This window comes from Malurus melanocephalus, unplaced genomic scaffold, assembly GCF_030028575.1.
Source record: "Malurus melanocephalus ecotype Western Australia unplaced genomic scaffold, MMel_1.1 scaffold_131, whole genome shotgun sequence".
In the NCBI taxonomy this organism is placed as follows: domain Eukaryota; kingdom Metazoa; phylum Chordata; class Aves; order Passeriformes; family Maluridae; genus Malurus; species Malurus melanocephalus.
In genome coordinates this window covers 887,682-1,031,860 of record NW_026623363.1, presented here as the reverse complement: position 1 = coordinate 1,031,860, position 144,179 = coordinate 887,682, and the positions used below count along the sequence as shown (strand labels likewise).

At 42.5% G+C, this 144,179-nt stretch overlaps 1 protein-coding gene across 1 annotated transcript; it reads left to right on the top strand.

Annotated features, from left to right (window-relative positions):
• Positions 1-60,267: 60,267 nt before the first annotated feature.
• Positions 60,268-135,024, top strand: ELOVL6 (ELOVL fatty acid elongase 6). Its single transcript, XM_057370730.1, has 4 exons — positions 60,268-60,539; positions 109,383-109,514; positions 129,233-129,384; positions 131,275-135,024. Exons 1-4 carry the CDS (start codon positions 60,451-60,453, stop codon positions 131,697-131,699), a joined length of 798 nt encoding a protein of 265 aa, XP_057226713.1. The 5' UTR covers positions 60,268-60,450; the 3' UTR covers positions 131,700-135,024.
• The last annotated feature ends 9,155 nt before the right edge of the window (positions 135,025-144,179 follow it).

Below are 144,179 nucleotides of genomic sequence, written 5' to 3'. Positions count from 1 at the left end.
TACACTGCTTTAAAGAAATAATGAAATTACTTGACATGCTATGTTTTTCTAAACTTATAGTAATGATGATCAGAACACTGCTTTTTTTCATATTCTGGAAGTTTCAGTTCAAAAAGAATCAGTTTACCATAAATATATTGACAGTTTTAAAAGAAATGTTTGCAATTCAGGAGACCTGAATGCCATAACCTCTTAGCAAAAATCAAATGCAGGGCTCCCATAAGATATTCTCCTGTGATTACTATGCCTGGGTACAAGACAGATGTTACAAGACTTTGGTTTCCACGGCCAGAAAGTTACTGGATTAGTATTTAGCCTTGTCCTGACCCCATCACTTGGTAACTTTCTGTCAAAAAGAAGGGTATAAGAACTCCTATTAACATTATAAACAGAGGAGTCAACATCCTTTGAGCCGTTTGTAAAACTGGTGCAGTGATGTGACTTTTGAATTACTAAGTCTTTCCATAGTATATATGTGGTAGCATCACAAAATGTCATACCATTACTGGCATTACAGCTCAGAATATGAAAGCTTGTGCTGAGCTTACATACTTTTAAGCAAGTACTTAAAAACAAGCATGCTAATGACAGCTCCAAATTCTTAAGTAGTGTCAACTGAAGACAAAGCAATAAAATGTTATATTGTACAATAAAACAGAGCATAGCCTTGGAGTTTGACTACATGTTAAGTATTGCTGGAAACATTTATTCATGCTGGATGCATCTTAGATTTAAGATTGAAATCTATGTCTCTACTCCATCTTTAATGGAAGGTTTGCAAAACTTTGCATGGCCAGAGACCGGATATTTAGCACACTTCAGGGCTAGCAGTTTTTCCTCGAACCCTAATTATTTTCTTTGCTATTGTTTTGGACTTCAGAGTAGGCTGGTTTTGATGTCAAGGAAGAAGCTGTCATTTCTCAAAGGGGAGGTCATAGATTTCCTGGGTATAGGACCAAAAACTTATCATCCCTTGAGGTAAGTCCCCACCCTCAAAAAGGGAGATTTCTGACAGAGCACCAGGATAGCACATGGGTGCAAACAGTGATGAGGTAGGGCTAGGGACTAGCTGGGAAGTCAGAGTCTGAGTTCTTGGCTAGGCACAGGCTATGACAGAGCTTGAAGAGAATAAATGCCCAGTCGGACCCTGAACAGGGCCCTAAAAGGTAGGGATGCGGATGGGGATCTGAGGTGAGGCTGGCCAGATARTGCACTCAAGGCCTGACACAGAGATGAAAAAAAGGCTTTTGTTTCTTGCAAAGTATTGAAATGGCTAGTGWGTGTTATAGCATGGCATGGCAAGGCAGGTGAAATTCAGCATTTCTAACAGTGGTCTTGAATGAGGACTTTATTTGAGGAGCAATAACAAGAGAAACTTTGCCAAAATGCTGATTACTATGATCAGCATCAATGACTTCAAAACAAGGAAGGTAAAAATGAAGTTGCAAACAGGAATGTGCTTAGCTGGAGATTCGCTTAAGAAACTCCAAGTGCCTTTAGCCTGCCAAGATCTAAATTACAGATGAGACATGCTCCAAAGATAAGAAAAAGCAATGATAGTAAAAGCCATGATACACAAATTACWTAGATAACTGTTTGAAAAATGTATGATATGGCTATTGTATGTGAGGAATAGCATCGCAAAAGTATCCAACTCCTTAACAACAGTGTGCCTTGGGAACCTAGCATTCTGACTTTAGTGATAATTTGTGGTGGGTTGGACACTGCTGCATAGGGATACTCAAGCCAGTCCAGAGTAACGTGTTGGCCAGAGGCACCTGCCTAATGTGCTGTATTAGTTAACCATTGTTGTATATTATTATTATTATTATTATTATTATTATTATTATTATTATTATTATTATTATTATTATTATTATTAATGCTGTATTAGTTAAAGCATTACTATGTTTCAAATTAACTACTTTATTATGGCATAACAATGCAGCCAGGAGAGATGCAGCCAGGAGAGGTGCATCAGAGTGAGAATCAGGATTCAGAATTCCTTCTTTGTAGCCTTGTGAACTTTGTAGATCTAGAAATCACCATGAAGTGTGCTTCGGCTTTCATCCTGTAGGAAAGTACAAAGGGTTGGATACAGCAGCTGAGAAACTGACTTCCCAGCCTTGGTACTCAACTCTGCTTTTCCTGTCAGTGAAGCTGAAAGAGTGTGTGAGTTCACACTGCAGTTTCTGTTGGGCTGGATTGGCTGAGGGAATGGTTGCTCACSGGGTATGTCTCATCAGGGAGCCTTGGAAGTTGTGAGGATGTTGAAAGCATGTGGAAGACATAGTTACCACAGAGCTTCTGTGAGCACACCGCATAACTAGAGACATCTGTTCTGCGGAGAAAAAACTTTTTAATCTCTAGAGTATGTTAAGACYTCAGGGCCACAGGAAGAAAAGCTGCACAGGTGCATTAGGACCTGTTGAATTCTATGTGTGGGGAACTTCTTTGGGGGAACTGTACTGCACACACTGTATTAGCAACATGAGCTGGAGGCGAGGGAATTGTGCAGCTCTTGGTACGTGTAGGAAGAAAGGACCACATGGATCATTTCTTTCAAAGGAGCTCTCTGGGGCTGTAATTCTAACACTCAAAGGCAGTAGCTGTGGTAAGAAAAGGAAAACAGATCCTGCATGACCATAAGGCKGCTTGTTTGACCTCTACTGCCTGCWTAAGAGTTGAATTGGRTGCTTCACTGAAAATCTGAGCAGCARAAGATGAGTGCTGAGTTTGCTTGTGTGGCTGAGAAGGGCTGATGGTGCAGGTCTCTTTGCTGGTGCAGGTCACAATCCAAAGGGGAGGGATGATCTCTGAACAGAGGTGAATGCCACAGAGGTACAAGAGATTTTTGCTTTCTGCCAACAAAGCTGACAGTTGCTGATTATTAGTATGGCTGTGGAGTGGCATTGAATGTGCTCCTTTGGAAAAGCTAAAACAGACTCCCTCAAGAGATCAGAGTAACATATTGCCCTTGTCTGTATGTTATGTTCCTCTTGAACAYTACCCTCTTTCTTACACTAGACAAGCTGAGGGACATGTTAACCCTGAGTCCAAACGTAAGGGYAACAAGAAAATCTTCTGAAGGCAGAACTTTGAATTTGTACATTTGTTGCCGTACTAAGGCTTACTGTTAGATTCTGTAGACATTCTCACAGCACAAAAAATACAGAGATATTTGCAGATGCAGAAGGATATTTTCTGTATGCTGCAAAGTAAAATATATACTCATGGTATCAAGTCAATTTTTCTGTACTATCTAAACCAAGATGTGTTCTAGGTTGAGAGAATGCAGTAATGTTTAATTTTGTCAGTGAATGTTCTGTTTCTTAGATATTCTTTTGTTAAAGTTCATTATTATTGGTAATACAGGTTAGTCTTACAAAATTTAAAGGCAAACATAAAAACTTTAACAGAAGTGCAGGGAGTTCATCTCAGAAATAGCCTGTACTTGGGTAACAATATGAAATAAAGAGGTAATGGTGCGATCAGATCAGAAATTAGATATTTCATCTGTGCTGTAATTTGCTGCTGACATCAGCTGGCAGGGAGATAATCATTAACAGGATGAATGCAGTAAAGATTATACCATCTATATTATATTTTATTACTCTTCCCCTAGTGTGACAACCTTTAACCAACTTCCCCTAGCGAAGACCAATTTAGATAAAAAAGGACTATTGCAGGAAACTTTCTGAGCCAAGGGTCTGCTTCTTTGTCAATCCACTTTCTTCTTCCCAATCTCTAATTTTGCAGTCTAAGGGCTTGCACAAGTTTCATTCACATCACTCAGTTTATAGCCACTTTCTCTCTGGTCATGGTCTGGTGTAGAGGACAGCCTTCTTATCATCAGTCATGGGTTAATCTAAAAACCTAGAATCCTGATTATACTGGTATGAAAGAATCAGAGAAAAAATTACGGGTAAATATATTTTTGCTTGTGTTTCCATGGATCTCAGTGAAAAATATTCTCCTTATTTTCAGCTATTAGGAAATTCTCCTTATTTTCAGGTATTAGCACCTCCGAGGATTCCACATCTTTAGTAGGTATTCCAGATGGACTCATAGTGGGATCTCATTGAAACAGACAGCACTGTGACATTGCTAGGAAAGATCYAGGTCCTTTAAACACCAAACAGGAGCCAGCAATTGATGGTGCATTGTCAAGAAAGTACTTCTTTAACTGTCGAAAATGCCTGGAATCCTTCATTCTGCCAAGGGTCCCTTGTCATAAAGGACTGAGCAGAGCTCTTGTATATCCCCAGATACTGCCAGTCGAATACACTGGGTTTGCCAGTAGGGCAGAGGCAGAATTGGTTAATTCTGTGCCCAGTACCAGTCTGGACCTGATGGTCATGTAAGATAGGAACCTCTGAAAGAATGAGTCAAAAAGCTTACTGTTACAATAGCAAAAATGTTAATATTCTAATACTGGACTAAGTGGGTTTCATCACCCTCCATACTGAAACTTTATATTTGGAACTCCCTTGAAGATAGAAATTGCTGCTAATCCACAGACTTACAAGCGAGGTGAAAATTTTCCTGAGAACTCTGAAAGGCCCAGTAAAAGAAAGATGTCTTTTTCACAGATAATGCCTCTTTCTTCAGGTTGTGACAGCGAGCATGTCCTCAAGCAACTCTCTATGGCATACAGTGGTGGTGACATCRTGGCATATTCTGGCAGTCTGCGTGGCACTGCTTACTTAGCTGTTGGATCTCTTGTGGRCAGACTACACAGCCATGTCCCTGGAGGCAGATTAACAAGAACGATTTGTAATAATTATTGTGACCATAAATATGAAGGATGGCACTGAGTATTTCTTACTGYCCATACAGAATAGAGCTGTCATACTCATTTTTTGATCAGTACCCTTTGAATATTATGAACTTGGTATAATAACAAATATTCCCACATGAATATTTAAGAAATTGTTTTCCTTTGGAACTGTATGACATTTGCATAATTATCACTGAAATTTGTGGCAGATTCAAACTGTCAAGCCTATTTACATTGCAGTAGAAAAGTATTTACTGATCCATACAAATGTTACATTTGCATCCGTAACAGAAAATGCAGACCTCTTCAGTTTGCTAATGAGAAAAATTATACATCTGGTTAAAACTTTGTCAAAGGCAGAACCGCCATTTTCCGTATCCCATTAATGTATGGAAACACTTTTTTCCCCCTCGGAATTTCAGTTAACTCTGAGAGAATGTTGTTGAGAAAATTGAGTGATGCCAGAATTTGTATGAATTATTAAACCCCAGGCTTCCGAGCTGTTRACTTATAATAGTCATGATCTTATTTGGCTGGCAGTAACAAGAATAGCATTAATACAGAATTTAAAACTAGAGGAACAAAATAAATGGGACATTGTCCTGTTCTTTAMGGAGCTGAACATTTGGGGCCTCAAAAACAGTGTCTGAGAGAGGAGGTGCTGAGTACCTCACCAGATTTAGTACCAAGACACTCAGCTCTCCATTGCAGCTGCTAAACCCCTGACTGATAAATGAAATGCRAACCTGTGCAGAGCAGCTCAGGTCCTGTTAGGCACATTAGCAGAGCCTCAACAGAGATCCAATGAAGCAGCATTGCTCCAAAGCTGGCTTTGAGGGACCATAGTCTCAAACCTGGAGGAGCTTGGTGAAGCTGAATGCAAAGTGCTCTTCAGAAGCCAGAACAAGTCCAGAAGGATTTGGTATGTCCAGGTTGGGATTGGCCATGCCAGCTGTCGGCCTATTTGGTGTAGAGAGATTCAGTTTTTGGCCTGTGCCCTTGTGCTAACTGCACAGGAGAAGAAATCRGAGGACTTAGTTCCCTGTCAGTCCAAAGAGAGAAGCAGCAGGGCACTGGCTGCAAATGAGTCTTGTCCTACTGGCTGTAGAATGAAAATTATGCACTCTGAAATTACAAAAAGAAACTGAATTACAAGAGTTAGTCTGAAGAGGCAAATGCCAAATATCAGGGTTCAAGTTGCAACCAACATGGGTCTGGCTTAGAAAAGACCAGTGTTTTGAGATATGTTAGGTTCTGCTTGTCTTGGAAAGCTTCCAGGTGTMCTTGATGGAATTCCAAACTTGTCCCTTAAACTAGGAAAGCTGCAGGTTTCCTTGTCATACAACTGRACTGTTATCAGGAACTGGTGTGCTAGGTAATGCATCAGTATCTGTGAGACTTGAAATAAAACCAACACCACATCCTTCTGAACTGATAGCCCTGCATAGTCCCAGACTTTGTCCTCTGCTGGTTGCCTTTAAACATTTATATGACACCTTTAACTGGATACGTCAAAGATAGTTGTCAAAATACCTTGCTCAATTAATAAAAAGGGCATGATGTAATCAGAAATACTTATTTGGCATYAACTACTTTAGAAACACATTATTGTTTAGGAGTTTTATTTTGCACTACCCTTAATTCCAAACTGAGATATTTGATCATTTCACCTTCACTGTCTTATCATTTAAAATTACACTTTCAGTATTTTTCCCCATTCATAATAGTGGCTTTCAAAATACTAATTAACTCAAAATGTTCAAGAAATGGATAACTAAACTGAAAAATGTCTTTGTATTAATTACATAGAAGGATGAAGCTACTTCTTGGCCCCAAAACATTTAATAAGTCCCTTCCTTTCATGACCTTTTTTTTATAAATGCAGCTACATCACTGTAGCCATTCTAGCCAAGTTCAAGTGATGCATTAGTTCTCTCCTATACAAGAATATATTTGTCTCAAACTGTTCTTTCTGTTACATGTGAAAAATCCCAAGATTTCATTCTCCCTCTCTTGGCTAATGGGGCTTTCAAGTGCTCTTGTCACTTGCACACTACGCCACTATATTTTTATCTTTAAATGGTGCCTATGAAATTGCATAGCATTCATAAAAATTAGAATTATAGGGTTTGGCTTATAAGGGACCTAAAGATCAYCTAKGTCCAGCCCTGCCCTCTCCATGAATAGGGAGCCTTTCACTGGACCAGGTTACTTTGTCCCAAGCTCCAACCCTTTCCTGCAATGGAGAATCCCAGGTGCAAGTTCTCATCTCTGTCACATCCCATACAAGTATCTTGAGCAGCTGGGACAGATCAGTATTTCCATAGACCTCCAAAGGAGGCTGTGTGACTGGTGTGGCTTGAACATGGATGAAGAAATATCAATATTTCTGGGGGGTTAGCTTATTTTTACAGCAATGTGTCTTAAGGCTTCAGGAAAGGCGTCTGCCAAAATCTAATAARTTAGTTACTTAGTGCAGAGCACATTTACTTCAGATTCTTTAGTCAGTAGCAGGCTGTCTCCTCATGGCRCAAAAATGCTGTGAAATTTAAACTCACAAAAAGAACCTCTGGCTTCTCTGACCCACAGGGTGTTGGGCCACTGAAGCAGAATTATAACAAATATAATGCAGCATGCTAAACTACAGATGAAGAATKAATGGAATGAAAGGAGAAGCAAGTGTGAGGATGAGCTCTGCACAGTGGCCCTGATGTGTCCATGAAGGTTAACAACTGACTCTTTGTGGGGCTGCACAACTGAGAGTGTGACCTGAGCACTTATGAAAGGGGACAGGGCCCAGTYGTAGATGCCTGCAGTACACTTCTCAGCTGTGCTTTTATTTGTATTAGCAACCTAAGGACATGACAGAATTCTAGGTGTTTATGGCTTTTCTAATTATCCTAAAATTTCCTCAACAGCTTTTCTTTGTAAGGGTCAAAATTCTTGGGTGTTTTGTTGTTGTTGTTTTTTGGTTGGTTGGTTTTTTACTTGAAAAGTTTTTCTTTTTGTTCATTTCTAGGGTCAGTATTAAAGTCCAAAAATATGTAAAATATGTAGACCCTAAACCAGAAGATGTGGGAAGGACCTAACTTATAAGATGAAGCAAGGGGAATGCTATTTCATCAAATGCCAGTTTTAGAGAATTAAATGGCTAAGCCATGCTCTGAGAAGCAAATTTATGGTCAGGTTACAGAACAAGGTTTGGTTTAATTGACTGTTGTGATTTTCCCACACCCCTTGGTCACCGAAATCAGATATGGTTCTCTGATGCCTGTGACATCAAACCAGACATGAATATCTGAGAGCAACTGAAGCTCATTAGTGGAACTTTGTGGTSTGTTTATGTTGCCTGTGTCCCTCTTAACCAGTGTTACATTTAGCACTTCAAGGAAGATGGTGAGGATGTGGCTTATCTCTCCATTAATTCCCTTTGATTACCATTAATTCTCCACCAATGGCAGGGGTCTATACCTTTGACGAACTGACTGACCTGGAAATAGAAGGGAGGTTAGCCCAAAAACATACAGATTTTTAAATTCAAATATCCTTTTGCTCTACTCTTGCAAGACTTTTAAAAAAGTAATTTAGTGCATTTATTCCAATTAGACATCAAGTTTGTGTTTGTCCTGAAAAGTCTAATAGTAGAAAATTATGAAGAACCCAAATATAGAATATTAATACACTTTAAATTTTCCTAGGATGCTGCTGTACTTGTTCTAATATAGACGTGCCAAAATTTGACATTAAATAAACAAACAAAATATATCTGGAGACACACGATGTTTTGAGTCTCCAAATTAATGTCATACRCACATACATGTAGCACATTTTCTTTTTTTAATAGTTAAAGTTCAGACCTTTTCAGTAGAATTTTAACTCATGTTATAAATCAGAAAATTTCTACGAAATTTTTACACGGGGAATCCTGTACAAATGTATAGGATATGTATATTTTTAACTGCTCTAGAATGCTTAAAACAAAATAATTATTTATAAATATTGCAAAAATGAAACGATCTAAAAATAGTAAGTAATGACTTTGAGCTTAGGTTCTATGATTATTAGCTCTCTGTCAATGAGTGAAATGTTTATAACCTACTACTAAAATGAAGCAATTAAGTTTTACATCAAGGAGTATGTTCCATTGATTGCACAGCATTTTTCTTACTTCCACTTAATTTAGTGAATACCATTATTTAATCTTCTGATCTATTCATAATRCTTCATGGAAACAGTTCAATAAACTGACCTTGCAACTAAAAATGAAACCAAGAAGGTTCTGTCACCTTTTCAACAAGCTCAACAAAATCTCTTTCTCACTTCTCTGAGGGTGTCAGAGTGCAGCAGCATATGAGCCAGAGCACAAATCCCAGGTTGTCTTCTCTCACTGCAATGCTCTGTCACCATACTGACTGGAAAGTAATTAATATTTTCATAATCTCTCACTTCTTACTACTTTTACTTTTTATATCAGCCCAGATTGTGGTTAGGATATTATTGTGATGATATCATGAGTCACAATATGGATGTGCCAGAATTTGGGTGTAATTCAGGTGCCATTGACAAGTTATTAATTTTAAATGTCAGCAGGAATGCATCCCTGCTCTAAGATGAGGGCCACCTCTTACTTATGTGTTGAACTAATTTTTCTCCACTCGCTGCCTCCTCCAAACTCAACAGAAAGTCTGTGAATCCCGTTCCCTTCAAATATAAATTGGGATGCAGACCCAGAGACCAACTTTGCTGTATTTTGTTTTYCAAACCTTGCAGATCAGAGGCGCCCTGGAGGGGGCGGTGCTGCTCAAATGCAGCCGCTTTAAAGTGCCACCTGAGGTGGAATTCTGCTGGACCTCAGCCTGGGGAGCATGCCAAGTGGAACACRCTGAAATAGTGTCACCCTGGCTATGCTGTCTTCCAGGTCTTCTGGCTGCTTCTGAGGTTCCAGGAACCATGGTGTGCAGGGAATGGCAGGTCTACTGCCCTCCTTCCGCTCCTGACTGTTGGCTCTCCCTTGATTCCTTTGTACACGGAGTCTGGAGAATTCCACAGCTGGAACTGCTTTTTTTCCCCCTTCAGATGAGGAGTTAAGCTCTTGGCATGAGTAGCCTCACAGACATAATTTTACAGAAAAGTAACTCATGGCAGACAGAAACCTAAATGATGAAATCTACATTCCTCCCTCAGCAAAGGGGAAGAACAGGGCACAATCCCTTGCCAACAGAGCCACCTCACAGGGAATGCTGCTGTCAGTGCAGCACACACCTGTCCCAAGGCAGCATGGACTGGCACCAAAAGCCAGATAAACCCTGAGGAGTGATGAAGATGGTTTAAAAGTGCATGTGCCTTTCCCCAGTCCAGGACTCACCCTGGTACAGTCCCAAGCTGACCACATGCTGTGTCATTGGTTGTTTCTGTCATACAAGAGCATTCACTCAACACTGATGTTTCTGTAGCTTATGTCTGTGCTGGGAAAAGAAGGACATCCTGCTGTGCTGCCAGTCTCCTGCACATGCAATACTCTCAGATAAATGCTTGCTGCTAAGAACTTTCTCCTTGGTGAAAAAGCTAACTTTGTTCAAGCTTGCTCTCTCTCAAGGATGTCAAATAAATTCTTCCAGAATTTATTCTTCTTCTTTTGTCTCTACCAAATCTCTCACTGAAGCCGTGTATTACACGGCTATGGATTTGCGGGCTTCTATCCCTGCCTAATGTAGCTGTCATGGACTCTGTTTGACCTGCAAGTGGCAGTATGTGGCTTAAAATGCTCCCTTCTTCTATGGCTCGTTTTCATCCAGCTCAATGACTTTCAGAGGGAAGGATAATTGGAGGGCTGACTGAATTCCCCTGACTAGGAGCTTACTTAAACAGTCTGCTTGTCTGAATGGTGTCACACAGCTTCCTATTATTCCTAATACTGCTCAAGMACAGGAAAAGATTTTGAATTGCTTTCTTTTCTCAAGCTTTTAAAGCTGCTTTTTGTAGTAGTCAAAAGATTTCTTTCCCTGCATGATTTGAAAGCATTTATTTCCTATGTGAATTTTGGAATAGTGCTGCATAGCTCATTTCTACATAATGCTTCAGTGTCATAATGAATATACATAGAGAAATAAGTACATTCAGTCAACAAAAGAAATGTAACTTGTACACATGATTTGCTTTGCAAAGCTGGTGTTAAAATTCTTAGCAGGGATTAATATTTGTATGATAAATTCTCCTAAAGGTTTCCTGGGTTTTATTCCAATAAAGTGGTTCAAGGTTACCTATCAARAGCAGAAAAATAGTCTCCTCTGCTTTCTTTTGAGAGACTTCAGCCTGATTTATTTATTTTTTAGTTGTCATCCAAACTTGAAAATAACTTGAGTGACATCTTGCAAACCTCTGTTGTACAGATGGAATAAGAAAGCAGAGTTTATACATACTGGGTTTTATTCTGCAGTCTCACCATTGAGTCAGCCCTCCTGAGGACTGAATGATAATCATAAATGATGCTCTTCTCTCTGCTTCCCATCCTCCCTCTGCTTTATGTGTAAAGGTGCTATGCTTCTGCCTTGTCAGCTGCGAGTCTGGTGCTTTTTCACRGGCTTTAAAAATAAATCTTAAAAGAAACTATTCTGTCCTGTTTTGGCTATAAAGGACACTGGAAGTTTCATATATAGCATATCATGCATAAAAATAATCGCTGGAACTGCAATGTACAAGTACTTATTGTTCCAAAGTAAAATCAAGAAATGTCACAAGTAAAAAATATTACTCTGAAAAAAAAAGTCCTTGCTTTAAGAAGTAGAGAAAAACAGCTATATCAGTGGAAAAGCAGAACACAGAGRGGGTTTTATTTGTAAGTCAGCCTTTTTATGGTACTCATCAGAATCCCTTTAGTACCTCATAAATATGAATTAATTTATGCTCACAACTCTTCTATGAAGCATGAAAATATTCTTTTCTTCAGTTTAGAGAAGGGAAAATGGGCCCAGGAATGATCAAATGAATAGCCCAACATTGTAAAGATCACCTGTAGCAGAGCAGAATACAAATGCAAGTTTCCTGAGTCCTGCTTCACACTTTTAACCACTGAACAATCTTTCTCTCAAAGATAATTTATTGGTATCTGTCAGAGGTAAAAAATATCAGCCCCACTTTCAGGAAAATAAAAATATGGTAACATAGATAAATTATATCATCTGGAAGTCTCTTGAGATTCAGAAGCATTTAGATGCTAGTAAAGTTTCCAAAGACTCACCTTAGATTCAGCTATGTTCATAAGCTTGCAAGACTTTAAAAAGTAAATTAAAATAGTCCATATACAATAGAAATTGCTGGTGAAGAGGGGCAATCACGAGCTTAGCTATTTGTTRGCTTTTTCAATGTACGTGAATATCCATTTTTAGCACCATGGATTTCCTTCTCCTGTCAGTTTCATAATCCTCAGTTGCAGAGATGATTATCCTTCAGTCAGTACACTGATGGTTTCATTCTTCTAAGGCTGATGAAACCCCAGTGTTCTAACCCCAGCAAAACCACCCCTGAAGTCTGAAGAATTTTAGAATTATAAATATTTCTGGTTCAATTTTCTCCAGGAATACCAGAAGTTCTCAAGTAAGAGAATGCCTGCATCGTGCTAGATAGACTGCAGCTGATGTGAGACAAAGTCRTGGATCATCCTTTTCCTCAGGGCTCTCTGGCTGCAATTAGAGCATCGTGACATTGCAAAAGGTACAGTGAAGTGTCAGGGGTGATACTGTGGCAACTTCAAAGCCAACAGGATATCCCAGAACCCTACCTCACTAAATAGATTATGATTGGAATGCTCTGCAAATACTGCTTATGCATTTTGTTTGTCTTTAKTGATAAGTTACCACCGAGCAACAGGATGCAAAGGGTTCGAAGGGAGTTAGGTGTGCATCCCTCCACGACACTGTGTTAAGTAACAGATATCTCAGTATGCCTACTTCCCYCTCCCACAAAGCAGAAAGAATGACCACCTTCTTCTGTACCTGGAAAATAAGTGTCCATGAATCAAAAGTGTCCAGGTTCATATTAGTGGGGAAATTAAGTAGAATGCAAGGTGAGAGAGAACATGAATATCTATGTAAAAGCAGCCATTGATGTGATGGAAGCAGAGGGGGAGAATGTTACACCAGAAGAGTTGTATTGTCACTGAAACAAAATGCTTCTTGCTRTGCATTTCATGAGATGTGGTGGCTGTCCCTCACTGAGGAGTGCTGCAGGAGTTTGCCTGACTGGCCAGTCACAGAGGTCACAAGTAATCTCTGCAGCTCCATCCAACAGCACTGCTCTGCTGATCTCTCTGCTCTGCCACCTCAACTGAAACAATAGCAAAAATGTTCCTTGCTCTGACTCTGCTCTCAGGCATGTGTATGGTGTCACGTTGCATAACACACTGTCCAACAGCCCAAGCATAAATGCCTTGTGTTAGCAGCAGTGATGGCAGCCTACAGGTATTTCTCATGTGTGTCTGTGTGTGGTGAGAGAGACTAATAGATAAGGAAATCTGCTCAAAAAAAAAAAAAAGCTGTTTGTTCTTTCACAGCAGTGCAGTATAAAGCCACTCAATGCCTGCTTGTTTCTCTTGTTTCTGCACCGACCTCTGCCAAATGCTGTTGCCTGACAGTCTGTGAGGCAGAAAGGACATTTTGGAAGTATTTCATTCCTCTGAAACCTGACAAGTCAGACCTCTGCTTGAAGATGAAGTTGTGCTCAGCACTCAAGCAGAAACTCTTTCGGAAGCAAGAGGCTCTTTTGGARGCAAGAGGTCACGTAGTTGATTTCTTGCAGTACCAACTGCTCAAATCTTAAAATAATTAAGTAAGAAGCAGTAGATTTAATCCTACCGTGGTTTGGTTTTTTTTCCTCTGACCATCTGTGAACAGAAGTGTTTCTTCCCTCACTGCTGAAACAAGGGAAGATTTATCAGCAGTAGAGACTGCAAGAGAAATGACAAGGACTTGGGGCCTGCTGGGATGCTCACCACTTCCAGAGAAGCAGAGGTATCTGAAGAAACACAAGCASACTTTTTTAGCTCCCTCTCTTTCAAGAAAAAAGCACCCTGTTTTACCTCTTCTCTGAAGGGGAATAAGAAAAGACCCACTATGTTCTGCATCTGTGGGGAGCTTGGGAGGATAAGAAAAGAAAAGACATCTTGTCTCAGAGAAGGATGATCACAGACACATTGAACTGTCAGGTCTAACATTTCAGGGTATGAGCAGCCTGGAAGAATAAACCCTCAAGGAGTCCTAAGGACATTTAAAAATGCAAGCACAAAGTGGAAACAAGAGAATGAAAACTAGGTTAATAATAAGGGGAAATCATATTAAATAATTTGGGGGGAATCATACCAAATAATATGGAGCTTAGCAGTAAACGGAATGATGGAAAGAGGTAATTACTGAAAGACATGCAAATAAGCAAGAAAGAAGAGATTCATGGTAAGCCTCAAAAGAAGATTAGGAACAGAAAGTCAGTGTCTCCCACAAATATTTTTGGAAGCTTTTTTTCTTAATTCAGTTCCATATGCTAAGACCTGATCCCGTCTTTAGAGTTGATGGGTTATGCCTTTTTATCAAGCACTTTTTCTCAGCTGTGCTAACAAGTTTTTGAGCAGAAATGCAGTGCTGTGTTTAAGATGAAAAATAGAAAAGCCTGCTTAAAAGACTTTCAAGCTTCCTGAAACTCTTGCTTTTTGAAAAGCCATTTGTTCCCAGATACAATCTATTGAAGAACAATAAACTAAGGCCAACTGCTTGCTGCTCATGGCTGTTTTTATAGTCAGGAGTGACATATGGGCCTAGTTGCTGAGAAGTGTTAACTGTTGCTCAGGCTCTTTTTTGACAAAAGTATGATTTCTTACAGTTTTTGCATTAGCAACACTATGCCAAAAAACATAAATAAAAACCAGGTAGTAATAAATAAACTCTATATATTTTAAGGCAATAATTTGAGATTTTACTTTAAAGCARCTCTGAGAACCCAACATGGCAAAGCAGATTTCCCCAAATTGGTAGTTCTCTCACCACAGGTAATATTCTTTAATAAGGTCATCAGCAAGTTGTTCACAGTGCATTTGCAGTAGGGAATTTGCAGTTCACATGAGGTGTACAGGGATGATAAGCAGCATTTCTGTCACCAGAAAACCGACCACAAGAAATGTAAGACTTCATCTGTACCRTGGATATAGATGTATTTTTGCAAGTGATAGGATGGATATTGCATCAGTGCAGGAGCTCTGTTCCCAGTTAGCAGGTGTTGAAGCTGGCAGTGTGTGCCTTGCTCGCTCCCATGCTCAGGGAGCAGGAGCTCTGCCAGCTGCACTATCCTGCCAGCTCTCCAGATCACAGCCTGCAGGGACTGGAGGGATGGCACAACACAGCAACTCATTTACAAATGCCTGAATTTCAGCTGCCTGGATGAGGAATCAAGAACTTCTCAAGATATTTTAGGGTSTGTTCTGAACTGGGGACTCAGACAACCTTTACAAATACAAGGGAAACATTTTAAATGCAGCATACTAAAGTGAGCTGCAACTCGGGCTGACATCAGGTTTCCAGGAAGTCAAGTTGGTACCTTCAAACTCAGGATATTTAATGATTCTAAAATAGGTGATTCTAAAATATGCACTGTGCGTGTATATCTGCTGCTAATTTTGCATGTGCTGATGTATTTTTCCCTGATTTTTCCTTTCTTATGAGCTCACAGCCCGTTCTCCTCCATATTGCAAGTGACAACTTCAACAAACACATAGGATTCTGTCTGTGCTCCTCAGCAGGCAAAGGCCTCTTTCATAGAATCATTAAATATCRTAGAATATCCTGAGTTGTAAGTCACCAAACCAGCTCTTGTTCCTGCASAGGACAATCCCAAATATCACACTATGCCTGAGAGCATTGCCCAAAAGCTTCTTGAGCTCTGTCAGGCTGAGTGCTGYGACCAGTTCCCTGGGGAACCTGTTCCAGKGCACAGTCCCCCTGTGGGTGAAGAGCTTTTTCYAAATATCCAGCTGAAACCTCCCCTGACACACTTCAGGCCATTCCCTCGGGTCCTGTCACTGATCACCAGAGAAAGGAGATCAGTGTCTGCCCCTTCAGTACCTTCCAGAGTATTCTCCATAATTTTACCAGTCCCTGAAATGAGACTGACAAGCTGTAGTTTCCAGGGCCACCCCTCTTTGCCTTCTTGAAAACTGGGAAAATGTTYGCCAGGTTTCAGTCCACTGGGACTTGTCCAGATTCCCAAGACTCTTCAGAAATCTTTGAGAGAGGTCTTGTGATGACATCAGCCTACTGTTTGCATACCTTTGGAAGAATCTGATCAGGCCCCATAGACTTACAAAGATCTAAACAGAGTGGCAAATTTGGAATTGACTAGGAGTTTATAATTCTCACATTGTATTTATTTCTGTATCATGGCTAAGTTCAGTGGGATGTATTTCAGAAGAGGATAGCTCTCTGATTGCAGTCAGCCTGCAATCTGACTCCCTGAAAAGCTTTGGTATCAAACCTGATCTCAGTGAACTATAAGCAACCTGAGTACCTGAGTTACCCAGTAAYTCTGGCTCTCAAAGTGCAGGATGGGATTTTTGGCTAGTTGGATACAAGCATATGAGTTTTCAAAGAAGCAGATGGAAATGTGATGCAAAGAAAAAAAACCAAAACAGTTTGGGAAATCAGCTACTTTGTAGTGTTTAGAGTTAAATCATCCCATCCTTGCTTCTACTGAACAGCATTAATTAATTTCCCTAATGTGCCTCCAGGAGTATTTATGCAAAAGGAGAAAATAAAGATGTCAAAATCTCTTCTCTACATTGGCTTGCACCAGGAGTGCTTGTTCAGCCGCAAAGGTGATAGGAAGTTATAAAATCTTGTGTCCTTTCTGATGCTGGGAGCCTCGAGACAAATGTGGCATCAGACTGATCCATGGTCAGGGTGCAACACACTGTGCAGACTTCCCATTGGAATGAGATTCACTGTGATGGAGGTCTTCAAGTTTTGATGGGACTTTTTAGAATAAAGATAAGCTGCTTCCTTTCAAGATAAAGACACMGACATGATGTCGCACTATCACTGGTGCCAGGTGATAGCGACCATCAAGCTTTTCCATTACGATTAACTCGTTGAGCTTAGGTTTAAGGAATATGTAGAGCACAGCACAATCCACAAGGCAAAGAAATATGTGTAGCACAGCATGGCACAACACAGCATGGGCCTATGCCTGCTCCATGTAACCAGTGCATAGATCACAAGCTCCTCACAGTACAATAGTCTAGTTAAAATAACTACATGAACTTAAGTGGATGTGAGATGTCCCAGAAGGAAAACACATAGAGTTCTGGACAGCATTTGTAAATGGCTTAGTTTTCATGGCTGACTTTTCCTGGGGGAAATTTCTCAATAATACCATTTTTTCCAGTGTTTTTTTTTTTTGTGTGGAAGTGCTTGTATCCTGGTAATTAAAAGGGCAGGAGCATTTCCACATCATTTACACTAGTTGTGTGTTGGTGAGAAATCATAAAGAGGCACAGGACTCAGGCAGCTATGTTGGTAATTCCCAAAACAAAGTACATGAGATCCATCTTCTCTGCATTGCTTAACCCTAGCAGAGCAGAAGCTGTTTTCAGGGATGAGTGGACTGTTTCCCCTGTTTGCTTCAGTGATCTTAATCAGTATGGACACTGCCAAGGAACAGCACTCAGCTGGTGCCAAATCTGGGCTGTGAGAAACAGACCTCAGCCCGCTTAGAAAGCTCCCCAGCTTGCCACTTGCAGGCTTGCAGATGCCTGGAATGAACGATCTGGTGTGGTAAGGCCTCCTTTCTCCCTCTTTTGGTTGTGTGTGCTGAGCTCTTCACAGCCTGAAGGGGCCCCTGCAGCAGCTGCTCCCAGGAGGGCAATGCTTTCCCTACGCTGCTGGAGCTTTCCTGAGCCACAGAGGAGCCCCCTTTGTAGCCAAAGCTACAGGGAACAAAACTAGACTTCCTGAGCAAATTTAAAAACTAGCAGTATGTAACAGAGGCTCTTTCTTCAAGCTCTGACCATTTCAGCCAAGARTATGAAACAAAAATGCTTATGGATGTCTTTTTTGTCTCTTTCCCTCTGCTGTGCAAGCYCACACCATAAGGATAAAATTAAGGCTGTGCTGAAGCAGGTGGTAAAATTCCTATTGATTTCAACAGAACCTGGATTTTACTTCAGAAATAAACTGCAGAGCTATGCAATAAATTAATTCAGCATCCCAGAYGCAAACTCATAGATTTGACTGTTTAAATTGTGCTACTCTGAGTGCATAGTGGTGCTATGGGAGCGTAAATTATTCCAGTGTTTCCTACATGTTATTGAAAATCAGATGACAAACTTAATCTGCCTAAACTCCCAAACCAGTGACACATAATTCAGCTATAAATTGTGTGCAAAAATGAGCGAGCTGCCGAAAGTAGCTTCAGTCAAATACGTGCCTGGAGGCTTGCCAGTTCATTGCTGTCTGTGCTTTCCTCATGCACACATCCTTGACTTACATTTTCACCTAATGGCAGGCCCATTTCTTTCTTCCTAAAACACTGARAAGGGAACTTAAATGACAAAATAAAATAATTGTCTAATTTTATACAAGCAGAAGGTTCTTTGGCATCGGTTTGCAGTGAAACAGGCATTATTGACAGCTTTGTCAAGTTTCCCATATGGACAATTTATGCTGATTTCCAGGCATTACAAATAATTGAAGTTAAAGATCTCTGTAACTTGTCTGACAAGGCTGAAAGAAACATGTATAGGTCTGACTTCGGGAATTTTATAATTTATGGTGCTGCTGGTTTGCTTCCCCAAGGAACTCGCAGGTTGTCTTCCATCACCAAACAGCAGAGGCTAATTTGGGACTGCCAAAAATTATCACAAAGTGACTTTCATAAAAGATCACACAGTGCAGCCTGAAGAAAGCTGGTAATATCAGGAAAAATGGAGCAAACCCTTATGTTTGGTATGTATTGAGCAAGAGTCCATTTCACCTGTCTTTGCTGTCCTACAGTCTCATTTTCAAAATGCAATAAAAACAGTTGTAAGGAAAGAGAAGCTTGCCAGCCTGACAGCTAGACATATTTTTTATGGTGAAGATGGCTGTGGCAGTAAAAATCTGTTTATTAAAGCCTCTGAAAATGTGTAATTACAGGGTACTGTGTGATGAATAAAGATGAAGTTAGGCATGAAATAAAGGGTATTTTAGACACTTGTAGTAGTTGTTAGATACCTTGAAAGCATCCTAGCTGAGATGAGTAATGTGTGAACAAAATGGACTTTCCTTGATGACAAAATTTGGCAAAATTACCAACGATCAAATTCAACAAGCAGAATCACCACAGTGTTTATTCCTATACCTTTGTAAATGATGAGATTTGCAATGTATACTTTATATGTTTGCACTTTTAAGGAAGTCAGTAGGGACAGGACCAAGAATCTACTGATAACTGATGTGTGTTGTAATTATCTTGGGTCTGGTTTATGTCTAGTGATAAGAATCCTGTGTTTATATAATTTAGACACCTGGAAAGAAAAATGGGAGTTTGGAACCTCAAGAACCGAGGGAGTTTCTCTTTCTGCTGATTCACGGAAAATAATAGGGCTGAAGGTTGAGAGGTTATCTAGTCCATCCTCCTAAATCAATGTAAGCTCAGTGCCTTTTGTGCAGCCTCTGAGGAACTGGGAGCAGAYGAAGAGCCTTTACATATTCTGAGGCGACTCTCATACCCATTCTTCAGTGCTYTTTTTTTAGATTGCTGCAGTAGTCTTTTCTACACCAGTGCTCCTGACCTTTTCTTCTTCCTCCTTAAGGTTTATTAGGGGAGAAAGAAAACTCCAGAAGCACCTACTGTTCTTGGAAAAAAAAGAACTCAGTTGATCTTTTCAGTGAAAATGAACGCAAAGTCTTGGGTTTATGCATCTTCAGCTGATAGGTTTGCTCACACATCAGAATAGTGCATTTATGGAATGGCACAACTTGTTGCSCTTGTTAGAGGCCTTTAGGATTAGCTGGTTTTCTACAAGAAATAGGAACTTTTAATCTTCATTGACAWATAAGCATTCAGTGAAGCTCAGGCTCATACCTCGCTAGAAAATTTTAGTAGGAGCCTATATTAGAAAAGTCCACCTCCCAGTTACACCAGTATGGTGCATTTGGTGACTGTTGGGAGTGCTCTATCTGAAAGAAAATCTGTGAAGTATCTATGTTTGCTGCTTAACTTTARGAAGATATAACACAGTATGTAGGTCAGGTACAGAAAAATGTGAGGGGATATTCTCTTGCATTTCTGTCTGGCAACAGACACATTACCATGTGTTTCTTCTAGAAAACACTGAAAAGCATGAAACTGAAAAAAGTATTATCTCATTTGCCAGGTTTCTGTTTCCCTTCTTAACCCATTACAATTATATTGACTCAATTGAGCTGATGTAATTAAGGAATTGAAATTACCTCTGAGTTTTGATACTGCTCAGTTCCTTGCTTCATCTTACAAAAAATGTTGGCATTTAATAAATGTCTTACAAATGTAGGGTGTTTTCCRTAGTAATTGTTTCAATTAGCACTATGTATGATTTCTTTTGAATGGGAAATTTTGGAGATTCCACGAAGTCTAAGATGAGGTGTAGTAAATAATAGTTGCATTTMTTTTTATGCCTCCAGTCAAGATCTCCCCTTCTCCTTGCAAACCTTGTCCTGGAGCATTTCTTCCAGTAAATTTTGATCATGAGTTACTGAAATGAGTGCAAATTTTTTTTCATTCACATAGGAAGGATGAAATATAGTTGTCTTTAAACTATTTTTGTTTTTTGTCTCCTCATTATTGTGCTTAGCATTCTCAATGTCACCTTCTAAGCTTGCATAGAGTTCTCTTTTGGCAATAAAAGTGCTGGCTTCCACTAGGATTCCCAGGGTTGAATTTGGCCCATAACCACAGAGCGCTCTCATAGTGCATGTGATTTCGTTCTGAAGCCAATTTGATTGTCCTAAAAATCTCATTCAAATATCTAAAATCCTACTTACCAGAWTCTTAAAAGAGAAGCAGTGATGTAGATCTCCAGACTACATCCACTGGTGGCTGSCAGAGTTCAATACCCAAACATCCTGAATAGCTGTACCAGATWGATGTCTGTATATGGAACTAGTGAACATTTACAGCACCAGCACATAAAATATCACACTGCATCTTTTCCTCTTCCTCACAAGTACAAATAGTTTAGAATATCTTAAAAGTCATTAAAGATGCAGAGAACTAACAGACCTAGTTTTAATTTTAAGTATGGTCATTTTAAAATGTTTCCTTTTCAAATCTATTAGATCCAATCCTCCAGTCTCACACTTCTGCATCCTAACATTTCATCTTAGTGTCATCACTTTCCACATAAAAAGCAACAACTGAGTGTGTAATTCTTGATGGTTATGAGGAATTGCTTCCTTTCTGAGTCTGAATTTTACTTGCAAGGAGCTGGTGTTCTGTCTTTCAAAATAAATGTTTTCATTTACCCACAGATTAACTTCATCAGTTAATATCATCCTCAGGACAGATAAGACTTTGATGTCAAAGAATTAAATCATTAATCTCTCTTGCAAAGTCAGTGTAAATTTCCAGAATTCTTTGTTTTTTTCTTAATTTCTATCAATTTATGTCTGCATTTCACATTTAATGTGTCCTCTTTTTTCTCTTCCCTAAAACTTAGTGCATCTTTGTCTGCTGATTGTAAGTTCTTTCTTGTCTTTTCTTCACTTTTTGTTTCTTTGAGGAAATCAATTCTCAAATTTTTAATTAATTATGCTAGCACTGTCTTTATATAGGGCATGACCTTTGAGATTTTACAGTTTTGGCTGATTTAATTGGCCAACTGACACCCTCCTCCTGTTTACTGAATTCTCCTCCTGACTGTAGAACCCCATTTGTTACATTTGGGTGACAGAGTTCTCTCAGCTGCAATACTTGAAATAATTTCAGAAGAGCTTTTTCTTCCTTATCTCTCTCTTCTTTCTTTCAAAATGAATTGTATTAATTAGTTTTTAAAGCATAAGTTTGAGGATCTCTGTGTATTCTCATTCTTATCTCTCAGTTCTTTATACTGAAGCTGTCCTCAATTAGGTTGTGATGGCTATTTATATCACTCTGGAATGTTCATCTCCAATTATAAATCTGTACAAAGGGCCGAGTCTGAACTTACATGGAGCATACTTCACCAGTTCTCATAAAATAACTGACTGAAGTGTGATCAAAGAAACTAAGAGAGGCTTGTGAAGACAATTTAAGGTTCTGTTGAAGTGAGTTAAGTTATTGAGGCTCTATTAAAGTGATGAAATAAGGATTTGACACCAGAATGGGGATTTTACATTAGATTTGGTATCCAATTAGGCTATGAATTTCTTTTCTATTATACAGAATAGAAATAAAAACAGATCTCTTAACAGCATTGCAACTATTTTACAAAAAGGTTTTTGTCCATCTATACAAATGCAAATTTTAATATTTGTCATGGGAATGTTTTTTCTCTAGATACTTAAGCTGGAAAAAAMCCCCACCTGTCTCTTTTCACCCAGGTGAGTATCATTAACTTCAGGTGAATTTCATATGGTCAATGTTTGTCATAAAACATTTGTTTTTAATTGTATATTTTGTTTTTAAATACAATACCAGTGAATAGCATGCTGCATTTCATGTAATAAACCTCTGGGTAAAAGATGCAATTAATTGATTGAACACAAGTGAAATGAAAGTAAAGTTATGAGAATRGAGTGCACTAAATTGATCCTTGGGTTTAATTCTTGTTTTGTATGAAGGATTCATATGGTAGCCATTATTTGGATCCTATGAATAACATATTTACSTGTTGGTCTGAGTCCCCAAAATGTCTCTACAAACAATATTTTCTCCCTGCCATAAATAACCTGGACATTGTCSATAGGTGTGAGAGAGACTGAAATGTTAATGGTTAATGGCTCTAACAATTGGCCTTTTGCAAAAGCAGTGGTTGCTTTGCTGATGATGAGCACGGAAACAGCCCAGGTGCAGAGGGCTGAGCACCACAGGAGGACAGTGACAAACCTTTGTTTAGAAGGAAACTGAGCTTTGAGACAGGTAAGGGAAAAGGGCTGATAAGAAGCAGATCCTGTGAGGTGGGACAGTGCTTTTTACCATGCCCAATGGTAATCAGTATCAAAACTGTGTCCTCCCCCACACAGCTGACCTCAGTGTAAAACTTTCTCCCCTGCCTGGGTAGGTATTGGGAYGKTCACATTATTCATCCCTTCTGATGGGGCATAACTGCCTCAACTATGCTGATGTGAGATGTCACTTCCTTGTCTCAGAATGAGCCAAAAACCATCAAAGACCCCTTAAGTGTTCCCAGACACTTCTGGGGCCTTCCACCAAAGGACTGGGCATGATCCACAGTGATGCAACACATCCACAGTGTTGTTAGAGACAGCGTAAAACTCCCCACTCTGAGGGAGGTACCTGGGCATTCCACCTAAATCTAAATGTATATTAACCCCCTGGACTTCATGCTTTGTGGGCTTTCCCCACTTATGACAAGCCTAACCATCACTTCAACCAACAGACAGGTAAATTGCAACAATCAAGTCTTGTGGCTCCATCCATGCATGGGGATTTTTTTTCTAYTCTTATCCTTTCTTTCACTTTCTTTCTTTCTCTCTGTCTTCTTCTAACTTCTCCTCACAATATGTTGTAAGCCAGACTAAAAAATTCCGGTCAATACCTCARTGAGTGCCTTGTTGTGTCTGGACAAGTTAAAGTTGGTTAAGTTTCTGTTTGCTAAATTAAAGTTTATAAAGTGCCTTACTTTGTCTGGAGGTTGTTTGAAAATTTGCCAGGTACCTTATTCTACCTTCGTGTTCTAACGTTTGTAAGTAAAAGTTGGTCAATGAACCTCCTGAGAATATTTTTGTTTCTCCCACACAGCACCCAGAGTGAATCAAAGAACCTTCCCCTAAACCCACTGAGCAGACCAGGGCATAGCAAGGTGTCCAAACCCTGTCATGTGATTCACCCACAGATACTTTTTTCCTGCTGTTTTAATGGAATAGAGTGGAATATATTCTTTAGTCAGATTCTGTTATGGAGGTTGATTTCAGGATTTCGACAGCAATCTAGAAATACCTACTGCACTGAATTTTAGACAGAAAACTGCTTATTTCTGGACCCTGATTTCACTTGGGCACTATGTAGAGCTGATTTGGTCAGCTATGTCAAGACCAGCGGTGAAATATCTATGGAAAACGGTGCTTCCAACAGTGCTTAATACCTAACTGCAAAGTCAGGGCTTTAATTTTGGTCTAGACATCTAAATGAYACTTCACTCTTTACTCAGCTTTATCCATTTGTTTCCCTCTTTGAGACCTGAGTGCTTCCTTGATTAGTCTCAGGGTGAGGAAATTAGTCTAACTGASGTTGTAGTAACTGGATAGCCCCAACCAGTGGTTGATTTCAGTGCCTAATGTCACTGGGATTACACCGGTGATGAATTTAATGTACGTTTAACAAACACAGTCCAACTATAAAAATGTCTTGTATAAAGCGGAAAATCCCTTCACCAGTTCATTAAACAACCTCCATATTGAAGAGTAGTTCAGTGACACTTTTTTTCCCATTTGTAAACATTTGCTTCTTGCTTTAAAAATTMCCATTTATAATGTATCCAATTGTAGATCTTATCTACAGTCTAGGGTGAACTGTACAATAACACCCTTTAAACATTGCAGTGTCTTCCCTCTGGATTGGCTCTGTTGTGCAAGCTTCTGCAAGGGCTAGGACTATTTTCCATAATACTTTTCACTAGGTCACAGAATCTCTCTCCTGCTTTCCTGCTAAACAGGAYCATATCTGGGATAGCATTGACACTGAAGAGAGCTGTTTCCTACTAATGAGGCACCATAAATTCGAGTGGAATTCTTCAAACASCACAACTGTCTGGGTGTTCAGTTTTGTTCATAGTAATCCCAAAAATACCTGACTTTCTAAAGGGTTTTATTATGATTTATATATTCTTGAAATGATGGACTTCGTGTGAACAATATTGTTCTATGAGTGGCAGAAAAACCCAGCAGCTGCACTAATAACCTTCTTATTTCTTATATTCCAAGTCAATGCTTCTCAGACAGCATATTGTGGTCACTGGGGATCAAAGAAGAGGAGTCAGAAATCCTCATAATTGAGTCCCATATCCATCTTGCTGTGACTGATGTCCTGTCAGCAGTTAAAAGTAGCTTTTATCTTGGCTTGTGTAAACTACAAAAAGTTTAAGAAATACTGCTTTAGAGTTTGTATAGAAAATGACAGTTTCCTGAAAACTGGTGAAGTGTTCACAGTCTAAACTAGAAGTCTCAGATAGGATTCATGGAAATGAAGAATCCGATGTTAATTGTGAACTTATTGTAAGAGAATAAAAAGGGAGTCTTCAGGATCTATCTGAAACATCCTGATTGTAAATGTTGATTTTGAAGACACTACTCACCTATCTTCCTTTTCTCTGTGAAGACCTACCATGTTTTGATGCAGTATAGTTGATTAGATCAACACACTCTTGCTTGTCTTGCAAGCTTTTCATGACTTTTTATCTTTTCACTAGTTTACAAATCAAGCAGKAAACTCTCATCAATACTTGCCATCATTTCAATTCTGATTCCCACATCAAAAGTAATCAATCCCCTTTTTAAGTCTACCCACACTCTTTGTTTTCCTGTTAGCAGATAGCACAACGGAGCTGAGGGAAATAAATTTAAACAGATCTAAAAGAAAGAAATTCTGTATGAGTGATTATGTCTTTCTTCCCTTGTCCTTGTTTCTGTMCTTAGCATGGAAAAGCAAAAGGATTGTGAGATGGGGAGAAACTGAGAAGAAAAGCTGTTCCTTTTTGCTTGATGAAGGACAGAGGAGCAGGTATGAAACAGTGTCTAGCCTGCTGTTAGCAGTTCCCATTTGCCAGCACATTTTAGCTTGGAAGCCACTGTGTTCATTTTGTACTTAMATCTGCAATTGATGCACAGATCCTGTAGAGCACTGCCTTGAGAAAATAAATCCTCTTCTATTCCTCTAATGGTGCATTTGATTTCCTTTATTTTGGCTCAGCTTATTTAAAGCTTTATGRGCACTGAATCTCTAGTATGTGAATAACCTCAGGCAGTCCAATCTATTGGGAAGAACATCTCCAGTTATTTATTGTGTTTTTGAAACAGCACATATGCAAAAGCAGACTGTGAAAAATATCACTGCGCAATAATGTTATATAATTGTGTTTATCATGAAGAGGGCAATGTGCTATCTTCTCTTAATTGCCACTTCCACTGTAGTATCTTGAGGCACAGATCTCTTCTTTCAGTAGTATACTTGTTTACAGAAACAGTAACTCCATGCCAGATAAATGGTGCTRTCATCATTATTACAACCTCATAGTCATGTCCAATGTGCAGTATTGGGACAGGTTTTCAAAGTTCTTTGTTTATCCACATGTTAGCTTGTTGTGGATAGCTGTGTTTCTGAGAATAGCTAATACACAGTCACTGGCAGCATTTTGATAGTATTTTGCACTAACCTCTCTTCAGTTTTGTGGGGATCTGCCTATGGGTRGCTCACTGCAAAGCAAAAGCTGACCACAGGTGTTAATTATTACTCACTCTGTATTTTCAGTGTATGTGCACAGTATGATCATCTGTCTGAAACAGGCAAAAGAAAAAGGAATTTCAAGGGAAAGGAAGCAAAGAGCAAACTGTGCCATGCAGGAGGYCATTCCAAATCAATTGCCTCCAAAGACAAACACAGCAACATTCTTCTTTTTGTGTTTGCATGAAATGGGAGGTGAGCCTGCACACTACTGAGTTTTTGCTCATCCACATCCAACTCCCTATTGGCAAATACAGTGTAAGTGCTTGGTGCACTTAGTGCAAGTGGGCCAAGCTCTGGCAGTACCTCTCAATCGAGTCATAGAATCATTAAGGTTGGAAGGGACCTCTCAGATCATCAAGTCTAACCAATAATCACTGCACCACCATGTTCACCACTAAACCATATTCCAGTGCCACATAGAGCCAAGTTGACCTGTTCCAAAGGGAACAAACTACAAGCATTTCAAGAAGTCCCAGGGAGTGCTGATATTGTGTTGCCTTCCCTTTGTAGACTACTTTTGCAGAGAAGTTTGATTTTCTTTGCCTACTTACCTCCCTTGGGGCACCCAGTAAAATGTATTGGGAGGCTGAAACAAGACCCCAGAAGCAAAACATTCTGTTAGCTGAACTCTCTAGTTCTGTTGAGGAGGCAAAGATACCTGGGATGAAGATTTCGTACATGAAACAGGTCAGAGGCAAAGAAGATAAAAGATCAAGGAGAATCTGCAGGATGGGCAGCTAAAGCCCTAAATACTGGGGTCTTTGTTTTGGCTGACCTGTATTAAGAGAAGTTTTGTAGCATTTTGGGGTTTGTAGCTGGTCTTAGCCATGTGGACAACTCAGAGASGAAGAAGGTCACTGCTGTTGTGCAAAAGAATATCGGCAGGGGTAGCTCCTGCTTATTTAGTGAGAACGTCTGTCTCTGCTTCAACTTTCTCAGCCTCTCTTTATAGGAGAGGTGCTTCAGCCCTCTTACCAGCTCTGTGGCCCCTTTTAGACTCCCTCCAACAGGTCCATGTCCTTCCTATGCTGAGGACCCCAGAGGTGGATGYAGCATGGCAGGTGGAGTCACACTGGAGCAGAGGAGAGGGGCAGAATCCCCTCCTTCCCCTGTTGCCCACGCTGCTTTGGATGAGCCCAGGACACATCTGGCTTTCTGGACTGTGAGTGCACATTGCTGGATCATGTCCAGCCTCTCATCCACAGCACCCCCAAGTGCTCMTTGGCAGGGCTGCTCTGGATCTGTTTATCTGTTCATCCCCCAGCCTGTGTTGATACCCAAACCAGATGCAGCACCTTGCACTAGGCCCTGTTGAACCTCACRAGGTGCACATAGGTCCAGATCCTTCTGGATGACATCTCATCCCTCAGGCCACTAACCATACCATAACCTTGGTGTTGGYAATCTTAATTTAATTCAGTCTCTTTAATATAATTTATTCAGCTGGTACTGAATCTCATTAAAATACCTAAAATATATTGACTGTATTTTTGTCCATAAAGAGCCATTACTTTTCTCTTAAAATGACAGTACCGTGCATTTTTGCAAATGGAATTTAAGCTCCATTCTAATCTGGTTTCTTTTGGACCGACATAGATTTGGAATTTCTTCAAATGGAATAAAACTGTACTTGAAAAYATAGTTTAGTGGTAGAATAGAAGCTGAGTTAGAAAAACAGTATTTCTTACAACTAGTGGGAATTAAATTTTCATTAAATAAAAGAGAGAAGGAGTTGCCAAGTGTAATATACAACATTAAATTAGCAACATATCTGGCAAGGATGTAGAATATTCGGGAATATCTTTGCAATTGTCTACTATTTAAATTGTTGTTTCTTTATCAAGAAGGCTCAGCAAGATAAAAACAAGTGACATAGAACCAGAAAGTGGAAAGAAAATAAAGTAAAGGTGAAAAGAGATAGGGAGAGAAAAAATGARTTATGCAGCAGCAAAAGAAGGGAARGAGGCCTCCAACCATTCAGCTGACTAAACAGCACCTTGAAAAAATAAATTCAGGCTGTGAAAGGCAGCCTGTTACTGGTATCATCAGTGGCCTTTAAAGACATGAGGGAGAAAGCAGTAAAGCTGTCGTGCATCATCCCGTGCTGTACCAATTCATATCTGCTGAGGACAGCCCAGCTGGCAGTGGCAGCTGCCTTGGTGGCAAAGAGGTGCTGCTGTGCCTTGTGCCACTGCCCCTCAAGGCTGGCAAAAGCAGCTGTGCAACAGTGACTGTGTGACCCTGGGTGTGCTGGAACAAGGGACTTCCTTTTCATTGAGTGCAAAGTAACTTTCTCCTACGTTTAACCAGGCTCATGCAGGTGGGGGGGTTTTGAAGCTTGCAGTGAAAATAGGTCATTGCAGGAAACAGCTACTATGTCAACTCTGAAATACTATTTTTGGATACCAAAACTCTCAGAGTTACTTTTCAAAAAGTAGATGAGAGAAGCAGGAGAGCATCCTGCTGTTGCAGGATGTAATCATTTTTGTCATCACACAACTTTTTTTCTTGTTAATGTCTTTGATAAACTTACAAAGTAGTAGTAAAAGTGAATGTTCAGGTTGTGGTTTGAATTGCAGTACTGTCAAAACACTACCTTTTTAGCAGACTTGCAGCTACTTTTCAAGTGTTAGCATCAAAGGTTCAAGTCAAGTGCCCAAAAGCAGATATTCAAAACACTTATTGGGGTCTTTTGTGGGCTCTGCAAAGGCAGTTGTAGCAGTATCAGCAGAGGTGACCACAGAAGGTCCTGCTGCCATGCTCTGAATGCTTCCTTGAGCAGGTCTGCCAGCTCCTCCTCTCAAGCACCYTGTCCTGACACCTTTGGGGCAGTGGCTGTCCTTTATCATGTGCTTCTGGTGTCCTGTGGCATCCCAGAATCACAGAACCCCAGAATATCCTGAGTTGGAAGGGACCCACAAGGATCATGGAGTCCAACTCCTGGCCCTGCACCGGTCACCCCAAGAGTCACACCATATGTCTGAGTCTATTTTTCCAAAAGCTTCTTGAACTCTGTCAGGCATGGTGTTGGGAACACGGTTTCAGTGTCCAATGACCAGCTGGGCAAAGAACCTTTTTCTAATATCCAGTAACCTTTCTTTCTAATTTTCTAATTCTCAGTTTCAATTTTCTAATATCTAATAACATGAACCTCTCCTAACACAACTTCAGGCCATTCCTTCAGTTCCTGTCACTGGTCACCACAGAGAAGAGATCAGTGCYWKCCCCTCCTCTTCCCCTCATGAGGGAGTTGTAACTGCAATGAGGTCTCCCCTCAGTCTCCTCCAGGCTGAACAGACCAAGTGACCTCAGTCTCCTCCTAAGATTTCCCCTGTAGATCCCTGACCATCCTCACTGCCCTCCTCTGGACACTCTCTAACAGCTCAGTGTCTTTCTYACACTGTGGYACCCAAARCTGCCCCCAGCACTCGGGKTGAGGCTGYCCCAGGTCAGAGCAGAGCRGGACAATCCCCTCCCTTGCCYGGCTGGTGATGCTGTGCCTGATGCCCCCAGGCCATGGGTGGYCCTCCTGGCTGCCAGGGCACAATCACTCATGTTCAACTTGCCATCGACCAGGACCCCCAGGCCCCTTTCCACAGCACCRKTSTCCAGCCYCTCATYCCCAGTCTGTCCATACACCCAGGGTTGTCTCATMCCAGGTGCAGAATCCAGCACTTTCCCTTGTTGAACCGTGGGACTGTCAGAGATATAACTGTGCTACATCTGGAGTTTGGGAGGAAGTCAGGGTAGGTAAGCAAACTTCAACTCCAGCACTTTCATTTAGGGGTATTATCACCTCTTATCTCTAAGCTATATTAAATCTAGGGGCCTCTCTGCCTTATCTGCTGCCAAATAAAAAGGGAGTCCAGATATTCTGGCAAGGTTTATAGGCAGGCTGAAGGATAAAATCTGAAGAAATACAGGCATAAAAAGACTACAGACATCATATTACTAGCCCTTCTTTTTATTAAGTTGCTTTACTGGAGAAAATGGTTTATTTTAGGTAATTCCATCCTTTCTCTGTCTCTGTGTGTTGCAGGCAGACAGTGGTAGTTGTAAATGCCATCCTATTCCTTCCAGTGATATAGCAGAAAGGCAGCATGTCTGCCAGGCAAGTAMAATAAGCAAGAAATTGCTAAGATGGTTTTGAAACATTCAGCAAGGTCACAGAACCTGGAATGGCAATGCTTCTGCAGGTCCTTTAGCACTACCTTCCTGCTTCACTCAAATAAATKCATAGATTTAGGTCTGCTTCTGCATATTGTGCCCAGTGATTGTACCAGAAGGTCTTTGCTACCTGTCTACATCCATTTTTAGCAGCTAAGCAGTACCTTTCTATTTTGAGTTGGGTTTTCAAGTGGGAAACAGTCTCATGAGAAGCTACAGCAATCTGAAAGAGCAGTAAGTTAGTTAGTAGTCATGAGACGCTSCTGGGAAGAAATGTAATCCTCACAATTTAAATATGCAAAACACAGCYCTGCAGTTTTGATCAGGAAACAATCTTTCAATTCTGATTGTGCCTCCATTCAGACAGTGGCACAATTCTGGTAGCCAGGMAGGGCTGCAGTTTTGTGTTAGCAAAAAGCAGAAAGAAACAAAGCCAAATATTTTGGCACACTCTTTCCCATTGCTTTTTAAATAGGTCTCCATAGGTTTGATATAGCATGGTTACTGGAATTGCCCATGCATTTAAGCCAGTCCTATAAACCTGTTCAAGGAAACAGAGTAGACCAGATGGAACTTTTCATACCTTTTGCACTTAGTTGCCTAATAGTAAATAGGATTTGCCACCTATTTTTATCTGATTATATAAACCAAGCTTGGTAGTACTGCTAGGCACTGATTTAAAGCTGAGATAGTCAAGGTCACAAATCCACCATTTACTTGTGAGGTCTGTCAAATGTTGAGGCATATTTATGGGAAAGTGTGGGAGGAAGCTTGTGCRTTTCCAGTGACTTGCTCAGACTGTCGGTCAAGGTGCTTTGAACACAAAATTAATTTWATGTTAGTTTTAATCCCATTCAATTCTGCCATGGCAGAAGTGTTTGTTTCTCAGATAAGGTTTTGAAACAAGCAGTTATACCAAGGGGAAAACTTGCGAGGTGCTCGCATTTTTCTGAGACCACTGACCTCCCAGKCTCCCTGTCAGTCACACCAATGGAAGTGTGCAAGGAATTAACCCTGGTTCAAACTTCCATCACACTTTGCAGACTTTTTTTTAAAATGAAACCTGGAAGTTGCTTAGCCTCAAATACCTTAATGACCTGGAAGAAGCAAATGCACCTTCTAACTGATTATGGATAAAATGTTATGTAAGCATCTCTGGAGGGTTTTTTTTTAAAGGAATAAGATTGATAGTCAACTTTTAAATGGAAAGACCTGACTGAGTTAGACCTTTTTGCCAAGCTTTGATGCCAAGTTCTTTAATGGAAAGAGAAGATACAATCAGTTCCAAAGTATTACTACTTTATTCCTAAATTGACAACACCATGCACATGGGTGAAATCCATATTCCCCATTAGGACTATATAATAAGAGTCAAGATGCATTTTGTCAGGACAATGGAGTAGAAATTATAGGAGCAAAAGGGCTCTTTGCATACTTGAATAAATAATAAATATCCAAATGACCTAAAGCAAACAAGGTACTCACTCTTACCGCAGACCATGTTCACTCTGGAAAAAAGAAAAAAGATGTAATTGATTTGATTTAAATTAAAAATATTTAACTGAACAATAATTGTCAATTACAACTCACTTAAAACACTGTAGGAGACCTTGGCATGAAAGAGCATTTAGCTATACCTGTTATACAGTGATCTAATATAATATCCTTCAGCTCTATACAGTATCCAGCCACAAATGGTGATTTTTTAATTTCAGTGTTCAGCTTGGTAGGAGAAAATTGGTCAAAAATTCCAGCAATGTAATTTCCTTTTCATTACGTGAAAGGGAGTCAGGCACAGTCAGTGCTAGCACTCTCAGGGACAGCTATGGGTGCTGTCCTATAAGAACAGCTAATTCAGTTCCAGATCCAGTTCTGACTGTTAAATTCAGCTGTCAGCATTAAATGGGAAAAAAACCCAGAATTTTTGAGTGGAAGTTGGAGCACAATATCTACCCTGTGATATTCACTTTAATTTTTTTTCTGAAAATTGGAATGGAACTGGGCCAAGAATAGCAAAAATCAGCTTTTTGTTTAAGAAATTGCTATAAATGGAGGTGTAAAGKGCTGGGCATATACATTTCTAAATAGCTAAGGAACTGTGCTTGAAAAAACATGCAAGAAGGGGCTGGGATCTCCCTTGGCATGCTGCTCTTGGCAAAGCACAGATGGAGCTCCATGACTCAGCTTCCTTGTTCTGCTGGAAAGATAGGACAAGTCCCTGGTAGATCCAAAGTGTTATTCTCCCTGTGCCTAGACAGCTCCAAAGACAGATTCAGTTTGGTGGTACATGGCAATCTACTGTCCAGACCACAGTCCTCTCTCCCTAGCTGCTTACACAGGAGATGGAGTGCTGTCAGCATTACATTGTATAACTGTATAAATGTATAACTGTCAACATATTTTTCCCWTACAGCTATTGCCAAGGTAAAATCGCTACTTATCCATAGGCTAAAACTGTAATTCACATCTCTTCATGTCCCTTTGACTCCTTAAACTACTTGCTGAAAATGAAATATGTAGTCTATATGGACACAAGCATTTATGACTGACTGGTGATACCAAGTCTTCAGAGAGAAACATTATGCAAGCAGATGGTAGCTGCTTTCAGTGCCTTTAACCAGGAGATGAAGGGACCAGCTGGAGCCTTATTAGTGCTTGAAAAGCAAAGGCAGCCACTCACTGACATTTCCCTGAGCCACCCAGTTTCCAGAAAAATGATTTTTAATGTCTGTTCTGCAGTGCAGAGTTCCAGCCAGGAGCAACAGCCCAGCATGTAGAAAGGGAAGAGGTTTTATCAGCTGGGACTGATATTGATGTTGTCACTGGCGGTGAGAATGGAAGTTGATYGCCATAAGAGAGGGAGATATCTAAATCAGGAATTAATTCTTAGCCAGGCAACCCATTGACATGGTAGAGTGCTGATGGGGTTTCTACATTAAATGTGCAGTAGTTTAAAAGTGGACAGCATGTGCACCATGAAATCCAAATTTCCCCAGTGTAGGGTGGCTTGCTGTTTTTTTTCAGATTGAAAACTGAAAATCAGCCTGTTTATTTTATATGTTACTCAGGAGTGTCAAAAWTTTTCTGATAGCTTAGTCCTGTTTGCAGACAATGTTATGCTGCATATAAATTGCTAGTTACAGAATGAAAAAAATGCATGGAAAATGGGATTGCTTGGAATTAAATCCCACAGATTATTTCAATCACATATATATATATATATATATATGTACACATATAAATACTTTTTTTTTAAAAAAAAAGAGCTTTTCTCCTTTGAATTTGGACAGTCCTCTCTCTTCTCCAAGTCTCATGTATGCCAGAGCCAGCCTAGAAGCAAATCTCAGGCCCTTTCCTTTCTGCTTGCAATCCTCCTAATGACTGCAGGCAGTATTTTGGCTTCCGTTTAAGTACAAATTTTAAAGTAATAGAATGGATAATTTTGGAWAACGGCTGGCTGAAGTTCATGTGTATGCATGCAAGGGCACTAAGCAGATATTGCTGGTTTGGAAATACTGCCAGCATCCAYTTGACTGCTGTCTGGGGAGCAGATTTGTGCTCTACTCTCTCGGAAGCTGTGAAGCAGGGGCTGGAGGAGCTTTACTGTAGTGCTGTGCTCTTCTGGAGAGCCTCTCTGTAGTGTGTGCACATCAGCACTTGCATAAGCAATGTCCAATTGACCACCAGATGGCCTTTGCAGAAGCAAGAAGTTAAGGTCAAGGATTTTATTTCCTATTTGCGGGTAGACACTGTTCCCAGTCCTGCATAATCACATTTTCTGTGCACCAGCTAATTTCCTAAGGCATAATGTATTTCTATGGGTAGAAGATTGCTTACATTATTCTCAAAGCACTACAAAGGTAAGCAACAGTCCTCAGTATCCTTCTTGCAGAGAGGCAGGATAGAGACATGAATTGTTAATCAATCACACGGGTTCTCCCTTCACTCCCAACAGGCTTTGCAGGGTAGTGGTGCCTCCAGCTGGCTCAGGAGGGCTTAGTTTGCAACAGAGTGGGTAACATCTGTCTGTTGTACCCACAACATCAGGGACTGCAGAAAATGCTGCAAAATGGGTTGGAGAAGCTGGATGAGCAGCAGGGTGGGTATTTCAACACTGAGTTGTACTGTTGCAGCAGTAGCTAAAGGGTTTCTGACTTATGTACARCTGCTGTACTGTCATTGTGGCACTGTCAGGAAGCTAAACACTGAGCTGTGCAACTTTCAGCACTGGTAATGACAATGATGCTGCCCCTTAACCCAAACACCTCTGGTGTATGTGGAAAATAGGAGTGTATACAGGACTGCATTGGAAGGAGCTATGTTTGTTTTCAGGGAACTGGATGCTGGAAAGCATTTCCAGGGGATTCCCGCCCCAGTTAAAAATTGCCCTTCCCATGCCAAACTGACACAAAGCTCCCACTCCTCTTCCCACAGGTCTCGTCAGGTCTACAGAATCCCCAATCATTCTCTGCTCCCTTCTCACTTTTGTTTTTGGTGCCGCTCTAGGCCATTGGTCTGTGTGTGCACATGGTATGTGAGTGTACAGTATTGCCTCTCACAGCAGTCCCAGGTAGTCTAGATRAACACGTGTGCTATTTCAGCATTCCGTTTTCTCAAGGACTTTTTCCTTTTTTCTTTATTCCAGGTGAGGCAAAGGATGCTTGTGACTCTGTGTTTGCATTGCATGGGATGCTTCTGAGAGAGGGATATGACATTTCTGGTCATGAAAAAATGAGGGTGCCTGGAGTTCCCAGAACTATCTCCCCCTTTTCTTTTTACTCAATGCTGACAGGCTAGCAGTTACCTTAAACCCTTCTGAGATTCAAAGCAAAGGGTTGACTTCAAAACACAATTGTTTACAAATTAGATGGCTGGAATAGCTTTTCGAGGTTCAAGGAAAAGTACAACCAAAATACTGATGAGTTTYGCCTTTCACCATCAAGAGAGACTTACAAAATGCTCTTGTATGTCCTGTGACTGTGTGTTTATTGAAGTAAATCGCCACCYATTTCTTGTCATTGCCATACATAGGCCACAAAGTGTGAATGAGTAGCRCTGCTTGTGAGCTTTTACATATGGAATCACGGAGCCATCAGGGTTGGAAATGATCTCCAAGACCAAGTTCCAGCCTTTGACCAAACACCACCATGTCAATTAGACCGTAGCCCTAAGTGCCATGTCCAGGGATGATCACTCCCCCATTTCTCTGGGCAGCTTCTGTTCCAATGCTTAACTACCCGTTCAGGGGGAAAAAATTATTGCTGGTGTCCAACATGAACCTCTCCTGGTGCAGCTTGAGGCCATTTCCTCTTGTCCTATAGACCAATACCCACTGGGCCCCACYCTCTTCTCAGGTAGTGTAGAGAGCAATAAGGTCTCCCCTGAGCCTCCTTTTCTCCAGGCTAAACATCCCCAGCTCYCTCAGCTGYTCCTCACATGAGTTACTCTGCAGAMCCTTCCCCAGCTCCATTGCCCTTCTCTGGACTCTCTCCAGCCCCTCAGTGTCTTTCTTGTAGTGAGGGCCCAGAATTGGACACAGCACTCGAGGTGTGGCCTCAGCAGAGCTGAGCACAGGGGACAATCCCTGCCCTGGTGCTGCTGGCCACACTGTGGCTGATACAGGCCCGGATGCCATTGGYCTTCCTGGCCATCTGGRCACACCCTGGCTCAGGTTCAGCTGCTGTCAGMCAGCACTCCAGGTCCTTTTTCTCTGGRCASATTTCCAGCCACTCCTCCCMWGCCKGTGGAGCTGCCTGGGGTTGTTGTGACCCAAGGGCAGGGCCCAGCACTTCCCAGTGTTGAACCTCACCCCATTGGCCTTGGTCCATGGATCCAGCCTGTCCAGATCCCTCTGCCGAGCCTTCCTGCCCTCCAGCAGATCAACACTCCCCCACAACTTGGTGTCATCTGTGAAGTGACYGAGGATGCACTCAATCCCCTTGTCCAAATAATTGCTAAAGATTTTAAACAGAAGTGGCCCCCACACTGGGGGGCCCTGGGGGAACCCCCTAGTCGCCAGCCACAAACTGGATGCAATCCATTTATCCCCCCTCTCTGGTTTCAGCCATTTGGCCAGTTTTGACCTCCGAAAAGAGTTCACCCATACAAGTCATGGACTGCCAGCTCCTACAGGAGAATGCCATGGGAGACAGTATCAAAGGCTTTTCTGAAGCCCACRCAGACACATCCACAGCTTTCTCTCATCCACTAGGAGGGTCACCTGGTCACAAAAGGASATCAGGCAGGAGGGAGCAGGAGGCTGTTGAGGAGGCAGAAGGCACTGGACTCCYACTGAACCAGGAAGAGTGCGAGAAATTCTTCTCCCAGAATAACTCTATCGCAGCAAAGGAGAGGGTTGTGGTGTATCTTAAGAGAGAAAAGGTTTTTACAGTATTCCTTCCCACACAGGTTAAGATGCCAAACCAAAATCACATTAAATGATTAAATGGATAATCTATTGAATGGATAAAAGTGGGAATCCTGAGCAGAAGCTGATGGCTGAATTCACAGATGAAATCTGCTTAGTTCTGTGCCATCACTAATTGTTGCCTCAAAGGGTGCAATCAAGCTTTGGATGAACAAAGCCAAGAACAGGAGCTTTACTTGTACAAGGCAATCGTGTGCTTTTTGCTGGGTGGCAGACCAAAACSATGAGAAATTTTTGCATTTTTGTCCAGCTCAACTTGGATCCCTGTTTTTTGATCCTCATTCAGCCAGGAAAATTCACCTTTGGTTTCTGACCCTCCACAGTTGTCCTCATTTCGTTTCCTTCCTGAAGCCAAGTTTCAATTAGCGCATTAACGGCAAAGACTCGGGCCCCACATGACAGTGTTTACCTCGGTGTGGAAACCACAGGAGATTGCTGAGCGACCACRACTGCTAAATAGCTCTTGGGAACTAGTGCAGAAACAATAATTGAGGAGCAAATGAAGAGTTTGAGTGGAGCCCGTTCACACAGGCATATACAAGCCTGTTCTCAGTTGCAGTAGCTGAGAGTAGTGCCCACTGACAAGTCTCAGCTGAAACAGGYGGTTTTATAGCTGATGAAGGGTGTTTGTGCGATGTCAAACCATCAAAACAACAGGTTTTGGTAATTTTTTTGCCCATTTTTAGTGTACTATATGTTTTGTGATAGCAATCACTTATGAATCTYCATTATGTAATGCTGTTTTAAAACATTCTTAATCTCCATGAAAAAAAGATCTTTTAATTACATGATCAATTTCTTCCTTTAGTGTGCTTTTTTGCATGCTACATGCCTTTCTTTCTACCACATTTTCTTCATGGGAGGATAAAGAATAGCACTATTTACTGTTCTAGGATTACAGTTTCATAAATAAAACATATAGTGAGAATCACCACRTCTAAATAGGATTAGCATTATTTTTCTACTTATTTTTTAGGTGGATTATTTTTATATAATTTATTTGCACATATCTTTTCTGTAGCAGCAGAACATCTTTAAGCTTTTAACTCTCTTCTCCCCTTCTCTTGCCTGCTGAACATTTTCTTAACACAGAAGTTGCTGAATAAAGCTAGAGGCCAGGTCATGTATGCACCAGGATCTGAAGAACCAATTTTTTTTTTTCTTAACTGGAGATATTAGCTTAAAAGTCTATATCTCTCTTTCATCCTTCACTTCCCACCAGAAAACATGCACTAAATGGGGCAGTTCAGGTGGGGAAATGTGCCTTTCCTGAGGYTGAATTTCTGGGAGCTGTTTTATGGGCTCTGCCTAGAGTGTACTTCTGGTGGGGCTCCATACRCCCTTGGCTGTGGGGACATTTGGGSCATAAGCAAATCCTGGAAACTCCTGCAGAGTGTCCTTGCTAGACCTTGGCCCCACTGTGTGGACAAATGCTTTAGCTTGAAGCTTTCACTTCATTTTAAATCCAGGCTGGCGGTAATCCACTAGAAACACTCCAAGTGTCCTCTGAGGATAAGGACAAGAGCTAGCTCCCATCACACCAAATCAAACTGAAAAGCCCCAAGGAGCAGGTGCCTCTGCCTTTCACACTGCAGGTCACCTCCTGGAAAGGGCAGATGGGGGCTCAGACTGCCCACAGAGCTTTGTGCAAGAACCAGGCTCAGGGGGCTGCTGGAAGATGCCTGGAGTGTTTGCTAAGACACTCTCTCACTTATGAGAGCTCCTTCTGCAAGTATGATACACGAGCAAAAGTACCAGCTTGACTGTTCAGAGAGGATTTGTTTCAGAGAGAGAAATAGAGACACAGCTGGGATACTGCTGCTTCCAGGGAGAGGTGGCAACTGAGAGAAATCTTGAGGACACCTACCTGAAACAGGGAGCCATCACTGACAGTTTTGTTAGACAGTCTCATTATGTTCCCAGACAAGTCTGGGACACATTAGACAAAACTTTGCTAAAATACCCATTAAAATGAGAGAAATAAGCTATTTTGCTTTCTCAGCAGCCAGGGGTTTTAAATGAGCTGGTTGAGGACCTCAGTAYTTCTAGGATGAATTGTAAATAGCTCTTTAGAGACAGAGGCATCTCCAGCTCCATGCCAATGTTTACAGTCAGAAGATGGTATGATTCAGATGCTTTCAACTGCAATTTCTCATTCTGATATTCATTCTGGGTAAAATATTTTAAATGGGATACAATAATGAAATAGAGGAGAGAATTAAAGAGTTTTTAATTATTACTTCTTGCTACTTATAAAAGAGTTAAATGGATGCTTTCATATTTGAAATAGATTGCTAGATAAAGACAGGATAAATTTGGCTAGCATTGGGGTATATAAAGTGCTCAGACATCTGGCAAGCGTTTGATTAGATCTTACATAATATTTTGATAATATACAAATCTGCCACAAAATTACCACAGCACATCTTGGAAAATAAGATGTGTGACAAGTTTTCAGTACATATGAGCAGGTAACTATGTGCTTCCAGAGTGGTCAGCTGGTTGACTTACTGCCAGAGATCAAAGATGTTTACAATGACAGCAATGTTAGGCTTAAAAGCCAGACAGAAARAAGTGGTTTTCTGAAAACATTGAGAATTAGCTAAACAATGTAGGTCTAACCTGAAGTTTATTACTCAAATATATAGTCTGGGTGCATTTTATAATAAAAACGAGGGGAGGAAATCTTCCTGCATCCCAAAAAGCAGCATCTCTGTAAAAGATGGGAAGGGTAATTTGAGCTGCTGGGGTAATAAGCTTCTCCTCGACAGGGTAGTGTCTAATGCAGTCCTTGGATGTATAAACAGAGGTAGCTCAAATAGCAATGGASAGATGATATTTGTGTTTGGCACTGGAGAGAGCACTAATGGAATCCGTGTCCAGTTCTGTCATTTGAGAAGGATATTGGTAAACTAAAATGTATTCAGAGAAGAGCTAGAGAACAATTAAGAAGTTGGAAAATACTTATTACAGGCAGAGGATCCATAACCTAGGAACTAGTGTGTATTTTATAAAAAGAAAGTTAAAGGGTGACTGATTTGCAATTCATGAGTTTGCAAGAGAGGAGAGCTTTGTTGATGGCTTTCTGCAGTCTTGAATCCAGAAAAATAGGAGTAAAAACATGACATAGGATCTAACAGTAAGTCTCTCATTAAAAGTTATGGTACAAATTGTAAAACTTGTTTTTCCTTGTGTTTTCTTACAGCTTTAATGAGAGTCAGCATAAGGCAGTGGTGCTCAAGTCATCCCTGTTGGCCTCAGGAACCACAAATCTGAGAAAACTACTGAGAGTATCTCAAACAAGAAGTAAGTTGAAATTGCATGATCATTCACAGAGCCATAAATACAAGCATGAGGTCAGGGTCTTCCCTAAAATGAAATGCTTTGAATATTAAGAAAACTGTTCTAGACTACTCACATGTACATAGGAACAGTCACCTTACAGCACACTGGGTGTCAAGAGAGATGTAAGACACTTCCAGTATTCAAGATCAAAATGAAAAAGGAATCCAACATTGCAAGTGAAAAGGGTTGGTTGGGCAAATAAYATGAAGCATGGAGCAATGAGAGTAGAAGAGAAGCCAGGTAACTCCTTGCCATGCAAGGAGGTCTGAGAAGAGTGAGGTTTTATACAAACACGAGGGTGAAATTAATCTTTAAAGGAAAATGGATGAGGCAGGGATTTGTGTWAGGCTCAGTTTTTATGCAGGTGTTCGCATTAATGTGAGAGTAAGGGAAACTGCAGATGATGGGAAAGTRTAAGTAACTGCCCTGGAGGAAATATAAAAGAAGATACAAAAGAAGCTATAGAGGATAATAACATAGGCACAGAATAACAGTGTGAGATTCAGRGTGAAAATATGTAAATTAACTCATTGAGGCAGAGGAAAAGATGGAATTAATCCAAAGGAAGGGAAAATTGTACAGAGCAGCTATGCTAAAAGATAAGAAATGGATGGAAATATAGAGTCAGTGAACTGAGTCTGCAGTGTGATATGGTAGCTTAAAAGATGGCATTAGCTCTGGATTTCACATGTAAAAACACAAGCTTGGAGTCTAGACCTGTAGGAAGGTCTGCTGCCAGTCCCCAAGCACAGCATGAGGTGGAGATGTCCTCCTAATGTTCTGTTTTCTTGGGAAGGAAAATACCATGCTGTGAGTTGAAATATCAATAATACAAGGCCATTTTGGAGTCACTGAATTTAGTTAAAGCAGGATCCAGATATGGGTCAAAGTATATTTGGATCAGAAATTTTGCTGAGGTTATTTTGATATTTGACAGGGTCTAGCGAAAACCCTGTTTGCACATTGAAAARTGATGCAGATTGGATTGAGGCATGTTACTCAGGAAGCTACGCACTGAAACTTGGAAGAAATTCTGAAACTGATCTGGAAATCTGGGTCTTCTCTGGTTGTCAGACAGGGGATTTCCCTAGAAAACTTCTAACAACATTTTCACCAGCTTAGATACAGCACTTGTACAACTGTAGCCTCAATAAAAATGTTTCAGAGGCAAGGAGGTGAATTAGATGATCCACTGTGTTTTTTCCACCTTTGTAATGACTTTATGAAAGCACTTTGTCAGCCCTTTACTAACTACTGTGTACTTAGCTCTGATCTGTCCTGTCAGACTATGGTTTGGGAAGTTAGATTTAGGTATAAATTCCAATCTGTGTCCCTCTAAAATCTAAAAATAGAATAGTTGAGAATGTATGGGCTGAATTATGGATCAAATGTGTCAYTGCAGAAACCAAGGACAAAATGTGTGACATTAAACTGAGTAAAAGAAAAACTCTTTACTTGACTATTTCTGTACTCATGGAGTACATTTTTCATGCACAGAACTCTGTGAAGACATTAGCTAATTAATCATTCACATTCACAGGATGTCAGGGGACCATTACTCACACTTCCATTTTTTAGGCAGAAGAGGAAGTTTAGAGAATCTTTCCATCTTATGACTGGAATCAGGAATATTAATATCTTGCCCATTGCCCCATGCTGAAGTCTCCAGTCCATACTGCCACCTAATGCCTGTCTAATACATGTGAGAAAATGTAGCTTTGAAAAAATAAATTAGGTAGATATTTTCAAACGATTCACAATATTTTTTTTAATTAATAATTTAAAAAATCATATGATACATAAATTGAGTCCAGGGAGGGAGAAGCAAGAAAATGTGTGATATGAAGTTGATGGTAACTTCACRGAGAAGCAGTTTCCTCCTGTGAGAGGCTGCAGGCAGCCTTCCTGTGCTGCTTTGGCACAAATGTGATCTGTAGAAGCACAGGCACAGCTTCTGAGCATCACTAATGTACCACTCTGATAACTCCTGTTTGGGGCAAGCAGTGATTGGAAGGAGTTTTCTCATCACTTAGGGGTCTTCAGGATTGATATTCCCCACCAATGCTGAAGCAAGCATTGGTGTACGAGCTCCACCTTTCTGGTAAAGGGGGAAACTAGGCCAGCATGTGATTGCAAGTGTTCTCAGAGACCTCAGGAGCCCAGGAATCCCAAGCCGTCATTTGTGATTACAGCAGCTGCTCTGCCCTACATACTGATGAGGCCAAATCTTGTCATGGGACCACAATGCCAAATTGCTGCTCCCTCCGTAGCAGTAACTTCTACCGCATCATCAGTCACAATTTCATCAGTTTTCACATCTGCCACAAGCAGTTACAGTAGCTACTGTTCACAGAGCCATCCCTAGCACAGTACCATCCATTGCCACTCAGGCCTCTGTGTGCAGCCCCTGGATTGTTTGCAGCTGCTGAGGCACACACAGACACRTCCACGCTGCCAGGGCACACAGTTTATGCAGCCATTGACTGCGAGACAYAAATGTCTTTAAAGCAGAAAGAGGTGGCACACTTGTTGCACTGAGTTAACATTCCTGATGTACCTGCACTCTAGGCTTGCTAACAAAACACGCTTGTAACTACAGCACGCAATTAGCTATTGCCCAGAGGCAGTATAAAGCAATTTTAACTCTATTTTCTCAAATCCTCTAACAGTTAGAATATTCCATTAGCAGCAATATTTGCGTGGTCTTGCTACTCATTGAGCAATTTTCCTGTAACTATTAGGTTTAGTAYTGGTTTAATAAACCCTGGTATTTTATTGTCCCAGCAGTGCTGACAGCATTGCCACTGGAAGAAAACAACAAGGGAGAATGAACTTACTTTGTCATCTTGTTGCCATTGTTACAGAAGTGAAAGGAGTTTCACCTCTGTTTGAATAGCCTTTAAATTGGGGAAAAAATCAGGCCAATAGAAACACTCTCTGTTTTGATATACAACATGCTGAATGTAGGGAGCAAGGGAAGCGTTAATAATGAAAGGCAAGCTCTTGCCATTTTAGAACATTTCTGTCTTTCTGACCATCATTCAGAAATTCCCTATTTATGTAATGAATGATTTATCCAAAGCTACAAACCTATGCACAGAATCGTAATTCTGTGCCTTTGAGGATCTGGAGATAACACAGTTTGGTTTCATGCTAATWAAAGTGGAAAAACAAAATGTTTTGAGTCCTTTATGTCAGCACTTGAAGGCATCCTTACTCTTGACTAATGCTGACTGCATAGCAGACATAGCTAGAGCCTTCAGTCCTAAAAGTACCTGAAATTTTTGCCTGCAAGGGATCTGTACACTAGGCAGACTAGCTTACCTGGCATCTTTTCCTTCTGAAGAAAGCTGCCAAATGACTGGGAAATGGGACAGGCAAGAAACCTGATGAAGAGACCTTGTTTGTTTTCTTTCCTTCTAAATTTCCTGGCACAGACATACGTTTGCAAAGCATTTCMAGTTCAGTTAACTCAGCAACTTGTAGTGAAAAGTTTTCTCTGTTCTGCCCTCCCCACAGTAGTTCTAATCTTACCAGAAGATGGCTAAAATTACTGAGTATTAACTTTCATTAGAAACTGTCAAAATTCACAGCCTAATTTTTAAAAGGTAATGACTGCAAACTATCCCACTGGAGTGCACATACTTGAAGAAATTAGGTTATTTTCCTGTTTCAATATCTTTCAAAATAGGCCAAATTCAGCTTGGGAGGAAGTAATTGTACTTATTACAGGGTAACTCAGTTTTCTGGGAAGTCAGTGGGTTTTTTTCCAGGAAAGCACCTGTTGTTGTTATTATTATTATTATTATTGGTGATGGTGGTGTTTCTCTTAATTCTGTATGACAGTCCCATTATGCTATGTAATCTAAAAGAAAAAATCCCCCTTACCTCAGGGAAGGTAAATCCCAACATAACAACAGCAAAGCAAGGAAAAGAAGARAATGGAGAGCAGGGAAATTGCAGTTTTCCCATAGGATCATGCATATAGGCCTTACTGTTTCTTATCAGTCATCTTCTAACTTTCCCCCACTGCCACTCGAGTTCAAAAAGCAAATGTTTTTGATGGCACCCACCCCCATCTCAGAGCATCACAGTGTCAGTGYTCTGTGCCGGGTTTCCAAGTGCAATCCCAAGCAGCCAATCAAAGCAGACAAGATAGGTACCAAAGGAAAAAATAAATATTCGTCAGCTGCCACCTCATTATGGAATGCAAGTGCCTGTCTCCTGTCAGAATCACTGGAAGGTTTTTGCAAATGCATAAGCGCATAAATTGTGTCTGAGAGCTTGCAGCWAACATTGCTCCCGGAGACGCACATCTTTCTAGCTTGCTTTTTAGATGCAATAATTAAAGGCATAAAGGGAAGCTTGTAAAATTCAGACATACTGAATTTAGAACATGGACTTCTACAATATTGACAGTGCTTCCATTCTCCACATTTCTTGGCAGATATCCTCCCTTGCCAARTATTTCCATCCTGCTGTTTACTAGACATGGGACAGGCTGAGTTCAGGAAGAAGCAAAATCTTGGTTTTGCCCAAGAGTCCAGACACAATTTCTTGCCTGCAGAGTCAGGTACATGCAGTCGACACTCAAATGTTGAGACTTAGTATGTTAAGAAACACAGAACTGCCCTTCAGAAGAATAAYACCCTATGCCTATGAGGCAGCACACATCAATTTCGATTATTTATCACAGAACAGCCGTCATTAGCGTGAGGGGCACATGCTAAGCTTGAGCATTTTATCAGCAAAGTTACATGGATGCTGTATTTGTATAACAGGAAAACTGTGCTTTTTGTTTTGTTGCTGCTGCTAAAACCACACATTACAGTGTTATTTGTACTGAAAGAGCAACTGTGGAGAGCAGGCCTCCCCTCTTCCTTTAGAACAGATGGTGGGATAGAGGACATTTTGGATGGTGATTTCTACCTTTAATTGCTACTGCTTTGTTCTTAGAGGTAGGTAAGAAAAAATATGTATTTCATAGCCTGATAGAAGAAGCTGAGATCAAAGGGTTGATCTTTTTCTTCTTAGTGGCATTGCTGTAACTAACTAAATTACTTGGGAGTGCAAAGATAATGAATACAGAAAATGGATTGGAAATGTTACCAGAATACCTTAATGAAATTAAAATTTTAAAAAAGCCTTTCAGCAACACACTGATTGTCCCTTACAAAGTCACACRTAACAGTGCACAGTGCAAAGTACAGCAGGAGGAAGAGCCTGTCACAGTGACCAGTTTCCATTAAGTAATAAAATCTAATGACTGAAGGTTTTGTCCTTGACCTCACCTTTGATGAACTTTGTTTGCTATTCTCAGTGAAGTTTCTTACAAAATTTTAGATTTCGCAGGTCATTTTAGGGGACAACAGGAGTGACAATCTTGCCATTATAAGTTGTTGGTTTAGATATAATTCCAGTTGCTAGTAGCCAGAATGCATCACTGTATGACAGCTGCTTGCTGGCACACATGGCCAGTGCTGGCATCCAGGCACTGGTGAGATAAATGTCCAGATCCCCGAGATCACTATGACTGGCTTTACTTGCATTTGCAAGGAAGGGTTGTAGCTGGAAATTGATCTGCAATTCCACTTCTGGAGGCCAACAGGATCATGATACTGCTTTTGATACTTGTTTTCTGGAGGCAGATGATTTGCCTTCAGTCCTATCTGAGGATCTCAAAGACACCTTACTGCCTTGCTGAAGGGGAATGGCTCATGCAATAGAAAAGMACATTTTCCCACAATCCCTTTTAACTCTCTGACTCCACATAAACATAACCCTTACAAAACTGAGTACCCCATAACAATGCAGTAGGAATAGAACAGTACCTCAGCTCTGTCAGCTCCCAGGTGTTTTCATGTAGCTCTTAAAAGCCTGGCACCTTCAGCAGCAAAARCCTTTGTAAAATCTGAGTTGCTGTTTTCCTGGCGGAGCTGAGAAAGTTGTTGGCATCCAAGCTGCACAGAACACTTTATTGCTCTGCTTGTCGACTGCGATGCCGGGATCATTGCCTGCACGCTCCGGTGCACATCTCACAAATTAGAGCTGTACCTGGATGCGRGTTCAGTCAGGTTCGTTTGTGTACAGGGGAGCTGAGACACTTCAGCTGCTAGCTCTGGCAGCGCCTATTCCCAGCACTCTGACGTGGAAAGAAAGAATAAAAAGACTTCTTTTCACAAGTGAGAGCAGAAAGGCCAGAAAGGAAACCTACAGTAACACCGGTCAGTGCTGCCCATTGTGTTGTCTACAGCAAAGGCTGAAAGGTTCAGGATAGTAGCAGGGGCCTGAGACAGGCACAGGCAACTGGGAAAGCAGATACCACTGGTATCATGGGGTACTCAAGCCAGATCTTCAGGGCCAGAGAGAGGATGTGAATAGAAGCAAAAAGCTTGAAGCTGATCTATAATCATCTGTCTGGGTTTTTTTCCCCATCCCTCCCCCCCAAGTTAAAKAATAGAATAGCAAATTAATATTTCTCTTGTTTTCTGGTAACTGAAGCCTTTAATTTTACTCATAAGCCTAAAAAGCAATTAAAGAAACCTTTTTCAGAATGAAAAYTGAAATCTTTATGTTTCAAAGGTGTTGAGATGAAATTTTGGCTTATCCTAAGATATGTTATAGGGGCAGAGGGGAGCATAGGTTCCAAATGAATTCAGCTAAATTCATGTGTGACCACTTGAGACTTAAATCTCTATGACACTTAGCTGCATTTGCTAAAAAAATTTAATCCAATCTTGCTTTTCTTTTTTCTTTAATAATTACAGTTTATGGTCCAACTATACTCATGTTGTAACCTATATAGTTTCCACATGTGGATGTCTGGCTTTGACTCCTTCTTACTTTTTATTTCTTACTACTTAAATGAAAACTATTCCTGATCTGAAATAGTTTTAGATGTTGAAGAAAAGATGCTATAAAAATGACATATTGCATGTTTGAAGATTTGATTTCAGTAAACACTAATGGGTTTGGACAAATTAAACAAATCTTGCCAGAAGATCCATGAAATATTTTTATTTYGGTTGTGAGAGATGCTGATAATGTAGAGAATAGGATTTGTCCCTAAARTGTCTTCTGCAGTTAAAGTCCTTATGCCACGTGTTATTTATCAATTATTTGAATAAAAGACATATCAACCAATTCCTTAACATCTGACTGAGGTGACCKTTTGTCAGCCAGGCTCTGAAAATGTGAAGATAGTGAAAAAGCAGATGTTGGAGTAAGGAGGTGATTATTATGGCCAGCAGGAGGACAGGGGCTACAGATGTACTGTAACAGTCTGAAACCTGCATTTTCATCATCATTCTTGTACTTTGACTCAGTCTTCCCTGCAGCTGGAGCTCCAACAGTTTTTTGTAGAGCGAGTTTGTTCTGTTAGAAAAAGAGGGTGGTGACCTTCCAGGCTGGAAGTACAGATGAATGCCTTTGCAAAGGCAGCAGGAAAACTGCCCTTAATTTCAGCTGTCAAAAATGAAAGGCATGTCTATATCAGCCATGATACCTGTAGGCACACACAGTTCTGAAATGGTCTCTGGTCCTACTTCAGTGTTACGAACAGGTTACAATATACAAAATACTATTTTGCTGCATGTTACACTGCATTTTATAAAATACATAGGAKATATTTTACATTGAAGGTTAATGTTATTTACCTTTAATAATGTGCATAGTACAGAAATGTTCATTGTAGTTTAAATCACAGGCATAGAGARGAGATTTTTTTTTCATTATATCTATACAAAGAAAATCAGTGGTGACAAAGTTGAATGTATCTAACTGCCTAAAACTCCCCCAATAATAATTCCACTTCTGCTTCAGTTTCCTTTCTCTCTRCTCTTCGTAGATCCTCAGTAGTTTTTGTACCTGCTATTTGTCTTCTAGTTCAAAGYATGGCTGCCCTGCAGAGAAAACACAGATGAAAGGAGTTTTGCCATTGATTTCAAAGGGGACTTGATTTGATTCCAGATCGTCTTCCTGGCCATCACAACAAAAGAGTAAGGGCTGAAACACAAAGTCTAGGAGCTTTTATGGAAATTCAGGGCTTTATTCTGAATGCACTCAGGTGCAGCRTTTCACAGAAAATTTCCAAAGGTTCAGCCAGAAGATAGAAATCAAAAGCACAGTCTCACAGCCAGTCTGACCACTTTGCCTGAGACTGAAAATCATGAGGATCTGCTTTGAGCAGTGCTGATCCCAACAAGTGCATCAGGCCTTTGAGGTTAAATGTAGCCCACATGAAAGGCAGTCATTAATGTCACTGGAGTTATGGCAAGGATGTATTTATGCTGAGAAAAATCTGTGGTGTAGAAGTACAAAATGCCAAGCTCAGATGAAAGGTTTTGGGGCATGTGTGTGCAGATGGGTAGAAAGATGTGATTTCTTTCTGCTCTGTTTGGTATTTGTTTGGTTTTTTTTTGTTTTTTTTTTTAATTTTATTAAATTTTTGGAGTAGTAATTTATTTTATGCAGCGTGTAGTGCTATTTGTCATCTTTATTCCATCACCTGTTCCAAAATCGAGGCTTACTAGTTTTGGGTGACAGGTTTCAGGTCACTAAATCGGGAAATGAAATGAAACTGGAAAGCTTGTAGAAGTAAGCCACCAGGAAAAACTCCTAAAGGACTGCTATTATCAGAGAACTGAAGAACAAATATGGAAAGATGYCTTTGTTTCCTATTTATCTGAGCAAACCAGTGACTGTGACCTACATAAGTTGTGGACAGGACAAGGTCTGTTTGTCTAGACCCCAATCACAACATGGACACACACAGCACTTTCTTCAGGGCTCCTRGGGCAATACCTTAGCCTGTCCACAGCAAATCAGTCTGGAAGCTTTCATTTATAGATGTCAGAATGCCAGTAATAGGGGAGGATATTCCAGTTTTGCTCCACAATTGGATCAAATTGTGATCCAATTGTGCATAGACATGGACATATGCATAGACCATAGTGCATGCATATGCATGCATAGACCATAGTGATTATATGTGTGCATAAATGTTAGCTTTGTTGGAGCACAATCTCCCTACCAAGGAGTCTCCTCTCAAAAATGCTAAACTATTCTAGGGTAAATTCAAGGTGAACCCACAACCCTTTCTGAATGTGAGAGCAGAAACTATCCCCAAAATGCAGATCACAGGTGTTGAKGAAAGTATCTCAGAAAGAGTAAGTCAGTTACACATTTTATTATTCATTTTGATCTCCCAGGGGGTCTTTGCAAAACCATTAAATGAAAACATGATTTGGAATGTTTGCACTGGAGGTAGACGTGATGTAGAGTTCTTCTCTACGTTGCTGTCAGCAGAGGAAAAAACAGTGATGGAATTCATAGTGGACTTGAATCAGCTGACATCACCTGCTCTACCTACACTGACTTCCACGTTGCCAAAGTGGTTGATGCTCAGTAAAAATCTGCCCCAGTAATTTTGGTTCTTCCCCAATCTGTCTCTTATCGGCAAAGCAGTTTCATGAAGCACCTTCATCTATCTTGTGCCTTTCTTCCTATCTAATATTTTCCAGAGTAAGWCATCCTTCAGTAGAATACATTTCACTAGGTTAATTCCCCTAAGGTTTATAAATAATATGTCACATAAGCAGAGCATCTTATTTGCTGTATCTGCTTCCTTTAGCTCCATGTGAGTTGTATTTCCCTGCATGGAAACAGCAGGAAATAGCCTTAAAAATACTCAGGACAGTACAAAAGATGSTGCTGAGTAATGAACTCAGCACATCTCAAACATACAGTGAAGCTGTGACAAAAGCCTCCCACAGACCACAACTTACACAGCCAACCTCCAAATAACCTCTTAGTGCAACAGTCTTCATTCTCCCTGACAAATAGAGGAGGAAGCAACACTAAAAGCTAGTTCAGAGGCTGAACCCACTTCTCAGGGTTTCTCAGTCCTCGGGTTGGTTCTTGTCATCTCTCTATTCAATGGAGAGAAATGAACTGGAGAGAAATGAACTGGGGAAGAAAGCCTGCCAACAGGCTGGAACTTGCTATATGGACTGCAGGGATTACTCCCACTGGAGAAGAGAAGGACCAACGGTGAGACCTCTTGTGCCCTGCACCTAAAATTTACCTGGGAGCAGAGCACCAGAGCTCAGGTCTGGCTCTAGGGTTTATATAGTGCCTATCCCACACCCAACAGAGACACCATTGCAACCAAAAGGGCCTTAAAAGCGGGGGAAGAGCTGCTACTGGTCCCATCCCTCAAATCAGCAGCCTGGGGGAAGCCCACACACTGCTGGGAGAGGAGCTCTGGAGGGCTTCCTTGGATTTTAGCACTGACAGACCCCTTTTCCCAAGCCTGGTTCAGGGTCTGGTCATTAACCAGCAGTGTCCAAAACGCAGGCTCCAGCAGAGGGCACAGCCCGCCAGCAGAAGCGGGGAGCTGGGCCAGCAGCAGAGGCAGTAACAGCAGCCGAGATCACAGGATCACAGAACCGCAAGGGAAGAGACCCACAAGGATCATCCAGACCAACTCTCAGCCCGGGACAGGGCCATCCCCAGGAAACACATCATGGGCCCAAGAGCACTGTCCAAATGCTCCTTGAACTCTGTCACGCTTGGTGCTGTGACCCCTTCCTTCCCTGGGAGCCTGTTCCAGTGCCCCACCACTAAAAGCTAGTTCAGAGGCTGAACCCACTTCTCAGGGTGAAGAGCCTCTTCCTAATATTCAACATAAATTACCCCTGACACAACTTCAGGCCATTCCTTCAGGTCCTGTCACTGGTCACCACAGAGAAGAGATCAGTGCCTGCCCCTCCTGTGCCCCTCATGAGGAAGCTGTAACTGCAATGAGGTCTCCCCTCAGTCTCCTCCAGGCTGAACAGACCAAGTGACCTCAGTCTCCTCCTAAGGCTTCCCCTGTAGACCCCTGACCATCCTCACTGCCCTCCTCTGGACACTCTCTAACAGCTCAGTGTCTTTCTCACACTGTGGCACCCAAAGCTGCCCCCAGCACTCGGGGTGAGGCCGCCCCAGGTCAGAGCAGAGCGGGACAATCCCCTCCCTTGCCCGGCTGGYGATGCTGTGCCTGATACCCCCAGTACACACGTGGCCCTCCTGGCTGCCAGGGCACAATCACTCATGGTAACTTGTGTTGACCAGGACCCCCAGGCCCCTTTCCACAGTACTGCTCTCATTCCTCAGTCTGTGTGTGCATCCAATGTACAGAATCTGGCACATTTCCCTTGTTGAACTTCATATGGTTGGTGATGCCTCAACACTCAGCAGAGCTGTATCCCGCTGACCCCAGATGCACYCTAAGAGGAGCTGGGGTCCTCCTTTAAAAACAGTCTGGCCCCTGCCACTTTCAAGAGAGGCGCAGCATCTGCTTTCAGCACCAGAGCACATGAGCTCCTGGTCTGGGCATCTGGGCAGGTGAAAGGAAGGTAGCACAGCCAGAATGTTGCTTTTATGCTATATTTGATCTTATTTTGGATATGTGCATCAGGCAGGCTTCCTGWGCTGGCAGCTGAGGGTTACCATTTCTTCCCACTAGATTCGGGTGCTGGATTCAGAAGTAACTGATGCAAGGTCAGGATCTATGATTGAGATGAGAAATTGGCCCTCATTCTCTACTCTTAAAAACCTCCCACTCATTTGGGAGTTACCGGGTTAACAATGTGCTTGTCTTGCAAGAAGCAGAAAACCCACCAGCTCTRACCTGTAACTAGTTTTTCTGCCTAGTTAACAGTGAGCCATGGGCCTGAGGTGAAGTGAGGCATGGARACCCTTCCTCTCTGAGCTGCAACAGCTCTGCTTTCTTTCCCCTCTATCAGCCTGTGCAGCATTTCAAAGGGACCAAAGCAGAGGAAGGGCATTTCTCCTTTTCAGCCARCATGTGCAGAGAAAGTGATATAGTCCTTCAGGGAGTTACAAATCAGGAGAAGTGCTTTCCTTGTGAGAGGGAGAGCTCAGGGACCCTTTCTTCCTGCGATGCCTCCCAGTGCTCATTTTAGCTCTGTGTTCTCCCCAGTCAGGGCCCTCCCTCTGCGGYGTGATTAAAAGCACACTTGAGTTTTGTTTGTCTCAGTAGAGCATCATGGCAAGTGCAATTGCCATATTGTACATTACAGCAATTAACACCCAGCTACAGCACTATGGCATCTGGGTCTTTCTTCACTGATGACCACAAATCACAGACAAACATTTACACTATGATCAGTATAAATAGGGTACATTTTAATTATGTGTACAATGTATGTAACAGACAAGCAACATGGCAATTATGCTTTGTACATAAAATAACACTTTCCTTCTAAGGCTCTCCCTGCTTACAAGACTCAGTAATGAATTTAGCCTTGCTAAATCACCAGCTGTGATGGGAAAGTTGTTAGATTTGCTCTTAAGAGTGAAAACGAAGYAGAGAAGTGACCTGCCAGGAGCATCTTGGAAACTCTGCCATTGACCAATTTCAGCTTAATAAATAAAACCCTTAGGTTCACAGTTTGAGGTATAACCATAAATTGTRTTTGCACATGCCTGCTTCTGGGGCCTGACTGAAGCCCAACAAATATTCTGTAGATTTCTGTAATAAAGAATTGTCACTTTGACCTTCAGAGACCATGAAACAAGTTATACACATAAGAAGCAAGTGATGAAATTTCCCGTCTTCTAGATGTTGATTTGAACAGATGAGGGGCTCAGATAGGAAATACATTGATTTGCTCTCCTTCCTAAGGAAGTTAATGAAGAGCCCCATATGGAAATGCAAAGAATCTTCCTCTGGTCAGTCCCTTGTGCTGATCAGTGCTCATATCTGACCTTTGTGTATTCAAATCTTCATCCAATAGTCATATAAGCATGCTGGGAAAAATCACCTTCCTTCTTTGGACTGTCCTGGAAAAGGGAGAGAGAAATGACTGGGAAAAAGATCTTGGGACCAAAGACAGTGGTGTATTTCTGTATCTTCCTATGGGAAGGCAATTCTTATCCCTGGAAAAATCTTTTGCAATATCTATACTTTTAAAAATGCTGAAAAAAAMCCCTTTAGTTCCAGATTTTATCACCCTTTCATCATATTCAGTATTACTTAAACAGATATATTAATGTCCTGTGACAACATATGTATGGCCCTCGTTCCAGAACTCTGAAACCCCTCATTTCCAATTGGGAGCCAAACTTTAACCAGAGCCCTCTCACACACTGAGCTCAAGGTAACTAAGCTGAGCAAACCTGAACCTCCCCYTTTCTGATCAGAATAGTTGGCCCAGAGCTAATCTATTTCAAGCACTGCTTCTCTGAGTGAGAAGTTGTTTCTGCTGTAAACTTGCAGTGCCACGGGCTTGTCCTTGGAGAACACCTGGCTGCAGCAGTGTGCATTTCCAAGTTTACAGATTGGTAAATAGATGACCACTGAAGCAGTAAAACAAGATCAAAACAAGCAGATAGCTGAAACTGAGGAACAACCTGTCTGCTCAGGAATATATAAAACCCAAAGAGAAGTAACACTTCACACTTTAGCACCCTTGCCATACTTAAAAGGTGGTCTTTCTTCCTTGGCCATCCCACAGCCCCTGGGGATGTTTCAAGAGTTGGCACTACAGTGTGCTGCCTCACTTGACCCCTTTGACAGAGCMCAAGTGAACATCCCAATTCCAGCTGCATCACCAAGCACACCCTTCCTGTGAGCCAGGCCTGACCTTWTAGGGAGCCAACACAATTCACTGCGCAAGCTATTTACCACTTTTTTTAGATTAATTACCTACCCCCAGTAGTGAGCTGCATCAGCTGATGGAAGAGCCAAGGGAGTGCAGAAGCAGAAGGAATGCATGACCAACGGGAGAGCAGGGAGCAGAAACTCCCCTTGTGTGGCAACCAGGCTGGCTCAGCCCTTCCACCCAGGCAGTCTCCTCCTGCTGCTGTGGCAATCGGTTGGAGTGSAGAGAGCAAGATGACCTGTTATTTTGGAACACTCCCCAAATAGCATTCATCCTCCAAAGGACTGGCATTCCTGTGGCTCTTCCCTTGGAATGCAAACAGCTTGTGGCACACAGGCATGGTTATGTACCCAACTGCAGGTAACTGCTTCCATGGGGAGGTAGGCTAGGGTATCCTGCACATTTCTGGGGCATGGATTTAGGGGAACAGCTGCTGGAGGCCAGGAAAATACCAGAGGGTATATCAAACAGCAGTACCAGACACCCATCTCTCTGAAAATGAGTTGAGACTGAAGTGACTAATATTAGGAGTCCTCAGGCATGATACAACACAGCTCCAGCTACACTGATAAAACTGACAGGATATGGGAAACTCCAAGGCTTGAGCAGTGGGGGCAGAGGCTGCCCACAGACTTCCCCACACCTCTGAAACAGTGACAGCAGATTTAATATACAGCTGGGTACAAAACCTTATCCTTGATCCCACCGACTTCCTACAAAAATCCTGGTAGTTTTATTATCATCACAATTTGTTCTTCTTTCTTCATGTATTCAATCTAATGCTATCATAGACCACTTTTTTATGCCAACAAAAGTACTTATGAAGCCAAAAAATACATATGCAGAAGATGTTTAAAGATGTGTTTAAAAATTAAAAGCAGCGCTTTAAAAACCGCTTATCTGTGCAACTGTGCAACTGTTTCTATAAAACATTTCCTTCTTGTACTTTAAAGTACATGAGTCTCCAAAATGCAAAGTAAAGTTCTTTTATATACTATTTTTGCACAGGTTCCAGATGGCACAGAGCAAGTGACTTTGCTATGGAGAACTAAAGATTTTAACGGAGGTGACTATAAAGATTTCTTCAGCCTCTGTACCCCCTTCCTCCCTGACTGAAGGATTTAGTCCGATGAAGTGAAAGAACAAGAGAAAAGCTCAGCAATCATTTCCCATTTTGCAGTCTTGAAGAATCAGCCTAAGCATTATTCGAGACGCTATTTTTTTTTTTTTTTGTAAATCCCTAAAAGAGAATACAATCAAATATTTGTATGGTTAAATGTCTCATTATTACATGGAAGAGCGAGACCTTCTTTTTCCTCTTTCTAATCAGTGAGCTTTGTACATACCTGTATGATCTCATCAGCAGCAGGATGATTATGCAGCATAGCTATGACTTAGTCCTGTCCTTCATTTTAATAATCTCTGCATGGCACTTGTGTAGCATATCCACATTTGATCTAATAACAGTAGTAAGTAATCATAACCTTAACAGYCAGGCAATAATTAACAGGAATTAATCCTATTCCTGCTATGAAGGAGCCCAAGTGATGATTTTCATCTTCAAATAGGCACCAAGTGGGCTGGGCACCATTTCCAAATCCCACTGCTGACTCCATTACCTCAGACAGCAAGTGTACCACCACATCCAGTCCCTGCTGAGATCAGCAGGTCTTTCCAGAGGCACTGCAAGATGCAGCACAAAACCCTGTAGCAGAAYCACTATCTGTAGGTACTGCAAGCTGAAACACTTGGGTTAGAGCCTATAAGCCATTTGGCAATGCCACTGTTGCATTATCAGGGTTTTTTTTAAGGAAGGGAGTGAACTGATTTGTTCAGDAGTGATAGCAGTATCAGTTGTGCTGGCTCTGGAAGCAGTTAAACCTGCACGGAGCAGAATAAGGTGAATAGTCCAGGCCTGCCTGATGACACTTTCCTAATCACAGTTGGCAGGCAGTCTCACTGCTAGAGGGTGAAATCATGAAGGGAAAAAACCAACCACAGGATTTTCAGGGTGCCCAGTATTTTGCTCTGCGGCCACTTTATCAAAGCACCTGTCACCTTTTCACTCACTTTCCAAGATCAAGAAATCCAAACTGTAAAAAAGCATGTAAAGTTAAGGTTGAAGAATACACACTTGTTGCTATGTTTATATCTTTCCACTCTCATCCAAAATATATATACCTACCTAGACACCTGTAATTACAGCACTAGGCATATGAAAGCTTCTTTCTGCTTCTGTGCCTCTTTTGTACTGTAATGTAAAATTAAAATAGTCTTTAGAATGTGATTGCACAGACCCCATTACTTCAACCGTATTTTCCATTTATAACTTAATTCAATTAAAAAGTAATACACAGGAATGTCAAGAAAATACATAGATTAACATCAAATACCATAAGTCAGTTACTATTCTAATCTCTACCGAAGACCTTTTTCATGACCTCAGCATTCAAACAGGTAGTTCAGCACAGRCATCCAGCTCCAAAATTATGTGCCCATATTTGAACCTTTTTGCCTTTTGTGTCTGCATCTTGCCTCCTTGCCCTACAGGGATTGCCCCACAGATTCYTTTTGTTGAGCTTTGAGAAATGAAAGTAAATTTATTTTCTCTCATAGTTACTGATATCATCCTACCCAAGGTTGTAGGGAAGGAAGGATGCTGTTGGGGTCGTGCTTTCTCCAGCCTGCAGGGATGAAGCACTCTACAGGTCTGCAGATGTACTGGCAGATAATGCAGAAAAAGACTCATGTCTTTTGCCTATGAATGARTACCATCTGGGATATGCTTAGAACTGCTACTAGTGTGTGCAAAGATAGAGAATATAAATTCTGAGATTTATATGGAAATGGCTATAATGAGGGAGGTCTTGATGTTGGATTGTGCTTTACATACAAGATGCCATGTGATCCAAACCCACAGATATTCTTGCCACAAACCATGGCCTGGAGCTTCAGCACAAATTGAGGAATGCTTCTGGTTCCTATGGCTGTGAAGGAAATACTGAGAGGGGCTGAGGAGGTGAACCATGTGAAGACAAAGATAAAACAACCCAACTTACAACAGTAAGCTTTTATCAAGCCAATCTAAGCACTGAGAATGAAGAGGGGCAGATCCACAAGGGCTGCATCTTGGAGCTGCTGTCCGGCCCCAGCRTGCACTCTGCAGCTTGCTCCTGCCCACTGTCTTTTCTGCTGTAACTRGCATGAGCTGCACTAAAAATATTTCAGAAGAGCTCAGGTAGGTGGTTTCAGAGCACACAGGTGATTTCTAAGCACGTGTTTAAGCTGAGTACTGTAGCATGACAGAATGGGAGTACATTGAGACATAGGTTATTTTATGGAACATTAGAGATGACACAATAATCCTGCTTTAAATGTCCTTGTAACATTTTAATTCGGATTAGTGTTTATTGTTCATTTATTTTCTGTAACGCTCCTGTTGCTTCACAGGGTTTGCTTTGACTTAGCATGGCACCCATTCAAGCTGCCCATGGTTAAGAGCAGGAGTAATGCAGTGGCACAAATAATTTGCAGGCCTGAGTTGCCATGTACACTTGGGCTGGCCATAAACATCCTTTGGCCATTTTTTGGTTATTGCTGGGCACTTGATGAAATCTTTCTCTTTGTTAGGACCAGTCAGGACCGACTAGTAGTCCTAGGCAGGTCCCTTATTCATTCTTCATACTAACTGCCACTATCTTATCCAGAAGAATCACTGAATTATTTCTAGATTACGGGGTATATAGAAGAACCCAGTTTTTCAGGGCTTTCATTACTGTATGTATATGGCAAAATTAAAGACAGAGAGATTCAATCCTTTGATGCATTAATTGATATAGCTGGAAATAAGCTTTTGAGCACACAGGCATCCTTCAAGTCTTTGTGTGTTATAGTAATTGATGTTTAAATCACAATGTCAATTCTCATTGCCACTTACTACACCTTATGTTGACTTGTCAGCAGTGCAGCATCTCATTTCCCAGCAGCTGCTAAGAGTTTAGTTGAGACCTAGCTATACATTAGCAAGATAAACCATTCAAAATTACTTCTTACAGCAATAGAAGCCTAATGGTTTTTGCAATAAATTAGCACTGTGACATGGAGGGAAAAGTATTTGCTTAGTAGCAGAAATGATAATGGTAAGGTGCCCAACMGGATTAGAGAGTTATCTGTAAATCCTGAATGAAGCTACTTGCATTATTCAACCAAAGGGTCTTGGGTAAATGGCATAAACATATATCTGGTAGAAAACGTATCATCACCTTCTACACATCCTTAGGAGACATGCTAAATAAAGGGAATAAAAAGTAATGCTCAATAAATATCCACTTACTGAACGAGATGGGCACCACATAAAAAACCACAACAATATAGAGATATGCATGTGAACATGCACAGAGAGACTAACATGGTACTCACGGTCTCTTGAGACCACATCMTTCTCCCCACATCCTATCTCCTGAGAGGCATTTTCTACTTTCACTTTAAGTTTATGCTTCATTGTGAGAACTAATTWAATTACTTTACAAATGGTTACATAAAAGTTATTTCTCCTAAAAACAAACTATATGTTTTTGTTTACTGTTCTTGACTGCAATATAATGAACTAGAAGCAGGTCTTACAAACTCCTCAAGGCCAGAACATTTTCATTGTTCATGCAGATWTTGCAAATGACCCCAAGCTTCAGTATTAATTTATAGACAGTCACATGCTAGGTGAAATTTTCAGGTGGCACCCAGGAGAGCAGGACAAGAAAGGAAGAAAGATTCACTGCAGATTGTTTAACCTATGTAGAAGTACTGAGTACTGTGAGCTATAGAAAACTTGGAAAAGTCCCTAGTGAGCTTTTGAGACTCATATGAATCCCAGTAGGGTTTAGTATTTCCAGGCTGTTAATGTATCTCCTGAAACTGTTACAGTTGATTTTCAGGTGTTTCTGTGACTTAACCGCTACCTGATACCTTGCACTCCTGAACGAAGGCTGAATGCCACGTGGATGCTTTGTGAGTTTGGTTGGCAGCTGAGCTACCAGGTAAACAGAAACCCTGTGAGGTCAACTTCATCTGAAGCCCCATGGCTATCCTAACCCTAAAGGGGATTTTGCCATAACATTTTATAACCTTCAGCTTCAACCTGTGCACCTCACCAGCTCTGACACCAGCTTTAGGCAGCTGCCACCATAAGGGAGCAAGTCTTCAGACCTTCTGGCTAATGTGCTGAAAAACATAACTGAGGAGCATGGCAGTCAAAGTGCAAGTAGGATTATCAGACTGGTCTCGATACTTGAGGGCTCTCTTTTTCCATTTTCTCACTGCTTGGGTTTAATGATACTAAAGACTTCTATGTCAACGACAGTTGAAGCCCAGGAGAGTCAAGAGTGTGCTGACCGATCCAGTTGCTGGATCTGCTCGCTTTGGCTGGTTTTCTTGACACCTTTCCTTCTGCAAGTTCAGTGGGGGCTGGGACCACTCTTTCAGCTCAGCTCTTTCTTCAGTGCACATCAAGGGTGCTGCTGGAGTCGGAAGAACTCAACTGGAGACATCAGCAAGTTGCAGATGAGAAGGGAAAGCAAAATTAAGGCTACAAAAACACCGTGTGATCCAGCAGCGGGAGCAGCTCAGCAGGTGATGGTTAGACTTAGGGTCTCTGCCTCATGCTCCACCAGCYCCATGCATACTGTAACATGCCAAAGCGTGTCTGCACAGCAGGAAGCTCGGGGCAGCCTGTCTCCAGGAGGGTACCCCCCGCATGAGCCACCCCTGTCTCCGCAGCAAGCTGGACCCAGCCGTGCAGCGGGGCAGTGAGGCCCCTCCCGCGGGATGGCGGCACCCGCAGCAGGTGCGCTGGGATTTAAATGCAAAAAAGGACGTGTCTGGGTGTGTGTAGGTTTCTTCTGGGCGAGTGTATGCGTCTGCCCTTCTGGCTAAATATCAGCTCGTGCTTTAGTTCCCGGCTGGCCGGCGAGGGCGCGCAGGGCGCTGCGGCATGGATTCAGCACACGGGTGGGGGCTTCCTATTTTTGTAGATATTTCTGACGGCCTGGGGCTGGGGGCTGGGTTCCTCCCTGCCAAAAGGGCAGCCCCGGCGCGGTCCGCCGAGCAGCGCCGGGGCTGTGCGAGGGGGCGGCRGGGGGCGGGTGTCCCGGGCGGCGGCGGCGGCGGGCGGGCACTAAGACCGCGCCGCCCCCGGGCGCTGCGCGGCGGCCGCAGAAGAGGAGGAGACCGGCGGGCCCGGGAGGAGAGGCGCGGAGGGGAGCGGAGCTATGCTAAACCCGGGGTACCGCTGAGGCGGGGCGGGCCAGGCCAGAGGCGGGGGCTCTCCGGCGGCGGGCGCGCAGGGGCCCGGCTCCCGAGGCGGCGGCAGGCAGCATCTCGGCGCGGGGAGCGGCTCCGCAGCCACCGGGCCAATGAACATGTCAGTGTTGACTTTGCAGGAATACGAATTCGAGAAGCAGTTCAACGAGCATGCGGCCATCCAGTGGATGCAGGAGAACTGGTGAGTGCCGCCCCCGGGCCCCGCCGCCCGCCCGGATCGGGGAGGCGCTGAGCCCATCCGGGTGCGCGGGTTGCGCCCGGCCGGCGCGGCGCGGCTCGGCTCGGCTCGGCTCGGCTCTGCGCCGCCGTGCGCGGCACACGGGCGCTGCCGCCGGCGCTACCTGCGCGGCCGGGCGGGGGCCAGCCCGCCGGCTTGCACAAGGCCGGGGCATCCCGCTGCGGGCCCCGAGCCCCACCGCCGCCCCCTCCCGCCGTGCCTCGGCCCTCCGGCCGGCCCGGCGGCGCAGAGCCGCACACGTGCCCCGGCTGTGCCCTCGGCCTCCCCTGCCTCCATCCCTGCCTCCATCCCCGCCCGACCCTCCCGCTGCCCGCGCTGCAGCCTCGTTCAAACAAGTCGCGCGTTTGCCCGCGCTCCCCGCGAAGCCCCTGTGCTTTGCCCCTCCCCTCCCCCAGCTCCTAATAAAACTTCATTTGCAGCCATGCGGTTATTAACTTTGCCGGCGTGTGCGTGCGGCCGGGGAGCCGGGGCTGCGCACGGACCCGTCGGGGCTTCCCGGGTCGCGGYGAGCCGGAGCCTGCCGGCCCCGCAAAGGGACACACACACGTTCGCAGCCTGGCCCGCCGAAGGGGAGTGGCTGTGCCGGGAGCCTGCTATCTGCCGGGTACTGCCCCGCGGGCATCCCTGGGCCTTGGCCGGCAGCAGGGAGATGGGGATGCAGGGAGCGTCCCGGTTGCCCTTACCCTGAGCTGTCCTCGGGGTCCTCTCCATGACACCTTGCCCTCCTCACCCTCTCCATGGCACCTTGCCCTGGTCCTTGTCCTGGCTTTGTCCACCACCTGCACGGGCCTTGTGTTCACCATCTGCCCCTACTCACCTGTGCCTTGCTGATGCTCTATCCCTGACCACCCTTGCCTGGYTCCCAGTCTTGCTCTTTCTGCTTCTCCTGCGGTCCCTCTCCCCAGCTAGCCCCCAGCTTTCCCTGCATGCCCTCTCTTGGCAGGGCTGTCTGCCCTTTTGAGCTCCTGAGTGAAGACCCGTCCCCATGCCACCCTCGTGTGACAGTGGTAAGACTGTCTTTGGGCCCAGGCTTTGCTGTCTACATTTGCAGGGCAGAATGTCCAAGATCCTGGGTGGATCTCAGCCAGGGATTTGCTAGAATATTTTAGTGACTTGTCTGGGGACTTTTAAGGGCAGTATAATTAAAATTACCATCTAAGTGCACGTATGCCTCCCTCTGTTCTGCAGGTGAGCTCATAACCTCTTGCCTCGTGTCACTCATATTTCAGGAAAAAGGAGACCACATAGATATTCTTGGGCTGGGAGTATTGGATGCTTCCCATTCTGTCCATGTTCCAGAAGAAAATTGGCATCAAAGTGCGTAGGACATGCTGGTAAAAGAGGATGGAAGGAGTGATACATGAGTATATGTGGTAGCCAAATAACCCAGGAGAGGTGCAGTTTATTTTAAAGAACRTGCCTAGGACCTAGCACTCGTGCATCTTCTCCTTGGCTCTCCTGTGCATCATGATGTGACCTTGGAGACATTACATAACTTCTCCTAGACCTCAGTTTCCCCAGCAGGGAAAGACCAGGGGAGTGGGGAATAATAATGCTGAAATGCCCTTACAAGGTACTTTAATGACTTGGGTAATGTTTGCCGAGGTCCTTGAAGATGTCAGGGCACTACATAAATACTAAGCAGTGTTGTTAAAATCTCCCTGGCAGTTTCATGTGCTGCAGAGGCCGTCAGCTGGGATTCCGTAACACCGGGCTCCCACTTCCCAGGTTCAGAGGAGGAGACTGTCAGTGTTAYGCTGCTGCTGTACAGCTGAAGAGACACTCTCATACATGCACGCGTGCTTTACGGTCTAATTTCACCTTCTCTGAGGGAACTGATGAATTAATACCTTTGATTCTCATGAAAGTGAAGGATCTTCTTGTGGTCTGGGAATATTTCTGGAAATGCAATAGAAGTATGCTCTCTGAGATCTCTATCGTGGCAGGTTTTTCCTGAAAATGCTGCTGAGGACTCTTCCGAATTTCAGGTTAAATAGTGCATTTTTATCTTTCAGAAATGCACTTGCTTAATGAAACAGGTTCTGCTCAAGTGCTTGAGTTTTTCAGGGAGCTTAACTGGTAAAATATAGCAGCTTTTTTTTACTTCCTTTTTTGTCATGGTGACTCAATAGGTTTGTGTATGCAGACATCAGTGGCAGTACATGGCTCCTGCACTTTGTACGTGTAGCCCAAATGTACACATCCTTAACACAAGAGCCATCTAAGATGAGGTCGTGAAGTAGTAGTTTGTAGGGACAAACATGTTTTTTTGCTCTCTGAGCAAGGAGACAGACTAGGGGGACTTGCTTAAGGAAAGACTGTGGTAGGAGTTTATACTGTAATTGTTATTTAAATTACTATTTTAATAACATTGCAATACTATTATGACGCCTTAACATGAAGGTAAACAAATTCTATAGGTGTGGCATTTGCTGTTTTACTTCATCTCAGAACTATGTCTTGCTATCTCGTGACACACACAGACACACAAAAGGCTGTAGAGTGTTAGGGGGGATAGATTAACTCTAAGGAATTGACCCTGACTTTTGGATTTTGAGATGTATTTGGAGTCTGAGGAGGCTGCATATGAAGGTTAGCATTGTTTGTAGTTGGACATGAATCCTTTTACATATCCTCTGAGTTCTGAGCGGGTTRAAGCCCCAGAAAGGACTTTTAATTAAACCTCTGTTAGCCTAAAGCTGGAAAAGCTTGAATGCAAAGCCTAGGGGTAGTGCCATATACACCTAGGTACTGGTATGGTTGGTTGGGAAGGATCATGGTGCAACATCTGGTTCTGTTCAACCAAGGCTTGCCCCTCCTTTGCCTTRGTCCTTCAAGTCTGCTTCAAGCTCCATCACTCCTTGGGGCAAGTGCATGTCCTCTGCCCTCCCCAGTCACGTGGCACCCAGACTTTTCTTCTCCATCCAAGCTCCAGGGCTTGTTTCCTTACTGCCATTTGCCCTTGAAAATCCCATCTGATGGCATAGTGGTCTAATGGCAGTGAATTGGGTCCTCCTTGCTTCATTCCAGATGTTCCAGCTTCAGTGGATGAAGGATCCCATCCTGCAACATGCATTGCACTGAGACCTCTTTAAAGCTTGGGCCTGGATTAGTAGTGCTGTGAAGAGGGTGCGGATTTGACACAGGAGAAATGAACAGTCTGTTGCCTGATACTTACAAGCTGATGGGTTTCAGCTCCCTGAATGCTTGGCTCTATGTTTATGCACACCTTTATGGTGTAGTCCCGAGACTGCCTGGTTCTTASGCAGGGAGGCAGGAGTGGCAGAGCGAGGTTAGACAGAACTGCCGATTAGTTGCCTTCCCTAAACAAGCAATTGCAGGATTTCAGGAGGTTWAAGAGCTAGCAGGTCCATTTACTGTCATGAAAGTCCGTACACTTTATGTTGTGGGAAAGCTGTTGTTGATACATATTTAAGTATAGAGCCACTGAGTAGCTTTGAATATAAAATACAGTATCAGTTTAAGATGCTGTCATATTGTGCTCAGACCATGAGATGTTTGRTTTCAGTATGTTCAGGATAAAGTCAAATGTTTATTAAAATAATTGCTTAAAATGATTTCTCAAATCAAACTCTCCCAGCACCTCCTCACAAACTTCTTCAAACAGGAAAGTGGTATTTAGTAAATAGTCTGCAGAGGATTTTTTTTCCTTAAACTGCGGCATGAGAATTAATGCAGCTGTAGTCCTTTATCCCTTATAGGTAAGTATATTATTATTTTTGCAGAAAATTCACGGTTCTGTCAGACATGCAGCAAAAGGTGTTGTAGCACTGAGATTTCAATTCCCAGCTGCAGCCACTGAGGCAGCAAAAACTGGCCCGTGCTAAGGAAAGGCAAAGTGACAGAAATGCCTGGGTGGAGTGGTGACCGCCGGAGTCCTCCTCCGTCGTGCTGCAGAGCACCAGGTTCGGGCATCAGCACGAAGTGACAGTCGTTCCTGTTATAATTGTCTGGCCAATAATAATTATCTTCAGATGTCTGCTGACGAGGGGCTCGCCAATGGGGAGCCAGCAGGCCTGTGCTGACTGCGCTGAGATTATCTGGGAGAGCTGACGTCACGCCAGGGTTTGCCTAAAATCACAGAAACTTTTCCTGTGCTGCTCCGCCGGCTGCTGCAGCGCTCCGGACATCCCTGCCCCAGCCCAATGTCCTCCCGCCCGCTGCTGCCCTGAGCAGGCTCCCCGTGCTCCTCTCTCTCTTGCCTCTCCTGTTTTTGCATCCTGAAAAGCTCAGGTTTAACCCTCAGCAGTGTGCTCGCAGGTAGTAGCGGGAGGAGGATGAGCAGAAGTGAAACTGGTTATTCCCTAAAGATGCTGTGGGGCTCTGATTCAGAAACTGGCTGGTTTTGTTGTCATTAACAGAAGGAATGATTCAGTAAAGAGAGAAGGACTGCATGAGGAGTGCTTGGAATTTTTTGGTTTTAAAGGGATCTGGCAACTTAAACTCGATTCTGAAATCAACTTTGTGGACCTTAGATGTATAAATGTTAATGTATTTGAAAGAAAACATTCATGCAGGAAGTTATTTTTAACCTTTCATTATCAAAACTTCTTTGTGGCAGAGGCAGAAAATGCAGCCAGTGCTGAGAGAAATTTGGTGTGATTTTCTTTCAAGTCAGAATTAGAGATAGATGTGGAAGGGCAGAGGGTCAACTAATTTGGATTTGTAAATGCACTTGCCTTTTAATAATTCACACAAGCACCATCGTCCTAGACAGGTTTGTTTCCTAAATGCAGAACAAGCTCTCCTCATCCACTTAAGTTGCTCTTACCTCATGCAGAAATCAAGAGTGAGAGGCTGTGAGCGTATCTCTCCAGGCATATGTGTGTAGCAGCCAAAAACTGATGTAAATTACTTCCCCCCCGCCCCGAGCTCTTGGTAGCTGCCGAGTGAAGGATGTAGAGAGGGACACTGCAGTCACCCTGGACTTTGCTCTGTGCTGCTGCAAGGACTCAAAGAGAAGATGTGAATTGCTCTTTTCAGCAGAGACTGTGTGACTTGGGCAGAATTCAGTTGGCCCAAGAATTTAGCCTACCTCCACATGTCATTCTCCATAAGGGATTTTAGCTGCTCACTTGTGCAGACTGGCCATAAAGCTGACAGGGCCACCAGTGCAYGGCAGAGAGTAGAGAATACCCGTATCTTTGCCTTTCTTTGATCCCACAGGCCTTTCTGAGCAAGAGGACATGTATTAGAGCATCACAGGGTTTTAGCTCCTTGAAAATAATAGGACGGAGTCTGGGGGGAGTAACAGCAGATGTCCTTTCAGAGTTCAGGTGTTTTCTGTCTCTGTGGGCTTGAGAAAAAAAAAATTAAAATCTGGTGGACACCAAAATGTCATCTTGAAGATAAATATATCAATGTCTTCTGGATTCAGCCTACCACTGAAACAGAGGCATTGGCCTTTTGTTTACTCTGTCCCCAGAGTAGGAGCACATCTGTTCTCATGTTGCTTATGTGAGTTTAAACCTCTTGAGAGTGAAGACATCTCTTCTACAAACATGTACTTTTGGGAATAATAAACGTGTAGGAATGGAGCAAGGAGTAATTTAGGAACTAAATTTTTAGAAGTGAATTCATGGACATGGACATTCCAAAACGGTTTTTGGGAAGCTTAATTAAGAGTTTAGGTTATTTTTCTTTTCATGGAAAAGGGTAGCGATTAAAACATCATTTTTAACTGTAAATTAGCGTCGTCTGAAATACAGAATAAACTTTCCAGTGACTTAGGCTGTATCAACATGTGAGGTGTTTGTGTAACCCCATCACCCATGTACTGCTACCCCATAAATTTTTTCTTGCCAACAGTTTTGTCAGCCCACTTAAGYCATGCCCTGGGTTGGAGTAGTAGAATTTTGTCTTCTACTGTGGTGCCCCATCACTGACCAGAGTGTCCCAGCCCGCTGCTACTACAGGCCATGCCGTTCCTGTTTCTTGTGCCACAGCATCACATCTGCTGGGGCTCCCTGGATTTCCTGGGGAAGGCTGGTGCAGCCCCGTGGGAAGCTCTGCAGGGACACACGGGTTAACATTTTGCCCACTGTCAACAGAACAGGAAACAGCCAGGCTGTGGTTGCACCCTGGCTAACAGAAGGAGAAAATTGTACCAGTTCATGTGCGAGGTTTGCAAATGTTRTTAYTGCTTTCAGATTCAAARTAGCAATGGTACCTGATACTGCCCTTCACGGTGTGCTTTGTACTATGTGCTCCACTGCAAACCTTCAGTTGCAAATCCTGTTGACTTTTGTGAGGACTCATTTTTTTTTGCTGTGACTTTTACTTACTAGGAGCAAGGTGGAAGGAGTCCAAAAGCAACGTGACCTCGGTTGGCCTAGAGAAGGGACCCAGGTCCTGCAGAGCAGACATGGCATGAAATGATGGGCAGAGCTTGTATCTGCTGAGCAGTCCTTTACTCCTGTGGGAKCAGCTGGTATTCAGAATGCAGAAGAGGAGAGGGGGATGCAAGTCAGTGGTTTACCTCAYGCCAGGGAATTTGGGACTTTGCAGAGCACAGGTAGTGGTTTGTGCAGTGCATGGCATGCGGGGGAGTGAKATCTCTAAGGATGTGGGGAGCCTGACTTCAAAGTGACAGCAGCCATAGCCACCTTGTAGAAATCGGGCATCAGTCCAGTGCCTGAGTCCCATCATTGCAGTAGAAATCAAGGACCTGTGTCATCTCTGAAGTTTCTCTTTATGCTTCAGTTCCTCTGCTGTGAAACAGGGAACAGTTCCTTTCAGGGGATATTCAGAGTTGGTTTTCTGCCACGTCGCAAAGGTGGTCCTAAGGTGGTAAGACCTGTATGAAATAGCTACATTACAACAGTACAGAAATCCTAATGATCTTACGCTGTTACTGTGCAGCTTTGCACTTGGASTAGCAGTGAAGAACTCTTTATTCTTGCCAAGGATGTGAGGCAAAGTTTGTCTCCTTGATTGTGGTAACCAAGGACTGAGAACAGCTGCAGTAATATTAGGGGCAAGGCGTTTTAGTGTTGATATCATGGGATTAAACTGCAAAAGTCTGGACCATTTTTAATTGCAAATTCATGAAAGGGACTTTCTTTCAAATAGTCCAATAAAACTTCAGAATACTTAACATCTGATGATAACTTTTAAATAGAATTTTTTTAAATTGTTGGTAATTGGTTTCAGTATGTGAAGTCTGCAAACTGAATGAAAAATTAATTGGACATCATCCAGGTTGTGAGCTTGTCAAACTGAATGTGTTGATTTTGATGTCTGATGGCCTCAGTTACCCCTGGACGTAAAACTTAAGGTCAGTCAAGAGTGTTGTTAAGWACAAATGCCTACTCTATGTGTCCTGAGCCATCAGTAGTATAAATTCACCTGGAAAGAGTAATCCCAGGGAGTGCYAATTAATGTTTTAAGGGGAAGAGACAGTGAGCCAAGTTAATTTTGGAAAAATCAGAATGCTATTATTGAGGAGTCTGATCTTCTGACTAATAAAATTGCCTAGGTTTCAGTTTTCTTTTTTTTTCTTTTTTGAAAAATTTTATTTAGAGCCATTAAAAGCTTAAGATAACAGTAAAATCCCCTAAGTATAAACAAAAGTGGGATGCCAAAGTTGTTGCACTGTGCCGTTCAGATAGTGGGTTTATTAACAAATGTTTACAGAGTCTTTTTCCTTATGTAATTTTCCTTTTAGCTTTAATTGGGAGTTTACCCTCTAGGCCCCCTGATGTGATTCTTCTGAATGCAGGTCCTCTGTAAACTCTAATGGGAATTTTGTTGTTGCCAACATACATCATCTCCAGGCAGCTGAAAGCCCTGGTTTTTCTTCCTTTTTGTTCTCCCTAGAGGACTGGCTGTTCAACTCCTTTTCCATGTCTTTGCAGGTCACAAGCAAAAGAAACGTTTTTTATTAGCAGGAAATTCTGTAGACACCTTACATTTCAATTCCTTTGTTTCCTCACCCTCCTTGGCTTGACAGCCAAGCAGAAAACTCCAGGCTGTTTTGTCCACTGATGGGTGTCTAGATGCTCTTGTCTACCTTGACTTTCATAAAGTTTTTTGCTCTGTTGACAGTAGCTCTGGGGCTGTTGGCTGCCCTGGGCCCTGTTGCAACTCGGTCCCAATCCCGGGTATGGACGAGGACTTGTCCCGTCTCGTGAGCGCGTGGCACCTTCCCTGCTCGTGGGCGACCAGCCCAAAGCTGTGGGTGATTTCACTSCCTTTCCTAGGGAACAGCAGAAGCTGGGAGGATGTGCTAAGTGGAGCTGCTGATGACAGGGTGCAGCGTTGATTGCAGGCTGGTGATGAAACAGGCTGTTCAGCAGGTAGAAGTATTGCAGAATAAATAATGTTGTCTTTACATTATTTTGTGAGGCATCTCCCTGTTATAGTTTCCATAAGGTATTCCTGTTGACCACCATCTTAAACAACAAACTGGCTTAATTCAGCCTTTGCTCTCTGACCTGACTGCTCCWGTGTGCTTAAATATTCTTTTTTGATCACATGTTTGATAAGGAAAATACTGGTTTTGGTCACASTACAACTGTCTGGAAGTGACATTCCGCCTTGCAATGGCAGCGAACACAGATGATCAGATTATTTCATTATACCATTATGTGTTGTTTTAGAGCTCTGTAAATACTGTGGAGTTAAATACATTGTTTTTAAATCTCGCTTGGGAGTCAGATRTTAGGCAAGATTTGTTCTGGACAAGGCACTGCCCATGGATGTAATGAAAAMCTCATCTTGCCCCTAACAGCCTGTGGATTTAGTTTAAGACTAGTACCCAGGCAGACAAAACTCACTGGTTTTTTTAGAGGTTTAGGTAAATTATTGATTGGACTGTGAGAGCCAGATCTATACAGCTACATTGCTTCTATCTCTGTGACCCAGTGGGAGTTTTGCTTCCATCCCATTGGACAGAGAATGGGTCCAGACAGCCAAACATGAAGGAAAGTAATGTTGTAGCACYGGAAGGAATCCTCAGCCAATGTGTCATTGTTTGCTAACTTCTAATATCATGATTGAAATGCAGATTTTTAATTTTTAACAAATTCACATAAGCTTTCCAGCATTTTCCAAGAGCTCCCCTCCTGTATCAGTGCCTAGGTCATGGACAAATTTCAAACTTTTGTTTGAAAGATAGGATCAATACCAGATATTCCTCATGCAACCCTTGGAGCCAGACTGTCACAAGTCTGTTGTACCCAGGATGCTCACACTTATTAGGAAATAAAGGAAAACATTTTGCTGAAAGAAAGTCTGAAAACCAATCACCTGATGTTTGTGGGAGGTGATCCTCGTGTAGTGGTTCCCCTGCATAAAGATGGTAGTTACAGTGGATGTCCTTCCCAGATCCTTCCACATAGGATGTCTTTAGATCCTGCTCGGGATGTTTGCTCAGGGTGCTTTGTTTGATGTCCAAGATTCTGGTATTTGGTGATWACAGACAGTTTGTATTGCTGTTCCCTCGTTCAGGTCCCAGGAGCACCTTGCAGGCCCTGGTGCTGGYGTTTGTCTGACCACAGATGCCTGCTTTGTAAGGTGTCTGAGTCATCAGGAAGTAGGCAGCTGAGAGAAGTAAGTTGTGAAACCACTCCCTCTATACCAAATAGAGGGACTTGGGGAGCTAACTAGACGATAGTTACTTCTCACAATCCTTCTTCTCCCCCACCATGCATTTTCTTCTTTTTTTCAGATACCTATTTGTTTACTACTTTCTACYACCTTTTTCCCACTTCTCTCTCATTTTCTGTATATCTTTTTCCCCTTTAGCAGCAGTTAGGTCAGCAGCACAGGGCTCTAGGGAAGCCCTGGATGTTTCTGTAAAACACCCTGCAGGGTGGGAAACAGCTGGCATGTTTTGGTGTTAGGCTGGTGGAGCTGGGCAGCACAGGCCCCAAGCTGTCTCTGGATGAACAGAAAAAAAGCACTGGTTCAGAGTAGTCCCACTGCCACCTGCTGATGAAATCACTTGGTTCTTGATTTCTGGAATAAGGCAGTAATAACTAGAGAGGAGTGATTGTAGCTTTCTGCAGCCCCCATCATATAGTGGTGTAAAACGGCACTCTCTCTCAAGCTGCTTTCCAATCACTAAATGAAAAAATCCTAAATAAAGTCCACAGTAAAACTGCTGTTGGCTTCAGTGTAAGAGATTTAGTTCCTAAACTTGTGTGTTGGCTAAATGTAATGTAGCATCTGGTATGTAAAAAAAATTATGACAATTCACATATTTTGAAATGGTCATTACTGTAAATGGAATAATTGCGAAGGATGTTAGGAGAAAATTAGGAGAAAAGAAGTTGTGTCTGCATCTAGAAAAGAAATATACACCAGACTGATAATATGGGCAATCCAGAGATTAGAGAGAAATTGTAATTAGAAGAGCTACCACAGCTTTTTACTGTGGGTTGAGCAAGCAGAGCTCCTCCCTCTGCTTTCTGTAGTAGCATGCCCTTGATGGAGAAGAAAAGTGGACTAGGGTAACAAAACAGGATCTGTTAGCATCTATCGTGTATCTTCATTAAGGCTGGGAATGCAGGTTTTGACCTCAGGCTTTCCAAATGCTCTTGCCTTAGCAATTCCTTGTGACTTCAGCTGTTGGGRTGTCATGGAGCATCGTCCCTAATGAGTGGTGGTGGCTTTGGAGTAGGCGTGCTGAGTGTGTTAAGGTASTGATCCTTTGGTGTATCTCAGAGAGCTGTTGCAACCACTGGGAGCAGTTTTCATTGCTTCCAATAAAATGCCATATAGGATTGAGGGAGGTTTTTGACAGACCACAGGTATGTTGCCTTTGCTTTTCTTTTATGATTATGGTCTAGCATTTGGTATTCAGAGGCTGTGTCCTGATGACCGTAGTTACGACCCATTTTTATTGCTGGGAGAGTTAGACTTCTTTCCATTAAACTAGATAGTGTCATTTCTGTTTACAGGGAATGTGAATTTGGCTTCAGACATCTTCAACCCTCTTACCTTGTTTAAATTTTCAAGAGTGAGTCTTGACTCTATGGAGTTCCAGGTAGCTCTTGTGCTGTAAAATAGCTGTACATCTTGAAAGAGGGGCACTTGTGTTCATTATATTCCCGTGAAGAGKTATGGTATTGTAGTAACCTTTTTCCCTTTGCCAAGGTCGACGCAGAATCCCACAGTCACATTCTTGGTGAGCTAGATGCTTTAATGGCAGAAAGCTCTGTAATGTAGCATTTCTAAGAACAGGAAGGATGCCTTGAAAGTGGTGGATCCGTGCAGCCACAAGGGCTGCTCTGAGAGCTGCCCGAAGCCATTGCAGCTGGAAGTCTTCCCAGATGAAAATGACCATTTCCACTGACTTTCAGCTGTGGTGTCTCTTCTTAGCTCCCAAATCCTGTGTGACATTAAAAGAAAGCAAGACTTCAATTCGCAGCACTTTGGAGAGTCTCCCATTGCATGTACAGATAAAAACTCGGTACCATCGTACATTTTTCCAGACTRCTGGATCAAATGCTTCTCTTGAATGTCAGCCAGTCTGTGAAGCAATGGGGACAGCCTCCCTGTCAGCCAGCTTACACAATGGGATGATATCAGGGTGGGTTGCCTTAGGTTGCCTTGCATTTGCTGGCACTGGAGTGGCTTCCCAGGGCTGAACTTTGGCCYCATGCCACACACATGGAGCACTGCCACAGCTGGGTAAACTGAGCTGTCATGACTCCTCCTGGGACCATGTTCTCTTGTGGCGGAGTGTGAGGGACCAGCAGAGGCAGTAATCTGTCACAATGTCTCAGCTGCCTTGTCTGGAGGCTGCCCGTGTAGCTTTCCTGAAAGCAGTCCTGGAGGCAGGGAGGTGATGTGTCCATGATGGCATCTCTGCTCAGGTGCTCGTGAGCTCAAAATGTTGCAGCCATGCAGTCTGAGCTGTTTCCTTCGAGCTGCAGGAGTGGGGACAAACCCTCTCAAGTTGTGAGTGTTGGATAAACATCCTTCTCTAAGTGGATCCCACAGTCTGTGGTGATAATGGCCTGTGGTGTGGTGCCTAGACTATCCTGCTCGACCTGCTTTGTTCAAAGAATGGGAAAGACACCCATCTGGAGAACTATASACTGTCAGGGACCTTCATTATTAAAATTGGGGTCTGGGATTCTTCCAAGCCAGTGGGAGACACATCTGTCATGTGAATGGGAAAAGGATGTAAATTTTTGTGCATGAATAATGAGATGGCTCTACCATTACTTGCAGCTTTGGTGCAGACAGAAATCTGAGTGCTGCTGAAGTTGAATTAAGCCACCGTCCCGCAGGCTTCCTGCAGAAGTACCAATGAAGAGTTGTAAATGCAGRACGTGGCTGTGGAGTAAATGGTTACAAATGGGAGATCACTCGAAGGCACGAAGACTAAACTGAAGAGGGCTTGTTTCCCAGACACAGGCTTACATGCAGTCCTCTCTCTGCAAGTGCTCCTCTTCCAGAATAAAATTACCCTGTGTTGAACGAGTTAATAGGAGCACTGGCTTRGGCTGCCATGCTCTGGGGCAGTGGCTGTGCACTGCAGAAAACCTTRCAGAACAGAAAGGGGAAAGATGTCATTTCAAGTCAGCCTGTGTTGACTCACAGGAGACGTTCTGAAGGTTATGGATATATGTTAAGCAGGTATTAAATAGCTCTTGCTTTWTAAATATCATTTACAAAAGCAAGTATCTTTCAGGCGCCAGAGCCTATAAGAATGTGAGTTAATTAGAGTCTGCATTTTCAAAGTGGCGGAACAACAGGATTTAGATCAGAAAAGCTGCAAATAAGTTTGCTGGTGACGTGAAATCCAGTGACTTTTGTAAAACGTCCTGGCTTCGTGCCTTGCTTTTTCTTCCCCGACTGCTGTGTGCAGCTGTGTTGGTCGGGCTGGGAGCACTGGGGTGTGATGTGTGTGGCCCCAGAGAGCAGCAGCACAGCCCCGCTCCCCACGGCTGCTGTGCAGGTTCACCGCCGATGGGGACGTGTCTCAGCAGTGCTCTGAGGCTCTCAGCCACTTGTTTTGCAGAGAAATGCAGGCTGGCAGGAGGAAGAGCCAGAACACAGGCTGAACAGGCTCGGTGGAGTATTTCATGGCCTGCAAAGTGACCAGGCTAATCCTGAAAACCTGSAGCCTTTATCCTGACACCTGACACAGCAGCACAGCCGACCTCCTCTGCTTTACCGGGTTGCCGTGCTCATGTCTCTGCTTTTCTAAACATGGCACTGATTTTTTCCTTTTTCAGGCTCAAGGATGGGGGGAGGGTGGGGGCGATGGAAAAAAATCKACATCTTAAGCCTCCCCAAAACCARTATGAAAATTTAGAGGTCCCCTTGCAAAAGGGTGGGGACCCTGACACCAGGATGGTCTTCCAGGTTCTCGGGGCTGTGACTTTGTCTGCAGCATGAGCAGCCTCGTGGTGCATTCAGAAACGCTTGCCTGACTAACATATTGCTTACATTTGCTGACTCACTCTTGCACTGCCTTTTCTTTCTCGTTCCCTGGATGTGTTGATTTTTATCTCTGTTACTAGGGCCGTGGCTCAGAGCTCAGACACTGTATAATCAGCGTGTTTGTGTTTGGCTCCTGAGTTGGTGGGAGGTATTTACWTTTGGATACAAACGTTAATTTCTTTCACCGGCAAGTGAACAAGAGCAACAAAATACAGGAGTGTGAAGCCCCCTGGCATGGCAGGGAAGGAAGGCACACAATGCTTTTGAGCGGGGCCAGCTCCAGTATCACTGCCTGGCATTTTGCACCACCACCCTACCTGCATTTGCTTTTCTCTTCAAGCCCTGCTCCCCCAAACTGTTGGGGACAATTAATTTAAATTCAGAATCACAGAATATTCTKAACTGGAATSGAACCACAAGGATCATCAAGTCCAGCTCTTAAGTGAATGGCCTGTAGGCAGCTWTGTGTTTTCACCTGTAGAAGATGCTAACACAGGCAGCCTGTGTCTGAAAGCGCTTTCAAACTGGGAGCTGTACACAGGGATGGCTGAGAACCTCAGCAGARCTGCTGGGTCCTACGACCAGAGCATGCACTCTGGTTTTTGGGTGCTCCTGGAAAGGCTTCTTCTGGCTGCTCTTCACCAGCTGTGCTGCAGCAGCCCTGAGTCCTCCCAGCCCAGCCTGCTTTCCCACTTTGATCTCCCACCCACAGCCATTAAGTGTCTGTGTCTCTTGCTACTTCAAAGAATGCCTGTTCTTGATTTGCAGTGCTCACATGCTTCTGGAGGGACAGCTCATTTCTGTKATGTCTTCCCAAATACTAGTGATCCTAAGTGATGGTTCTAAAACATTAGAGGTCSAGATTAGTATGCAAGCACAGTTACATCTTCAAGTTTTTTCCCTTTAAAGCCCAGGCTCCTAAACTTTTTCTATGAGTATTGCAGATGGTTGCAACTATCTTGTCTTCTCAATGGCTTCTGAACAGGCCCCAATTTGTTTTTCTTGTTCAGCTTGTTTAGGTCTAGTTTGAAGCCCATCTCATTAAGCTGCCATCGCATAATGCTCCTTTCTCTTGTTTTAATCAGATGAGTCCAATATATTCACAGTAGCCCTCACGGAAGGAACGACGCTGGATGGCCAATTACCAGGGAACTAATTAGGAGACAGCTTCTTCCTCATGGTTCAAAGAGCATTATGCACACATTCCCATGAGACCATTGCACACAGCATCACCTTGCAGCAGCATTGCTGTAAATGAAACATGCTCTTTGGTTGTGTGCCTTTTCCTTCCTGCTCACCACWTTTGTGTCAGTCTGGCTGCAGACAGACAGTGCTCCCCAACATCACCARGCAGAATCCAACTTCAGTGGTGCCCTCAAAACCCTCCTTGTGTTGAAACCATGGCCTCTCTGTGCCAGTTTTGCACTGCAGCAGCTGAACAGAGCCGGGCTTCTGAGTGCCTGGACACTTTGAGGAACTTCAGTGTGGAAAGGGCTGCCTTTTTGGTTCTTTTTAGTCATGACTGTTTTTCTCAAGTTAAAGATTATTTATAGGATTTCTTACTGCAGGTTTCAGTATTCCAGATGCAGTGAGATGATAATTTAGCATTTGCAAACAAAAATTTCAGAAAAATCTTGGCRTTTTTGATTGTTACTTTTGTAAGTGCTGGAGGGAATTAAACATGCAGCTTCTGTGGTGTCTTCTGTTAKCTGTTTCTTCATAGTGGAAATGACTGTCAGCTTCTTGAATCAAGCTCTGAAAGCCCTGCAGGCATTTCAGTGGCAATGCAAAGGATTTGTGACCGGCTTTACTCACTTTAGGATTTACATTTTTGTCGTAGATTTTGAATACCTGATGGACCAAATATGTATTCAAACAACATCAGGACAATGTGTGCTTGTACACATACTTTTGTACACTTGTTAATGTATTTTTCTTAATCCCTTTGACAGCAGAGTGCAGGCTACAGTCTGCTTTCACCTGGTGGGGCATGCAGTACACCTGAAATCCACTGCCCCAGTGASAGAAATGCTCTGCCATCTGCCATGGACTTACCCAGACTACACTGGAGCAGGATGAAGCTTAGGAACACCTGGAGTACATTGATGATGGCATTGTGTGGGGCAATAAAGCAGAAAAAGTTTTTGAAAAAGAGAATTGTCCAAATCTTTCTGAAAGCCACTTGTTTTTACTGAGTCTCAAAAGTAGTGCCTGGCACCTTGAACCCATATAGTGAGAACTAAATGATGAGCAGAGCATTTGTTTTACATTAATTTAATCTCTCTATCCAGGTTCCTCTGAATTTGTTTATATTTATACTTACTGGCAAAGAGCATCTGACATGATCTATTTGTAAGACATACATTTAGATTTATTTTGGCCGAGTGAACAGAAACCAGTTCCAGAAYGGACAGAATGGACAATAACATGAGAGCTTTAATAAAGATGCCTTATCTTTATCAGGCAGTRGTAGTGTGTGTATTCTGGTGAGGTCTGCTCTGCTGAAATAGTTCTTCATTTCTGTTGCCTCAGGTGAGCAGTAAGCTTTTTCTTCAGCGTGACACACTGTCACAGGACTGGGTGAGCAGTGGTGCTGGAACAGATGAACTCTTCTCTGTGTCCCAGCTGCCAGCACCTGCTCCTGGTAACATTGTTTGTTCCCTTGTGCAGCTGGATGATGAGTTTCTGGGATGAAAAGCTGCTTCAATGCAGAGTTTAAAATGGAAACCAGGACTTTGCCACCCAGCTTTCAAACCCCCTCTTTTAGAGGGTTGGGGAGAGAAAGTTCTGTTGCCTTACCAGAGTACAYTGTAAGCTGGAAACCCTAATCCTCCCACCCTGGTTGGCATCCAAACTGCTGACCCTTCACCTTTGTGCCATAACCGCTGCCCAAAGCTGAACACTTGGCTTTTTCTGTAAGATAAAGAAAGAGGTTTGKACCTCTGGAAGGTGCTTGGGGCTACAGACAGAGACAAGGAAATATCCATGTATTAGTTATATGGATAGTTAGATCAGATTTTCCAGCTATTTATTTTACAAGCATGTTGAGACATCTTAATGGAGTTAGATGTTATTAAGTCCAAGCTGTTAATTTTAATGATTTTAATAGACCTTCAGCATTCCTGTTCAATACAGTACTACTTATTGGCCTACACTGTACGTYGATACTTTATAAAGCTTCAGATTTGGCAGCTTTCTCAAAGAGTACTGGTATTTCCCAGATAGCTGGATKAATTTCTTTTTGCTGCTGTTAACCAATGTAGACTTCATCTCTGATTTGGACAGAAATTTAAAGCCATCTGCAGAAAGGAGCTGGATGCTGTTGTAAGCAGCATCACTGTCTGATTTTGAAAATGGTGCCTGTATGAGTCTGCCAGGCAGAGGCACTGGGTGGAAGGCTCATTGAGAGAGAAAGAAGCAGATTTGGTTTTTGCCTGTTTTTTCATGTCTTGCCTCAAATGAGGCATAAAACACTACCAGCCAAGGAGGTCTGAGAAGCTGCCCAACAGACCATGCGACCTTGTTCACTGAAGTGAAGCCTAGCACAAGATGCTCCCAGCCCTCTACAGATTCCCTGGGAGAAACATCCTGCTGGCCACAGCACAACAGAATAAATATCAGCCACCACTTTTTTTCTGTATTGTTTAAACATCTTTTCTTTGGGCATGAAAGTGCTTCTCCASCAATTGAATTTGAAGTTTCAAAGTTTCTAGACTACATTAGCATTTAATCTGCCTTCTAGTAGCTGGCAATTTCTATCCTGATTTGCAGTGATTAAAAAGTAATCTAGCTAGGATTTGGTAGTACTCCAGGATTCAGGCATTTTGATCTTGTAAGTCAGGTTTTAAACTAAATGCTCATTACATGTACACCTTACTCAAAGAACATAGAATTAGTGTTTTGATTTTAATGTGAGACTATTGATGATGTTCTGATTTATTCAGAACTGTAGCTATGCAAAAAGAGAGTATTTTTCATTTGACTGCTCATCGTTTCAAAGGGGCAGCTTTTGTGGCCAGTGTCAGAAATGTACAAAAGCAGTTTTTAAGTCTTTACCTGTGGCTACTACGTTTTCGCTGTTGTATTTCAGGAAGTCAATCCAGTGCTGCTCTGCTTTACTGAGGCAAAACATCCACTAATGCCATTGGACAAGTTTTTCTATACCATGAGCCACTRGAAAAGAATGCTAACTTAGAAGAGAGTCATATAAATTCTTGTTTCTCTTACAGGGATTATCTCTATGTGATTTTCCTAAATATTTTGTCAGGCTTTTCTGTCTCTTGTTTTCTTTTGTGTATGTTGGCACTGCATGGCTGCTGAATTTCCTTGCATCGGCCTTCATTGTTTAATAACTCAAGGTAATATGGGCAAATCCTGGAATTTATATATTGGACTGATTTATGAGTAAATCCTTCTCAGTGTCTGTTTAAATCTGCTTGAGCCTTAAGCAGCARTGATGCTGTTACCCTGCGGATGTATTGCAGGCATATTGCAGGTATATGCATATGACAAATTTTGTTTAATTACAACAGATTACCGAGTGGGAGCACTGATTTGGGTACATGACCTGTTGGAATGAGTCCAAATGAGGCCATGAAGATGATCAGAGGAGCACCTCTCCTGTGAAAACAGRTTGAGGGATTTTGATTTGTTCATCCTGGAGAAGAGGTGGTTCTGGGAAGACCTTACAGCAGCTTTCCAGTACCTAAAGGGTGCTACAAGAGAGCTGGAGAGGGACATTTTACAAAGTCATATAGTGATAGGACAAGGGGTAATGTCTTTAAAGTGAGTTTAGATTTAGATGGAAAGAGGAAATTCTTTGCTGTGGGGCTGATGAGGCATCAGAACAGGTTGCCCAGAGAAGCTGTGGGTGCTCCATCCCTGAAAATGTTCAAAGCCAGGTTGGAGTAGGCTTTGAGTAACCTGGTCTAGAGAAACATGTCCCTGCCTACAGCAGGGGGAGTGGAAATAAATGATCTTTAAGGTCCCTTCTGACACCAACCATTCTGTGATTCTGATTTTCCATAAGTATACTATAGTTGATGTTCCAAATTCTTCCTGGCTGCTTTCTTCCTGTTCATGAAGGGCTACACAGCACTTTGACTGGCCAAATTCAGTGATGACGTGTATATGAAAAAACCTATCTAACCAAAGCTRTAGTCTTTGGTTCCTGGTGTCAGTGCTTGGTTTGTGAGACTTTTGTGGCTTGCCTCTCACTTTTTCATYTTATGATCTGTTCAGTGTAGGATATCTTTTGATCTTTAGCTTGTAAGCAGAAGCAATAAACACTTCTGTAAAGTGTTGAGGGCTTTCTAGAGAGAGGRCTCTGTTGTGCCATTAGGTTTAGTGAAATAGCTTATCCCAGTAGACACTGAAATGTATTTAAATGGTAATCCCATTTCTAACCCAGTTAGGCAAATAACTATTTGGACTCCTCACCAAAGGTTAGTGTGTTATCCAGTAGGCTGCAGTCACACTGATGTCAAACATTGTTTTWTCACCCTTGAATAGAAAATTCTGGCAGCCTTGAGTAGCATCGTGCAGTGTCTCAGTTCTATGAYACTGCTCAAAGGAAATGTAATGAGCATTGTTTTGTAAAGACTTACTTTACTTGCAGTCAGTGGGGACTGACAATGGGGATAACTCCCTGTTTCCATTTCACTGTGCATTGTGTGTGCTCTGGTGTTCTACATCATTGCATTTTATCTGATACCAGCCTGGACTGTGCTCCTGCCTGGGGTAACACCCTTTCTCTCACTCTGGGAGCTGCTTCCACTCCACCTCAGGGTGAAGATGCAGCAAATCCGCATGCCCAAAGTGAAAGATCCAGGCCCAGGTTTCAACTGTATTAGAGTTTTTTAATATTGAAAATTGTTGATTTCAATTCTTAACAATTTTCTACAGTGAATGTGAAATGGGTCTAAAATCCCAATATTTTTAAGTTCATATAAGTTCATTTAATTGAATTCAGAGRAGGTTTAAAACCTGTTACAGTTACTTTTTCTAAGTGCAATATAGAATAACCACGGTTACTGTTCCTTTGTATATAATGCTGTTCTGTGACTTCTTGAGTTATGTACAGTACATTTTGGATATTGCTTGGGTAACATTCTTAAGTCTGATGAGAGRTTAATTTAGAAGACCTAGTCTTAAACTTCTGTCATTTTCGCAGTGTCATCTGGAATATATTAGCAGAGTTTTCAGCGTTATATTTTAGTCATCTTCTGCAAGTAGATTCATAAGTCAGAGCCAAGTCAAGTAAGCAGGAAATAAAGTATCAAGTACAGACTTCCAGAATCAAAAAGCACAAAGGTTTAAACAAAAAAAAMGTACAGGTTTTAATGAGATGTAATGTTCTTACCTTGCAGAAAAGTCTCTCCCAAGAAAGGTGACTGTTGCCTTTAGGTTATTCTCTAGAGTAATATTTTTTTTCTGCTAACAGCTAAACTCTAATACAATTGCTGTTGAGTTAYAATAATTTTGCTTGAGACACCAAGGCTCTCTTTTCTTATTTATTAKTTCTTCTTTTTGCTCTCCATAGGTGGGATCATAGTAACTGTTTTACTATAAAATAGACATAATACAGGCCAAATACAGGCAGAGCAGTGTTTCRACAATTTTCCAACAGATCAAGTAAGGCAAAATCAGGTAGCCAGATTCCTGAGAGCACTGCAACTTCAACATGTCATGTACAGGAATCTGGATGCTCTGCATGGATCTTCCCATTGGAGTTAACTGTGGAGACAGACAGTATTTAAATGGTGATCTTTTAGAAGATGATAAAAGAATATCTTAACTTTTATTTATTTCTTTTATTTTATTTATTTATATTTTAAGTTATTCCTCAGTAATAAAAGGTGATGCAGGAACCTGCACCGGTTGGTGTGACCAGACTAGAGTGTCCAATACAGAATGACAATAATGCTGTTCCTTACTGCCTATTTCAGTAGAAGAATGATGGAGAGCCCCAAGTGCAAACTCATGTAGACACTGCATGCTCTTCCCCCATCCCCATGCTTGCAGAACTGTGYAGAGATCCATCTGTTCTTCTCTGCACTTCAGTGTCTATGTGGGGAGAGRAAAATCACAGGTTTGCAATGTTTTTAGGCTCAGTCACAGTCTTCACATAAGGCAGATTGTGAAGTCATTTTAGAAGATCATAATGAATGAATCAGCTAGCCCTGTACTTTTCAGTTGTTAGGATGATTACATAATTCTATATTAGGTTTAGTTCAATTCAGTATGGTTTAGGCAGTTAAAATAACTGGAAAGTAAGCAGGAAGACAGGAGAATAAGTCCAAGGGAAAAAAAAAATCACCAAAACCTGGTCAGCATCTCAAAGGCTTAAAAAATTCGCTTATTTGCAAAGAAATTCAAGCTGCCATTTCCTGTAAGACCAAAAGGAATTTGCTATATTCTGTCTAATTTTTTTGGAATGCTGCTCATGGCTCCAGATGATAAAGATGACTAGTATAAAGATGGCTAAACCTTAATTTGTTTAATGGTCAGGAGAAAAGGGTCTTGTATTTTTAAACCTTTTTCTTGCAGTCCAGGGTTGAGAGAATTAGAAAGAGAAGAAGAGAACAGCCAATGAAGCATGGTCTGGACCTTTCTTTGTTGACCCGATTAACCTGAGGAACTCTCAGCAATTATGGGATTTGCCTTATAGGGTCTCTTCAATGCTGAGTTTCATGTAAACAGGAAACAACTGGAGAAGAAATAGTGTTCTATTTCCATTGCATTTCCTGTGCAACACCGTGGGGTGAGCCATTTGGGAATTTCCTCTTAATTGCGCCCTTGTTTGTGAGAGATGTGTTGATTGAGTTTCAACAAGACCTGAGTTCTGTGTCCTACACGTCATCCACAACAKCCCTGGGCAGCACTATAGGCTGGAGGAAAAGAGGAAAGTGGCCCAGTGAAAAATGCTGGTCAACATCTGAACATGAGCCAGCTCCCAGGTGGCCAAGGAGGCCAGTGGCATCTTGGCCAGTGTCAGCAMTAGKGTGGCCAGTGGGACCAGGGCAGGGATGAGACCACACCCTGAGTGCTGTAGTGCCTCACCACAAGAAAGACACTGATGTGCTGGAGTGAGTCCAGAGAGAGCTGATRGAGCTGGGGAAGGGTCTGGAGAGGTCTTGCCTCTTCTCCCAGGCAACAAGTGACAGGACAAAGAGGTCCTTCATGTCATGGTCTAGTTGACATGGTGGTGTTCAAAGGCTGGACTTYGTGATYCCAGAGGTTTTTTCCAACCTARCTGATTCTGTAACTCTAAGGGTGATTTTGCATCACACACCTGCCCACACACACACCTGCTTGGAAGCGATTAAGGCAAACTGCCTTGTGTAATGAAAGGTGTTTCAGCTCAGTTTGCTGTCTAAAAAAGCTGAGGGCTGGATTCAGTCCTCAGTTACGCAAGAGGAGTTGCAGAGACRTTATGACCCTTTTGCCAGCCGTGGGAGGAAGACAACGTGGTATGAGCTTGGCAGCGTCCTCCCTTTAGGCATTCCCAGAAAAGTATCATCATGATTATGGSTTCTGCTGGTTGCAGGTAGCCACACTGTGTGGTTGAGGAGCCCACCCCTGCCCTTTGGTCACACATGAAGCTGTGTGTGTTGCACAAATAGACATTACCATGAATAATCCTCTGAGTTCTGTGGATGAKCTGCACCGCTTGCCTCGGGGCTTCCTGTTTGTTGCCATGTTGTGGGAGCAATGCTAATGGTGCAGCTTTAAATCAGAAAGGACCATCTGAGGCCTCCAGGTCCTTTGGAAGTTTAGTAAGTGCCGGCAAAACAAAACTAGGGCATCAGGGCATCCACAACCCCTTGAAAGGAATTTGTGCATAATTCATAGCAGGAGCCAAAGCAGAGCATAGGTGAGCATTGGTCTTAGCTTTGTTTTGGCARCTGCTGGGTATGTCCATTTTCTTGACTGAAGCAGCAAGAGCTGAGTCAGGTCTCATTGCTATCAAACTCTGCTCAAGATGCCAAGCTTTATCACTGCTTGGTAAGCTTTATCACTGCTGAAGATCTCAGAATTTTATTGTTCTTTCATTTGGCCACAGAGATGCATTACTCTGAGGCATCTAAAGGAGGAATTTTGACAAGCCTGGAAGCTTCTAGAATTGTCCAAGATGACTAAGATGTTTCCAGATTTCTGTAGTGCTAATTCAGAGCAAGGCACTGGCAGTTATTCTCAAAGTCCCCCTGTAAGTTTTCAATTAAAARCTATAGGTTTTTGTGATACCTGCTGGATTATTTACCTGAGTTATCCAGAATATGTAGCCGTTCTGTAGAGATGGATGCATGCATATGTGAAACTTTTGAAAGGCAATTTTTATGGAGAAACAATGAAATTACACAGTAGGAGGATTGCTGCCAAAAATGCTTTAAGCCACAGAAAGGTAAATAAAAAATAAATACCTGTTCTAACATAAAATCTTTTTTTTTTTATGTTTGTTTGTTTGGCTGGTGATACATGAAGTCTTTGGTAAAATGATTTTTCTTGGTGTGATTGAGATGTATGTGTGAAGATGACTGGTTGGATTAGAAGCCACTTGGCTTCTGCCCCATAAAKTTTCATTTAAAAGCACTTTATGATCATCCAACATGAAATACGAGATTGGATTGATAATATATCCTTAGCTATAGAAAAGAATGCCTTTTGAATCTATGCACATGATGCAGAATTATTCTTTTTGCATTGTTGTATTTGGMGGGATGGTATTTGAATTACAGCCTAGAATAATTACAGGAAAACAAATGATTACATTTATGCATGCTATGTTTTAGAAGTTCAGTTTCTTAAATACATCGGAATAAATGTCACCTTGCTGAAACTTGCACAACCAGGTGATTCGTTCACTTGCACAATCAGGAGCAAGACAGGCAGGAGGACAAAGATAAACTGAGTTTTGTAATGATAATGCCAAAGGCCTTCATTTTTGTGCAATTAAAATTTCACCTCGGAATTGCACTGTGTGTTGTTTGCACAGCATTTCCTTTGGAGCTCTTTTGGCCTTGGTGCTTCTGATGAAGCAGCAGTTAAGCTCTTTTAGTTGTAGCCATTCAAAATTTGTCTTCTTTCTTATTTCTTCCCAAGGGCTGAGATAACCTCCAGTGAAGTTTTTGTGGGTAGCTTAAACATTTTGCAGTTAGTCTTGTGCCACTCAGCCACTCAGCTTTGGTGATTGTTTTTTTATAACAAGAAGGAGGAAATTCCAGCTTTTCTTGATGGTTTTTCATCTTTGGTGTAGCACCTTGTAGAGAAATCAAGCACGCACCCCCAGTGTTTAATGGTGTGTCCAGTGTGCTTGGAGGTCCTGTGATTTCAGGACAAGCAGCAATTTTGGAGGATGTGCCAGTGCATTGGCTGTTCCTGTTACAGACAGGTCAAGTTTTTCCTTCCACAGAACATGCTCGAGCCAATGTCCAAAGAGACAAAYGTGGAATAAAGGCCAAAAATTGTTTTGGATATTGAAAAGAAAATTATGCATGTATCCAGCACTGACAATATTATTAAGTTGTGAAAGAGTTCATAGATGATTCAAGGGCCACAGGAGATGCCCTCCAAGGAAAAATTTAAGCATTTATCTGATGATTTTATGCAAAATTGCCACGTTAGCACCAGAAAGGAAAGAAAATACTGAGCACTGAAGAGTTCTTCCATCTTGTAAATGGAGGATGAACAAGGGTCTGTGCCTGAGAACGTGAAGTCCTGTGCACAGCAGTTGTGGCTGGCAATGTCTGATTATGYATTGGAGCAAATTAGTAACCTACATAACGAGACTACTGTGAAATGTGTTGGCATCCAGGAAAATTTTGTCCTTTCCTGAAGTGTTTCCTGTCAGTTCTTCTTGTGATAGTCACATCTTTAGAAAAAGCATATATTCTTACCAGTCCTTAGGAAGAAGACTTTGATGTAGAATTTCTGGAATGTCAGTAGTGAAATAAGGTTCAGAAATTGTGTTACTTTAACTGCCGTACACAGTTCTTCGTTTGCACCTTTTCATGTCTTACCAGTGTTGATGATGGGATGTAAGGCCCATTGTCACATAAAAGCTGCCGGAGACAAGATGCATCCCTTTCTTTATTCTTGCTCACTGTTGTTCACAGGATTAGCTTAAATGTGTGTTCAGTCTGTATACTTTTATTACATTTGTTTTATTTATTTATTGCTGTGGATGTAACAGTACTTAGAGATACCAGTGCCTTTCACTTTCCACTGGATTATCACGTWAATTTACTTACACCTTTGACCAAATTATTCAGCCAGAAGGTGAAGCTCTGAAAATGAGGAAGCAAAAACTACTGCGGCCACTGAGCTTTGGTATGGGTTGAAAACCTTTTTTTTTTTTTTGAAAGCAAAAATTATTTGCCCATGAGTAAAGCCAGGAGTTGACAGGATTTGTGATCAAATACTGCTGCTCAGAGCTGCCACTTGGGTTTCAGAAACCAAATTTTCAGATAAAATAGAACCTCGATACTTGAAAATAAATTATTAAACCCTTGTGAATTAAGTTTGCATCAACGTGTAATTTTCTGCCCGATTGCTCAAACTGAATTGAGTGCTCCCTAGGTTTTTTTTTTTTTTTCCATAAGGCACTAGTTCTGAGAGTTTAATGACAGCAGTTCCTTGTGGGCAAACACAAAAGGAGTAGATTGGGGGCATCCCATCTGAATGTTGTCTGCCATCACCGGTGTGATGGTTTGAGTCTGAGAAAGCAGTTTTGGGGTGTGTTCCAATTAAATGCCCTCCACTCAGTACTTCCCAACATCAGTATGCACATAGTATGAATATAGGGTGTGTGTAGGTGCTGCTTTTGCACAGTGCAAGAGACACATATGCTCCAGACAGTAAATTCTGCAAGCTTATCTTTCCTAAATGCYTGTGTTAATAAAAAGCTCGTTGCTGGCTTGTTCTGGAGCAGTGGATGGTGGCAGCGAGAGGAGCCTGTCTCTCATGTCAAAGACATCTCCCCAGTGCAGCCGAGCTCCGGGCGGTCCCCGCGGGKGCTCTGATCTGGCAGCAGTGACCTCATGCTCTCTGCAGGGGCACAGTGACTCAGTGGCAGACAGATCCCATATAAACACCGSAGCGCTGATTGGAGAGTGCTCAAACACAGCAGCCAACGGGGATTTGAACACWGTGTCTGTGCTTGAGAGGATGAATCAGAGGCAAAGAAAAAAAACCCACCCTAAATGGCTGGGAATTAAAAAAAAAAATCAACCCAGCAACCAAAAACAAACCCCACACAAAACRGCGGCACAACATTGATCTGCTTATTGAGATATGTGTGTCTCTGTCTTCCTTTCTCTCTCTTTCTAGTAATCTTCTCCATTATTGCTTGTTATGTCTGATTTTTGAAAGACTAGGATTGTTTTTTAATAAGAAACTAACAAAAGCATTATGTTAATTAGTCAATTGTTGTGGAAGCAGGCTGCTTATTTTAGTTTATTGTAGGAGTAAAATATGCAGTTAGGTCAGCAGAGACTAGCTAAGCCTTGTAAAGCTGCTTATGTTGTATTAGAGAACCTGTAAAGTACGGAGAGGCTCATTATTTCTTCTTCAAAGTTATTTCAGGAATGTCACTGTGAAGTGCAGAAGATCCCACTTCAGAAGAACCCCAAATACTTAAAAAAAGGAAGTTATCATTGCAAGCAGTAAAAAGATCTGTCAGTTGTACAACAGTGCCATACCTTGCTGTTTGAGGAAAAATATATAGAAAAATAAATACAGAAAAAAGTGACCCATTTCTAGAGAATCAAAGCTTTGTGTTCAAGCAGTGCTGTTAAAAGTGCACTTTCTTCCTGTCAAGTCTCTGAATTCAGACAGATTCAGTTTTGCCTCATTGAAGTAATCCTTCTGTTACCTTTGCCTTGTAATATCAATATGTTTTGGAAGCTGCCATCCAATCTGTTTAGAATAAATATGAAAGTCAGTAAACAAGTAATTTGAATGTGGCTGTAGTAAAGATGATGACACTGACTGATGGTGTGGCTTCCTGGAGAGAAGCATTCATGGAGACACCATAGTGTGTCAAAGGCTTTTTTAGTGTTGAGGGTTTTACCCAGAAAGGTTGTTTGTATGCAAGCAGGTGTTCATGCAAGGGCCACAGGGGTGATTCCATATCCCACCTGGGGATTATTACTGAAGGGTGCACATGTAATTTGGGCAAAAGCCAGGTTTGTTTATGTGGTGTCAGGTTTGGAGGGTTCTTAACTTATTAAAGAATTATTTGTTTGAATCTTAACACATGACACTCATTACTCTGCTGCAGTATTTGTGTAAAAACTGGAAATGGTGGGAAAAGGTTGCTTGTGAGCAGGCCCATAACTGGAGCTGGGGCTACACCACGTAATGTGAAAGTTGTCTTTTGAAACATGCACAAAGTGAGATGCCTAATCTTGGATATCTACTGCCTCTGGAGGTTTTCAAAGTGACTAATGGCTGGAATATCTCCCTGGGAGTTTCTTAGTCAGAAACACCTTGTGAGAGTCTGCAGAAGGTGCTGAGCASCTCCACTCCAGAAACCAGACTGGCTGCCAAGATCTTGGCATCTGAAAGCTGCAAGCATTTACAGTCACCATCCCCTGGGACATCTAAGACAGCCCTGTTGAAAAAGTTGTTCTTGGCTCTTTCATATATTGCCAATTGCTGATGCTCAGTCATATATATGTAAATGTAAATACATGACAACTTCCCACTTAGATCGGTGACTGATTTTTACCCAAGCTGCAGTCCTTTTTCTTTAAAAAAAAAAAAAAAAAAAGTAAGCTAGAATTACTATCTTACATTATATGACTAAAAGCTACGTCTTGATCATTATTTTTTAAAAAAATAATGAAATAACAGCACCCTGCAAGCWTTTCATTTATCCTGTATCTGCACACATGAGCATTGGAAGACCATAGCCTGTAACTAGATTTGAAAGAGTGCTTTCATCATAGTTGCCAATCTACAGAGGTCTGTTCCCATTSGATAGTTTCATTTTCCATGGCCAAAACAATGATGAGGGTTTGTGAGATCTCCCACCAGTAATCTCTTGAAGGAGGTAATCCAGTCCAAATAAAGASTATTTTTAGGAGACTAGAGAAGGGGAATGGTAAGGTAAGCTAGGGAATTGCATTTATTGCATACATTGGCTATTTTGTCAAAATCAGTGCTTGAGGAGGGTGCTAGTTTGGGATTCTTTGTGTGTCTGTGTTGTGACTCTGTGTAAAGGCAAGAGTTGGATGGTGAGGTGAAGGAACATGGTGCTGGAGGAATCCTCCTGTTAGTGAGACACATAACCTCAGTCAAGCCCATGTGCAGTCATGAGAGAAGGGTTGTCGGCCTGAGTGCTGTCTTTAAATTTCTGTTTGAGTAATTATGTTGTGCCTACTCTTCCTAAAGTTCCCCATGAAAACTTAATACATCCCAGTTCGTTTAAGTCCTTGAGCAAATAATTTTGTTGCATGTCCATATCACCTTTTACTGCCTGTGAAGAGGTAGCAGTATTTTTTAAGGCTTGCACTGGAATGCTGTCAGGGTGAACGTATTAATTTTGGTATGTGCTTATGCATGGGCTTATATCAGTGCCCACACAGAAGAGTATAATTTTTTAAAGGAGTGGATACAGTATGTGTTGGCCATGCTGAAAGTCATGTGTATTTTGGTTTGCTGGACTGTCAAGAGGGAAAAATATAGCAGGATTACCACGGTTCACATCCCTAAGTGCACTTCTGAACCTAATGAGTGACTAGCTAAACCTTAGACACAGTATGATCTTTTATGGGTTTAGTATTTATTTCTTTTTCCTGTTCTCTTTACAAGCGTGCTAAAAGCAAACAATCTGTGACAGTGAGTCAGAGAGGCTAATTGTGTCTTGCACAAAAAAGCCACAAGCTTTTTCAACTCCAATTATTTCTCTTCCACCTTCATTGAATTCATTGCTGGTGAAAGATGCTGGGTGAACGGTCCTAACGACTGAAATTTTCCAACCACAGTCGTGTGAAAGTAATAGTGTCCTTTTTCAGCTTTGCTTTTCTGCTGAGAGGAAATGATAAGGCTGTTTCTTGCTAAGCATGGGCTTAATGCTACCAGCTCATCTYGTGCAGATTATCGAGTAGTCTTCAGGTAGTAATGACCTTTGGTCATGGTGGACATGGGCCWGATCTAAACTAGCAAACTGTAAAAGGATCTATATCCCATTACCAGACCACTATCTGGTCTTACTCATTAACATTTTAGTAGCAAAAGTTCAAATGAATTATTTCATTAATAGTCATGAAACTAATTACATTGAAGTGCATCTGCCAGTGGTAAAGACAACTGACTTCTGTGCATCTGAATAAATCCAGTCTGTGTTAGGAAATGTTATTCTGCTTCTAAATGAGAGAAATACATTGCAAATCATGAACATGATTATTTATTATTTATTAAAAAGGWGAATGCAGATGTGTCCCACATGTGATGTGCTTGATGCTGCAGTTCCCTAATGCAGTCAGTTAATGAAGTGAATAATCAGAAGTTCACTTGAGTAGAGGCAGGATCTTGGGCAATATTTTATGCCTTTTTTCCCTCCCACAAATCCAAAAAAGTCAGGATAAGAAAGGTTGTGCAGCAGGAGGGTGTCACTGACTGCATTTAGTAAAACTAAATGCATCCCAATGTCAAAACTAGTTTTGATGTATAAGACCTGGGTATAATGGGAGCTAGTCAGGGAGGAGAGAGAAAGGGGAAGAAGTATTAAATCTATTTCTGCTATTTTATTGGTCACAAGGAAGCAGGAAGGTTTTTGCCATTGGACGGCACTCCCCCACAGAAGGGACTCAACACCAAGGGTTAGAATGTGGCCGAGTCTATTTTTGTAACACAGTCTTCTGTCTACAAAGTGGCACTGGTCTGTTCTGGGCTGAAATAAAAAAGTGTGAGAGGAATGTGAGCAGTTACAAGGTTGTGCAGGCATTTAAAGTAGAYGAACCACTTTATAAAGTAATTATGGCCTCAAATCAGCTGCATTTACAACAACAGTCCACTGTTAGGAAAAGTGCTGTAYACGAATAGTTGTTATTGTGAATCTATCCATATTAACATGTCTTTGTATGTTTTAATGCTGTTCAAGGCATCTCACAGGTATGAGAAATWAGGGAGGAAAGATGGTTTTCCTTCTTAGCTTTGTTATCTCCGATTTTTGTGTTATTAGCAAGCTCCAGCAAACATAGTTGTATTTCAGGACATTGCMGGAGGTGGGGGTCTCCAAACTTTTAAGATGATGCAGATACAGAAAATAAAATTACATATTTATTTTACATCTGGACAACTAAACTGATACACTTCAAGTGACCTACAGTGAAGTTCATGAGGTGGTACTTTCACATGTAACATCCAATGARTTACTGTAAACCCAAGATGAAGCTCAGTTACTTTTGCTCCTAGTAAGTTCTGGTTTTATTTCTGTTGTTTAGACATACTCTAGTGAAACGTGCACTAGAGTAAGTACAGTGGAGTTGTACAATGCAGATTCACAGTGCAGACAACCCGGCACCAGTGCAAATTACAGTCTTGTAGCATTGCCACAAATGCCAATGAAATCAAGTGTAATGGGTTCAGCTGGGTTCTACAGGCTGAAAATTAATAGAAAGAGACAATTTTTTTCTTTAGTAGAGTGGGACTTGCTCTTACTTTGTATARAATGTTCCTCCCAGCCTGGGGACTTCTCAGTTTGCCTTGGGAAGAAGCTGAGCTGCAGTGGGAGCAGGGATGATGGCAACTSTGTGCAGTGAGCGGGAGTCACACCAGGATGGTGCAAGGAAGCAGGAAGGCAAACCTCCATTGATATCTCTCCCTTTCTGGCTCCTAGCTAATGCCTGGTGTAAGGATGCAGAAGGTGTAAATGGCTTGAGTTGACTCCTGTGTTTGACCACAGACGTGTAGTTCCGCTCAGAGATACCTTTGTTTKACTGGCTCTTGAAAGCTGGGCCGTGTGAATGGTTTTAGATGACGGATAACTTTTTCAAATGTTTCTTTTTCACTTGGTAAACAATATAGATGTAGTCAACACACCTATGTAGGGAGTGGTGATCTGGCCAACCCAGTCAGGAAAAGGTAGAATTAAACACTTTAAAGGTATTGCAAGGAACCGAGGGAGGGAGAACGGATGTTCATCACACTTCTGCCTGTGCATGGGTCACACAGAAGGAGATATCACTGAAAGCTGATCAGTCCCTTAACAAAGGTTGCTTAATCAAGAAAAAGCATTGGATGGGGACTAAGAAATAAGATTGTTAAAGCTGTTGAGTTTTGGTGTTTGATTTAGGGATGTCAAATGACAAAACCACGGACCACCAATTAATACGCAACTTTCTCAAAGTTCTCTGTAATTTTAAGGAATTTTCCATTAATGCCCCTAAGCTTGGACCAAACTTAAGTGTTTCTCTGGCAAATAGAGAGAGGTGAAATCTTTTCTAGCTTCTGTGCAATTTCACTGCATATTTTGGCAGTGTTTGGCATTCTCTCTGTGTTATTTCCCACTGGGCCTGTSCAGATAAAAAGGACAGGATACAAATAGGTTTGTTATTTGACAGGCAGCAGAGCAGCTTTGCCTGCAGCATTTMTGTTTGGTTTGGAGTGGCTGAGCTGTGTTTCTCAGCTACAGAAATAGGTGCTTTCTGCCAGTTTGAGCTCTAAGCAAGGGTTGTTCCCTGCCCAGTAAGTTGCACTGACATATGAATGTGTCCAAAGAAGGGCAGTGAARCTGGCCATGGTCTGGAGGGTAAATCTTATGAGAAGTGACTGAGGGAGCTGGGGTTGTTCAGCCTGGAGAARAGGAGGCTCAGGGGTGACCTTTTCATACTCAAAAACCATGTGAAAGGTTGAAGTGAGGTGTGGGATGGTCTTTTTTCACAGTCACAGAAGYGTTGGAAGGGAYCTGTGGAGATCATCTAGYCCAACCTCCCTGCTCAAGCAGGGYTCTTTATTAGGGATTCAAGGCTGWGTCCAYATGGCTTTTGARTATCTCSMGAGMAGGGACTCTACAGCCTCTCTGGGCAACCTGTTCCAATGCTAAGTCACCCTCATAGTCAAGAAATTCTTTCTCAGATGGAGCTCCCTGTGTTCCATCYTCTGCCCATTGCCTCTCATCCTGTTGCTTGGCATCACCAAGARGAGTCTGGCTGCRTCCTCTTCACATCCTTCCTAAGTAACAAGTGATGGGACAAAAGKAAATGGCCTCAAGTTGCACCAGGGAAGGTTTAGATTGCATATCAAGAAAAATTTCTTCACAGGAATGGTTCTCAGGCACTGGARCAGGCTGTCCAGGGRGGTGGTTGAGTCACCATCCTTGGTGGTTTTTAAAAGTTGGGTAGATGTCGCACTTAGGGACATGGATTAGTGGTGAACTTGGCAGTGCTGGGTTAACTCGATGATTTTAAAGGTCTTTTCTGACCTACAGAGTTCTGTGATTCTGTTTTTTCTTGATGCATGCATGGTCACAGCTAGGGAATTATGTGGAAAAGCAGATTCAATACTGGGAGCAAACACCAGCTTGGCAGCCCTTTATCCACCTTTACAGGCTGATCAGTGCAGGTCTCTCCGCATCACCTCAGCCGTGACCTGGGCTGACCTGAACTGAAGTGAGAGAGTGRCTCAGTTAATTCCCTGTCAGCCCTTTTGGTGTCTGCTGCTACAATGGCTGACCTGCCAAGTACCATCAGTGCAGTGCAGTGCTGTCCTTAAGGAGGTCTCCTGGGCAGGKATTTGAAACTACAAAAGACTTGTCWACATCAGTTGGTAAAAACTTCCAAGACTTAGCAAGTCTTGAGCTCAGATAAATATTGTTATCACTAAGAGCCAGGCTCCCTTCCTCTCTCCGTTCTGCACACASGGTGCAGGGCCAAAGCCTGAAATCTTTATCCTCTTTATTCTGTRGTGATGCATAACAAATGCCACCGATCCAAACCAAGCCAGACAAAAGCGTGCTCCTTTTAAAAGTGACATATTTGCTAGGAATGGGCTAAACAAATAGTTTACTGTTTAGTTCCCATGAACACACAGTTGTCAGCCCAATCAATGCACTGATGCAGCAAAGCGTTTCGGCAAAACAAATGAAAAGAAGAAAAGGGAATCTGTGCATGGGCACTGCTCAGAGAGCTTTTTAGAGTAAGGTGTTTAAACATTTGTCTCTGAGTTGCCTTCTGAACTGGAGCTGTTTAAACTGTGTGGCTGCAGGGATGTGGAGTGTTGAGCAAAGCTGGGCTTGGCTTGGGGAGGTGTGGGAGATTGTTTGCTGGTAACTTGTACTTCTTCCTCAATCTGCTGTGAGGGAGGCCAGCTCATGGGGGAAGGGAAGCACAGGCCACTAAAAGACTACACTTCTGCTATGAGTCAGTCCCAAAGGAATCTTAATTTTAATTTATTTGTTTTGGGTTGAGCTACCAGCTCAGGGCAGCCAAAACCCCTGGGTCTACAGAGCACTGTGCCAGAGGCAGACTTGATATCGTGACAGGAACCAACCACTTGAGGATCCCTGCTGATCCCACTGCCACTGCAGCCACTCCAGCCCATCTCAAGGTCCAGAGTAACGAGACATTTCTCAAGCACCATCCCAGCTCCTGATCTCTGTGTCTGGATAGTTTAGACAGCTCTTGTTTTCMGGGGCCCTGGGGATGAGACCATTGTTGGCCACTGGGCTACAAGGATGCAGAAGATGATACAGCAGATGGGCTGGGCTGACAGTGACTGTATCTTCAAGGGCAGATCTTCGTGTCTCTTAATGCTTGCAAACTTACTTTTCCTTTCTTTCTCTGGATTTCCCTTCCTTGCTGATTCCTCTGCAGCTCTCCGAGGTGTGTGGTTGTAGSAAGYTGCCCAGAGGATGGCTSTGCATCGTTGTTTCCATGCTGTCAGCTGTGCAGGAGTCTCAGTCAGAGTTTCGCTGTGCACATYTTACTCAACAAGTCCCAGCCTTGCAGCCTGGGGGATTTGCATTGGCACTGCAAGCTCTGGAAAGTGAGGGAGAAGCTTTTGCAAATTAAAGGGACTAGGTTTGCATGCTTCTGTTTTTACAGGTGCTGTGTTGTAGGGTAGAGGTGAGATTTGTCTGCCACCTTCATGTGTCACAGCCACCGAACCCAGCACCATGGAGCTTTTCCTCTCCCGGCTCTGTGTTCCCAGTGATCCCTTTCAGYACAGTCATCCAGGAAGCCATGGGGTGCAGGCAGGAGCACCCAAGCCCAGTTTAATTTTGTGAGGGATCTGAAGGGTCATGCAGCCCATCACCTAGTCTTTAATTATTTTTTTCCTCCAAACTTGCCAAGCCCCATCTTTGAAGCAGGCAAACTTTTTTGCATTTGGAAAACAGAATCTCCCAGAGTTTGGATGTCTAATGACTGGGAGTCATCTTCCTGCCTACACTTAGTGGTGGCTGGCGTCTGTGGGTTTGTTCTGGTGCCAAGAAAACTGAAGAGATTATACACCTTCCTCACCTTCCCTCTTTCATGAGAGCAAACTCAGCCTGCCAGGGTTTTTTAATAGACATGAAGCAGGGAAGAGTGGTGCGAGCTTATGTATGACAAAAAAAAAAGATTTTTTTCAATTTAAAGCATGTGTGGTTAACACAGGCTCAGGAGCAAGAYAATCCCTCAAACCTTGTGAGATGAGCCTGTGTCTGTTGTGATAGATTTGCCCTGGCCTGCATGTTAGAAAGTGTTTCTCACTTGTTATTTTGTGTTTATCACTTAATATGAATGTGGAAATCCTCAATCATTTAAGACACTTGTTCCCCCTCTCCCTCCTGAAATAAAGAAGGCTGAAAAGCAAGACTTAAGCTGAGGCTGCAAAACCTTTTCCTAGTAYTAAAAACAGAAATGGATTGCAAAAGTCAGCTTGGTTGTTTGTTTTTTCTTTTAACACAGACAAGCATGTTTCCTTTTTGTTGTTAATTACAAAAGAAAATTCACCAAGGAGAATCTCATTAAACAAGTTTGGCAGTGAGGAGGGAAAGAAAGAAAGAAAAGGAGCTGCTTTCACTCACTCTGTTGCTCCTTGACCTGACTCATAGCCATGACCTGAATTTCATTTCCTTCTTTAGTTTTTTCCTTCTTTCCTCCTTTAGTTTTTAGTTTCCACACTTTTCCTTCATTTTTTTTTGGTCCAGTACTGACAGCTTCAGGAAGGATGACAGAGCCCTATATTTTGCCCCCAGGCACACCATGGAAAGAACAACTTAGAAATTTAATCATCAGGTACMGACTTACTTCATGTGACACACAGTTGCCACCCAGGGAGCCACGGGAGCAGTGATGCATGCCCATTGCTGGCAGGCAGCTCCAGGACTTTAATTTCCCAGCCTTCTCACTGCCTGGCTAACTTTCTCAGRCCCATCAGAGACAAATATTTCCCCAGCCTGTTTTACCTCCCTGTAAAATGTTTAATTTGGGTGAAGCAAACAGATTAAGAGGCAGCGGGGGTGGGAGCATTTGGGACAGGCTGCCCTTGCAGGATGCTGATCTGAAGTGGTGGAAACACCTCATGCAGAGCTTTGGACCAGTGTAAGGAAAGAACTGCAGCTCTAGGTCTAMATCTGTGCCTCCATTCAGAAAGCTCACAAAGTTTGCTGGAAAACCRACTTAACAGTGGAGGAGCCTTCCTTGTGTGAAGAAGCCCTGCYCCTGGTGGCTTTGTGGAGCCTCAGATGCAGACAGTTTTCCAGGGCTGCTCACTCTCTCCAAAGTGGATTAGCGTTCAACAATAAGCCATGCCAGGACATCAAGATGTTATTCTGTCACTTTCCAGTTGTATTAGCTGGAGGGTGATTAGATTTTYTACCAGGATTTTCACATTTCACTTTTTGGCTGTAGGATGTATTCCAGAAGGGTGTTTAATGTGCCATCCCTATAGTTTTAAAAACTGCTTGGTTTAAAATGCTTCTGTGTACAATGGTGAGGAAGAGAAACAGCTGCTTGAGAACATTTTTGCACTGTTGCTCTTTCGGATCAGTGCAGCCACTAAATTCACAAAGGCATATTACCAACTTTTTTTTAGTCTCAAGGCGCTCCCATACTATTGCTTGTTAACACATCCTGTCATCAGTCGGTTTTAGGTCGAATGGAACCAATTYATGAACCTTCTCAGAAGGGTGTCAACCTACCACAGTCTGTGAGCATTGACTTTAGCCAAATCATTTGAATATAGGTTTACTCAGAGTTCATGGTCTTTCTGCGAATGCAAATGCAGCACTGTGGTTGGATTAAGTTTCAATTACATGGTGCCACATTCTCAACCACATACCTGTTTTGTAGGTAAATKAATTTTCTTTAATTATTTTATGAGAGGCTCATTTGGCATGTTACCAGTAGCAGTATTATCAGTAGTATTTAGTTTTTATCTCTAGTGTTGGTATTTTTTAACAGGARTGAGTGAGGAGTAGAAGTGCGATTTTTTTTCTTCACACCAAGAAGAAAACAAGCACTTCTGCGACATGAATAGAGAGTGTTACAGTGCTATAGGGAATGTGGTGTATATCAGCACAGTTTTGAAATACAGAGATAGAATAACAAGGAAGCACAGGCTGATTTAAGTAATAACAACTGGTAACAGACTAAAGTCTAGTTAGGTCCATCATCTGGTTTGTAGCCGTGCTAATATCCTTGTTTTATTTAGGGCAAAAGCTTCCAGGGGTGGGGCAGGATGGGTGGAGTGGCAGCTGTAACACAGATCCAGCATTTTCCAGAATAATGAGAAACTCAAAGCTGTATTTATAAGAATTCAGTCCCCAAAAGAACAAACTTTGTAACTACAGGCTTGATAAATCTTTGAACAAGTGTCCTGTGAGRTTGCTGATCATCTAAGATGGGGAGTTGCTGATTCTTTTTGCTGATAGAGTAGACAGGTAGAGGGACTAAAACATAAACTGTAGGCTGAAATAAAATTTGCAATAAATCACAAAAAGAATGTGTTTTTGCTTAGCCCAGAATGTTATACCAATGGGATTGAAACTGCTGAACCAAAACATACTTTGAGCATGGATGTTGTTCCTTCTTGGCAAAAGACAGAGGACCAAAAACCAAAAGCAGTAAACATTAGCAAACTGCCATTTGCTCTAGGGGATTCTGGAAGTGGAAAAACTTGTCGAATACACAGCTTTGCAGCATTTTCTCTGGGTGCTTAGGTTAGCTGGGTGGCAAGTTTGCAATTGCAGTTGATCATTACCAACCTMAAACGATAGCATTTCGCTTCCCCAGGAGAGGCTCATAAAAGCAGGCTATTGTTAATGTGTACTTAAAGCCCAGAAACTGGAGTGCCCCGCCCTTGGAGAGTGCTGTAGCTGCTTGGATCATGCAGACTCAGCAAGAAAGTGTCAGAGATTTCCCTGTGGCATGTGTGAGTTTTGTGATGGGGCCACCAGGCGCAGGAACAGTGAGGGTGACCAGTGTCTGTTCTGTTCAGCTGGTGGCTCTGGTGGAAGAGTTGCAAAGCACTGGAGGACCTCAGGGCATCCTCTGAGWAAACAGAATCCTTGGGAAGATCACTTTCTTTCCCTCTCTTACCCACCAAATCCTGCACTCAGGGGCTGAGGGACTCTTGTATTCCCTTTGCAATGGTAATAGAACATCCCTGAATGAGATATTGACATGAATGGCTTCCTTCATGTGTCATCTGATCATTACATGACAGAAACAGTGGGCAGATACAGATTTACTGCCGCTTTTACAGCAGCCATGTGAAAGAAAAGTGGGAAGCATAGGTGGTGAGAATGGAGGGTATTCTACTGTTGTAGCTGTGTGAAACAGAAATTAACATAGGAGAAGCCTGGCTTTTGACTGGAATAGGTTGGGTTTTTTTTTTTTTTTTTACTTCTTTATAAGCCACCCATAAGTTAGTAAACCTGCCRCAGAGAAAAATCTGAGTTGTTTTGAAATTTTTGAGAAGATTAGGTGGACAGTCCAATTAAGAAAAAGAATAACAAATGGAATATATTTGGAGATGTAAAAGAAATTTTGGTTGTTTGACTTTTGGGAACAAACCAAGGCCAGGTAACTCAAGTAAGTTCTCTACTTTCATTGGAGGCTGCCTCCTGTTTGAAAAGAATCTTAAACAGTATCACTGACATGCAAACAGGCTTTCCTATTCATTTGCAATGATCTGATTCTGCTTTATGCCCCTTAGTGACCACAGTCATTAAATTCTGACTGTTGATGTATGTGAATTGTTTAAAAACGTATTYGTATTTATGCCCTTGCTTTCTCCACTGGCCTGCCTGCCCAGAGGAGCTGGATGTCAATCACTGCTCACTCCTCATAATGCTCCTTTTCCTTCTCTTGGGTCATGTATGCAGCCACTTCCACAGTTTCATCACCTTGTTTGTCTAGGATTTCTTTCCTTTTGGCGTCTCCTGTCTTTTAGCAAGTCCCCTCTGAGCAAGATTTAGCAGAGACTGGGACAGGCAGCTCTCTTTGTATATATAACACTTTAATGTTATACTTCCTAATCCTTTAGTAACCTGGTCTTCTTATACTGYGATGGAAAGTGAAATACTGCTAAGCAGTTTAGTATCCCGTCTAATTAGGTGAGGGGGTGGCTAAGGGCAGAATGAAGTCAGTCAAACCCTCATGGCTGGAAGCAAATAGAAAGACTCAGACTCTTTTGTTTGGGAGACCCAGTGGGTCCTRCCACCTGTTGAGAGAGACAAAAGGGGCCTGTGCCAAGCGTGACGCTGTAGACAGAGGTGGAAAGCCAGAACAAGCTGTCACAAACATATTGCTGACAGGATAAAGATAAGCTACATTAATGCCATGTACTTTGTACTGCTTTGTGCCACTCCTGCTGGTTTATGCCAATTGTTTTGGACTGGTTCAGGAGTGCAAGTGGCATGTCCGCAGGAAATGGCCGAAAAACAGCYGGGCTGCGATATTTAATTGAGGAACAGGTGTTGGTGACTGTACAGCTTTTGCYACATTCCTTTGTCCCATTTTTTCCACTACAGTTTTAGGAATGCTGTCCTGCCTCTTATACTTKGTCCACCTCAGATCGTGAAAATTCTGACAGTAATTTGAAAGTTACTTCCACTTATTGCTTGCGTATTTCTTACGGCGTTTATTGTACTCATCAAAGACTTCTAGTTGGATTCCGGCCAGTTTGCCTCTCCCTTTACTTTTGAAAGGTTCTGCTTTAAAGACACTGCCTTGACTAATGTCAAGTAAAACAGTTCTGGATTCAATGGAGAAGCTATAGGTCACAGTCAATGACATGGGAATTGTGACAGGTTGAAAGTACTCGGAAATTTATTAGCAGATTATGCTAGGGTTTGAAGCCTCCACTAGGMATGAAAAGCAAGAAACTCTTATGTAATAGTAGAGAGGTTTAGTTCACAAAAATGCCATTTGGTAATGATAACATAATTGACTAATGCTACCTTCTCTGCCAGTGGGCATGCTGGACAAATGGAAAGCATTGTGTTGAAAGGAGAAGCAGCATGTAAACCTGCCTCCCTACTACTCTGAACTGCTTCCTATTGCAAGTTATGAACTCTGCTGAAACACCTTTGTGTTGATCCAATTCCCAGCTGAAGGAGAAAATGGCTGTTGGGCAGAGCTCTTTGTTTCAGAGAGGCCATTGAAAAGATTRTGACAAGATTGCTCCATTTTTTGTCTGGCTTTTGCCAGTTTCCTATCAGTCAGGAGTTGGGTCTGGGTTCACTGCAGCAGGTCCATTAGCATCCTTGTCACTTGCTCTCTCAGCAACAGACAAAGGTTACTTGTCCGTGAAGATTTTATTAGATACATCAAGCAGACCTTGACATCATGCATCAAAAAGTGCTACGGGACCAGTCAGAGCAGGCAGTTGTTCTCAAGGTGACCTTATTTTCTTCAGTAGGGGATGCTGGAAGATATTCTTTCATTTGCTTCTCTACCAAAACGTCCCTTTTTATGAGTTGCATCTGTTCCCTTCTCTTCCACAGGTCACCTGGGCATTCACAAGACTTGAAGGAAAGACATCTTATTCCACAGTTCCATTACTGCAATATCTGGCAGTAATCTATCAGATGATACTGCTACCAGTATCATCTTTTAATCAAAGTTAGACCACCAAATTATGCTGATGCCTTCCTCTGATCCATCTATATGGTTTTAGGTCTTTAGGTGGGGAAGAGGAGAAACCTGGATATTTGCCATAGTTTAGGAATGCTATGTCCCAATTAATTCCCACTAAAACCTGCACTCTGCTTGTTCACTCCCCTCTTGGCCACTCCGCTGCTGTAGTGGAGAATTGCAGGCACAAATGGTAAAGATCATGGGTTAAGGGAAATTTACTGGAAGCAGCAGTGAGATAAGAARATGAATGGTAACAGCAGCAATACTGATGAGAGGGCACAAGAAAGGGAGGATTCACACAGAAAACCCCAGCAGCAGGCAGTACTGGACAGCTCCCTCTACCACGCTCACTTGACCAAAAGGAACCCCTTCTCCCCAGGGAAACTCCCTTCCCCCCAACCTTGGCAYTGACTGTGTGGTGGTACAGAATAACCWCTGGGTCTGAGRCATGCCCCCTCCTGGCTACTGCAAAATTAACCCTGTCCTGACAGTATTCGAAATTATTATGCTTTTCAGGCATCTCATTAGTTTAGTTTCCTCCAGGATAATTTAATGTTTTCCAGCACTGAAGGAGTTATGCAGTGATGCTTTTTATAAGGTAATGAACAAGCCCTAGCTGTATGGTCTTATTTGTACATTACTTTTTGCTGTTCTAACATTGTGCTCTGTTCTGCAGGAAAATCTTGCATGTCTGTTTTGGCTGAGAAYGCTCTCAGGGAAATCAGAACAGTTTTTATTCGTTTGTGTTTTGCAGTCCACTGACAGTTGTAGCAACATCATTTTCTGAGGTCATGCTGCAGAAGGCTGGAAGGGAGCAATGTCTGCTGGAATGTCTTTTAGGGTGGATAGATGGAAAAATAACACACTGCTTGCAGTCCCTGCATTTTTCATGTTTCATTTTGAATTAATGCTTTTTTTTTTATACTTATATATTTTTTGAGATCCAGCAGACACTATTTCCAAGAATCTTTTCAAAGTGCCTTTGCAATGGTACAGAGACCTGAGCTTGGCACTGTGGTGCAGAGGCTTTTCACAGGTGTACAGGCAAARGCAGCTTCAATATTCTTATTGATCTTTTACTTAAGTTGGGTTTTGTGCTGCTTAATAAACAAATATCTATCTGCTAAGGTCTTTAAGAAAGCAGCACTTGTCTAATTAAAAAACATTAGTTAGTTATTAGTTTCTTCAGGGATCTTCCTGGATCTGAATGACTAAACTGACGTACTCCTTTAAGTGTAAAATTACTATGTCATAACTATTGACATTAATTTGATCAGACAAAACAGATCAAAGGGGTGAGGCAGTTTGGAGACCTGCTTAATATCATGCTATGTCTGTGTGACATACTCCCACTAGCATCTTCATTAACTGCTTTCAGGTGAGATGTGGAAACAAGGAAAATGACTTCAAGTGGGAAGGATGTAGGTTAGTAGTTCCCAAGTTCACTTGCAGTTGTGTTTACTAGCTCCAGGTTTTTACTGTGGAGGCCAGAGCTTTACATTTACGTTGATGAAATGAAAAGTGAAAGTTCTGTAGCTTTTCATCAGAACTGCAGTGCCTATGACCTACATTAGCTCCTCTGCTTTCTGCCATCTCTCCACCAACTGCCTRAAAGACTCAGCAAAGCCTGGAAAAACCTGTGAAGGGTCCAAGGGGAATTGGGACACCCTACTTTGTCACCTATTATAACTTCAAGTCTTTGTCTTCAGAACTAGACGTTGTCAGAGTGATATCAATGGATTTAGCAGAGGCTGCCAGTCAAGAAGGAGTTTTTCTGACTACACTGAGCATCTGTAAAGGTTCTTAACAGGGACAGGGACGGTCATCATGTTCCCAGTAGGTTCCTCGGGGCTAGATGCAATTCTCATCTCTGGYAGTGTCAGTCTTGGAGGGGTTGTGCAAAGACAGTTATTACATAYGATCAGTGCCAGTAGCAGTGAGGTCAGATGCCATCCCTGGGATGTGTCCCATCCTTGGGATGTRTGGTGGCACTGAGGATGGGGTGACGCAGGCGTTGACTCAGGCTGAACCGTGCCGCCTGGGATGCCAACTGGGTAGTAGGGTATGGTGTGGCTCTCCCCAGTAATCCAACCCATTGGGCTGCAACTTCCGCTGCTGCCTGTGCCAGGTGAAAACTCAGGGGTGGCTGTTTGTCAGGGCAAGCACACTCACCTGTTATCTCCCCTGGGTGGGTCCCCATTCAAAGCATAAGTGGAGGAAATCTGGGCAGAGCCAGAGATGGAGCTGATTTTCCTTCAGTGATAATTTTGGCAACTTGGTTTCAAAACCCAAAGTTTTGGAACTGGTTTTGGTTTTTTGTTTTCCCAAAGTGCTTTCTATTTGAGAGTTTCTTGTATCTTGTGACATTGCTTATATTGGGGATTGTAGCTTGTGAGTTTTTTACAGGTTTATTGTTTGTTCCTTCAAGCCTATATGAGGCTTATAAAGAACAGGAGACTATGCGTCAGAGCTGAGTTTGCCCCTTCTATCTGAAAATAAACCCCAAAATTGTTCCTGGATTTAACTTTGCTTCCTCRCCCTTATGCTTTTCTTACGTTTTCCCACTCACAGAGAAAGCAAGAGAAACTTGGTGCTGYTTTTGTCCCTAGCTGCACCCATTTWAAGTGTGTGGCTAATACYCTGTAACACATGTATTCTACAAACACGAGCATTACAAATTACTGGCAAACACTTCAGCAAAACAAATGCAACCACCAGGGTGGTACGCAGGACGTGAGCCACCTTCCCCCATGCCCCCACACTTCCGTGCCCTTGTTTCTCCTCTCTGTAATTTTAGGGCTGTTGGCTGCCTTGCCARCACAGGAGTGGTTTCCTGCCCCTGCCTGAATGCGGTGTGGGCAGAGGCTCAGGTGGGCACAGTCCCTAGCTTCCTTGGGACAGTGCTCGTGCCAGCTGGCTGGTGGTGAGCTGGGGCTATCCCCATGGACCAGAACGGGCTATGGATAGATATCCCACCAAAAAATAGTGGCTCTGCTCTTTGGAGCAGCTCTCACCCATCTGACTCTTACCTGGGCAGTGGGGGAGCTGCGTTTTAGGCTGCCCCTCAGCTCAGCCATTAGCACTCACGGAGCAAGAGTGCACAGGCAAGTCTGCCTCATCTTGCATCCTTTTCAGCAGCACTGTGCTCGGGACAGTTCCCACAGCAGTCCTCCTGGCAGCCTCCCAGCCCTGTGTAGCTTTCCTTCCCTTGCCTTAAGGAGCTGGGGCAGTGACAACAGAGTAGTCACATTAATTGAGTGATGCTCCCCAGAGAGAAGGCACATGGGAGGGAATAACAGTCCCCATCCCTTGGGTGTTCCCAGGGCCCTGACTCCTCTCCTCGTGCTCCCAGATGGAAGAGAGGTGCCTGGAGAGTTGCTCAGACCTGGGGGAAGCACAGACTTGCACATCCAACAGCACGAGGAGTCACGAGGAGTCTGAAAAGGCCTTTTGAGAGGCAGGGTTTAGAAATCAAGGGATCAGATGAYTGGTATAAGATACATCCCTGTTTGAGATAAGATACATCTCTGATAGTGTTTTACGTCAAAGACCATCATCAATGAATCACCTACACGCCTGTGTGACTGTCATCATTGCTGTGCTAAATRTAAATAAATATAAATTTATAAATGTCAAAAGGATATTGAGCAGTAGGAATAAACCCAACTGTGTTGGCACACATGTGTCAGACAGGTCTTCCTCTTCTGTGTGCCTTTCTTCATTATAAAGGCTGCTACGGTCAATGGGAAGCAGCTGCAGAAACTCAGATCTAAGCCAGGAGTACAGGTTATATTTTCATACACAGATCTGGCATATCCACACGTTGGATCTCTTCTTGCCAGTTCTGTCAAAATTGTATCAGTGAAGAGAGAGAAAGGTTTGCTTTGACAGTATTTCTGAGGTAGAAACATTGAGAGACTGAGAAGCGTTTTCACACCCTTTTTTATACAAAATGTGTGATTTTTAAATAAGCACCAGAGAGAAAGTAACTTYGCCAAGGCTACCAGCCATGCTGATYTGTGGACAGGGCTATGGTGTCTRATTCACATGGGTTAAGGTTAAAGCACTTTACTTAGACTCTCAAGTTAGCAGTTTCAATTATAAACATGAGTGATTGTGTTTATTTTCTGTTGAAAGCTGGGAGAAAGCGGTAGKAAAATCCCCTTATATTTCATGTAACCAAACATTCTTTAATGTCTTCTTTTCAATATTTTTTTTTATATCAATTTTTTTTTTATATCAATAAAATGGTGATGAAGAAGGCTGAAAGAAAAACATCAGGAGCCTGAAACTGCCTGTTTACTTTCCAGCAGCACTCTGCTCTGGCAACTGCAGTGGGTTTTTTTTAACCTTTTGTGCTCCCTTTACAGCATATGAAGAAGTGGTAGTGAATATAAAAATGAGCTTTGAATGGGCAAAATAAATATGTCTTGGTTTTAAAAGGCCTTAAAAATCCTATAGAATGTAGAAAGAGGGGTTTAACACTACTTTACCACTCCCAGACTCAATGCTGTTATGCAGATAATCCTGTGTTACATGATAAAAGATAGTTAAAGAATCTGTGATTTGGGCATTTCTATAAGGACTTTGCTTAATRATTAAGAAAAATCCTGTGGAAGCAGTCAATTTTATATCACTCACACACACACACACATATATATATCTATCTGTTTCAGTTTACTCATTAACATYAGAGAACTCTACAATAATGACTCAGTCTGCTATTTTCAGGAGAAAAAATGGCAACAGTGCATCTGGGCTTGAAACCACCTCCTTCAGCAGAACTGCAATCTTCAGGGCTATTTCACTTTGCATCAGAGACAGGGGGATGTCTCACGCTGCTGCACATGAGGCTCACCCTCAGGCTTCRGCCCCTTATTTTAGAATGCTGTGGTGATTCTTATATTTTCAGCATGTTATAAATAAGTGCTTCTGAGGGAGTCAGCATTTCTTATCCATTTGTTTACCATAGCTTTCCTSTCTGGATTATTTGCTGCCCCTTCCCAGTGCTGTGTTTTCCTGTCTGAGGCTTGGGTGGCTGATCTCTTCTTGTCGCTCTGTGGTCCCTGAGTGGGCTTTCCTGGCTGGGACTTCCTGGCTGGCAATGAGGAGAAGCTTTGTTCCTGTCTTCCTTTATCACCCTCAGTTTCTGCCTCCCTGTTCTCAGTTATAGTTTTCCTCTTTCCTGTCTCTGTTCCTCTGCCACAGGTGTGTCCATGGATGCAGGAAGCATCCTTCCAGGGCTTCCAAGGAGAAAGGACTGCCAGCCGCATTACCTTCCATGCTTCCCAGCTTCATGTCCATCTCATGACTGCCAGCTCCCCTCATTTGTTGCCACACTTACTGTTCATCCTTTCTCTTCTCTTTCTCCCATCATGTCTCCAGCTTCTTCCTGTCCCTTTGTCTCATGATACAGCCACCTCTGTGCTGCTGTCCTAGAAGATCTGTCTCACATCTTCAGCCTGTAGCCCCTCTTGTCTCCCTCTCTTGTCGTAAGGCTCTCCAGAAACCTATAAAGGGGGAAAGAGCTGGCAACTTTCATCAGAGGAACATGGAATTGTATTCAGTAGAGATAGTACTAAGTCCCTGAAGTCTGAAAATGTAGGAAGGTGGGAGACAACTGTGAGAAACAGAAATGTCAAAAAAATGTGGAGGATTTGGCAGCCTTGTCTTTGTGTCTACTGTGTTACCCTGCAGAACAGAATTGAAGACAAACAGATGAATGTGCTAGCGTTGAAGTTACTGCATGCAAGTCTGCTACTGAATTACTTTGAGGGATTTCATTTTTTCATTTCAAGGTTAATTTTTTTGTCATTGTTCTGCTCTATTTAGTTTCTCTTCAGGTAATAGTAATGAAAGGTACATTGCTCCAGAACAACTGCAAACCTCTGTCTTTCAAAATGCTTGTTCAATAGTTCTCTCCTTTGGCTAAAATCATAGCAGATCTGATTGAATGCTGTCAGATTGCCATTGCTTTGTGTCACTAGCCCAGGACCAGACTGTAGTCATGAACCTTTGGTAAAATCCATTATAAAAACACTGGTAGGAAACTGGTTAATAYCAGTCTAATGCAGTTAATCAGATTATCTTAAGAGTACATACCTCTGCAACCCCTTTGTAACTCTATCACCTGGCTTGCCCAGTTCCTTTAATCATTGTTAAAAAAGGGGAAAATTCAAAGTCYTTTGAGTGCAAAAAGTAGCAGGCATCAAAACAGTGATGATTTCAAAATCAGCCTAATCATTATTCAGTATTGTGCTTACCTCTGATGGGAGATAATGCTGCTGTGTCCCTCCTTGTCTGAAACTGCTTACAGCTGCTCTCTGCAGCTCACATCATAACGTGTGTGCAGTCAAATCTGGCTGTGTTTGCCACTGCTGATACAAGCTGCATACTCTGGGAGTACAATTTTAATCAATCATTGTAAATAATGCTGTACTTATTACAAAGCTCTAAAGTGACCTAAAATTTATCTGTTCTAATTAGTGTAATGTAACTATTAACCTCAATGAACTGATTTAACTTGTAAAATATAGTTTCAGTAATAAAAAGCAAAATGAAATTTTACTTGGTGTAAATGCATAGATTATCTGGCTCAGGAAGATGTGGAGACAAATATAGACCTGAACTGCTAACCCAGACTGTTGTTTTGGGTCTTTTTCTTGAACTGGAACTGAAGTTGAGCCATTACTTTGAAGTCTTGGCAGTGTTTGACCCAGAACTGAAGTGATTCCAGCTTGCCTTCCTGAAAAGTATCTAGCTCCTGCTCTTGAATCCTGCCATCCTCCTGCATAGCCTGTGCCGTGTTGGCAGCTGCCTGGCAGCACTGTGTCGCAGTCTTTTCCCCTCCACTGCTTGGGATGTCATCCTGCAGTGCTCTCAGTTGCTTTGGAGATCCATGCATGGATCAGTTCAAGTCAGACCTTTCCTGACTCTGGCACAGGGGACTCTCACTGCAGTGTGCTGAAGTGTGGGTTTGCAGCTCCCCTATGGTGTAGGGCTGCGGGGACCCTCCTGCAGATTGAGAGGACAGCGCTCCACAGGCCCTTTCCTTCCCTCACCCACTCCCAGGGTGGCCATGGGGCTTCACACTGCTGCTGCAAAGGCTGTGGAGGGAGGGAGGTGGGAATGCAGTCCAAACTCATGCTGAGAGCCTGCTTCTGTCTCCTAACCCATAAATCTTGTCTAAACAAGGTGGTTTGGTACGAGCAAGCTTGAGGTGGTTCATCCTTACCCAGACTGGTTARCAAATATTTACTGATCTCCAGTCGATCTAAACTGCAGTCATGCTATCAAATTGGTGATTCTGCCCCTTTCCTGACAACTGAAGTAGCAATCATGCTTTTTTTTCTGTATTATGATATGAGTAAGGGCAGAAGCTTTGTGGTTTTCAAAACCTGGCTGTGATAACCATTGCCATGTCGCATAGACCATCTCAGTGCACAGGGTGAGAGGGGATGGCTCTGTGGTGATCCCAGTCATCCTAGGTCTTTGGCCAGCACGGATGCTAAAGCTCACCCAGTGGACCACAGGCACTGGGCCCTCCCTTCTCAGAGCATCAGGTGGATTTTCATGCAGTTATCTGTGTTTTACAGCACAGAGCTGTACATACATCAGTAGAGGCAGGAAATGGCATGCTGCTGAATGCATACTGACATACCTCTGCCTCTTTGGAGTTAAGTTCTTACTTAACTTTCAAATGTATATAAAATTMATTTATCTTGATTGGAGGCTGCACGTGCTTTCTTTGTATTTCCAATCAGATGTGCTAGAGCTTTTCTTAGTTTTTCTGAACCTTCCAGGAAGACCCTTGTCCATCGAGGGTCTCGTGATCCATGACCAGCTGCCTTGAGGAGGCACGGGCATGTGCTGTGCTGTGCCATGCTGTGCTGTACCCATTACTTGACCCTCAGGACCGTGCTGTGCTGTACAGATTCCTTGCCATGGGGTACCTTCAGCTGGCCAGTCACAATGGAAAATCCTGGAGGGGGCATCTGTGTGGTACTAGTGGTGACACCATGGCACATACTTGTCTTTATCTTGAGGTGAAGCAACATGCTCTCATTTAAACATTCCATTGAAAATCCTGTGAAAACTCTGAAGGCCACGATGTGGGTGAGCCTCTGTGCCAGTGGGAAGCCTGGGCAGTGTGCCATGGGTGGCCTGGTCACAGGTCTGCCTGCCGCTCTTGACTCGGGATTCCAGTGTCAGAAGGAACTAAAGGTCTTTTAGTCTGCTGCTCTCTTTTCGGTGATGTGWATGAAGTTGTTACTTTTCTTGAGAGTATTTGTCATTCTCTTTTGGGGTACAATAAAAATGAGAACTTCCTGGTGCAAAACCATAGGCCGCCCTATATTTGTGAATGTGGTAATAAATTATGTAGAGAGAATTCTATTATTGAATAGATGCCCTTCCACTTAGGCCTCCATTAATGGTGTGCATCATTAGATCTACGTGTAATATTGTGCTGTGTGGGAAGGAATCCCAGGCTGAGTCTATTTTTGAACTCTAATGGTTGATTTACAATGAGTTATGGTAGCAGAGTTCAAATGTTTGGTGATTATTGCTGAGCTGGACTACTATCAGGCARTTTTAAAAATAAAACTTGCAATTTGAAGAGTATAATTGAAGTTCCTTGACAGAACCCTGCTTGACCTCTCAGCAAATGCACTGGATTTCCTGAAGCAGCACTCCCAGGCAGGATGATGCCACAGGGTGATGCCACCCAGCCTGGTCCTGCTGCTTAATGGGGCTATTGACCTCTCCTTGCTGGTTCTCTGCCTCTTGTGAGGCTCATTATGTGTGGTGCAGTGCACATGATCTTTAAGGATCTTCATGGTGGAAACAATGGGAAGCTAAATTACCATATAGGAAGGATCCTGCAGGAAACCAAAATTTTTATGAAAAGGATAAAGGAGGTGCAAGACATGATCAGCTGGTTTGAGTACCAGCCGTGTTTTGCTTGCAGAAGKGTGTCTGGGCTTTGCAGTATCTATTCTATTCCTCACAGAAGTTCAGTCTTCTGAAACTGGGAAAGAATGGGAGCCAAATTGTTCTCTCCTTTTCCAGAAGTTCCCCGGGGTCAGTTTTGCCTGCACCTGGCCCTGACTCTGTGCAGATATGTAGTTTCATATGGAAACCRTAAGCTCAGCTGGGATGCAGGAATGTCTCCAAAAACCTCCTTGAAAGAAGGAAGCGTACAAGCCCTTAGCAGTGATGTCCATGTGTGATTCTGCTGTGTATGTAATACTGATTAAACTCCTGACAGGTGTTTTCTGATTTTGTTTTGCAGGAAGAAATCATTCCTGTTTTCAGCTCTGTATGCTGCCTTTATATTTGGTGGTCGGCACCTAATGAACAAACGAGCAAAATTTGAACTGAGGAAGCCGCTAGTGCTCTGGTCTTTGAGCCTCGCTGTCTTCAGGTAGGCAGTTCTTCTCTTCTCCTGCCTTTGGCATCAACCCTGAGGAGGTTTGGGGTTCTTCACATATGAACAGCCCTGCTGGTGTGACAGCAGGCTCACACAGAAATGGCATTTCTTTGCTTCTGCTGTTCAGGGTTGTGTCCTGATCCACTCCTCACCATTGGAATGATCCCCTTTGACTTAGCAGATKRTAGAGCRTTTGAAGAGGGGAGAAATCAATAASCCTCTTGAAGAGCAAAGGTGAAAATTAAGGACATGAGAAAAGCGTTAATCATTGCAGTACATTTACCATGCAAGTTACAAATGGAAATAAACATATTAAGATGTTAGTATTGTTCTCACTTACTGGTAGCGTTATGTTTATATGGTGTGTATATATGGAATATTTAGTTAAGACTGATCTCCATTACAGTGAGGAAAACTAAAAGTCACTGCTTTCACGACAGGTAAATCAGGCCACTGTAATTGAAATCAGGAGCTGACTTCTGGTTATTCCATCAYAAATTGCTTGTGAGTGTAGCAAAAAGTGGCTCCACAGGGAAAGGCTGTTTTTTRGTGATGTACATCTCTTGGCTGTGTGTTGACTCCATATTGAGTATGGGRAATGTGATGTTCAGATTGCTGATAGTTGTTGAAGTCAGAAGTAAAATTCACCAACCTGAATTCCGCTTCGTCTGCTTAATAGGCTAATTTTAATGAGGCTGAAAATAAATGACTGAACAAGGAAATGCTTATAAAATTAGCCCTTACACAAACACATGAATTTTGGTACAAATTACTAGCAACAGTACACAGATGACCTGAGGATTATCCTTCTTCTCAGTGCCCTGTGAGATTTTTAGGTTGTAGCTCACTCAACAATATACAGATCATCCACAAACCATTATCAAACACTCGTACCTGTATCTTTCTAATATCAGTGTAATAATTACTGATTATATTAGTTCACAACTACATAAATCAGGTTTGCTTACTGAGCAGGTGTGAATGGTGCATTATTTTTCACAGAATGGGAATGTTTTTTGTTGAGAGACTGTACAGAGTGAAATAAAGCAGGAATTGAGAAGTTTGGCTTTTTTTCACGGCTTTTCCTTTTTTTCCCCCAAATTATATCACCTTGAAACTTTCCAAAAGTTTAATTTGGCTTGGTTTTAATAGCTCATCAACACACTAAAGAATTTCTCAGAGTGGACAAAACTTTCAGCAGTCTGGATAAGTTTGAGAGCAAGTTCTAACACTGTGAAAAATTGTGATTCTCATCTGATTGCACTTGATGCTGTACTTCTGACTGTGTGAGTCCAACCTCATTTTGCTTTAAGGTCCTGTAAGCAATTGTCATTGTTTATTCCAGAAGGTGCTGAATCTCAGCAGCTGTTGAATTGGTTCCTAGATGGCATTTTGTTTGTGGATCAGTTTGTAGAGTGGTTTGTAGCCAGCAGGATCCCAATTCCAACTGCACTTTCTCGTTGAATGTGGACACTGGGAACTAGCTGGCTTACACAAACATTTGTAGTTTAATTCCTGGTCTGAGAGATGGAAGCCTGATTTTGGAACTCTCCTTTGCATAAGATGTCTAGGGCGAATTTGAAAATCAAATCATTTTGAGATGTGGCTGACATTCACATTGTGGGGTTTTTATGCAATTTCATGAGCCAATTTCCTCCTAAATCGCAAGTGATCGATGCACTGATCAATAAACAACATGAATTTATACTGCAGTGCCTAGGTGGATTTTGAAAACAACACATTCATTACTTGCTAATTGGAGTTTCCCATCATAATCATACAAAATAGCTAACTCATGGCCAGCAKGAGCTGCTGAGTGATGCTGGGTGATATAAAAAATGTGGACTTCGTGTTTTGAAGCTGCAAGCTGCCAGTATGAATCTACCACAGAGCCCACCTCAGTGCAGGCACTCGAGGTGAGCTCTGCTTGCACACATGAGATGCATTGGCCAGAGGGGCACRGTTAAGAGAGGGAGGGACTCACAACTTCACAGTTTGCTCCCTCCAGACAGCACCATTCAAGGGTCAGTGTTCCCCAAGCACTGCAGAACTCACCCTTTCCTCTCTGTGTCAGGAAAAGAAACAGCAGAGAGTAGGGGATGTGTGTGAGATGTTTGGTCTGCACAGAAGCACTGTGCTTTTAACTGGCTGGATTTGCAGTGGGCATCAGTTGATTATAGGGAAGAGTGAAATAGGGAGGGGAGAAAAACAACTCAGAATGTTTGCAGTAAGACAGAGCATGAAACTTTTGTAGCTTCCACAGCAGTATGCAATCCCATACAAAACTCCTTGACTTCTTGCCTGGAAAACAGGGGAAATGACAAAGAATTCATTAAAACCTGAGATGAAGACTTCTTTAAAAAGTGTTCACTGGAACATCCATTACCTGGTGCTTCAGCACTGCTGCCATTTCTGGGGCTGTTGGTCACAGCCTTGCTGGCTCTCAGCAAGCAGCACTCGAATGCTGTAAACTTTCCAAGTAACTTACATTTGGTTTCTTTCTGGCTCCTGTCATAACCMGGTGTTGCATTTATGTATGCTTGGTCTGAAAGGCATTCCTGCTTCCTCTGAAAGTCAATTCAGATAAATTTAGAGGACTGTAGACTTAGTATGGATCCAGAAAAATGCTCCTTAAATTTTAAAAGACTTCCTCTTTGGCTTTCTGGGATGCTAAAATGCTATGACTTTTACAATACCTTGCAGAAATTGTAGGTAACATATTTATCCACCATGAGTGGTTGTACTGAGGAAGAAAAACCTTCCTGGAGAGCTCTCAGTACTCKGTCTCAAGGTCAGTGTGAGGCTTCTTTCTGGACTCCTTGTTTATCTCCCTTTTAGCACCTCTACTTCTTTACCTGCCTCACATATCCTCAGAAATAGTAACACTTAGCAGAGGCTGAAAAGATGTGTTTTGGGCTTTAAAAGAAAAGGAAATTGCCTGCCAGGCAATCACATGGTCCTTTTTCAGAATGTATCCTGTGTGCCTCACTCTTGCCAAGATCATTTAAATGTGGTAGCTGCTACAGTAGGAAACCTGCCACGCTTATAAATAAACAAAACAACTACACCACCCTGCTGAGCTTGCTGAGCATTCAGGAGCCTGGTCAAGAGCAAGTTTTGTGTCAACACTGGCAGCCGGCAGGATTTCTGAGAAAAAAAAAAAAAAAAAAAAGCAGCTTTATTATTTCCCTTTGAAAGCATTGACTAGTTTTGAACATTTTGTCTCTGAAAACTTCAGTAGAAGCAATGACAGTAAATCTTGCTTTTCACTTGGAAACCTCTGTGAAAACATGATCTCCTGACATCTTTTGCTGAGAAATCAGTTTGAGACACTGGGGTTGCTGGGTTGGTTTGATTTTTTGGTCCCTAGCAGCTTTGTTGACTTGTTTCAGGCATTGACAATTTTATCTTCTAAAATGTTTTCAGTCTTTTGTTCTGTTTCAGTTTGTTTTCTACACKTTAATTGTGTTTACCCAGCCAGGTTATGTACTGAGGTCATTTGGGGAGTCCTGTGTTGCTCTAATAGGAACCTGCTGTTAGGGAGCTACACAAAAGGTCTTCCTTCATCCCATAAAACCCCAAGGAAACCACTGCTGTTTCACCTATATAATCAAAATGACAGGCAGTCCTGAATTCCTGAATACATCTTGGGGTTTAAAATCTGCAAAACGCATCAAACCTGAATTGCCGGWTTTATATTCATGACACTTTGAACATAAAGTTGGGGCTATTCATTGAATGTTTTACTTGGAGTTTATCAAAAACGTCATGCTGGCATCTGTAGAAATCAGCAAAGCTGAAGCCAGGACTCACAGAAGGATATGAAGTCATTAATTCATGTTTTCATTACATCTCAGATGGATTTTTATAATTCCTTTCATAGGAAAGGCCATGGAGTCTGTGTTTGATGGGTAGCATTTCTGTCAAGGAGTTTAAAYGTGGTGTGATCTCCTTGTCCTCACAGAGTTCAGCAGCCTGGCACTGTTCTCCTCTGCTCTGCATCCTTAAGCAGCTGGCAGCAGAAGTTTYAGGGTCAAGGATCTAACTAATAATAGTAAAAGGTTGCCTTCCCTGGGGAGCGCTGTCACATCAATACAGGAGGCAAAGAAGCTGGAATATCTAACGTGATGCAGTCGTTTGTAGGCAGAGGCCTAAGCTTGACCGTGGCTGGTGGGTGCAGTGAGAGGAGGAATATCTCTTCATCTGGCCAAGCCACACCACTATAATGCTTTTATCATCTCCTGAGATCTCTTAGATTCTAATCCAAACCCAGCTGTGCTTWGTAGCAGTGGAGGAAATGACTTGGTGTCAATACAGGGTTTCCAAATGTTTTTCTTCCTGGTAGGCACTTTCTCTCTTGTAGATGTGGTATGAAATGCAGCTTAAAGGTCTCTAGCTGCTTGCCAAAAGCTATCTAGAGCTCAAGAGTGAAGTATTCCCACAACAACAGGTCTTATATTTGAAAGACAAACCCAAAAAGACTCACAAAAATAGATGCCTCACTTTCACTCTGTGGCACTGTTTTTTGCTGATTTGCTCCTGGAAGCACAGCAGCAGATGTGGAGGGGTTTGCWCTTGTTCCACAGAAGGCTCCTGACAAGGTAGTCCGAGACACATCTTAATGTGAAGAGCTCAGTTCTCAGCTGAATGAACATAAAAGTCTAAAAAGAACATTAAAAAAAGATTTCAGTTGCTTGGATTTGTGACTCTGAAGTACCATTTCTAGTTATCATGCTTATAAGTAGGAAAATCGATGAAAGATAATTGAGATTTATGTCCCATCGCAAGAGCTGCTATTCACAGATACTTGCCACCGAGATTTAAACACAACTTAATTTCCTATGTTGCTGAGCAACCCATCAAAATCTTAAAATACTCTGAAATTTTATAAGGTCCTGACAGTACATTCAAAGAGAAAATTAATTACTGAAAAGAGGAATGTTTGCCAAATAACATTAAAATTAATAAGCAATATTGCAGGTGAATAATATCTCCTATAAATTTTAAAGCAAATTAACTCAAAGTGAAACATTCCCTATATTTGTAAAGCATTAATGCATTTTCTCAGAACATTTATCATAACCCAAATCAGTAAAAGGCTTAATATACACCTACTTAACAGTCTATTTCTATAAGATCATATTCATCTTTCCATACTTACCTGATTTTCTTACGTAACAGATAAAGAAACATTTTTTTAATTACCATTTTGGAGCGAAGTTAAATGTTGGGTGAACAGTAGAAATTCAGAATGATTGGAGAGAAGACAAAAATCCCTTGGATGAGATTTAAGAGTTTAAGAAGAAAAGTTTCTTTTCCTTAAGTTATTGTAATTCCAGTAGGAAAATACAGTGTTATGTAGAGTGAATTCATACAGGGCAAAACAAATGCTGACTGACATTAAAAAATAGTGTAGAGGTGATAAAAATATATAGACTAAGAGCAATAAGGTACTTTCAAGAAGATTTATCTCCAATATCTGCATTATTTATTCTAACTATCCTTATTCCCAGGATTGTAACTGATGCCATGTGACAAAATGCTGTGCCCATCTTCTTCTAAAATCTCACCCCTTCATTCAGTCTGTTGTTACTCCTTTGGACTCCTGTGTCCATCAAAGTAATTTTGAATGTRAGCTGGTTTTACTGTTTTTATCTACTCAGGCCTAATTAAAAATAAACCAAGGACTCACTGTGAGACCTGGCTGATTCTGCTTTACAGGAGATATGGATAGGACTGTCTAAAAATTATTATGAAAATCTCTTTTCTCMGTGCTAAGCTGGGCCTCCTTTCTTTTAAAGCTTTTCTTTTTCTTTGACTTAGCTTGCCTGTCTTTATGCTGGAAAATGAATAACTTAGCAAAGTGAGTTCAATACGTTATTTGGAAAGATGTGCTCATTTTGCCCCTGTTCCTTCCCCTCTCTCACAGTTAATGAGTGTGTGTGACACTCAGTGTGTCACCTTGAACCCAGCCAATGCAGCCCTCGCAGGTCACCGCTCAGCATGAATGGTGCCCAAAGCAGCACCCCAGGCAGTGAAACTTTGCCTCTCAGTTTTATRCAGGGAGCAGACTGAAATGTGTATTTGAGGAATAAAGAGCATGTCTGGTGGCTTAAGCAGGGAACTGTACTAGAGAGAAAGTAGATAATTAACTCAAAAGGAATCAAACCTCCCTTCTCTCCCCTTGTGGTGGCACTTGTGTATTTTACKCAKCCTCAGTACTTGTTTGTGAGCATGKTAAAAGGGCCTCCTCCAKGAAGAAACCRTGGGGAACTGATATCTCCATGTATTTTCTGAGTAAGGCCCCGACACCTTGTGCTGGTTGGGAATACTGAGAGGTGTTAACTCTCCTGACCTGTCAAATCCAGTGCTTCGTCTGCGGCAGAGCTGTTAATAAACACGGCCAGAGCCGGCCGCGCTCGCACGCAGGGCTTGGCTTCAGCAGAGTCACTGCTTGTCACAAGTTTAGATTCTTCTAAACAAATGTGTCCCCTCATGCCTGTACCATTCAGCATCGTCCGCCTGCGTTGCTGAATAAAAAAAAAAAATAAATTATTTGCCAGCTGTAGGCAAATCCCTGAGATGTGAACTTCTGTAGGTGCTTGCAGGAGTATTGAGTTATGTCCACTGAGGACAGAGTGAAAAAGAAGATCAGTGGCTCTTCGATACTGGATTTAAGGAGTATTAAATTTATGGATCTRAGCTGCTCATTACAGTTGTATTATAACTTTTAGCTTCTTTAAGCCTCCTTTATTCTGTCAAACGCCGGTGTTTCCCTCTGACTTAGACTTCTCTATCTTTGTTATCTGCCAGTCTTACAGCTTTACTGATGGCTGGATTCATTGGTTGGTTTGATTCTTTGCTCAGTCTTTTACTTTATTACAGTTTGGCTTTTTTTGAATAGGATAGTTTCAAGCTTCTGAATACATACGTTTCAGTGCTGTACATAGCAGTTACTCCTCCAACCTCATACGTTTGATCCTGTAAGCAACATTAATTTATCCTGCAGAACTGGATAATTCCACTTYTTTGGATTATCATGTAAATCACTGTAGTACTACACTTAATCTAAGATTGCCTTGAGATGGTGTTCRATACTGAGAATAATTTCAGAGGCAAGTGCAAATGCCCCTGACACACTCGTTACAGATTGCCTAACAGGTACACTGTGCTTRTGAATCCTCATGGGCTACTTTTGAAATCCTCATATGAATTGCTTCATTCCTATGAGATTTTGCACTAAACACARAGCTTAAGTTGTAAATTGATTTTTTTTGTTGTTGTTTTTTTTTTTGTTTTGTTTTTGTTTTGTTTTTAATTGTTTAGCCACAGTGCAAATTTGCTGAAATAAATAGCTAAGAACTAGGAAATGTTTCTTGAAAGAAAAATATTTCATTGAATATGCAGGCTTCACAGGGTGCCAAGAAATTTCAGCTACAACAAAAGTCCAATTATTTTTTAGTGGTGGAAGAATGAGTTACTGCTTGAGAAGTAACAGCTTTCATCAAGAGATATTGTTCCTGCAAGTTCCTACCTTCCATGCACCAGATCATAAGGAAGCAACGTCAGATAGCAGCACATGGAAGCGAGTAAGATCAAATGATAGGTGATTATTATTGATTAGCTCGTAACTGACTCTTTGGAAGCCAGAGGAGATACAGGGATGCGTGGGTAGAGCTGGAAAATTATTTTTCATATGCTGTAAGAAAACAGCCACGTGTTTTTCAGCAGCCTGCGGTCACAAGGGTGTCCCTGTAAGCAGCCTGTGCTRTTCTCTGGTGTTCCTGGGGTGATGATTGAGTGCAGCTGCCCTTCAGCCTGACCAYTGCCCCCTGCATATCTCTGCCAACACCCAGCGGGCCTTGTGTAGCTGCTGAGTACTCTGGGTAAGGCTCTCCGTGCAAGTAAAACTCTTTTTCTTTCACCAATTATCATCCACTCTGTTGCACTGGTAGGCATCTAGACCCAGCTTTTTTTTTTCCTACTATTCTCTGTAACCAGTGCAAGTTCATCCACCAGGTCACAAAAACTTTGCTTGATTGATTATTTTTTTTTTTTTTTGTACTCTGCTCCCAGGATTGTCTGAATGTAGGTGTTCTGAATCATAAGGAAGGCAGRACTGGGGGATCAAATTGCCTTTCCTGGAGAGGTAATTCAGGCTCTGTGAGATACTGGAAGGCAGTAGCTGTGGTAGATTGATTTTTATCCACACATACAAATAAGCCTCACGAGTAGTAGTTGCAGCAATTGGCAGAATTGTTGAGTTTGCCACTTGAGCAAGGGAGAATCAGATGGATTTTCCTCTGCTGTGCTGTTAATGTGATTAAAATCTCCAGATGACAGTGTCCATTGATCCGGTGCCCTGCAGAGATGTCACTGTTTGGGTATGCTTAATGAGGTCCCTGGGGAGGGAAAGAAATAAGTTAGGTCTGGCTTTCCTTCCAGTTTTGTCAATAAAAAGGACAAAGAAATTATTTGGGGAGCCAGGTGAGTTATGACTAAGAAATCTGCCAACAAGAGGGAAGGGCTGAAGGGAGTGGCCCCACACTGAGGGATTTATTGCCAAGGAGGAYAAGAAAGGCTGATGCAAGAGGCGCAGTATCTGCCCTCTCTTGGAAACCACAGAGCGAGCCATCGCTTTAAYAGAYCTCATTACCCTCCCCAAAATTTATMACATGGGATCCTAACACCACCCAGGCATGTATGCATGTGCTTATGGGTCTGTAAGGCTGCACAAGTGATGTATTATTTCTTAGAGCCATGTAAAATATTTGCACAATTTCTAAATCAGTCTGAGCTGGCCTGACTTCAGGTTTTGGTCCCGACTGAAATGATTTGCATTGAAAAGCTTTCTGGAAAGGCATCTGGGTCAGTACAGTAGACAGGTCTGAAAAGCAAGGCTTCAGTTGTGGGGGTCTTGTTTGGAAATGGAAGGGGAATTGTCTCAGATTTGCTTTGGGATTTCRACAGGACTGAGCCCAAACTTCGAAGTATGCATGAATTCATGCAAAGAAAAGTCTTCTGCCMAAAAGAGTGATAATAGCTGCAAAGATCAGCACAAGTTGTGCTTGCACACATGGTACCGAGAGCCTCATTATAAAACTTCCAGTAATGCTAGCCAGCAGGTTTTAGGATAAGCGAGCACCATACCGAAAAAAAAGTGTTATTCCTCATTTCCCCTATTCCTACCTTTTTTAATTTCAACATTACTGTGGCTTGGACTGCACCCTGAATGAGTCTCCTTCACCTTCAAGGAAGGTAAAGGAGGACTGTGTGCATGAACTGCAAGATCCATTTGTTTTCCTTCCCAGTTAGGAAATGGTCAGGAGGAGAGGCTGARGAGCAGCTGGCAGCAAAGCATCAGAAGAAAGGTTTTACTGGTGGGGCTTGTTAAATTCTTGGTGTTCTCATGCTCTTGCATTTGTGTATGTTTTGGAGGGACCCATTTTTGTTTCTCAGAGTAGTGGATGATAGAGATGGAATCTGTAATATACAGAATGGTACCACTGGTACAGTTTCTGCTGCATTCTCGACTGTAGCCTGTGTATTTCCGAGCTTTTGAGTCAGTCCTGAGATTTTCTGTCACCCTGTGAAGGAGTTTCTTTGAAACAAGGTCCAGCAGAGATGCCAGCCGGTGTCTTAAATGCATTTTCATTGGCTTCCTGGAGCAGAGTAGCTGCTCAGAGCACTGTGCCACATTTTGAACTACAACGCCAAGGCTGGCTGGAAAGGCTCCTGCYTTCCTCAGTCTTTGTTCTGCCCACTATGAATGAGAGCACTGAAATCACGTCATTAAAATGAAAGAGTGGAGGAGAGACTGTTTTAGYTGCATCATTCACCAGTCCAGGTAAATGGCATGGCCATGGAACCAGCCAGAGCAGTATATGGGGTGGGCAGCAGGGCACYGGGGGCAGCAGCCTGCTTGTGGGATGGGTGGTGGGGTGGGATAGCTCCAGCATGGGAGGGCCAGCAGAGCTCACTGTGGGATGGATGCATGGATACAGGAGCTCAGAGCAGGGAAGTGCCACACAGAATGCCCATTGCTCGTATTTCACATGCACCTCCCCAAAGAAAGTGAACATTTTCAAATGGTGCATTCCCTCTCCTCTCTCAGCTGGAGAGGTAAAATTGCAAGTGGGAACAAAGGGATTAGTCATTACAAGCTTTTAGGCAGTTTAGGAAGTTAAAGGCATTTTCTAGTCTGAAACATTTGTGAAAATTGTGCTCTTAATTACAATTACATTTTGTAGATACCTTGCAGCCTTTCAGACACATGGGCTGAAGAGGATGAGTTCTGTGTTCTTTTTGAAGAATGAGATTAACATAAGTGCTCTTAAATGACTGTTCTCTTAATTTTTGAAAAAGGGCTTTTAAAGATCTTCGGTTATCATAGGAAGAAAGTATATAATGGAACCAAGATGCTTTTTCTGTAATTTTTTCTTTCTTCTGCTATTGTAAGAGAAGAAATAATGGCCCCAAATAACTATCTATAGGTTAGGCTTTGGAGGACACAGGCATGAGGGACTTACTGTGCTTTCAGTCATCTGCTAGCAGCTGAACTGTAGTAACTGAGCACACGGTTGTCTAAACACAGTTAACAAGGGGTAAAATAYGGTGGCAAAAACCTCCTTCTTTGCTTTTACAGTTTTGCACTAAACTTGCTAAATATAGAATGAGTATGTTAATAGTTACTATAATTCATCAGCACCAGAGGGAACTTGGTAACATTTTTTCACATCTGTGCCCAAAATTATGTTTCTTAAAGGAAAATGTGAGAAAATTATAGCCTGTGTGATTTTTTTTCCCCCCAGTGAAATGCAAACAGTATAGAGCAGAAAGCTTACGTGCTCAGTAATGTTATGATAGTCCTACTACATCCCGAACGTACAAAAAGAAGCATTGCAGTTCTCTGAAAGAATGACTTTGAAATAATCAGATTTTTTCATTTTACAGTGAGAGTTTAGGGTTCTGGTTTTGTCCATGGTTGATTCACTGGTTATGTCTTCAGGCTTTTCCTTCATAGACTTGGCTGCATAGAAGCCTTTTAAAATAGATTTTCCACAGAATCCGTAGCTGCTGAATAGGATTACAACTGCATTTTTGTAGTTTTGTCAATTGAAGGCATACATAAACGAGAATAGGAGCTTTTAAGCATATTGGCATTGAATTTTCCACCTCACTTTTGTATCTGCTCATGGCACAAGGCGTTAGGCACTCCATCATAGATTCCAATCTCTACCTGATTTTATTCTGGAGTTGACTGGTGCAAAACAAYGACAATAGTTAGAACAACTGCAAAGCTTCCATGAGGTTGAAAATGCAAGTATTTTCTTTTATGGTTAGGGTAAGTTGCTGCAGTCTGGTCCTGTGCAAAGYCAGGAGGTGTGACAGTGGGGAGGAGGTAGAAGCACGGATGCTCTTGAGACTCTCTCTGTCGGTTCACATTCTCTGTCACTGTGTCGGGCCAAATCCACRCTGGTGTTTGCTTGACATATCCAGGGCAAACAGAAGGAGAGCAAGGGTCTGACTGCATCTGTGGAAGGCACATCTGGTGTTCTGGCTAGGTGAGAAAGTTTTCAGCTGGTGGAGTTTCTAGTACAGCACAGCTTTGTAAACTTGAACTGTACGTCTCTGCAAATCACTCTGTGTTTTTAGATCTTGGAAGTGTGCCACCAAAATACCAAAATGTAAGGGCAATGAAGTGTTGTTAAGAGGCGTACTAATAGCTTTCGTGTCTATAAACTATTKGTCTTGGAATATATAGGTGTACCTTAGGTAATTAAGATGAAGGACTTGGAACTTGAAGGTTTAGAGAGCAACTTTAAAAAGTGGAGTAAAAGTCTGTAGTAGGTCAAAGGACTCTGAAGAAAATTCCTCTTACTGGAGTGTGTTTACTGTTACTTCAACCATACTGTTTTCATTGCTACAGAGTGAGGTCAGACCTCTTTCTGCTTACATCAAACAGACCTCATGGGTAGGGCACTGAACCAGAGCTCACAGATTCACAGAATATTSTGAGTTGGAAGGGACCCACAAAGATCATCGAGTCAAATTCTTAAGTTAATGGCCCACAGTGGGATTGAACCCACTGCCTTGGACTCATGAAGTTGCACATGAGTTCTTACTGCAACCAGGACACAGACTTTTGACAGGGCAATTAAATTTCAGTTAGCTCCACCTCGCTGTCTTCGAAATGGGTCTTATGCTTAACCACCTTAGAAGTCTGTCACATGAGTAAAGGCCATAAAGTTCTGTGAAGTATTCACAAATACTGTGTTAAGGGCCTTGGMGATGCCAACAAAGACAGAAGTCTGAAGGAAGTTACCTGAATAGACCCCCAACTTATAAACAGCTTTGTAGTTAGCAGTGCTTCWCACAGGATTGTCTGATTTAAAGCAGTTGCTGGCCTGAATCTTATTGAGGTGTTGGTAACTCGGGGACAGCCCAAGCTGGACATGGTAGGTCTTGGCTGTTGGAAAGCAGAGAGGACCAAGATTTGGGTATGGCAGAGGAAAGTCTGCTCTGTGGAGAGAATGGTCATGTCCTTTTTATCTAAAGTGGATTCAGTGATGAGACAGAGCCTTCTGGGGAGGTACCTGGATCGGTTCTTGGAGGTAAAACAGAGAAGTGATTTACAAGACTCTTAAAACAACACTCTTTCTGCAGGAACAGGTCTCCCTCTCGGTCACTAACTTTGGCATTGTTTGAAAGCACTTTGGAAATGTTGAAAGATGATGAAGCAATAGCCTAATTACACTAATTTTCTTTACTATTTCTTATAAAAATAACAGTTGGGCTGAGTTHATCAGCTGTAATTTGAACAAGTGTCTCTCTAGGATATCAAAGTAACTCACTGTTAAGAAGTCTTGTCTTTTAAATGCTTACAAATCGCCTGAAAAATACTAYGTTTAGAGTTAGGAGTGACCAAATCCATAGTCAGTACTATTATTCTTCAAAGTTTTTTTATCATTTAGGTGAGTGCCATATCGCTGTGTATCTTTCACTGACCAAGAGACTGATTAATTTAATTTGGAAAGTTAAACCCTCTTCCACAAACCTAGCAAAATATTTTAATRACTAGGTGCAGACTTACAAAGCAGGTTCTTCTAGTCAGATACTAACACAAATTAATATTTCATAGAGGTTCCCCTTGTGTCACATTGACCATTTAGGATGTTGGGTGCCAGATCCTTTTCCAGGCTGCTTTTTTGTGAGTTTAGAGGACTTGTACTGCAATGACTTAACCACAGATCTCATGAACTCCGTGAAATCAAAATAAGAGCCTTTAATTCCMATGTAGGTCACTGAATAGCAGCTGAATGACAGCTTTTAGTCATTGGTCACATTTCGTTTGTATTTAATGATCAGCTTCTCACCGTACAGTGCAAATACCATGATTTTGCAATCAAAGACAAGTTCTAAAGAAACCAAATAGTTTCTACACCTGTTTAAATGCAAGAACATCCAGGATTATTTTCATAGGCATAATTGGTTCTACCTCTCTTTTGGAAGATTTGTTCCATCTGGAGTATCCAACTTTTTTATTTTTTTTTAATACTGTACCATCCCATATTGCATACTGCACAGTGAAGTTGGTGCTGCTCCTCCCTTCCCCCTGCAGAGCTGGCCAGATACATGTGGAAAAAAATCACAAGAAGACTTAAGAGGTGATGCATTTTAAAAAGAAGTTGAGGAACAGCTGCAATGAAATCTAACCAACCCACAAACACCCAAGAGCAGCTTGGGTATCAGAAAGCAGATTAAAACAATTGCAATTTCTGGTGGGTTCTGCTGCTCCTTTGATATCCTGTAAACATGTGCCCATGGATGCAAAAGTTTAAGGAAACCTAATTAGCCAGGAAACGTATTTCTCACTTGCCTTTTGCTTCAGTGCACTGGAAGGTTGATTCAGTGCACTGAAGGTTTTTCACCAGTTCCCTCCTGGTGGAAAAAGGAATGCTGCCTCTGTCAGACAGGCTCTTAAGGAGGCTGCTCTCATGGTCTCAATGCATTTCCCAGCCTCAAAACAGTCTAGCAAGTCTGCCCACAAAAGGTTTTAGAGCAGCAGGCTTTGAATAAGCACCCAGGCACCAGTAAAAGTCAGGAGGCTGTTGTATTTTGCATGTGTTCTGTTGCTGGGCTAAGCACAGAAATGCTCTGCTGCCCCTTTTGGCAGTAACTGCTGTCTCCAGGTGTGCTCTGCTGCTCAGACCTGACAGACTGAGGGTTTGCTGTACATCCCACTCTCCTGGGAATTAGCAGCACAACTTTCCTCTTTCCTGAGGACGCTGGGATTTAAATCAGAAGGGCACAGAAAGGTCATATTATTATGTTAAGAGATAACTCTTCAGCGGCAGAAGRGAAACTTGGAATGATGGCCAAAGTACTGCTGCTGAACAGAACAGGAAGGTGAACATCATTTGATTTGTTGTGARGGAAGGTGTAGGAAGCTCCACATTCTTCACCTGCTGCCCTTGAAACATTTCTTTTGAATTCAGAGTGCTCTCTCTGTAAATATTTCACATGATAAAATGAAAAAAAAAAGGAAGTCAACAAACAGCTAAAGAACCTGCTTCCCCTTTTTTCTTGCTGCTATGGTAGAAGCATGCTGCAGTCAGTGTGGTCACCTCAGCTGCTTTCCCAGGACCACTGTCTGCTCAATGTGGCTTTCACAGAGGAGGATGTTGTGCTTTTTGCCACAGCTTTGTGCTCCCAGGGCACAGACTCACCTGCCAGGACTCCTGTGAGTCACGAYGTAATCAGGTTGGGGCAGAATTAATATTTCTTCTCTTTTCCAGCTGGGCCCCAGGCTGGGAGCAGGAGCTGGACCCGTGGGAGCTGTGTCTGGGTGGCCAGCTGGCTCGCTGCTGGACTAGCCCAGCACACCCTCAGGACAGYGTAGTCCAACAGCTCAGAGCCTGGTTGAACCAGCTGAGTGCCAGTGGTTTGAGCTGTTGAACAGCCTGTGAGGCTGGGAAAGGAGGGTTCTGCTTGAAGTGCCAACAGCCCTTAATTTAGTGCAGCATGGCTGGGTCTTGTTTGCGGGCTCCCTGCTGCTCTCTGCTGGTGCTGGGCACGGGGGATGGCATGCTCTCGGAAAGACTCCACTACCCATCTCCAGCTCGTAGATAACGTACTTTTCAYTCATCCATAGCCATCATCAAGACTTCTATCCCCTACAATGCCATCTTTATTTAGTTCTTCATATGCATATTGCATGGTTTCTTTGGTTACATTTTTTTTAAGATGGAAACCAGAGCAGAGACTTTGTGCTCTGTGATTATCCCTTAGGATATGTTGATATTCTGTGCTGAACTTTTAAATCTGTTTTTATTTGGAAGTCACATTCCCTGCTCTGCAGTGTTCATCCTGGACTGGGATGTCCAGAGGTGTCAGGAGCCAAGTGCAGGGATGGGTCTCCATAGAAAGCAGCCCCAGCAAAAATGGGCAAAAAAAAAATGGTCAGTGACCTCTGCTGTGAGGAGGAGCTGAGCCTGCTGCAATGGCAGCTGGGGTTGGACTGAAGGCTTAAGGTACCTGCTGCTCACTAGGGCTTTTGGGAAACCAATACTTCACTCCCTCCTGAAGTGAGTGAGGCAAATAGGATGGAGACAGCGAAAACCAGCAATAGGCTTGAGACATTAAAGCCTGCATTGTCTTCCCACCAGCCAGCTCTCCAGCCCTCAGTTTCCCTCTTCCTTAATTCTGTGCCTAACCCATACATGGGATGTGTTTTGAGGCCCTCTGAGTATTGAATTTCTGTGGGCAGATTTTGGAAAGGAGGACCTTTCCTGATCCCCCTCCTTGCCTYGCCACTGGGGAAGAGGAGGTAGAGAATTCAGGATAAAGGGAAGCCAAGGAAGAAGGGAAGATGGGGCGGTGTTTTTAATATTTAGCTTTTGTTTCTCATCACTATACCCTAATTTGATTTGTAATAAAGCCATTTCCCCAAGTTGACTCTGTTTTGCCCATGATGGTAACAGGTGAGTGATCTCTCTGTGCCTCTGTTCCAACCCAGGAGCYTTTTGACATATTTTCTCCCTCCTGTTCAGTTGTGGAGGGGGCTGATAGAGCAGMTTTCCTGGGCACCTGGTGTGCAGCCAGGGYCAGCCCACTAACCCATYTGAAAACAAGTYTGAGAGGGAAAAATATTAGTTTGTATTTTACTCATGGATGTATTGTGATCATACTATGGACCAGTAAAATATCAATTGGGCATTTGTTAACCTACCAGACAGGTCACTGCCTGAAGGGAGGAGAATGTAGGACATTTTGAGCCTGAATAGATGAGAAAGCTGCATTAGATAGTGCAGTTTGTTTCTGAKCAGTCTCTCGAGTTGGAAAAGACTRTAATTGTACAGTAATTCACTGCTACCTTATTTCTGAAATCCCTGCAGATGATTCCCACCAGACAGACTGCTTTGGTAAGCAGTTCATTTCAATATCTCACAAAAGCTACAGCAGAGAGCAGGGCGAGGACAGAATGAAGCAGAAGTGATTTACTGACTAAGCAGTGTCATCACTCTGCTGCACATCATGTCTTTGCAAGACAGAAATCTGTTGGTTGATTTTACCTTACAGAACAAACAAGATTAAGTGGCAGAGGCACAAAGAGCAGTCCTAGCTCCCTGGCTCCAAGGCACATTTGCAGGCATGCATTAGATCCCTTTGAGTCTCAGGTGGCATGTACTTGTTGGCAGGGTGGTGTTTTGGCATGCARCACCTCTCCTAAGCAGCTACCTGCTCATGGTGCCTGTCTGGGTAATTGAATCAGTTCCTTCCAGCTTGCTGTCCTTCTTATTCATAAAGCCTTCCGTCGTGAATTACATGAAAGTGTAACTTGGTTTCTGCTGATAAARAATACAGATCAGTCTGACTCACAGCATGTAGAGCTGGAACTGAAGTCAATTCTAGAGTCATGGAACTAGAGGAAACCACCATCCTGTGGAATTGTAGAAAAGTATGTGAGTGTGATTCAGTGTGTGTGTGCACTCCAAGGACAGCTCTGCAGTAGCTGCGTAGCAGAAAGACAGAAAGAGTTACATCAATATAATCTCAGAGACTGCAAAGGGACACTCTAATCCCCACCAGGCACAGACTCTTTGGCTCTGTTATCAGTCTAGATTAGATCCCTGGGTGTCCCTACTCAATCACAATTAGATCATTGTTTGCCTGTTGCTCCAACAAGTGTTCTTCACATTTGTGTTTGTGTTCATGGCACGAAATTCTCTTTGGTTTAAAAACTTTAGTAACAATTTTTTAGAAAAGGAATACAGCTTCTTTATAGGKAAAGGCATATTTCTTCCAGCTATTTGATTTCATAATTTAAAGTTTCCTTCCTCCCCCCCAACTTTAATGTCAGCACTGAGATACTTGCTAATGGGAGAGCCAGTGTATCATTAGGTATTCTGCCTGATCCTCCTCCACCCAGTTTTGCAACCACCCAAACCATAGGAGCAGGCAACAGCATGCCCTGGCTAGCCTGAGGAGTTCACTGCCTCAGGAAGTGATCAGATCACATCTCTGTCAGGATCTCCTGTCTTCTTGGGAATGAGAAATGCAGCTCCTGAGAAAAGAAAAAAAAAAAAAAAAAAAAAAAGGAAAGGTTTTAAAAACAAAAAAAAAAAAAAAAAAAAAAAAAAAAAGAGGCATGTTTTAAACACCAAAGAGAAGACACAGAATGAGTTGCACTTCATTTCAAAACTCCTCCTGCAGGTTTTGGCTCTCTCTGCTAAGTTAAAATGACCGATGCCTGAAAGATGTGAGAGAAGTGTGCTGAGAGAGCATTTCTGGGTGGAAACAGCCCTTCATGCAGAGGATGCACCATGGGCTGCATGGATGCTGACAGCCCTGCACTGTCTCCTCTGCATGCAGGGGTGGATGAACGTGAGAGACTGCAGTGGCTCTTGCCTGAGCCTGGGAATGYGTGCCTTGCTTTGGGCAATGCTGATGGAAACACAGCCTCAGCTGAACTTCTCCAGCACCCCTGTACCACAGCAGGGTGTCACCTGCACATGGCACAACAGGACTCATCTGTCACTAGAGCCCATGAGCAAATACCACTGTGCAAATAGCAGATAATAATAGTGGCTTTGTAAGTTCTCACAGTTGTCTGAATTTCGTGATGGTGCAGTGGAACCTCTTGGCATCAAAGGGTGATGGTGCAGRAGCCAGGATGCAGCACTTCTCCATGGGCATGACCTGACTGTAGAGCCCCTCTGTGATGCCCCTGACAGCCCGAAGAGCAGCAGGCACTGTGGCACTCCACTTGGCTGCAGATGCYGTGCAGTGGACAGGGGAGAGCCAGCTGCAGATTTGACTGGGTGTGTCAATGCTGCAGATCTGGAAATCTGAGTACTCCATGCAAATGATATGTGAGTTAGGCCAGCAGTTGGTATGGCTTACTAAAATCTCTAGTCTGAACAAGTGCCATAAAAACTGCCACAGAAGTCAGCTTTTGGGGCTGCCTTGATGATTTTGAAGCGTATTTTTTAAAGAATACGGTCTTCACAAGACAAGTAGCAGAGAATCTATAACTTCAGAGGAACTGTGYCTTCTTTCACACACTTTGCAGAAATGGTAGCTTGCATTACCYACATGTGTTTATACATCAGTTTTAKRTGGCTTGTTTTGCCTGCTGCCATGTAATTGTCATGAAAGGMAACAAGGCAGAGTGGGAACCAGGGTAGGTCAAGGTCACAAAGAAGTTGGAGGGGAGGTAAGATGGAGCTGGGTAGAGGGATGAGGACGTATAATACAGGCATAAAGTAGGATATATTCAACGCCAAAATAGGTTGCATCTGTCTTTGCTCCTGTTTTTTTGAAAGCTACTTCCTTCACCCAGTGTTCATCACAGCTTRTGAAGGGCCACCAAGCTACAGTGCTAGACAATGGGCAGGCATGTTCTTGCCATAAAACAGTGAGRCATTTCCTTCTGCAGAGCTCCTTGCTGGTGAGACAAAAGCCTTTGYTCCTTACATGAGCTGGATGTCAACCTATCCCATCTATTAATAAGATAATTAATAGTTAATTAATACTGTTACAAATCTCTTGATGTTTCTCATTTACAGAACACTGTTAYCTTGCATCTCATTTTGATTTTGAATCTGCTGTTTACAGCTTGATTTAAGTACCTGTTTCCTCTGTTAGCAATGACCTGTTAAGGGATGAAGTCAAGCACGTACACTAAAACACYGGCTCTGACTGGAGATTCCTCATCAAAATCCGTGTGCCCTGCCTGGGTTTATCTGTGCTCAGAGCTCCCTGGATGTAACAAATACAGGGAGAGATGAGAGAAAACTGAGGAAACCAGAAGAGGGATTTGGTCCTGATTKTGTTGATGATACAGCATTTTATCAACTCATTTCTTGTAGTTTCCCAGCCATCAGCATCAAAACTCAGCGTGTTGTTTTGAGCTGAAATAGATATTTTCCTGCTCCTGAAAATTGAAGCATCATTACTGTAGTAATGAGATAAAAAAACCACTGATGTTACCACTCCAGACATTCACCAGGGGATGTGGCTGCAGTCCAGTTTACAAGTSTGAGCTCAGAGTAACTTCCTAGAAGCCAGCAGAGCTTCTCCAGCTTTTAAGCTGTCTCAAACTTATTATTTCCACACAGTTATCATCTTCTCCTCATAATGATTTGAAGTGATGGCGTGTAGATTTCAAATGTGCACTGACCTTGCWTAATTTTCTTTTTGTTTTAAAGTATATTCGGTGCTGTTCGAACTGGTGCTTATATGCTGTACATTTTGATGACCAAAGGCCTGAAACAGTCAGTGTGTGACCAGAGTTTTTACATTGGACCTGTCAGCAAATTCTGGGCATATGCATTTGTGCTAAGCAAAGCACCCGAACTAGGTGAGTACCCTCTCTCTCTTTCTCTCATATGCATATGTGTATTTTTAGAGAAGAAATGTCCATGCAGGAAGCACAAGAAGGGCTGTCAAAATCTGCTTTAAGTCTTAGAAAAACTGAGTAAGCACACCAACCCCAAACTGCTTGTTTTAGTCTCTAGAGGTTAATTCCAGCCTGGCTGAAGTTAGATCAGTGTGCAGTTGAATAAGAACTTTCCCAGTCCCGGAATAAATTGCAGAGATTACACACAGCAGGGTGGTCAAGAAGTAAAAGCAATCTGCTCCACACTCCTTCCTGAGCTATGTGTAGGCAAATAGGAGTGGCATAATTGGCAGTCACAAACCCAGGGCTAGAGAAGTGGAGGGTGGGCTATAGGAGCTGTGTCAGCAAGAAGCTTTGAGTCAGGCTCTGCCTCCATTCTGCAGCTTTTGGTTTTTAATACACATCTAAGTGTACAATTATGAACAGGAGGGTGCTTCCTCCCTAGACAGTGAAAGCTGTGGCTGTCTGCTTTCTCCAATTAGAAACCAATTTCCCATAATAGCCCCAGCTTTTCCAGCCCTGATTTTTATAAGCTTCTATCTCTCCAGCGGCTTTTTTGGTAAGGATACTTATGATATACATGTGAAAGCCCACTTAATAGTCTGTCTTCATGTGTTCTCATCCATGGCTTATTAGTGCCAGGAAAGGTTGTTCTAATGGAAAGGATCAGCCCTCCAGCTTTCATTTTGGAAGATGCCCTTATTAAACCTTAAAGGACTGCAGCTCTCACTGTGTTCAGGTGTACAGCAAAAATAAGACTTTACCTTTCAGCAGTTAATTTGATTCAGCAAATTAGAGGACAGCAATTCATCAGCATTAAAACTGGAACGAGACAGACACCAGTTGCTTTGCTGTGTCAGAATCCCTTAGTTTCCTGCTGCTTAAATTGCTGCAAACMCACAGAAATTTAGTTGTTAAATGGGGAACATCAGCTAGAACTGCACAGCAACAATAAATTGAACCTACGATTACTTATTAAAATATGAGTCAACATCTTGCAGTTAATGAGGTGAACAGYAGCATTATGGTTTATTATAGAGCTTGTGAAGACGGTGCAGTTTTGCTTCCATCCATGACTAATATTTATGACTTAGACTTCCTGGGATACTTACACATCAAACTACGTCCGCAGGTTCAAATCACAGGGATCCTTTYGGAAACACTGTGTGTRTAACAGTATATCCATGTATCTAATYGAGATGCTCATTGCAATCATGARAAGCAAAAGGAAGAAAAAAAGAAAGAGGAATAATATTTACTTTTTTATAAAGATGAATTTGCAGAAAAGGGATGTGCGTTTTAACATGACCCAGATTTCTTTCTGGGCATTTTAGTATAGTGGTTTGCATATGCTTTTTGGCATATTAGCTCAAAAGTTTCTAATGATTTTAACTAGGTTCAGTTTGCCTGTAGACATTTGAATCAGAGGACTCTGATACTTCCACTTGGTTTTCTGCTCTTTGTCAAGCTGCATTTCTCTTTCAGTCATAGTACGTAATGGACAGTCTCACAGTAGAGATGATACACGGACAACCACTTATCTCACCCCAGACTTCAGTGGATAATGTTTGCAGCAAAGGGCTACCAAGTAAACCTGTGGAGTTTTCAGAYGAGGTTATCCGTACAGGAAAATGGACATGCATTGGTTTTCTAAAGATTGCATAGAGACAGGAGCCAAACTAGCTCTCAGATTAGACAGGCTCACAGATCTAGAGCTGAGGTGTATTTCATGCTCTAAAGTAGTGTATACTCCAGTAAYAGCAAAGGGAAGAGAGCACTGCAGTAATGATGGAATTGTTTGATATGTTTCTCATTTCCTCCCCTCTTGTTCTGTGTTTCGTTTTGTTACAGGTGACACAATATTCATTATTCTTAGGAAGCAGAAGCTCATCTTCTTACACTGGTACCATCACATCACGGTGTTACTTTACTCGTGGTATTCCTACAAGGACATGGTGGCTGGCGGTGGCTGGTTCATGACCATGAACTATGGAGTACACGCCGTCATGTACTCGTACTATGCCTTGCGGGCTGCTGGCTTCAGGGTGTCGCGCAAGTTTGCCATGTTCATCACCTTGTCGCAGATCACTCAGATGTTGATCGGTTGCGTGATCAATTACCTGGTCTTCTCCTGGATGCAGCAGGGCCAGTGCCATTCCCACGTGCAGAACATCATCTGGTCCTCTCTCATGTACCTCAGCTACTTTGTGCTCTTCTGCCATTTTTTCTTTGAGGCCTATATCGGCAAAACCAGAAAAGAAAGGAAGGTTGACTAGTGGTAGAAACGAGAAGCSATAGCTCAGGGTCATCAAGAAAAACAAAATTATAAGAAACAAAAAGGCACAAGGAAACACATATATGTATGGTGCAGCTAAAACTTGGCAGCTTAGGGAAAGTTAGCRTGGTTTAACCCAGTAAGTTTATGATCCTATCATGGTGAGGACTCACTGAATTCTACTCTATCTCAAAGGACTGCTGACGAAAGACAACTTCCTTCTTGTACCTGTCTGCTCTAGAAAAGAAGGAGAAAAGAAAGAAGAGGGAAAAAAAAGAAAAAAGGAAAGAAAAAAAAGAGAAGAAAAGAGGAATGGAATAATGTTAAGGGGAGAGAAAAAAGTACATTAAATAAGCAGTGTGTTTCCCCAAGGTGGAGGAGAGACTTCTGTTTTTAAAAAAAAGGTTTCTAAATCCTTTCTAATAATTTCACTGCATAAAGCTTAAAAAAAAAAAAAAAAAAAAAAAAAAAAAAAAAAAAAAAAAAAAAGCAGAGGTGACAAAAAAAAGTCTCTCTATAATAACAATAAGGTTGTGGAATTAAAATCTTTTCCATAGAAGGTTGATACCTTTAGCCAAAATGAAGCCCAAAAAGATGTTTCCTGTATGGAAACTGGCTGAACTCCACACTGTGGTTATGAATGGAAAAGAGCAGAGATTGATTTCTCTGCTYGCTGTGTACTCTGCCAGGAGAGCAGATCTGGGACACAGAGTGACCTCCCTCAGAAGGCTGAAAGGAGCAGTACTTTTACAAGAGTTTAATGTGAAAAGATGCACTGTTGCAATACATATCTCAGAGAGTGCATTTTCCAAGTGCATTTTTCAATTGAAGGCAAGGAATTTCTGCAGCAGGATAAGTCATAGAGGGTTAAATCAATCAATATTTGCTAAATTACCAGGGGCTAATAGCGGAGGGATGTTCAGGAAGGAGAGGGAGACAAYTCCCTTCACGAGATCTTTGGGAATTATCCATTACTCTTAATTTAGCCCGCAGCAACACTGAATTAAATGGGGGAAATCAGAAGAAATCRCAGTTAGCAAGAAGAGAGTGATTTATCTGCCCACTGTTTTCAGAACAGAGCCCCGTGGTACAATCCGGATTCTGTGCTTTTGCAGACACGAGGATGCCTGCCTGAGTTGGGAGAGGTGGCAGGACTGTGTGACATTGGGTATCACTGTGCTTCTGCATCTGCCTCCTGGGCAGTGCAAAGATGTTCAAAGTGCCCTCCTCTGGTCATGTGGAGATACTACTACAAAACATACTTGGAATAGGTTTTTCTTGAGATTTGTGTAGAAAAAAATTAGTCTAAATGAAGTAATTTYGCTGCAACAGCTTGACTCTAAAGTCCAGAGAGAATTATCCTTCGTTAAACAAATATATATCTCTGCAGAATCTGTACTGTAACATCAGACTGACCGCTTAAGAAGACACTCTTTCTTCTCTGAAGTCAGCTACAGATATAAGGAGAAATGTATTTCACTCTGAACCTTAGGGAGTTAGTTGAGAMCAGCCATATTCTTTCAAAGGCAAGTAGATTGCATTATCTGTGATATTCCAGTCCTTACAAAGCCAAATAAAATGTGTAAAAGTTCCTAGTATTTCAAAGACGCAAGTATGTAAACTTGATGTTAAATGTGTTAAATGTAGTATTCTAAATTGTAACAGCTAGGTAGTTTAACTAAACAATTAGAAAAACTAGATCAACAAAATAGGGACTGCTGTTCTGCATAGAATATACACACACACCTATAACTACACCCATATACACATTCTGTGAATTGTCAACAAGAAAAAACAGCCCAGTGGCAGAGAATCACATTTCCTGGCTAATGCTAAAGATTGTCATTATCTTTCTTGCTTTAATTTGAGATTGTACAGTACAAAGGGTTTTTTTTAATTATGATTTTTAGCTTTAATTGTGCTGTCATTCATGAAACAGAGCTGCTTTAGTATCCTGTTAAGAGATGACAAGGGCTTTCGGTGTCTCATTATATACAAAAGAAAAAACAAATAAAGTTACATTCCATATTATGTGAATGGTCTTACAAATCAAAAGGCCTTTTCAGGCTAAAATCATAATTATAAYGAGCAGAAAATGAGTTTACATTTGTGTTATTTAAGTTATTGATGTGCTGACATTATTTTATGGTACAAAACATAGCAAAATGTGATATGCAGTAATGAAGCTATGATATTCATTAATAGGACTACTGTATACGTGGAAATATTAGACAAAACCAATTAAATGTGTAAACCATTTTGTTATACAGCTTGGAAGTAGATAATTATAATGCTGAATAAGCCTTTTTCCTCATGTTTAATTTTGCCCTGGCTAAAAAGCGGGTTAAGAAGACCGATTAAGAGTGGAAAAGGCAAAACTAAAGTCTACTGCAGTTAGTTGATAAGCGTTARTAGAAGCCCACCATTGTGCCATTTAGACCCTCAGTCCTGTGTGTCTTAAGTCTCTCAGATAGAGTGAGAGGGGCTGGAAGTGGTCCAGTGTCTGGAGCTGAGGTGGAGCAGAAATCTTGGACTCTGAAGTCAGTGAGGTCACTTTGCTGTGCTTTGAACGRAGCCGGTGTGCCTGACTGCCTTTGAGCAGAGGGGAGGGAGCCCTGCACAGCTCCTGCTCATTGAGGTTTATGGCTCATGACTTTAAAGCCCCATAACCATTACCAGTGACAAGTGACATCCCAGCGTGGCAAGGACTTGCAGCCTGAGTTTACCACGGGCAGAAAACACTGTGGGTTGCAAACAACAACCTACCCTGTTCCATACTCCCTTTTCCTTAATTGCATAGAATTAAAACCCCACATTTCTGGGTGCTGGYAGTGCCAACACTGACTTCAGCAGAGCAAGAGATTCACCTGCTCTCTCCCTATGTCCCAAAGCCCTCATGGGTACCTCCTCACCGTTCCCAGCAGCTGCTCCTCGTCGTGCTCACTGCCATCCCAGACAAGGCTGGTGTGGGAGCAGCTTTCCTGCTGCCTGGGAWGCGGCTGCGGTGCAGTCACCCGCCTGAGGGACCCCTGGTGTGCAAGGGGAGCTCAGCACCAAATTCAGGGSTGTCCTGGCAGGTGACTGGGCTGCAGACAAGCGCACTTGCAGGGACAGCAGTATCAGACACATAAGGTACAGTGACAAAGTAGGGAACATGTATTGTCATGCTGGGAGGTGGCTGTGACACTGCCATTTGCTTCAGGAAATTAAAACATTTACACAGGTCCTATGGCCCTCCTGTACCTCTGAGCTTTTCCTCTGAGGTTTTCCACTGGAGCCAAATGTGGTAACTGGCATTAAAGAATTTGACAAAAAGAGAAAAAAAACCCACTTTTACTTTTTTTCCCCCCTAAAACATACAAGCATCATATTTAAACATGACTTGCTTATACTTAAACACTGAGCTAGTCAACCCTAATGTAATGACACCTCAGCAGTACTCCAGCTGTTCCAGCCATTGAGCCACAAGATACAAACACAGCTAATTGGGTCTTACTTATTTCCCCTGGTTTGAGTCTTGGAGTCACATTTTCAGACTTTTTTGTCCAGTACCAGAACCCTTTTTTCCCTAATTATTTTAAAGAAATCTGTAATTCTGTTKCATTCACACATGCTGTGGGGGACTCAAACTTTATATAAATTTACCAAGCATTATAGGACCTGTGACAGCCATGAGAGATGCTGGAAATGCTGTTATGGGATCCACTGTTAAAGTCAGGAAAGTTCCACTGGTGATGAGGTCACTGTCTCAGGGTCAATGTCTGTTTTATGTTTTGATGCATTAGTCCAGTGTACTGAAATAAAACCAGAAAGGTCAGTATGGATTTATGCTTCGGCAGCTGCCAGCAGAATTTGGCTCTTCCTTAACACTACTTCCGTGTAGTCAACACTTTAAGGAAAATATTTTCAACTAGTTAGTGGAATGACAAAAGCTTGGATAATTCTGCAGCTTCTTTAAACTGTGCCTGTRATGACAAGGAAACCCCTCATTTTTTACAGACCTGCAGCAACTCAGAGTCACAAATGATTAATGTCTGGGCTCACTGATAACACCCAACTTGAGCAGCTGGCTCCAAAAGAGACCTCTCACCAGCATCTCACAGTAACGTGATACAAGCTCTGCTTCCAAGATAAGGGCTGAGSTGTGCAAAAGGAATCATTCAAAAGAGCCAGGCAAGTTAGTAGCATTCAAATATTGAGCACAAGTTGCAGGAGAGACACAGAGGGAGATRGATTTCATATCCCAGGACAAAGTATTTCCAGGCTGAACAGTTACTCCTTTCCAAGGTGAGGAGAAGCAATGTGGAAGGAGGGTGGGCTGTGCAGTGCCAGGTGCCCAGGATGGGGTGGCTTCCATGTAGGGGACCCCCCTGCAGAACTTAAATTAGGCAGTTACTCCTTGAGTGCAACTGTGGGTCTGTGGATTTGTTTGGAGGAACATCCGTAGTCAAATAATTTGTTCAAGTCYTGGGTGTATTTATTTTTTTTTCTCCTGTAAGTAAAAACTTGGGACGCTTTAGTTGAAAACGATGATACCTCAGGGATCAATATTCAGGTGGTTTCAGGCAACAGAGAGCGTAAGAGACCAATTATTGTGACCATGAAACAGCAGCYTTTGTAAGCAGTGCCAGATATAATGCATTAGTGCTGTAATATCTCCACTAGTTGTAGCCTATCCTGTATTTCAGATCCAGAAGCAGAAGTGTAACATCTTTGTATAGAAATCATAAACACAGACATAAAGTAGTGAAGATGGCCTTTGACAAAGGGAGCAATCAAAGCAAATTTCAGTCTATACTGCGTAAGTTGAGGATTTGTGCCGCTGCCTGCTGAAAGTGAGATTGCTGGTGAGATGTCAGTGACTTCAGGTGGCTTTGCTTCACCTCCCTGGAGCCCAGTTGTAGAGAGTGATGCAAAACTTGAATTCCCTTTTTGCTTAGTGGTGACATGAACCATCTGGGGCATTCYTCAGGCTCTGACATGGGTCTGCAGTCATATTTTCCAGCCTAGCATCARTGAGCCCTCCACAAGGCAAGAATTGTAACTCTGAATTGTCAGTAGGTTTCCACTGTTGTATTTCAATACATTTTCCATTCCATTTATTGGAAGCGAGCTAAAGGACAAGTCCCTGGTCCTGCTGTCGTGAATGCTCCGTTGCAGGCAGTGCATCACAGTCAGGCTTTTGCTTACAGGGGTAAAGGCAGGACCAGGGTCTTGTCACTGACATAATTTCTAGCAGAGCAAACACCACAGGGTAGGATTTGATTTCTTAAATTAAATTAACTGTACCAACACAAATAATAAGATTGGATCTGTACATTAACTTGACAGTTAAGGGGAACCAGGGCCCTCCCCAGGAYATCATAATGTAAAATGCTGCATGAAGAGGGGTTAGAGTGTATTTCCCAATGGGTATAAAATAATACTTCCCTGAAACAGTGACCTTCCTGAGAAATCTCCCTTCTGTCCAGYCCTGGACAGCTTCAAACAGGCCTGTCTGCTGAAAAAAATGCAGCTCTGATTGACTTATCTGCTTTCTCAAAAGGGCCACTACATGCTTTAGGCTTTTTGGAGCCTTAAAGCTCAAGCTAGATTTATATTCAGAAAAATAAAAACAACCTTAATATGTGTACAATAACTAGAAGAGAATAGTATGATAAATATCTTTATTTTACCATTTTCAAATGGCTATTTCATTACATRAAAGGAAGTTTTTATTTTTATTTTTTTGGGGTATATTGATATTCCAAATAAAATTTTAACTTTTGGTTCAAAATAAAATCTGTCTCTGTGTCTTATTAATCTGTACATCCATTTTTTTCAGTCTATACTGCCACAATGTCTATCTGTTGGAAAAGAGAAGTGGTTGTCCAGATAYGAGACTGCTGTGTCACCTCCCAGAAAATCTCCACCAAGTTCATATATTGTGTACCACAAATATAGAAATACAATTACTTTTTTATTTTTATTTTGTGTGTATGTCATGTGCATCTGTATGAAGAGAGGGCATGTCATRCAGGTACTTAAATGTCCTGATTGTGCATGTTTACACTTTGGAAATCCTAATCTTTGCACCTCTGGAAAGAAACAAAATCCYTGTCCATCACAAGGAAAGTGCAGCTCGATAACTGGTTCAATAACCAGGGAGAAAGAAACCAGGATGTGGACAGTATAGGATTGTYTCAGGCTTATGGCAGAAACTACATTTCCTTTCCCCAGCACCCACTTCTCCATGCTTCTGAAAGGTACCTGTGGCATTGTCTATGCCCCAAGTACAAAAATTAGCTATTTCCAGTTTCCTCTGTCAAGCAGCTGCTGTGGCTTGCAATGAGCTTGTGCTTGGAAGTGCCCAGCAGAACCAGCCATCCTGGCATCCCACTAAACATGGGCTGCTGCTTACCTGGAAAGATAATATTGGGATGAAAGAAATTGTGCTTAATGTCCAAATGCTGAATAAACATTCTTCATCCATTCTCCTCCAAGGAGCTTGGTGACCTCGGAATGATGTGCTYATAAAATCCCTKCCWGAAACCCCCATATCAACRYCTTCAGCTGTGCCTKCTCTGCCACCTTCCAGCCTTTGGAGGCCCAAGAACTCATCAGGGGAGCAAACCCTGGCTGCTGCTCTGTCAGAAGCTCACCAGAGAGGGCTCAAAAGGGGTTATTTACAATGACTTTCACAGCGACGGAGCAGGCTCTGTTGCCCAAATTAGTGACCTGGAGGAGACAGATGAAGCCAGATGAGCTGTGCTGGGTCAGAGTGCTCACTCTTACCTCTCAACTATTCGGCTCTTCACGTTTCCTCTCTGCTTTCCACAGCCCCAGGCCCTGCTGCTKCAAGGATTTTGCCTGTCTGTTCAGCCCAGGCTGAGCTCCATTGCTTTGCTTAACAGAGGAGGACTTTTCTGTCCACCTGCTCCAGTCCCCATCCCACTGTTGCCAGCAGCAGCTTGCAGTTCATTGCTGGCACCCTTTCTGCTCTTGTGGGCACTGTGATTCTTCATATTCCTCACGCATCAGCAGCTGCTGCCACCCAGCACCGCTGGCACCTACACAGGGCGGGTGGTGAAGAAAATCTGACCATGGAAATGGTGGCAGGTAAAGTTTTAATCAAGTAAGCAATAATGGAAAATACCGATTTTTGAATATTATATAGAATTATTTGCTGAAAGGATCTTAGACGTCACAGGGAAAGGATTTTTTTTTTGGTCAGTGTTTTTTCCTTTAAAATTTTACTAGAAATACCAGGGATCTGAGGTTTGTCCAATACAATGCTGGCACTTGCAGCGAAGGGGTGACACTGGAACTGCTAAGAGCATTTAAAATCTTTTTCCTAAGTGTTTKTTAGACAGCCAAATACAGTTAACAAAGGCTTTGCTGTTCACCTCTTCTGGTCTCTCACTGGAGCTTTTCTTTCAACATGGCCTTATCCATGTAAGATAAACAGAGCCCACGGAGGCTGATGGGCATTAAGGGTGTCTGTCTGTCTGTCTGTAAAACAGGGAAGATCACAGCTGTTTGGGGGWGTGCTGTTGGCTTGGGAACATTTCTTCTGTTGCATAACAGAGTCTTTGTCTAGAGAGATAAAAGCTGTTCAGGCCTGTTATTGGAAGATGCAATTTGGGAGTGTGTGGCTGTTCATTCTGGTGGTGTGTTGAGCATGGTGTAGATGGTCACATGAGGACATGATACCTTCACAGGGATACTTTGAAACAGAAAGGGATGGCACATCATACAGGAAACTTGGCTTCTCAAGAACATCTGCTGCCTACAGCTGATGGAACACTCAAGAGAAAGCTGGGGAAAGCCTCAAAGACTCCAGCTTAAAACCTTGGTCCTATCTGAGCTCCTCTATGAACTCCCACCCCACTTTTGCCGCCAGCCTTGTCCCTACAAAGCCATCCAGTGCAATACATCATGTGGGCCAGGAGAAACATTTGCATGAGTTGTAGGGTTTTAAGTGTGTACTATACCCAGGGAACAAAATTCCAGAACATCTGCTCCTATGCAATCCTATGTCTCTTTGAGGGAACACCTTTCAGCCACTATTTTCTCTGCTTTATCCCAGTCTTGTTTGGATTAAATCAGGACACCTGTTCCTTCAAGCAAAAGAAGAACACAAGAAMTGAGAAGTGGCAGCTGGCCAGGGCCATTGCATGCACCATGTAATGCTGSTGGCTTGTACAGATTTGCATGCAGGGGCTGGCTCAGTGTGAGGAAACCACATAGAAAAACCCCAAATCGACAACTACCTAAGGGACGTACACAGCCTGGGCACTGGGTTGCTCTCTTCCATGCAGCTGTAAGCAGTTTTGACCTTCCTGTCCTAAATTACCCATCTCTGGTGCCATGGGAGGTGGTGGCACCATGCAGCAGCCACTCTGGCACTCAGGGGCTGCTCACTTCTTGCACTGCCTTGACAAAATTCTCCTCACTGCCTGCTCTGCAGGCCCATGGGGTGGCCTCAGTCTGGGCATCAGAGGCAAAGGGCTTTTCCCTGAGCAAAGGAAATTGTTCATTTGTAGCAGGGAAGGAAGCAGCTGCTGTGTTAGTGGAGGATGGCAGCAGTGCCAGTGGCAGGTCCTGCACGCTGCCCATGGGACTGGTAGGGGCTCCAGGCCACCACATCAAATGGCATGGCTCAGAGAGAGCATGACAGTGGCAGTGAGAGGAGCCAGGAGCTAACTTTGCTGCTCCAACTCTGTAGAAATCTAGAAAACTCCTTAAAAGTATATGTGCATTTATATATATATATATATAAAATACCAATATTTTAACTGCAAAGGTCTCATAGATGAATATTTGATGTATAGAACTTCCTGGAGTTATTTTTTTTAAAAGGTAGAAACTGAGTTTGTTCTTAAAATCAAAAACATGCAACTTTCATTGTGAATAAGAGCTCACTGCTTGAAAGTATTCCATGTGAACTTTGAACTCGCAGTGTCACAAGCAGTGCTGTGAAATGGCAGCCAGCTATTAAGTAAGTTTAGACAATGCAGTTTTGTTCCTGATTCTGCCATCAAAAAGGGCTTGAATAACTCTGCATGCAGCATGCACTTGCCAGTCCTTCATGAATCCATCCTTCAGTGGGAAAGTTCTCAGTAGGCAGAGCCCCACAGTGTTGATCAGCTGCTGCAGAACAAAGCTGTGTAGAGCAGACACAAACCAGTCAGTGATTTTGCAGCTGACACTTTTTAATTTGGAAATTAAGCAATAATKCTTGAAGCAAACTGTTCTTCACTCCTACTGATAGTCTTAATCCTCCAGTATGGCAGACACTCAGGGTTTGAGATCTGYATTGCATTTTTTTAGACCTTTTTTTGTAAACTCTCACCTGCCCTAATCCTACACGCGGCCTCCTGCTCCTGAGTCGTCCCAAGCTGGACTGAAGCACACAGGTCATATCTGGCTTTGTGTCCWTTCCTTTGAGAAAATCCTTCTTGTGTAGCTCCTCTATAACACACCAGTGAGTCTAAAAGAGGGGAAAAGAGGGAAAGGRCATGAATAATTCACCAGAATGATGCCTGGTGAAATGGTGAAACCTGAACTCACTTTACGTGTCTGAGGAGAGGCTCACGGTCACTTTGTGGCTACCAATGCCAGGACTGCCAAAGGCTCAATCTGGCTGGGCACTGTGTCCTCTCTGCTGCAAGAGTCAGAAAATGTGAGTCTCAGGCATGCCCCYAAACAAATCACAGAAATGAAGCACTAAGAATAACAAGGCAAGGCTTTGCACATGCAGGAGGCTAAAGATCTGTGCTCGTGTTTTTGTGATRTACTGAACCAGCTCATTTACCAAACTCTTGATGTAAGATTATTTGTATCCATGCCTTAATGACTGGATGCTTGGTGAGATGCCTCCAAGTGCTTGTGGCTGGTCAGTGGTGAACTGCTGTTTGCCACAATGGTTGTTAACAATTATTTTATTTCTATTTTTCCTCCTGATAACGCTGGGTTTAAGTGCAGCTGCTGATGAGCTCTGTTTGTGTCTGTACTGAACCCAGTTATCTTTACCTTCACAATCAATGTTATTTAGACAGGTTGCATTTCTATTTTTTGCTAAAATTGCCTAGATAAGACAGACATTGTCTGGGTAAGGCAGTGGTAGTCATTCTATAGGTCTGCAGAGCTTAAACTACTCATTTAACTTTTCCCCAAAGTCCTGCTCAGGTGTCTATAAGATACCTCATTGTTTCATCATTCRTTACTCTTTTTGTTGGTAGGCTCTGATTGGATGTCCTTCATGGTTCCAAAAAGTAAGATAATATTATCCACCACCTTTCACAATTCTTTACAAGAGCTGCAAGCGTGAAACTTCCAGTTCTGCTTGCTGTTTGATTGAGTTGTTTCATAGCAATAGTCACAAATTGTGCAAGAGGAGTACAAATAGTTCTTCTTGAATTCACAGAGACYATTTACACTGTTAAGCAATATACACCTTACAGGGATTACAGCTCTGTAGAGGTTGGAATAGTTAGAAGAAAAAAAATCAAGTTAAACTTGATTAAAATAGATCTTTAATGCTAGAAAGTAGCATTCAGTAAAGAATGACTCACCATTTCTTTCTTTAAGCCCACATTTAGAGCTTGAGCCGAGTACTGCTATAATTAACTGGGAAAGCTTCCAAAACAAACATAAAGAAAGATCCAGACAAACATAATTTTGTATTTTAGCTAAAGCTAATCTCTCCATTGGTCATGTCAATTGTAGAATGGGAGCCAAAGCTTTTCATAAAAATAGATATTTCACCAGCAGGACTGTTGTGAATTCTACACTTTTGGGTAATTAATACATCAGGATGTTTGAACTTGTTTTCAAGATGCAAAATGAAAATCTTGATGTCATAATTAGAGGGCAGTATATAATTATGGGATTTGTGTGACCTACTCTCTAGGCATRAACCATCTTTTAACAAAGTTCTTGGCACTCATTACTTTGCTCGTGCTTCACATGGGTATGGATGCTCTCATTTAGCCTGACAGCTCTCCATTAGGAGAGGAGCACGAGAAATGTCTCGAAGAACCTGTCCTGGTTTATGAGAGGCCATGCAGGTATTACCAGTCTCTGCTCTGCAGTACAAAATTGCTACAGGTGCACAGTCCATGTGCATTCTCTCTTCTGTCCTGCCTTTCTCTGTTTCTTCCATTCTTCCCAAAGATTGGATGTGACTGGCAAAGGCACATGTTGGAATCTGCCTGTTCATGCTGAGCAAAGGGGAGGGTGGGCTCTGCAATGGCCTCTGATCCTACACCTGGATTGTCCCTGGCTGAGAGCTGACTGTTGCTCTTCACAAGTTCATTTTCCCCAGAGATGGTATTTCAGGGAATGAGGGGACATTTACATTCCTTCTAGACCTGGAAAACATAAAAGAATTCTTATTTTCCCCTTAAAAATTTTTGGAATCTGCCATTTTAGGAAAAGTACTTCACAGCTTTCATCACAGGCTTGGATCCTGAGCTACTGYGTTTTCCACTTACTTGGCTTGACCTTTACAAGAAGCTTAGTTTTGTTCTTGTGCTAACTCCTCTTCCCCTTCCTCTGGCACCAGGATTTAAAGGAAACTTTGAAAAATTTGCCTTTGTTTGACATTGAAGGAAAAACAGTCTCTACTCCTGCTTGCAACAAACTTTATTCCCATGAAGGAAGCCATCACGTAGYTCCTGGGATTTCCTTGCCAAAAGAGAGCATGACTTTCTGATCAGCTTACCGGAAGGGTGACAGATCTGTCGACAAAGGATTCACTTCAAACACAAAGCATGTGGAAGAAGTTGGCCTCCAAGGTTTTGTTTTTTTTTTTTTTTTTTTCCCATGAGTTGCTTTCCAACTGAGAAATACCATGCCCTTCCCAGCATCAGCTTCCTTTTTGCCACACAGCATGAAGGTGAAACCTCAGTGCACACGGATTGTGCCAACCTGGATGAGCAGGTCAACGYGAATGCGTGCCTTGGCATTGCAAAGCTTTGCTTCTTGGTCCACTGCCTGGARGCAGAGCCTGTGTCCCTGAGTCCCTGGGCAGGGAAGGGCAGGAGCAGGAGCAGCTGGGCACCTGGCAGCTGTGGGGATGGCTGCAGCTGGAATGGCAGCCTTTGGTACTTTTTCTCCCTAGAAAAACATTTTCCTGCTAAACTCCTAGCTAAAAGCAGAGAGCACCAAAGCTAAAGTCACAGTGTGTCTCAGCTTTTGCTGTCACAGCTCAGGAGGAGAGGAAGCAAGTGCTCCAGCCAAACTCTGGATAAATTAATTTTGGAGGAGCCAGGAGGCTGAGGGCTGCAGCTGGAGGTGGGGATGAATGGCTTGGGCAGGCCAGCCAGCAAGGGAGACCAAGCAAGCCCGTGAAAGCCCCTGGAGKAGGTATGAAAAGGGCTTTAGTTTGCCTGCCCTGCTGTAATTTCTTACTCTGTCTCATGGTACTCAGTTACAGGACGGAGGAAAGGAGGCTTCCTCAGGCTCCGGAAAGGGATTGCCGTGTGTTTGCATTTGT

Excerpts from the sequence above, each read along its gene's own strand:
- ELOVL6 (XM_057370730.1), top strand. The coding sequence starts at position 60,451 with ATGAACATGTCAGTGTTGACTTTGCAGGAATACGAATTCGAGAAGCAG. Across the intron at positions 60,540-109,382 it reads CAGTGGATGCAGGAGAACTG|GAAGAAATCATTCCTGTTTT; the intron begins GTGAGTGCCGCC and ends TTTGTTTTGCAG. Across the intron at positions 129,385-131,274 it reads AAGCAAAGCACCCGAACTAG|GTGACACAATATTCATTATT; the intron begins GTGAGTACCCTC and ends GTTTTGTTACAG.